We start from the raw sequence: 144,179 nt of genomic DNA, 5'->3' as shown, positions 1-144,179 counted from the left end.
AGTGATTTTGCCAATTTACTAAAGTATTTACATGGATATAGTATGTTATCTTTAAAGATCGCGGACTTATCTGTAGACCTATATAAGATATACAATTCCACCATACATTATTTTGTTATATCTCAAAGGGTTCAAAAATCACTGACCCTCCAACAAATACCGTTGAATATATTCAAAAATTTAACAAATTGTATAATTAAGCCTTACTTGAGAACCACGCTATCCGTTGGTGAAAACAGAATGAAAATCGATGCGGTCGTTTTTGAGTTTATCATGAACAGACAGACAGACAGACGCGGTGAAGGACTTTGTTTTATAATATGTAGTGATGACAAAATACACTTTTAAGAGTAATAAATCAGTTACTTAATTATGCATAACTTAATACGTCGTAATTCAATAATCATAAAAAGTTCTCTTGCTATGACCGATCAAGTGAAAACTTTCTCAATTTACTCCATGCTACTGGCATTAAGACCAATTTTATTATTTATATAATACAATAGATTAATATAATTTAAAACATTTCTTAAAAAAAACTAACAAAAAACAACCGACTTCAAAAACAATATTCCAAAACAATAGATTTAATATGCACTAAAAAGTATGAAATAATTGCTTATATTTATACATTCTAATTAATTAATCTAATTCTAGTTAAGATAATTGTTATTTTTGGAATCGGTGTCCTTCCGCCTCTCGCCTCTCGCCTCCTCACGACTCAAGCACATCTCACCTATAACTATGTATGTAGTTACAAACCTATCTTGGATGACTCCAATTCCAAAAATTACAATAATCGTACCTTACTGTAAATCGTTAAGGAGTCCCATTGATCATCATATTCGACTACGACAATTACTTGACCATAACTATGCTCTGGTAGATGACTTAAATATCCGGATACCATAAAAAAGATTCGGTATTGTTAATTTGCTCATAAGAATTGAAGAGTTCCGTTACTTTGTCATGGATTCCGTAATAAGAACAAAACTATCTTTGAAGTATATTCTTTCCATTACAAAAAGAATAATTGAAATCGGTTGGCGCGATATTGAGTTTTTCGTTAATTTATCATCCACTTTGCTACACGTATGTAAAGTAAATTTAAGACTTTTATGGTTTTTTTCATGGATGCCATTGTCAAATTAAAATGGGACCACACGGGAAGCACTAGCTTTCAAATAAAAAAATAATCATCAAAATCGGTTCACCCAGTCGAAAGTTTTAAAGTAACAAGCATAAAAAAAAGAACATACCGACGAATTAAGAACCTCCTCCTTTTTTGATGTCGGTTAAAAATGTAAACAGCACAAGAAACATTTTGACATATTATAGCTCGATTCAGCGTGTGGTAAGTCGACAACTTCTGCAGATGATTACATAGAGACAAACCATATTTTTGAAAACTTTGCGGACTTAACACTAAATATCATCATTTATTATATATAACAATGGATTCCCGTACAATAATGCCTAATTCTATTAATTTAATTTTCCTAAAATAATAAAAAGTAAAAAATATCTTCAGACAAGTCGTAAGATACATAATGTAACGCAGATCGAGTCGCTTGCAAGGCGCAGCGTAACTCCGGATATTTCGGTCCCACGCGTGCCACGTGCTCGCGGTAAACATCCGGCCATCGCATCGGTAGTTGAAAGAAAATAATGGTCTCTTACTTTTATGCTTCGTGAACTTATAATTACTGCTATACTTTGGTTTTGTTTGAACGGATTTTTTTTTATGATAATAAGGGGCGAGAGGAGCAGTACGTTCCGCTGATTGTAATTGATACGTCATACCCATTAAAATCTTGTGCCACTCAGGATTCTTGGAAAACCCAAAAATTCTGAGCGGTACAACAACTGTGCTCGTCAACTTGAGACATGTGATGTTACGTCTCATTTGCCCAGTTATTTCACTAGCTACGGCGCCCTTCAGACCGAAACACAGCAATGCTTATACATTACTGCTTCACGGCAGAAATAGGCACCTCCCACTGGTGATCTTCAAAAGTTTTAGATTATTATATTTTAATCTTGACATTTATATAAGAATTGGGGGTGCGGTGTCGCACCAGAATAGCAACATAAAATCTCCTCCCGTGGGTGTTGAAAGAGGCTTCCGAGAAGCAATACTATCAACTGCGATCGCCAACCCACCTGCCATGCGTGGCGATTACGGCAAAAAACCGACAATATGAAAAACTTCGGGGAAAGCCTTTGTTCAACAGTGGACGTCTTCGTCGTCGTCGAAGTGGTAAGATTAATGGTGGAATATAAAAGGAATATCCTGTGCAAAGGAGCTTCCCAATGGTAAAACGAATTCCATGACTATTCTAATAATATATTTACTATTGCAAGTATACATTTGAAAGCTTTTGGTTAAGTGCTAGTAATACTATGTAATCCACACTTACGTAACTTAGACGGGAAAGAAACAACCTTCAAGTAATTGAACTTTCATGTACAAAATTAAGTAAAGAACACTTGTTACTTAAGATTTACTTTAAAATTTAGTTAGCAATGTAATAATTATTTTAACATTGGTAATAAACTATTCAGTAATCAATTCTCACTAATTTTTCGTTCGGTTCGGAATTTGTAATACTGAATTTAACGTAGATGAGCTATAACTATACCAATAGCAGGTTTAGTTCCCCAATGCAATCATCCCCAAAATAAGATTCATATAATATATTGGAAATGGAGCAAAAACGGGAACCGGAAGTAGAATAGGACATGAGATAATCTTCAATTCCAAACTTGCTTATAAAAAAACCTTAAACCCTATATCTGCGCGGGCATCAGCTAGTTATCTATAATATAATATTATTGAGAATCCAGATACAAATTAAAAATAACATATTTTTATTCAAAATACGATTTAAAATCAATAATTATTGAACGTCAAAAACTACCACCCGTTAGAAATAGTATGCCTCAGACCTGAAAAGACCGAGCGCTAGAAACTCGGCAGGCTTCTTATTTTCGTTCTTATTAAATTTCGTTCCAAAAAATAAGTTATTTTAAAAACCTGAGGGTGGTTGCACCATTCCCAATATGTAGTTTCATTTAGAAGTCATTAAAAATGAATGAAATATTAATATTTTAAAAAAGTAAAAAAATTGTTTAAAATTCCTAAACGTGTTCTAAAAAAAGGCATATTTTGTTGGTTTTCGCTAGAGATCTGTAATATGTTTTAGACTTGCTTATTTGGACATAAGAATTTGACCAAATTTAGATACGTTTGCTGTTGACACTACAGCTTCCTGAATAAATAAAAGCGGGATGTTCAGACAACAAAGCAACACTCATATAACGATATTCGTCTTTGTAGTCTGTTAAAAGCATTAACATCCTTTTGGACAACACTAACGTACTTGCTCAACATAATATTTTTTTTTATGGAATAGGAGGACAAACGAGCGTACGGGTCACCTGTTGTTAAGTGATTACCGCCGCCCACATTCTCTTGCAACACCAGAGGAATCAAAAGAGCCTTTAAGGAAGGTACGCGCTTTTTTTGAAGGTACCCATGTCGTATCGTCCCGGAAACACCGCACAAAGAAGATCGTTCCACAGCTTTGTAGTACGTGGAAGAAAGCTCCTATAAAACCGCACTTTGGAGGACCGCCAGACATCCAGATGGTGGGGATGATATCCTAACTTGTGGCGTGTCGTGCGAAGGTGGAATTCGGCGTCGGGAATCAGGTTGAACAGCTCTTCGGAACACTCCCCGTGATAAATGCGGTAGAAGACACACAATGAAGCGACGTCTCTACGCAACGCCAAGTGATCTAGCCGTTCACAGAGCACTGGGTCCCCGACAATTCGAGCTGCTCTGCGTTGCATGCGGTCAAATGGATCGAGCTGATACTGGGGCACGCCAGACCAGAGATGACAGCAATACTCCGTGTGTGGCCGGATTTGGCTTTGTAGAGCGCTAGAATGTGGGCCGGCTTGAAGTATTGCCGTGCTCTATTGATGACGCCCAGCTTCTTCGAAGCCAATTTGGCTTTGCCCTCCAGATGGCCATGGAATTGGCAATCGCTCGAGATTTTGAGACCCAGTATTCCGATACTAGGCGAGGCTTTTAGGGAAGTGTTGCCGAAGAGCGGTGATACGCAAATGGGGATTTTTTAGTGGTAAACGCGCAAACTAGAGTCTTCTGGGGGTTGAATTGGACAAGGTTCAATTTACCCCATTCCGCGACCTCTCTTCTTAAGAGAGGACTCGATAGAAAACACAAGTTTCTCCCGGCACTGGTCGACGTTTTCCCGAGAGAGACTTGCATGGCCCGTGTATACGGCATCACCAGTGCTGTCGTCTGCATAGCAATGTATGTTGGAAGTGTCCAACATATCATTGATATGCAGAAGAAACAGCGTGGGAGATAGCACACAGCCTTGGGGCACTTCAGCGTTCACGGGCTTGGGATTCGAGAAAAAACCGTCGACAACGACTTGTATGCTACGCCCAGTGAGGAAACTGGAGATCCACTTGCATAAGCTCCCGGGAAGCCCAAATGATGGAAGTTTTGAGAAGAGCGCCTTGTGCCATACACGATCAAAGGCCTTCGCTATATCCAGGCTAACTGCCAGGCCTTCCCCTTTGCTTTCGCCGCCCATCTATGTGATAGGTATACCAGAAGATCACCTGCCGACCGACCATGGCGAAAGCCGTATTGTCGGTCGTTGATCAACTGGTGACCCTCTAGGTATACTAAAAGCTGGCGGCTAATTATGCTCTCCATGAATTTGGAGAGCAGGGAGGTAATAGCAATAGGCCTGTAGTTTGCCGGACCCGAACTGTCTCCTTTTTTTGGATCGCATGGACAAGGGCTGACTTCCATGAGTCAGGGACTACGCCTTTGGAATAAGAGTGCCGGAATAAACGCGTTAGCACCGGCGTCAACTGAGGGGCACACGTTCTAATTCTTCTTCTTCGCGCTTCTCGCCGATTTCGACGACGTGCTTTGACTTCACACGGGCGATTTGCCGCTTAAAAAATCTGGAGACACGTTTATATTTCCTCTTAAGAACTTTGCAGTTCGGATCCTTTGTGCCCAGCGCCGCAACCCAAGTTCGATACGCCTGTTTTTTGCAATCAGATGCTGCTTTAACTAACGCATCGAACCAGTGCTGTGATCTGCCACCGATCGGTACTACAGAGATTGGTATAAAAATATCCATGCCCTGCAGTATTACATCGGCTATTGCAACGGCGCAGGCACTAGGATCATCCGAAGGGAAACAAACCTTGCCCCAAGGGTAGGATGCAAAAAAGGAACGCATCCTATCCCAATCTGCTGACTAATATACCTCAGTTTCAATATTTATGGCAAGACTTGCCATAAATACTGAAACAAAGAAAAAAAAATCTTAGTTTAACACATCAATTTAAAACAATTTAAAATATACACTGCTTATTCGAAGTGGTCTCCATTGGCTGCAATACAGTGCTTTAAACGTTGAGGCCAGTTATCAACAGAAGCACGCACTCTTTCGATGGGAAATTCTTCACTACCAATCGTACGGATTGTTGTAGGGACTCCAAATTATCATGGCGTTTAGAGCAAACCATACTCTCTAAAACTGACCATAAATCATAATCCAGTGCATTAAGATTGTGACTAGACGACGGCCTTTAACTCTGATGAAGTCCGAAACGTTCGTTTCCAACCAAGAATGCGTAGACCGAGCTTTATGACCCGGCACCGAGTCTTGCTGGAAGCTGCTGCATACTCGATTTTTAAACATGGTGTTGTTATGAGGCTCCCTTATCTTCTCAAGAATGGTATCTTGATACACTTGTGCCGATGTTTTGATACCTTATACCCTATACTTTTTCAGAAAAGTATGGCTCAGTCACTCCTTCATAGCTAATTGCTGCAGTGCGAAAAGTGCGGCAACGAATACTATGCTATATTATGATATAAGAAAGACACTGGGATCACATATCATCAGTAATTATTTTGTATTTTATTAATTTCAATGTAAAATAACACGAAGCGTATGATACAAAATTTTAAAGAAGCCAGTAGGTGTCAAGATGCCACGCACACAAGCATCTAATAGTTGCCGTAATAAAAAGCTATTGTTCTTAGGTAGTCCGGTATCCAGTTGTGTATATATATGAATAAGTATGAATTTAACTTAACAGAAACGTGAAATACTAATAATAAGCAACTCGGTTTTCAAAATCAATGCCTTTGTGTATTTATCACAGAATACTAATTATCACTGATCATAATATCAACAATGTATCCAAATACCCTCGAGGAACGTTACGTGACCTGTGAAGAATTGGAGGGACTTGGAGGGAATAACTGATGTCTGTTTGCTACGTAATATAATTATATCGAGGAAAACTAATAGAGGGCTTCATATAGTTACTATGTATAGCTATGAAGTTGTTGAAAAATCATTTAATATAAATATTAATTCAATTTAGAATTGAGAAACAGGATGTAGTAAAATAAAATAAATACGGGTTGCACTCCAGGATTGCCGGCAGAAGTGAAAACTTGAACATGGACGTTGTGCATTTTAATGAAATATATAAAATTAAAAAATAAATACTATTTGTCCATTTGAAAAATCCAAAAAATTCTGAGCGGCACTACAATTGCGCTCGTCACCTTGAGACATTGGTTGTTAAGTCTCATTTGCCCGGTAATTTCAACACAGTAATGTTTACACATTACTGCTTCACGGCAGAAATTGGCGACGTTGCGGTACCCATAATCTAGCTGGCATCCTGTGCAAAGGAGCCTCCCACTGCCTTCATTTATAAATTTAAACTAAGATTATATCGGATTCTCTTATCACTTTCCGAGAAAATTGAAGAATTATTTGGAGATAGTGGATTTTGAAAATCATCTATGCAGTTAGCGTGTTTAGGAACGTTCCAGGAATAGAGTTGGCGGGAATTGGTTGTAATTAATTTATATATTAGGTACCTTCAGCCGAATAGTGAAATTCAACCAATTTTTGAAGTGAAAACTTCTCTAGCATCGTTGTGATTTGAAAGTCCATGAAACGAAAAAGCGAGACAGTAAATAGGGACAGACACATAAAATCATAAGATTTAATTAACGTGTGACAAAATAAGATAGGAAGTATTATATCATAGTGTTTTGGTACCAGGCGATCATAGTTTAAGAAGTAAATTGCCTTCTGTATGACGCGAGTATACCTTAAAATATTCTGACGTCATGCGCACGAATTAAAACTTAATTTGAAAATGAGCAGCAGTCACTGTATCAACAACAAGATCAAAAACTCATCACATCACAGTATTCAAATAATATATTGAAAATATTAAGACAAAAGTATTTATTTCATACTTTAGTTACCGTAAGCCCCTTGTATCATTTATCGAAAATGTAAGCTCTGGGTCCGAATAAATCTATATTATTGAAACGAATAAAATGTAAAATAATTATCAAACTTTGTATCACTATGATCATTACTTAAATCTACAATTATCCTCTTCCCGAAATTTTACGTTCCTCTCATTATCTTAAACCAAATTTTAGAAGGTCTCACTTCTACGACGTGTGAAATTTACACATGTTTTTTTTTAAATCAGTAGTAGAGGAAACGGAACGCCCAATCAGTTGTTTATCACTCAACTAGTGTAAATGACAGCTTGTTACAAGTTTCTATTCAAATCTGACTATCAAAGTGTTTTCCACGTTCAATATTGAACGTTAGTTAAACAACAAGTTATCAAACACAAAACATTCAAATCAACTGCGTGAACTCAAATAATGGCCGACACTTCTAAACTAAGCCGATAATTTTGGCACACGAAACTAGTTAAATCTTCAAAGTGTGTCAACGAATGGATTTCTAATTAGGAAATACAGTAAGGAGTGACTTTGACGTGCTCATCACACAAAATTATCTATAGTAACAAGTACCTACTAAATATTATATATTACTACATATTCTAAAACAAAGTCCTCGGCCGTGTTTGTTCGCGATAAACTCAAAAACTACAGCACCGATTTTCAAGCTGTTTTCACCAATGGATAGCGTGGTTCTCGATGAAGGTTTAAGCGTATACTTTGTCAATTTTTTGTATATATGAACGATATTATTTGAAGGTGTCGGAAACAAATAAACGCTGTCTAAGCCCTTTGAGATATAACAAAATAATGTATAGAGGTGTACAGTAAAGTCCGCGCTGGAATATGTCTATCTATTAAGGATTAAATACCATATCCATTTTAATTTTTTCCTATTGACAGAACAGCGTCTGTTGTTATACGAGTATTATATACTCAAAATAATCAGCAACTCAATTTATTTAATTCCATGGCAATCTGCTTTCGTCGTAATGTCATTGTCTCTCTGTGTAAGGAAGCTAAATTGTAGAAATTACTAAAATTTTTGTTACACTACATAAAATAATCTGTATGTCTCTAAATGTTTTGTAAATGCCAGTTATTGAAGTTTTTGCTATATTTCTTGTAAGTCTACTCTTTGATTTCTATATTTATGCATGAATATTGTTAAAAAATAAAAATATATACTATAATGTGTGTGTGGTTTTATTACATCTAATATAAATAATAGAACGTTTATAGGATTATTTTAAAATTATTAAGATTGTTTCAACTTTAATTGTTCCTAACGCAAGGATTACCCACTTGTTGCTGAAAGTTAATGTTTCATTATATCACATGCTATCTTTGACTGTCAAAATGAAAAAGAAAGTGGCGGTATTATATTTAATGAAACATTAACTTTAAAGATGCATTCTGCAACTGGCCGTAAGTTAAATTTATATCATATACCTGTCACTACTGATTCTTTAGCTATTTTAAAATTGTATGTATATGTACCTACTTAAGATGCTTGATGAACTAGATGTGTAGCAACCCGAGAAGAAGTGGCAACAGACTCTCTGCGAATGCCCAACATCATATTTTCAATTGGCAAAAGTTGAAAGATCAAATTCCTAATTTCATACTTTCAAACTCATGGTTACAAAATAAAGGAACTAACAATAATTATGAAACTAGGCAAAATAACAATAATCCTTCAACGTGGTTTTTGTATTATTCATATTACATAGAAATATAATATGAAATACCAACAACCCTATCTTCTGTTGAACTCATGCAGTTACTAAAATAGACCAACAAACACTCAGACGCAGCTGTCCCGTTCCCAAGATATCGATAGCAAAAAGGATAAACAGTTTTGCTGGGCTAATATCGGATACTGTGGGGAAAATACTTAACCTTTAACTAATGCTATATACTTATGGACAACATAAGGGGAACGTATCTGTTATAAGAAAATATTTTTTTCTTTCGTGTGATTTAACGTTAATTACTTATTGAGTTGTTACTTAATTTAATCCTTTTTGAAGTGAAAACTTGTGATATGAAGTCGATGAAACGAAAAAGCGAGACGATAGATACACAAACAGGTAAAATATGTGATTCAGCCGGCGAGATAATGAGATAGGAAGCATTATACATTGTTTTGGTACTAGGCGATCATAGTTGAAGAAGAGATTGTCTTATGTATGATGATATATATATGTATATATATATTATATACCTTAATATATTCTGACGTAATGCACTCGACGTATTAGTACACAGTTACTGTAATTCTTAACACAACACTTATTAATATCTCTAATTACTTCTTTAGCATATATCTGGTATTTAGACTTCTTTTCCTGTGCTATAAACCTTTTTTCCAGCCAAACTTTAAAATTATAATCAGATCAAATTAGTCAGGTTTTGAATGACTGAAGGTATTACCGTATTTCAAATAAATTTTATCTTGAGTCTGCCATACATCCCGCTGGACTCGAACTCGCGACCTCTCGCGTTACGTGCAATTTGCGTTTGTTTTCAGTTTTATTTGTGCTTTTAATCCCAGAAGTGAGGGTTACCACCCATAACAATTTGATAACATTTACAAGAGCGACATCTCAACTCAATTATCTATATCCCTTATATGCAAATATTAGGGTTAAGCAGGTTATAAACTGTAAAGTAGATCCTGTAGATGAAGCCACAGCCTGAGAGTTGAGAGAAAAATAAAAAATATACTTTAATTTTACAAAAACTACTTTCTGAAAAATTAAAATAAACTAAATCAAATATCCAAAAAATACATTTTTTAACTTTTATTTATTTAAATTTAATAACAATAGAAGAGTTCTCAATGACAGTGACGCCTATTCACCAGCATGATGCATGGACCAGTCATTGCTTTCCTCACTTAACGCGCCCCACGATGCATTTAGGTACAGTATATTATTTAATAGGAAGAAGAATGAAGTGAGCTGGCCATGTAGCACGACTGAGCGATAAAAGATGGACGCTTTTGGCTACAAACTGGCCAGGTCTAAGTTGAAAGAGAGCTAGGAGACGTCTTAAGGAACACTGGGTCGACGAAATCAAAAATATTTCTGGAAAGGACGGCACCATGAAAGCAAAGACTAAAAAGACCTAGGAACTGTTGGAGGGCGCCTATATCCGCTAGAGGCCTATACTTTCTAAAAATGAATTTAACTTTATTAATTTATTTTAATATTTATATTTATTATATAAATTAAGTGTATAAAAATTAAGTTAACTGTAAATCGATATTTTTTTAAATTCTATGTTAAGGAAAATAAAGAGGCTTTATTATTATTATATTATAAGACGCGTGCGCTTTATTTTGTAATCTCTTTTTATATTTCTCTTTTTATAATAATGCTTAGTTTTATGTTTAATATCGACGTGCTCCAACACAGCTGTGGTACAAATCTAAGCTCGTTAGAAACATCGTATGAAACGTGGAAAGTCTTGTTGACTTTGTTTTACCAATAACAAGAACACCCTCAACGCATCTGGTTCTAATCTGCTTGCAAATATTTAACGTTTCGCTTACGACGGCCATGAAATCAGCGATTTTACAAGAACGAAAGAGTACATGAAGCGCAATTTGGATAAAAAGTGTAGATATTAAAATTGTTGAAGAATATTTCGACCCGACCGACGTTGTTCGGTAGGTAACGAATAAAATCCTGTTTTTTTGTCACTCCTGTTCCTCTTTTTCTATGGAGTCCGCCTGAAACGTACCCACAGTTACAATTACACGCGTTTTAATCATTTAAAAGTGTTTTTTAATGTGTGTGTGGATTGAATCATCTACTACCCACTACTTCTACATCACTTAAGATTCAAAATCATAATATACATTATTTTCAAATGAGATATATTAACATAGTTTCGTGGCCACGATTCTATGGATAAGGGTTAGTTAACCCTGTAATTATAGTTAGAAATTCTAATATTATGTGCCCTTGTTTACAGAGTCGAATATTATACAGAGACCTAACACAAACTATCACTGTTTCGCAAAACTTTTGTTGTTATAGGAGATTACTTCAAAACACAAGTTAATATTCTATTTTAGTAATTATTTTAAAAGATTTATAGTGATAATGTTGTACTAGCACAAATATTAGAAGTCGATATAGAAAAAAGTTCACGAATTTTATCCTTTATAATTGTTTAATTAAAATAAAAAAATATCTGTGCAATTCACTCGTGGTAGAAGTGAAACCTTCAAAGATTTTGGCTTCAAGATAATAAGACGAATGTACAATTTCGAGAAGAGGATAATTGTAGGTTTTAGATTACTAAAATGATCATAGTGATGCAAAGTATGATAATTATTTTACATTTTATTCGTATGTATTACATAGATTTATTTAGACTCAGAGCTTACATTTTTGATAAATGATACAATACAATCTTTGGTCTTTATATGCTCAATATATCTTTGAAATACTGCGTTAATTACTGTTTTTGATCTTGTTTGTTGAAACAGTACGACTGCTGCAAATTTTCAAATTAAGTTCGGCGTCCAACTCAACCAACCGAATCGCTGTATCCTATGCAAAATTTACATTGAACATCTTAACTGCATATGAAGTCTTGGTACATACAACTAGGATAACACAATATGATTTCAACCGATATGAAAAGCATTACTAACACCGCTACCATATTTATGTTCTCCTGGTGACTGTGTAGTAATACGTGTAGATGCCTGTGAGCGTGACATCTTCACACCAATGGAATCTTTCAAATTTTGTAACAGAAGCTTTGTGTTATTTTACATTGAAATTAATAAAATACACAATGCTTACTGATGATATGTGATCCCATTGTCATTCTTCTTTCTTGTAGTATTATTTTTACAACGTTTTACTACGCAACCCGGCATTTAAGTTTAAATTATTACTTATTATCAATGTTTTACAGAACATGTAGTACATCAACGTCACACATTGCTTGAGACTGGCTCGAGTACGCCAACCGTTGTTTTAGTTGCCGCACTTTGCGACTACGCCTATGGTATCTAGTTGGAGCGCAGCAGAGACCAATGCTTAATCTAAGTTATGAATCATAGTAAACCTCCAATAGTCTTCTTTAATTTTATCGCGATTATACAAAAATAACAAACTTTGAATACCCTCGTAATCATAAGACCATTATTCACGACATTTGAATTTCAGATCATTAATGCGACGTTGATACTGTCATAAAAGTCATTTATTTCCTCGAAACAACTTCAGTAATCTGGCTTCGCTATCGTGCGAATGCGAGGATTTATTAGCAAATGAAACAATTTTATGTTATAATTTCGATCTTTTAGAGATAATGAATTACGCCACACCAAGTTTATGTTGCAAACGAGGACATTTACATTTTTTTTTGGTCTGATGATCCCAGCTCAAGGCGCGGGTCAACAGTATACACTTTAATAATAAAGTCCCAGCCATTGTTCAGGCGTTTTCTATAAATAAATTTAAATGTTTTATTAAAAATGTCTCTGACGTAAATCCTACTACTCCACAGATGAATATCTAAGTGATCGCACAGTCTGGGAATAGATTTTGTCTGCTCGTGTACTCTCTTGTTTTCATACAAAAAAAAAGGTAAATTACACTACACTTGAAATATGACAATTTTTAAATACAGCTCATTCAAAGGCCAATTTCCTTAGAGAAGAACGGGCAAGAAACAGATTAGGTATTACAACGTTTTTAATATTAGAACTTATTCATTAAAATTACAGTTATTAAAAATGCAGAATGGCAGAAATATAATTTTCTGCGAGAGTATAGTAATTTTTTTTTGAGTGACATGGCTCGCATTAGTTTTGCTTAAAAGTTACATTTTTATTATTATTGTAGTTGAACCGACGTTTAGAGACCTTTCACGTTTTAAGAGGGACAGTACCTTTTTACGCAAAATGTATTGTAAAATACAGTTACAATTATACGCGCTTAAATCCCTTAAAAAGTGTAACACTGGCGTAAATCAAATAAAATACTATGCGTTATTTACGTTTCGCGTATATATTAAAATAAAATACAATTATTTTTTTTACGCTCTACAATATCATTTCTAAAAATTATTTTGTCAAGAAAACATTTTCGAACCCTCCTTGCATTTGGAGGCAAACAAAGCATTTGTACGGAAAATAATAACTTTCCGCACACTAAACACAAATGGAGCAGAAAAATTTTTTGAGAAAATATAATAACATTTATGCAATACCTTCGCCTTAAGTTTTCACCAGCCTGCTGATGCTTGTCCTGCCGCCTTTAAATTCCTTTCATGGTAGAGGCTACTGACTGTGGCATAAGCGATAGCATAGCAATAATCATTACCATTCAGTACAACAACAGCTGCCCTGTTTTTGCAGTCTGAAGTTCGCAGATGTGAGAGTGGACGGCTTCCATGCCAACCAACGCAAAAGAACCGCGTGATTGCTAAAGAGGTTGCGGGGTAACATTATTCTGAAAACCATTGTTAGTCAATGCGATGCGCCTATTATAAAGACATTTATGCGGCTTCATGTGCCTGTTTAATTATAATTATATTATTCTTCATCGCGTGCCTTTCCGACTATCGAAGGTTGGCGGTCAGCTAATATACCTTTGCGAGGCGAAATAGTTCTGCCGTACTCGCGATACCAGTCCACTCTCGGATGTTGCGCAGCCAAGACTTTTTTCTGCGACCTACGCCTCTTCTTCCTGATATTATTCAAACATAATTTATTAAGGACATTTTACTAACAATTATGGAAATCTTTTTCTAAAATATTTTTTTATTATCATTGTTACTATTCTAATAAGCCAGATACATGACGTCATTCAAAGCACCTTAGCGGGAGATCAGTGGCGTGCATTGGTTTTCTAGCAAGGTAAGCTGTAGATCTAACTAGTCGTAGAACCGCGCTCTAGTCGACAGTACTAGGTTTTGAAATCTACATACTGGAGTTGTTTGTATTTCGCATCATGTAGTTTCCGTACCATATGGTCAACCTAATATTTTAGTTTGTGTCATTCGAAGAACAAGTATACCTAAAACTGCTTTCTTATCTCAATAGCCTAAGCATGCGTGTTTATTTAACAAAAATTATTTGTTATTAAAATTCTATTAAGATTACGCATATTTTCGTTTTTACCGCCATCTAGCGGTAAACACCCGTACTGCAATAATTTACTGTCAAACCTAAAATTTCATGCGTTTATGATAAATAATATTTATATCTTAAGGTAATTATTATTGGAAACTCTTAATAAAGTTATATTATTTTGAAAAGTTTGTGCCTTCAAAAAATAACTTTAAACTCAAATAACAGAGGACCTTTGTATAAAGACTAAATGTATATAATTTTTTTGAACTTATGACATCAAAATAGCAAAGTGTATAATTTTAATACTATCCTTTAGCTTTTCTAGATAATATTATTATACCTTCTTGATATATATATATATATATATTTTTCGGGCTGTAACTTGTTTTGATTACAATAACATTAGTAATGGGCCGGTCGAACGGTAATTTTTCATTAACACAAATATCTCAAAAATGTTCAAGACATTACTCGTAAAAGTACTGGTGTATTAAAAGAATCAATTTTTATTTTATTTATTTTTTAAACCTGTACCTCTATCCTAACCGGCACACTAATTTAATTTCTCTATTACTTATATTTATAAAAGCCAATATCTATTTTTAACACAAATCACAGACCAACTTTTTATCACAGAAAAACTTAACAAGGGTCGCGGATGACGGAGTGACCTATAATAAAAATAAAATACTAATTATTAATCAATGAATATACCTAATGATTCTCACGAAGACAAAAAGCAAAATAGCCATAAACTCCTAATATGGAGGGAGTGAGACATATTGGGGTAATCGGTTTATCTCGCTACAAATTGTAAGTACGCATGCCTATCTAGCCCCCCATACATTGCTGAATATCGTTTAACTGTGACCAATACTTTCCTAAATAAGATCTATGAAATACTCGTTGTGTCGTAAAGGCATTTTTTTGACTGCCTACCGTACGAATGTAGTATGTAGGTAACTAGCGTAAGGAAATATTGAATGAGTCGTTGATCAATATAAGTTTGGTTATAGAATAACGGAAGCAAATTAAACTTAATCAACTTTATTATTTAATATTTTATTTTTATTATATATTGAGTAACTGTATTTATTTATTTTATTTAATACTTTCATAGCGAGGTAGGCAATGCCTAAAGGCATATATGGAATGCACGCCCCTGCGGGAGATACAACCTCAACTGCGACTGCAAGATAGTCCATGATAACCAAAACTGCCTACTTTATCTCTCTACAACTATACTATTTGGTCAATGATAAAAAGAAGAATTTAAATCGTTGACGCTGCAACACATATTACACTATAGGCAAGAGTGATAACATTCTAGAAACTACATACGACGTTCTCGTGTTAGCCAACAACTTTGATGCAGTTAATTGAAAAAAATCAACATGTTATCAAGTTAAAAGATACACTAGAGAAAGTGAGAGAATCTAAACACGGTGTTCGAAGCGAAGTAAAGGAATATTCATTAATAAATAAAAAAGAAGAGTGTGTATTACCTCTGTTATCTCTATTACGGACTATTAAGTGAGTCCGATGCTTGTCCGAGACATAAAATAAACCTTTAAATAATTAAATTGAAACAGTTAAATGCGGTTGTTACAATAATGAAATAGAACCAATTTAAAATTCCCAACTTGACCTTTGAACGGAAGCCCCGTTTGATTAAGTAAATTCATAAAACCTGATTGAAATCAGTGATTCTTCCCAGGACACGTAGGGCTCGGAAGTTTTTACGCATTCCGCGCTCGTAATGCCTGTTCCGCCTATTAAGAGTAAACAGTTCGCGTATAAAATTAAATAGATACGCGATATAAAACTCGAAGCTGTTGGGCTTAAGTTAAAAAATGAAGCGATTTAATTACGTGTGAATAATTTAAGACCTTTTTTTAGTGCCTACTGGCTTTTTCTTCTCGGCCGATACGCTTGACAGGGTGGTTGTGTTTGTTGCTATGTGATAACTTACATAACACTTTCCTTAGGAATGTTTGCAGTGATTTCCCGTCGCCTTCTGCACCAGACTGTTCTAGAATTTAGTAGGTTAGTGATTTTGCACTAAAAAGATATAAGAAAATCACGTGTGTCTTATTGGTTTGATATTAGCTCATCCTTCTATCCTCCTATATACTTACACTGGTCTTTAAACCAGCGTAAATCAATGATATTATATATTTTATGAAAGAGGAGGACAAACGAGCGTACGGGTCACCTGATGTTAAGTGATCACCACCGGCCACATTCTCGCGCGTTGCCGGACTTTAAGAAAGGGGTACGCGCTTTTTGAAAGTGGTATGGTCCTCGAAATACTGCATAAGAAAGCTCATTCCATATATTTGTTATTGGTGGAAGGAAGTTCCATGAAAACCAGATTGCCCTACAGTGCAGTTTTCAAGGAATTTCCTCTGAACTTGGTTGACTAACCAGATGTTAGGGATAATATGCTAATTTGTGGCGCATCGCGCGAAGGTGGAACTCGGCGGCAGGTGAAGAAGATCTCCGGATACTCCCTGTGATAAATGCAGAAAAGACACACAATGAAGCGATGTCTCTACGCCATTCACAGAGCACTAGATCCCTGATAATTCGAGCAGCTCTGACTTGAACGCGGTCAAATGATTCATTGATACTGGGGCGCACTAGACCAGAGGCGACAGCCATACTCCATATGTGGCCTGACCTGATCGTTGTAGAGTGCTAGAATATAAGATGGCTTAAATCAGTATTTTATTTTATGAAAGAATAGGACAAACAAGCATACTGTTTCGCTTATGGTATGTGATCACCGCAGCCCATACTTTCTTGTAACACCAGAGGAATCATAAGAGCATTGCTGACCTTCTTCTTCTTCTTCATACGGGCGCTTTCCGCAACTCGACCTCATATGCGCCTATTTTGCGTGTGAGGGTGGTAGAAGCTACTCCAACCAGCCAAGCTCCTCCAAGAAGTCACCCAACTTTTTAACATCTCGGAAGACTTCCCGAAGAGCGCCTGGTGACCGCGTGTGCTTCGCCCTGTAGTTTGCCACCTCACTGCATTACAGCAGAACGTGAGCGGCTGTTTCTTCTGCCTCCAGGCAACCTCTGCATAGAGGGCTGCCCGTGGCACTTATATTAAAGAGATGCCTGTTAAAATTGCCGTGACCTGTGGCCGCACATAATAGTAATCTTAGTCGACACCGATTAAGTTGTAAGATTTCCCTGGTAAAACGCAAGTCGGCGCAAGGTAAAGCTGCTTTGGCTTGCCTGCACTCCTCAAGGCTATCCCAGTATTGTTGATGTAGTGTTTTTATCTTTTGATTTAAGTGGTTCCTGAACCAACTATGTGGCAGAGGCAGGAAAGGCTCTGGTGCAACCGATTGGGTCTCAGAACCCCTTCTAGCTAGTTGGTCTGCCGCCTCGTTGCCCCTGACCCCACTGTGATCTTTGATCCACTGAAGTGTTAGGTTGTTGTTTTTACCAGCCACCTTATTTAATGCTAAGTGGCATTCAAGTAATAAGCTGGAATTGATTATCTTACCTTGAAGGGATTGTAATACCGATTTGCTATCAGAGAGTATTCTAATGGAGTGATCTTGAACCTCTGGCCAAGATAGCATTGGCAGCTAGCAAAATCCCCATGCATTCAGCCAAGTAAAGCTATAGTAATAATAATAATATATAGTAATAATAATATATAGCTTCATATAGTGTAAAGCTTACCCAAGGACTCGGATATGCTGATATTTAGATCTTCCGAGGAGACTCCCGTACCTGTGCCTGAATACGTCTTCCAACCATCTGTGTAGAGGTCGAGCTCATGATGTGTAAGGATACTGTCGTTCCTTTCCTCGAGCTCTATTCTGTATTTTTTATCAAAAATGAAAGTCCGCTCTATTTTATCACTCGCTGCTTCCACAAGTGGCATAGCTAACCATGTTTCTGAAAGTATGCTAAGATGTTTAACTTTATCAATTCTCTGTGTTTTCAGATGTTTTAATCTTAGCGCAGCCATTGCCGCTTCTTGATATATGAATAAGTGTAGCGGAGGGATGCTCAGGGCTATTTCCAAGGCGGCGGTAGGAGTTGTTCTCATGCATCCCGTCACCGCACAGCATGCTTGCCTTTAAAATTTTTGTAATTTGGCGATGCAAGTTGTAAGTCTGGTCCTGTTCCACCACACTACACAGCCATAAGTGAGCATTGGTCTCACCACTGCTGTGTAAATCCATAAGGTGAGCTTTGGTTGGAGACCCCATCTCTTGCCAATCATCTTGCGGCATTGCCATAAGGTGATACTCGCAGAGTTGATTTTGTGTTCTAGATTTCTGCTCCAGTTCAGTTTGCTGTCTAGAATCACACCTAGGTATTTGACCTCTTTTGATAACTGAAGTCTTGTATTGAAGATAGTGGGTGGTCTGTGGTTCCCTACCAATCTTTTGTTAGAGAAGAGTACTACCTGTGTTTTCTGTGGGTTTACAGAGAGCTCATGGTCTTTACACCATTTTTCGACGAGTCGAAGAGCTGCTTGTAACCTATCACATACCATGCTGGCATTATTGCCTGTGTTTAATATGGTGATGTCATCGGCATACCCTACTGTGTAAAAGTATTAGTTGTTCAGTTTGGAGATCAGATCGTTCACTACTAAGTTCCACAGAAGCGGAGAGAGAACACCTCCCTACGGACAGCCGCGGGCTACAAGGGCGCCTTTCGTGTCTTCCCCTGTTACCCTTATAATTCTATTGCTTAACATATTAATTATCCAGTCAATAAGCAGGGTCTGTACTCCGTGTCTGCGAATTGCTATTTTGATACTGGTGAAGTTGGTCTTATCAAATGCTCCCTCTATATCTATGAAGCAACCTAGACAGACTAATTTATTTTGTAAGGCATGTTAAATTTTTCCTACTACCTGGTGAAGAGCGGATTTCGTTGATCTGCCTTGGCAGTAGGCATGCTGATGCCTGTGTATAGGTGTGTTACGTAGCGCATTATCTCTCAGGTGTCTGTCGCATATTCTCTCTAAACTCTTGAGGAAAAAAGACGACAGACTGATAGGTCTAAACGATTTAGGATTAGTGTAATTACTCTTACCTTGCTTGGGTATGAAGATGACCCTAACTTCCCACCAGGGTGTATTTGAAGGCCAGACGGGCCTGGTAGATATATGTCAGTATGTACATCAACTTATCTCCTCCCCACTGTAGCAGTGCAGGAAAGACGCCATCTGTACCCGCTGACTTGAAAGGCTGGAAGCTGTCCACCGCCCATTTCACCTTGTTGTAGGTGACGATCTCATTGCTGGTTTGCCAGCAGTTCTCTGTAACCAAGCTGTTAGGTATCGTCCAAATTGGTTCTTGTATTATTTTACAGTCTGGAAAGTGTGTATCTAGCAGTACCGTGTTAGTCTCCTCCTGGCTCTAGAGATCTATAGAGCCTCTGGTCAGTCTTCCTCGGGTACCTTTTAGGTTGTTCGGGGTTACTGGTAATTTTTAAATCGTATCGAATCCACCTGTGATCAGAGCATGATGCCTCTGATGAGACATGCCAACCCGCTATTAGATCAGCAGCTCTGGGGGTTGCTAGTGTCAAGTCAATTATTGTTTTGCACCGCGTACCCACAAATGTGGGCTCGTTACCTTTGTTTAATAAATCTATGTTAGTAAATAGGTATTCAACCTGATCATTACCTCTATTGTTGCTTGCTTCCATTCCCCATAGCGGATGATGGGCATTGGAGTCCGTTGACACAATCAGTTCCCATCCATTCAGTTGGTACCGCATCCGCCTCATGCATGTAGACTGATGCAATAACGATGTTGAGGTTGTTTATGTCTTGGTTAGAATTCAGCCTTATGGCACACAGATCTCTGGAACAGAAATCCACAAGAGGCTGTATATTTATATTTCCTTTAACGTAAATGCAGGCTCTCACCTCTTCGAAATTGTTTTGGAAGAGCTTACCACAAATATTGGAGTCCGCATACGTTGCCGCCCCTATCCACGGCTCTTGGATCAGTGCAATGGCTGGTGTAGTAGATGCAACCTCCAACCATCTTCGAAGTTGAGCCGTCGCAGTAATGCTATGATGGAGGTTGCATTGTAAAATCAATATTTGCTTATGGGGGAAAGGGGCTCCATTGGGATCCTCTTCCTCCCCCAGCCCAAGTTTGGTTAGGTCAAGGAGCTCATCGTTGCATGATACTTCGACGGCTCAGCTCGACCCAACCTGTGAGGTCTCCTTGTTTGAGGACGGTCGGACTACAGGTTTTGTAGCAGCTGCCACGACCCGCATCCCCCCTGAATCGTTCGGAGAATCCATAGGGGTATCCACGAACCTCCCCTTGGCATCCTGGAATTTTAGGTACACCGCACCCAGCCGATAGCCGAGGCGGCGCTTCCTCTCCAGTACAGTTTGCACGATGTCGTCGGGGATACTCACCACCACAAATGTCGCCTTATCCTGCGGTAAAATGGTGTAGACACGCCATCGCTCCACTTGTGCCCATGGGTTCCCCAGTCTTATGCACATACCACTGAGCACTTGGTCCCCATCGTGTTCGTTACGGACGGATGCCGCAGCGTACCATCTTCGGTATATCTTTTGCATCTATGACCGTGAGTTTGCCCACCCCTGGCAGATCCAGCTCCGAACATACCCCGACGGTCCACTCCACCGCATCCTGATTTTCACAGTAGAGGCGAAGTGAGCCGTCATAGTAAGTCGGCCTCCGTATGAAGATGGGGCCCTCAACGGTCATTAATTATCTTCTGGCTGTCGCGATGAACGCATCGTCCAGGTGTTTTTCAACTATGGCAGCCGTCTCTTTAGTGATATAGACCGTTGCCGATGTGATGACGAGCTCAGCTATTCTCTACCAGACACTCGTAATAAGTGGAGTGTTTCACCGGCGCGCAGCCTTCGGAACCAGGGTAAGGATTCTACATGGGTTACCTTTCTTAAAGGCCGGCAACGCTCCTGTGATTCTTCTGGTGTTGCAAGAGAATGTGGGCGGCGGTGATCACTTAACACCAGGTGACCCGTACGTTCGTTTGTCCTCCTTTTTCCATAAAATAAACAGGACAATAACCAGACCAGCGGAACCCTACTCCTTCCAGACAACTGAACCGTTCAGATCCCAGCGTCAACCACACTTGATGATATTGCTGAACTTAATTGATATAATATTTTGTTGACTCTTTCTGTTGAATTTTTTTTCCTTTGTGATTTGTTCCCTCATTAACTAAATCTCATTAATTGTTTAATATATTATGATGTTTATGTTCCGTATAAATAATTAATCAACAAATTTTGCATACCCACATTATTTTAAAAAAGGATTTTGACTATTTGGTCATTTGTAAACAGTTAAACCATAGCTGAACAAACCGCTTCAGCTCGTAACATAACACACACTACATAATAACATTGTCGAATCTTCATTAAGCGAAGCTGTTTACAGAGGATACAGTAACAGTAGCCGTCATGCTTAGGTTTTCTAATTTATTGGGACAATGTTTCAAAGTATAATGTTATCGCTAGAGAGATTCATTCGCCAAATCTTCTCGCAAGGAAAAATAATTTAAAAAAAGGTGTATATTACCTTATTCTACATTTTAATGTCTTACACACTTGATGCGGCTCTAGTGTGAGAAAATTTAAAATTTTCTTGGATTTTTAATAATTAAGAAAAATTTTGTTCACTATTAACTTCCATAAACATGGTTCTAATTAAGAAAAATACGGCAGTCTGCGGAATTGATGTGATTTTTTGTATGATCAAAAGAAAAACCGCTTATTAGCTGGCTTGTACAAACACTTACTGTACCAATTCAATTAGAAATTGGAGCTATTTTTGCCATTTCTGCTGATGGCATTGATGTAATTAACATTAATGTTGTGAAAGAAAGAAAAATTTGAAAGTAATCAATTTTGATAAAACGAATGCGATTATAAAATACATAAACATATGTTTTGTTTTGTTAAGTTACAAAATACGTTTAGAGGGGAAAAGGGAAATTCGGTGAGCATGTGTTAGTAGCCTAGACTTTGCTTATTACACGCTTTTCATTAGCTTCACCTGTATGTATGTTTGTTTGTAACCTACTCATTTGGGCGCGATTTCGACCCACCTTAAACGGCCAGATTTCGTTCAAACTTCATAGATTTATCGAGGACTGATGACAATACATTAATTTGATAAAATTATTGCATTTTCCAATTTGCAAAATAAGATTTTTGTTAATTTAAATATTTTTTTTCATCTGTCGTCGTTCGCTTATATTGTTCATTTTAAATTTCAACCATAATCTTTTCAACCAAAGCGTGTTTTAGTTTTTTTAAACTTCTTTTACTCTATATAATACATACACTTACTCTGATAATTTTGATATGTATTATAGCTTCACTTCAAAAAATATCCATGCAATCTAAGCCCTAGTAAATTCGACTAAATAATGTATAAAGCGCTTGTAAACGTAATTATTCACATTTTTTCCCAGAATAATCGGCATTTAGACGTAACTGCGAAAAAAACCGTTTTTCAAATACTGTTCTAACGAGGGTGTGACAGATATTGACTGTTGTAGGGTACAAATGAAATAAGGTTAAATTCTGCTGTGAGGTATATATACCCCTTTCCCTCTTGTACCTAATGTATTCGGTAGTAATGATATTTCTACGGTTTCTTTCCATGATTTCTGTTACGTTAGTTTTCAAGTCTGTTATTTCTGCTTTTGTAGTTAAAGGTCTAGACATATTTTCTGTATCAACTAATATATTTATATAGATAATAGCTCATGTCCGCGACCTCGTCGGCCTAAATAAAGATAAGAATACTTGTTTAATAAAGATAAGAGACGCGCTGGATAGAAACACTTGTTTGTCTTATATGTCTTGTCTCTTACATCCGAGAAGAGTTTGGATGATGAGCTTATATTTGGTTAAGAAAGATCGCGCAATGTTTTGGCTTCAGTATTTCCGTCCACATTTAGTTTTTCCAAATTTCTGCGTATTGTGTGGCCAAAATATCAAAGAATTCATTGTCGGCATAAGGCGGACAAGAGTATTTTTAATCGGAGCTGGTACAGGATCGATTCGTTTCACCATCCAAGGTATCCTTAGCATTCGTCTCCATCTCGAATGCATTATTCCTTTGCCTTTCTCGGGCCAAGATTGTCTACATTTCTACTCCACACAGAAATATATGGAAAACCAGTGCTCATGTCAATCTTGTCTTAGTTTTGATACCAAGTTGAAGAGGCAACAGCGACCTTGGAGTCTAAATAACTCCAAAACTATCTGAAGCAGAAGGCAACGTGAAACTACTGCTACTATTTTTCTCGAGAGAGTCTGCATAAAAGAAAGACGAAACTACAAATAAAAAAATAAAACTAATAATCAGAATAAGGAATATATTGGATAAATAACATATCAAAATGAAAAATATTTTCATTTCACTAGAAATACATACGTAGGATGCGAAAAAATCCCCAGTCGAGAAATATACATACAGATATTTTCTGTTAAAAACATCGGCTCCGACTTAATCCTCGTAGATTATGTCGTGACCTTAAGCGTGGCTTACGACGAATAGTGACTTGTAATCTTTGTACATTTTTGTGCTTCACATTAGACTTGGCAACTTAGTATTATTTTTGCTAAAGCATTATTTACCACCGTCACATGGAGATTTATTTTATAGGTTGTATGATTGCTATTTTAAATTTGATATCACTTATTCTTGTACAAAACATAAAAGCGTGTTTTTTTATATAAAAGGCAATGATAAATCAAACGGGATGGGAGTGGTGAGGCAACCAACCATGGACATCCGCAACAACAGGTGTCAAGAGATGCGTTGCCGGCCTTGAAGGTGGGAGTATGCTCTTTTTTTGAAGGTCCTAAGTCGTATCGGTCCGGGAAAACAGCAGCAGCATATTGATTCTACAAAGTTGAAGTGCGTTGTAAGAAATATCTTGCAAAACGCGCGGTTGTGGAGTACCAGACGTCAATGTGATGGGGGTGGTATTTTGCATTTTGACGTAATATCCGACAGCTACGCTGAGCACTCCCACCCACATCTCCACGCAACGCCAAAGAGTCAAGCCGATCGGGGATCACTTGATCGTCTATGATTCGAGCCTCTCTTCGTTGTATGCGGTCAAATGGAAGGAGCTGGTACTGGGAAACGCCCACCCAGAGGTGAGAACAGTACTCCATGTGAGGCCGAATTTGCGCCTTACATAGTGCAGGCGGTGGCTTATAGAGAAGTACTGTCTCGCCTTACTGAGTACGCCAAGGTTTTTTCCAAAAGACCACGGAACTGAAAATCGTTCGATATATGGTCGCCTAGTATACGATACAGGCTGTGGCAGTTTGATGATTATGAAAAAAAGACTTCAAAGAAGGAGGAGGTTCTCAATTCGTCGGTATGTTTTTTTATGTTTGTTACCTCTAAAATTTCGACTGGGTGAAACGATTTTGATAATTCTTTTTTTATTTGAAAGCTGAGCTTTCCCGTGTGGTCCCATTGTAATTTGGTCCAGATCTGACAGTGACATCCATGAGAAGACCATAAAAGTCTTAAATTTACTATGCGTATGTGGACGACATCTTTGACAAATTTACGAATAACTCTATATCGCGCCAATCGATTTCGATGATTCTTTTTTTTATTGTAAAGGATATACTTCAAAGGTAGTTTGATGAGATTTTGATTAGTTTCTGATAATGGGATTACAGAAAGGTAACGATCTGTGGCAGAATTTCCAACTGACTGTAATCAAATTGCAAAACGCTTACGTTCCTTGCTGTATTGTAAAATTTAGTATATCTACACATATTTAAATAAATTTTTAGATCGTGTCCTTCAAATTCACTAAAAATAAAAATAAAATAACAAAAAACAACGGATTCCAAAAATAACAATAACCGTATCTATGATTAGATTAATTAATTCGATTGTATCAAAATACGCAATTATTTTTATACGTTTTAGTGCATATTACATCAATTATTTTGAAATAGTGTTTTTGAAGTCGGTTTTTTTTGTAAATTTATTTTTCTAAATTATTCACATAATCTATGCTGTCTTATCTGATAAGTTCATGTGTTTTCAACATTTTAAAGATATTTAAATTTGTGATACTAGCATTAATCAGCGCATATGCTATTTCGTTTAATCTTTCATTTAATTTTCTTTACAGTAAAATCAGAATTTATTAATTACTTTTCTGAGCACGAAAGATATATTGATGATTTATTTCAAAAATTATATTTTATTAGTAATATTTACCTTACGACTTTTAAAAGTTTGTAGTTGTGTTTTTGCAGTAGTACGAGTAGTAAGTATAAAATAATAAAGGCACCCTTGTTTTAATGAATAGCATCATGTATTATCATAAACACTATTCACAACCAATAGTCAAATTGTAATTGATCAAACTCAATTACAATTTGGCTATTTCTTTTATGCAGATCACAAAGTTATATTCAGCTTTTTTCTAGATGATTTCAAATACCTAAATTCATCAACTTACCTTCAACATCGAAAGTTCCATTTACATTTAAGATAATTATTAAAGTTACCAGTTAGGGATTAAAAAGGACCCTTCTTAATACATTTCTCTCGAAAACTCTTAATTACTGATCCTTTAGGGTTTCATTGAGGTATTTTCAATAAGATTAATTAAACCAATTTACTATAGAGAAATGTTTAAATAAATTTGAAGTGTTCGATTTGCTGTTGGGCATTTTATTTAAAGTTTTGAATCTTATATTGTGTTTTATTTAATAGAATATAATAAAAAGATTGAAAACGTGAAAAGTATAAGTATAAAATACAACTTAGCTTTTAAATTTCCGTGATAAAAATAGTCATGGAAACTTGTGCATTGTTAAAGATTCACTTATTAAATAAATGTTATATGCAAAAAAGTGCAAAATAATTCATTTACTCAAAATGAAAATATTTCTTTTCTCTTAAATCTTACCTAATGAACATTCAAATTCATATTGACATATTAACTCTTAGCAAGAATCAAACTTTTTCTACGAATTGAAGTGTAATATGTAATCAATATTTTTTTATATAAGAAATGGTGACAAACTGTGGTGAAGCAGTAATGTGTAAGTATTACTGTATTTCGATCTGAAGGGCACTGTAGCTAGTGAAATTACAGGGCAAATGAGACTTAACAACTTATGTCTCAAGGTGGCGACCGCAGTTGTAGTGCCGCTCATTTTTGGGTCTTCAAGAATCCTGTGCGGCACTGCATTGTCATGGGCAGGGTGTGTCAATTACCATCAGCTGAACGTCCGGCTCGTCCCGTCCATTATTTTCATTGAATAAAAACTAAGGTATGCGAGGTATTTCAAGTTCGCAGCCCTAAAATCCAAATCTATCTCAACTCCGCGATAAATCCTTTATTTAAGTGGACATGAAAAAGTTTACATTTTTAATATATGTGGTGTTACAAACATTTTTTCTCTCTTAAGAGATTATAAAAAGACCTGCAATTTAGAGCCGCTCTATTGTACTCTCCCTCTAGGAGTCTTGCTTGAAACCAAATATCTGTGCAGCATCGCTTGTCATAAGCAAAATAGCCCATAAATTCAAATTCAAATATTTCTATTCATAATAGGATGTGATATTACTTATTGAAAGTTAAAAGCTACCACCCATTCCAAAACGAATTCCTCAGACCTGAGAATAATGGGCTCAACCGGCTTGTTTTTTCATCTCAAAATATGTTTTACAATTAAAGTAACATTGTACAATTAAACTTATTATTTAATAGCCTGAGGGCGGTCGCTCCATTCCCAATCTGTGGTATCATTAAGAAAGTCATTTATGTTATAGTAACCTTTAAGACACAGACGTTTTTTCACAAGTCTTTTTGGATAACGCAATACTTTTGTTTTGAACATTTTCTGGGATCTTGTTGTAAAAGTATATACATCGCCCCACAAAAGATTTACTAATTCGACTTAGCCGTGTAGTAGGCATTATAAGTTTATTTTTGTTCCTGGTGTTAATTATGTTTATGACAGTTTCTGGCAACTTCACTTATATGCCTATGAACATAAGTTAAATTATCAAGAATATATTGAGATAACTGGCGAAAGTACCTCTAAATAAAAACTCTGCATAAAAAACCTTAAATAAATAAATTGTACGCTTAGCGAATGTTAATTAAGTTTACACTAACCACTCGTAATTAATTCGTGATAGAATCTCGGCTGCTTGCAGTTTGTTTAAGAGATATTTCGTCGGGTGAATTTACTTTGAATTATGAACTTACCGTTGTTTAGGTGTTAAGTCCGTTAATGGGAATTTTACGTGATATTAGAAGTAATTTAAATTTGTAACTGGTAGTGCAATAGAAAATACAGTTTTATGTTAACATATAAATAAACCTTTTTGGGGTAAAAGTTACAAAATAAATAATTTAAATGATATTATATGTGATACCACGGGGAAATTTGAGAAAGGGGAGATCGCTGCCAAGCTCTCTCAAAATCAACTGTAATATAATAATAATAATATTTCCACGTTTTTACACTAATTATCTTGCCCCAAACTAGGCAAAGCCTGTACTATTGCACTATGGCACAAGACAACGATGTATTTAATACAATATTAAATATATACTTACTTAAACATACATAAATACATAAACCATGACTCGGAAACAAATTTCATATTCATATTATATGTTTTGGCCGTAAAAAAGAAAATCTCCCGTTGAGTTGCTGCCCTCCTCAAATCGGCGACATTATCTTATGGGCAGTAGACATTTTCAATCAGTGATTTCAATATCCTACAATTGAATAAAAATATTGACAGTTAGATTGACATACTGATTGGCATAAAGTAACGACAGAGTAATCCGAGAAACGTAAATGTTCTTTAAGTCATATGAACCTGGAAATAGCGCTGTTAAATATTTAGTCCACGGACGAGTAAAAAAAGAAGGACTCCGTGTCACCTTACATGACAGTGAAGCACCAAAACAAGCCGGTAAACGAGTAAATACATAGCCCCACGCACACACACTAATACAAGCCGATCGGCCGCCATTATGAGATTTGCCATCGTCTGTGACAGATCAGTTTTCGTCGCAATAAAATATTTTAATAATGCCGTCGTGCGTTGTGAAAAATCGTAAAAATACTATAAAAGTATTTGTGGTCATACATAATTATTTAAGGGAGAAAAATTGTGTAATTGTATCCCCCGTAACCGCACACACACTAGCATAAAGGTGCTTCACTTGCTAATATCACGGCGCGGAGTCCTTATTTTTTTACTCGTCCGTGATTTAGTCCAATGTTTCATTTGAACAAATTATATTAGCGCGTGCGTAATAAAACATATGATATTAAATATGAAAATCAGTTTTGGCAAAACAATAGACAACAATTGCGGCTAAACCACAAATTTCAAAAACATCTTACGTTTCTGATTTTGCAGCAGTAATCTTTACAACATTGATGAACCGTTATTTGTATATTATTAAGTATTAATGTTGCAGCGAGCCTTATCGTAATAGTTATGTGCCAAATATATCTGAAGAAAACATTGCATGGATGGCAATAACAAGAGAGCGTTCAGGTTATAGCGTGGTCTCCGAGGAAATATCTAAAAGTGGTTCGCTATTGAATTGTTACTTCAATTCAGTTACGACTTCAAATAAATATTTGTTAAACTTCTTTCTCTGGGATACTTCGTTTTTGAGGAAATCGTCTCTATTCTGATGTTAATAACTTCTTAGTATAATATATGATATCAAATTGAGAGTATATAGGCTCTGTTACAGTGCAGATGTAAGTTGAATATTCTAAATTCTTACTAAGCCATTAGCAGCAATTTCTCCATACAAATTTTCTCGATAGGTACAGTCTTGGTGGTTTTTAAGCCTAGGTCAATATTTTCTTAAAATAAGATCAATATCTTTACTATCCGTGTCTCGCTGTTTTGCTTTGTTTGATATTTTTGTTGTTGTAAGTGCTAGATGACTTCAAATAGTACTTAAAACAACTTTATCATATAGGCCGTAATCTGAAGCCTAGTAAACAAATCCGGTAATAATAAAAGTAAAACTTTCGTTACTTTTGGTTACGGCTATGAGGACGTGGCAGACGTGGTCGCTATCTATATAATGAGGAATCTCATTGTCGTTCAGCGGGCAATAGAGAGAGCTATGCTTGAAGTTTCCCTGCGAGATCGAATCAGGAGATGAGGAGATCCGTAGGAGAACCAAAGTTACCGACATAGCCCAGATGGTTGTGAAACTGAAGTGGCAGTGTGCAGTGCACATAGCTCAACGAACAGATGGCAGTTGGGGCACTAAATTTCTCGAATGGCGATCACGAACCGGAAGACGTAGTGTTGGTAGTAGACAAGATGGACCGACGATCTGACGTCAAGATCGAAGGAATATATTGGATGAGGGCAGCGCAGGACCGATCATAATGGCCATCTTTGGGGGCCTTTGTCCAGCAGTGGACGTCTTTCGGCTGAAATAATGAAAAAAATGATGATGAGGAGGTAATATTAGAGAATTTTATTACTGATTTCCAAGTTCTCGCTCAAGACTTTTAGTCGAAGATACAGTTGTGGCAAATTTGCTTGACATAAATATATATGAAGCATTGTTGAATCTTTAAAAGCTAATTTTACCTCTTAATGTGTAAAGTTGGCATTTCTTTGGAGGGATAAACTGCCACCAGCCACCCTTTGGATCAGTTCACTGCAAAAGATATAATAAGATTAATTAATGAATCAATGGTTAATCTAAATTAAGCTATACTTAATCAAAATGGATCAAGTTCGTGACTATTGGTTACTGGCTGAAGATCATGGAACACCCGCTTATATAAACACCGCGCATTAAAATAGAAACGGAACCTCGCACATATCAAACTCTATGTGACTTGAGTAAGCAGTGGTTAATTTACTTACTTCTTTTGATTGGTGCTTCATGAAGTCCTGGACGTCAAAAATAATTTGTTTTATTGTGGTATATATTTTTTTATTATATTAGTGAATTATAATTTTTTAATGTGTAATAATAACGCAATAAATACAGGTAGTCTCCTTCATAACGCAGTAGAGTGATTCCGTATTCATAAATATCCTTGAAGCTCGCACAGATACTAAAATTGGTAATCCCATAGGTATAAGTGATAATGAAAGAATAAACAGAATCGCGATGCTCAAATTTTTATTAACAAATCAGAAATGCACCCTAGAATGAGGGAAAATAAAATGAAATTCTTTGTTCTGTACTAGACAAAAATCAACACACACCTTTTAGAGTATCACAGAGGCTTTCATTGTTTGAGAGACAATTTCAGTTGAAGGTGAAGCATTTAGAGCCTGGGATTGATGGCTTACGCACTGTGCTAGTAATATCCTCTAGTCTGGGAGTTGCCATTTCTCCCATTAGGACATAAAATTATTATTATATGATAGAAGCTCCCGGTATACATATTTCTTGCGAGATTATAACATGACGTATGATATCACATGTTAACCAATTGGATGCTCCTTTCCACAGGATGCCCGCTAGATTATGGGTACCACAACGGGTCCCTTTTTCCTGTCGAAGAAGCAGATATGTGTAAGCATTATTGTGTTTTATCAGAAGAGTGCCGTAGCTAGTGAAATTACTGGACAAACGAGCCAACCTCTTATGTCTCAAGGCGACAAGCGAAATTGTAGTGCTCAGAATTTTTGGATTTCTTCAGAATCCTTAGCGTTACTGCATTGTATAGGCAGGGCATTACAATTACCATCAGCTGAAAGTCCTGCTCGTCTCATCCCTTATTGTAATAATAAATATAGTAAACATAATACAGAAGTAAAATAATCTTTAAAAGATTAAATCGCGTGTGATTGTAACTGTATTTTTACATCGTCATGTCAATACAATATCAGGAGGATCATTTATTCATTTTTATTTATTAAATAGGAAACAATTGCTGTAAACTATGATACCTCAAGTTTTATACCTAACTTACAGGCTAACCCAACATGCATAATAAACTGAAACTTACATTACCAAAATATATTACAAAAAAAACACACACAAAAATTTAAACAACTAAAGCACATGACGTCAGAATACATAACTAATCGCGTCATACATAAGACAATCCCTTCTTTAACTATGATCGCCTGATACCAAAACACTATATAATGATTCCCATCTCATTTTCTGCCACGCTAAATATTTTGAATTTATAAATCTTTCTCTTTGAACTGTCTCGCTTTTTTGTTTCATCTACTTTCTGATCACAATGATGTTAAAGAAGTTTTCACATAAAAAAAAAACAAATATTGCAATACAATATTATAACTAAAACACGCATTTCTAGGTGGTGAACATATTTATAAATTATGGTCAGTTAAAAGACGCTACTTGCGGCGACACTCTGGCTCCTTCTCATGTCCAAGTTACGTCAGTTGGTGCTGGGGCTACTGCTTCGACTGCCGAAGACGGTAAGCATCGCAAATATGTTGGTCTCATTGAGTCATACATCTTTGTGCCGTTTGGTGTCGAGACACTTAGCCAGAGGTGCGGAGAATGTTCAAAATACTGTCATCGCGCCTCGATAAGGCTACTGGAATCCCAAGCGCTGGCAGCTATTCCGGTCAACGGATCAGCCTTGCTATCCAACACGGTAATGCTGCCAGTATTCTTGGTACACTTCCACGTTATGATAGTTTTAATTTTATGTATAGAATTGTAAATAAGATTTGTTTTGTTTGAATAATATAATATAATTTAATCTAAATTAAATTAAAAGATGAAGTATGATGTGTATTTTTTGAATATATCAAAGTCATCATCTTGCCTGACTAGTAAACTGACAATTTAAAATCCCTCGCCCCTTAGTAAATATTCAAAACGGAATCACAGTGCGTAAATCATGAAACATAGACAGCGGGGCCCCAGAGAAATAACCGTGAGTGGAGAGGAGCCGCCAAGCGTGAAACGGAATAATGGCATACGTCAACATTGTCTTTTAAATCCCGCATGTGTACGCTTTGTTGATTAAAAACTGTAGGCAGAGGTGGGTCGCCGCGGAACGAGCTACCTTGTAAACGTTGTGTCGTAATAAAATGTGGATTACACCGGTGGAAGCAACTGTGTGTCTTTCAAACTTTTTTTCTGATATAGTAACCATTTGTTACATTTGTGCATTTTAAATTGAAATCATTTTTAACCGACTTCAAATAAGAAGGAAGTTTTGAATTCGTGTTTTAAATGTATGTTCCCTCAGAACTTTCGACTGGGTGAACCGATTTTAATGGTTCTTTTTTTATTTGAAAGCTGGTGCCTTCCGGGTGGTCCAATTTAAATTTAGTCCAGTTCTTTCAAATGGGATCTATGAGAAAACCACATAAGTCTTAAATATGCGTAAAGCGCTTATGTTCGTTGCTGTATAACAACATTACGCAAGCGTTCTATCAATTTTGGTGCTCTTTGCAAGTCTCTTATAAAATTGTTCTCGAGGTAAATTTCCTCTGTCACTGAAAGTGTTTCTTCCTGGCTTAGTTTGTTTAATTCAAACGGCGCTGTCTCATATGAGCAGCACTTTTAGTAGGTAACACATATATTCAGACAAATTAGTTAATTTAGATTCCCTTAAATATAAGCTAACAAATAATCAACTGACCTCCAAAAATCATTTCCAAAGCAATAGTAATATGCACTAAAAAGTAAAAAATAATTGCGTATTCTCGTACAACTTAATAATCAATATAATGTAGTTACAATAATTATTGTTATATTTGAAGTCGGTGTCAACCAAGGTAGGCTTGTAACTACATACATAGTTATAGGTGAGATCTGCTTGTGTCGCACGCGTGACGCCTTTTCAGGCTATAGGCGAGAGCGGAGCCGCGGCGGGAGGACACCGATACAAAAAGTAACAACAATTATGTAATGACATGATATGGAACCAAAGTCACTGACATAGCCCAGATGGTTGCGAATCTAAGATCCCCCCCAAGAAGGACCTACGATTTGGTCAAGATCGCTGAAAATAGGTTGGATTTAGGTATCTCACGACCGATCGTCATGGCGATCTTTGGGGGAAGCTTATGTCGTAGTGGACGTCTTCCGGTTGAAATGATGATTGTATCGGCGCGTGCGCGTGCTTCCAAAAACATATGATATTAAAAATTAAAATAAATTATGACCAAACAATAGACAGACATACCTGAGGTTCGAGGATGAGATGGTCTGCAGCTTGGGGCCCCCACTAATCCTATAGGAACTCCTGGTGCTAAAGTTTGCTTTGTGTCCTCTCGCTCTCGCCGTTAGGTTACACCAGTACTTTTATGCGATACAAAAAGGCCGTTGAAGACTGATGAATTATTAATGTGTGCGAACTGTGCCGGTGTTCGGTGACAATTGGTTATTAACCAGAGAGTCATTTGGCTTTCGATTCGCCAATCAGATACTAATGCGTCTGTATCTATAGGTATCTCTCTATTTCTACAGGAACTATCTGCCCTATAGTTGGCCATAACAAAAATTACAAAAAGAGAATAGACAATTGTGGCGCAAGTACTCATCATGATGATGGAATGATTTGCCATATTATTTAACTAAGTTTAATATTACTTAATGAAAATAAATCAAAAGTAATATATTATTATATTCTATATACATAATTGAATCCATAAGAAGAATAAGTACAACAGTCATACAGTGAATAACAAATATTGAATATTATTATGGTCCTAAGTTAGATACGTGGAACTGAGTGTTCGAGGTAACTTTTGGCAAGGGGTTTCCGACCAAACTTCTTATCTTAAGTTGTACGCGTGAGTATACTAACTTATCCGAGACTACCTTTTATGGTTTCCTTGAATAATAATATATTTCTAAGTAGAACGTTTATACAAACTTATAATGTTAGGTCATTTAATAATACTGTTTCAACGAAATTGAAGCATTTGTAATACATTATATAAAAAGATAATTATCGCTATAACGGGGTGGAGTGTTTCCGCGTTATAGGGAATTGACACACGAGCAAATGTACGTGATTTCATTATGAACCGTACAAATCGTTATAAATTTCACAATACAGAAATAGTTATATGTATGTAGGAAATCCCAGAAATATATATGGGGGATTACCCGTGTTATACGGCGGTGAAACCACTTTATAAGGGACTGCATTAATGGGGAATTTTGTATTATGTTATTAGTCATGTTCAAAGAGATTGGAAGACATTGGAAAATGTTTCATTCAATTAATTTAATCCCAAGCGATTTCGCCACCCATAGGCTTACAATATACTAGCGTACAGATAAACACAGCGTGCGAGACAGAAGAATATCAAGATAGTTTGTTATTGTAACTATAACCGATTTGGATTGGTTAGTCGTAAGAAGTCAGCCACATTAAGCATTAGCTCCATAGTATTTTTAATTAGTAAGACAACACTTAACGCACGCATTCTCATATCAAAATTGGTCATGCATTATTTGTCTTTCTGTCTGTCAGATCGTCTATATTTTAAATCTATGGCCCTATCTAGACTCCAACAGCTATTATGCACGGATTAAAACAATAACAACATATTTCAGCTGTCAAACGGCACACACGACTCAAGTAAAACAAAATATTAATTTATAAAATTGTTCAAGAACGAAATGAAAATCCGAAGTAATCGAAATGTGTGCTGCTACACATTTCGTAAATATTTCAAAGTAATACGTCAATACTTAAAAAAAGTATTTCCAATAATGAAAATGTGTTGGACTTATTCAACAAACCCACTTTAAAAAAACACTTTTAAAGGATTAAAACGCGTGTAATTGTAACTATTTTTACAAGTAAAAGTTACAATTTTATTTTAGTTACCTAACCCGACGTTTCAAGACCTTTCCAGATCTCGTTTTCAGGGGGACTGCAGATGAAATGAGTCAAGTGATAGTATTGTCATAGTTGTCATTAGCTTATTATTATTTAAGTTTAGCGCCATTAATAAATGGAGCCTCGGAGGTGGTATTTGCTGTAAACAGATGGTTTAAAAAAAATAAAAATCTTTATAATCTTTATAATTTATAAACATTACACGCATTTTAATCCTTTTAAAAGTATTTTATTTAAATGTGTAACACTTGCGTTAATCAATGAAAATATACCATAATGCACTTTTTAAATTAGCAGTTCATGCATTGAGTTAAGTATACTACTGAGGATTGAAAACTTGAGTCGACAATTTTGGAGTCAGCACAGTTTGAGGTAAACCTTGCTCCTGTTCCATTAACTCCTCATTTGGGAATAGCCAACTTCTCAATCGGTTTAGATTCAACGCCATTGTACAGTGGAATGCATTATAGATCACAATCCCCTTTGATCCTATCATGACGTGTTTGTAAAAACATTTTACAAAAAATACGGGTAGCACTCCGGGAGTTCCGGCAGAGGTGAAAACTTGAACATTAACGTTGTGCATGTTTCAATATTTTCGAAAGGTTAGGGAATAATTTTGCACGAATTGCTTTATATATCAGTATAAAAGTACTAACTTTGTGGTTAAATACAATATTAATTTATTACGCTATCGTACACAAAAATGACAATGTATGTTACATAAAAATTTTTGCACTTCAGAACTTTTACAATTATTTTACATTAAAAAGTTTATTTCTCAAAAAAATCAACTTTCATCCATAACTTCAACGACTGCCTTATGAATTTTCGATCAGGCCACGTGTCCTAACCCGAGTTTAACATTTTATACCCGTCCCAAGAAAAGTGCTCGACGCCGCTAATGAAGGTGTCACTTCAAAAATATCGACTACAAACTTAACAAGGTAATTAAAAATTTGAAGAAATATTTCCTCAACAAATTTTAAAGCTAATTCCAAATTGAATATAATAAATAAGACATTCAGTACTATAGTTATATATATAAAAAATATGTTTCATCACCATCATCAGCCGGAAGACGTCCACTGCTGTATAAAGGCCTCCCCCAAAGATTGCAACGACGATCGGTCCTGCGCTGCCTTCATCCAAAATATTCCGGCGATCTTGACCAGAACGTCGGTCCATCTTGTGGGGGCCTACCAACACTGCTTCTACCGGAACGTAGTCGTCATTCGAGGACTTTACTGCCCCAACGGCCATCTGTCCGTCGAACTATGTGCCCTGCCCACTGCCACTTCAGTTTCGCAATCATTTAGGCTGTCGGTAACATGTCTGGTTAGTCAAAAAAAAAGGTTTACGTAATAATATTCTATTATTAATATTTTTACAGAATTAGTGATTCTTTGTTTATTTTACACTTTAGAACAGATATATTTTATTTATCACAGAGAACGGGTCAACATAATTTTTTGGTCAACACATCGAAATCTCCATGTCGGCGAAGTCGTAGGGCAACAGCTAGTATCTATGTACCAAATATAACTAAAACTCAACCTTGACTCATTTCTTCAAAACTGACATTGAAACTCTAAGCTTCCAATACCGTCTTGGGGATTAAAAAAAAGTTGATTTAACTGGACTTTTATTTTTAATTGCATAAAATTTTGTGCTTACATTGAAAATGACATACTTACATACATGGAGAAACCATATTCAATAAAAAAAAGTATTCTACGATATTGCATTTTAACCATAAATTCATGAAAAAAAACGAAGCTGACTGAGTTTGTTGCACTGAGTTCTTCTCAGGTCTGAGACATACCTTTTGGAATGGGTGGTTGTTTTTGGCTATATTATATCCTATTTTTAATAAAAATATTTGAATTTATGATTCATCTTTGTTGTCCCAGTGGTGTGGGCTGTACGTTAAGGAACCATCCATTCAGTCAGTCATGACAATTCATTCTCCATGTATTGTCAAAATGCCACAAAATTGAATCTAAAAGCGATCAGAAAGCACACATAACTCACTGTAAGCGAAACTGTCACCAGAGATGCTCTTATCCATCAAACAAAATATTGACACAAAATCATAAAGCTCGTAAAGTTATAATGTAATTAATATCGATTTGTCCCAACAATAGGAATAAACGCGACAATAACTCCGGGAACATTAATCACGTTAACAAAAGAACTGTGACAGGTGTTGTATACATAAGGGGAATACTCGATACACATTTAGGGCATATCTCCACTACACAGTGGTTGAAATTTAAACTCTGTAAGCAGGAAGGAATAAAAAAATGGTGTATGTTGAAAATAAAAATTAGGTTAGTAACAAAAATTATTAATTTCATGTGAATGGCTTTGTAAATCGAAAATAATTAATCGTTTTTGAAAATTTTAATAATTTAATATACATAATATGCAATGTTTTCCCAGTTTTATTGTATGGGGTCGAAGCTTGGACATTAATACAAGCGATGAGCAAAGAGCATTCGAAATGTGGGTGCACAGACGAATGTTGCGAATCAAATAGAGAGATCGCGTTTGCAATACCACCGTCTTGGAGAGAATGGAAAGGGAATGGAAAGTCTACAGAGTTACTTAAATGTGAACAAATGACAAAGCTTGAATATCTGGGCCATGTAAGGCGAAATTCTATATATGACTTTAGAACCTTCGCCAGTGGTTCAGTGTGAGTACAAAATCACTGATTAGGGCAGTTAAGTTAAAACTTAATAGTTTAAGCAATTTTTTAAATCTATACCTGTAAGATAAATAAGTGGGACAATACTAGCTTATGTCATTGCTTTTCAGAATATTGAGTGCCGTGTCGGAAAAGCTGAATAAAGAAAATGTAACATTGACGATCGCCGAAATCAGAGCGACATTTGGACTACTTCACCAATAATAACTGCAGAACGTAAATTTCGACTATAAAATTTTATTAGTATACGCTAGCGAGACATGTTTAGTCACAAAAAAACACAAATCTTGCACTTACAACAGGTATTTATAACCCATTTGCCTTTGCCAAATTTTGACTAAATACTGACCCAATAAAATATAGACACAGATATGTGGCAGCACTACAGTGAGACGATGATCAAATAGCAGATTACGACGTTCTGATAGGCAAAAATAATATTGGATAAAACATATAATACAAAAGGCAAGCCCTTGTATGAAATCTCAAGGGTAAACGTAAACGTCCTGAGAACAACTAAAGACGAACGGTAATTCCATCATCGAAGACTATTTGAACAACCTGGAGTGAAACGAAACACGAAAAGACCATCCAGGATGAGAGAAATCTGTAAATACAAAGGGTATTTCTACTTCTTTATCTTTTTTAATGAAAATAAGGGACGAGACGTGCAGGACATTCAGCTAATGGTAATTGATATGCCCTACCCATTACAATGTAGTGCCGCACAGGATTCTTGAAAAACCCAAAAATTCTGAGCGGCACTACAATTGCGCTCATCATTATGAGACATAAGATGTTAAGTCTCAGTTGCCCAGTAATTTCACTAGCTACGGCGCCTTTCAGACCGAAACACAGTAATGTTTACACATTACTGCTTCACAGCAGAAATAGGCCTCGTTGTGGTACCTAAGATCTAGCCGGCTTCCTATGTAAAGGAGCCTCTCACTGGTCAATCTCAGTCAAGAATTAGGAATTTTAAATTCAGAATTATTCTGTGTTAAAAATCTATTCAAAATATCAATGTCTCTCAAGGATGAATAATAACAACCTTCAATGTTCTTGCCTGGTGAGAAAAATATTTTTTCCCATATAGTTTTGGTGGACGTGTACCCTTAGAGATTACGGAAAATCGTGTCGAAAATCCGTGATGGTTCTAAATATACAAAATCCGTGGGACTGTAATGTAGATATAAAGAAACGAAGATAAACGAATCAAGTGAAATAGATTTTAGCATTGTATTTTAGTGCGTCCATTATGTTAAGCACAAATTTTATTTAGCAGAAAATGAAGATTGAAATAAACTTTAAAAAGATCTAGGGACTCATAGAGAGGCAAGAATACATAACATAAATCTTAAAATTATTGATATAAAAGGCGAGGCAAAATTGTATTGTTATCAAGCAGGAAAATATTTTTAGAATGACACGTATGGGTGATTATTCAAGATAATGTAAGATTAAATAAAATCTTAATAAAAAATTCCATTTACTAAGATAGGAAAATAGCACTCGGTTCCCAACTAACCGGTGGATTCAATTTAATAAATGAATTCCCAGTAGATAATTGCTATCTTTGCTCTTTATATAGACTTTGCCAATTCTATTAAGTCATTTTATGGAATAATGTAACTATTTTTTAAATTATGTATTTTATCTCTGCCTTCTTCAGTTGTGCAAGGATAAGGCATATAAGTTAAATTTCTCTAAGAACCTAGATCATTTTAAATAAATGTAAAATGCTAAGTCGTCTTAAACTGCTTCATAGAATTAGCATTCATTGATATATTACATTGATTTAGGGTGTACATTTTGGGTTCTTCGTGGTTTGTCTTTATTGAGAAACTAGCCGACCCAGCAAACGTTGTTTTGCCATTTAATTTATTTTTAGTCTTCGACGGTTTTTTCTCGACGTATTTTACAAATACAAATACTATGGGTAACAGAATTTTCAAAACCGGCTTCGTAGATCCAGAGATAAAGGCCGGCAATGCTTTTGTGGTTCCTCTGGTGTTGCAAGAGAATGTGGGCGGCGGTGATCCCTTAACACCAGGTGGCACGTACGCTCTTTAGTGCTCCATTTCCATAAAAAGAGAAACAGTAATTTCTTTTTTAGTAAATTTTTCAATGATTTTATATTATTCTGTGATTCGGGACGGAGGCAAATCCAACAAATTAAAAGTCATGAATATCAGTCAAGCCGCACTCCAGATATAAGTGTTCGAACAACTATATTATGTATGATTATTTCACCAATAGGTTTTATAAACGCTATAGTTTGAAAGCATAAATAGGTCGGATGTATGTATATGACGATTGATAGTAATGCAAGAGTTATAGGTAGTTATTGCAATATATTTTTTGTATATATCCTTTGTCCTCCTAAATTATGTAAAACGATTTATTTCAGTGAGCATAAACATGCAGGTTTTGCGATTTAAAAACGTGTGAGCAAGTCACATAGAGTTGTCGTAGGAAAAACATGGCATGTCCAAATGTATGCCTGCTTCTTTTAAGGTTTACCCTGCGATTTGTTGAAAGTCATTGAAAATGCAAATTAATAGGAACTGCAGGCGTTTTAATTTAATAACCCTTCCACCCGCAGGCCTACGGTCGCCCGCAAGCCCGTCCCACCGCCTTACACCGGACCGCGTCACAATATCGCGCATTCTGTTGTTTATCGTCATCGTCATAAATTCAAATATTTGTTCAAATAATATAGTATATTCAGAGATTATCTACTTTAAATATCTGTTATGTAAGCATGATTCTGATATGTAAGCTATATTATTGTAAAGTTTCAATAAAATCCATTCAGTAGATTTCGTGTGAAAGAGCAAAAAACATACATCCAGACGTCCATACATTCTTACAAACATTCGTATTTATAATATTAGAAGATACTTCTTTAGAAAGCCAGAAGGTAGGGCTGAGATTTTTACAGGTCCGTACATCCAGACATCCATACATTCTAACAAACATCCGTATTTATAATATTAGCAGATACTTTTTTGGAAAGCCAGAAAGTAGGGCTGAAATTTTCACAGGTATGAACCTGTGTCCATGTCTGGATATATGAACATCCAGACATCCTAACAAATACATTCTAACAAAATTTCGTTTTTATAATATTAGTAGACACTTCTTTAGAAAGCCAGAAGAAAGGGCTGGGAATTACACAGGTCCATACATCCATACACACTTTCGTATTAATAATATGAGTAGATACTTCTTTCGAAAGCCAGAAGGTAGGCCTGAGATTTTCACAGGGTTGTAATTAGATTAACTTAAGTATGTATCGATTTACTTATATATTATGTCTGATCTAAATGACCTGTCGTTCTCACTTTTTGCCTCAGGTGGAAATTATGTCCGTCACACACAATTGATTTAATATGAATAATGCTACGCTGGACTATGTTTTTGTAATCTTTTTCTTTCTCGCGGGTACCCGTCACCTTTATGAGATTTTTAAAATTAATAATACTTACACAGTGCTTTACCGGCAATATAAGGTATCAACTTGACAAATTTTACTAAATTAGGTGCGTGAGTTGTTGTGTACTAAGCTATTTAAGAATCTATAGTATTTTATTTTTCCTACGGGAACTCGTTAGTTTTCAAGGATAAAATGTTTAAAGATGTTGACCGGCAATATAGTTATCAAAATGCCAAATTTTATTAAATTATGTGGATAAGTTATTGTATACTAAGCCATACAAGTTACTTTAGTTTTTTAATTATCCCACGGGAACTCGTTAATTTTCTGGAATAAAAAATATTTAAAGTGTTGACCGGCAATATAAGGTATCTACATGCCAAACTTTATTAAATAATATGCATAAGTTATTGTGTACTACGCTATTTAAGTAAGTAGACGTTTTTAACTGTCCCACGGGAACTCTTTAATTTTCCTGGATAAAAAGTATCTAAGATATTGACTGGTGTTGAAAGGTATCATCATGCAAAATTTGAACAAATTCGCTACAATAGTTTCAGAGATTAGCCCGTACAAACAGACAAACAGTGTTCTACTTCTATTCTTACATCCCCCTGACTCGGTTTTGATCATTTTTTTTCTTTATACAGAAATTTGATCGCTACAGATTTATTATAAGTTTAGATGAACACTATCAAGTCAAAGTCAAATAAACTTTATTAAATTAGGCTTATAATATTTCTTTTAAATTACTGAATTTACCATATGTTCGGAAAAAGTTGAGCTCGTGAAAAGAACATAGAAGAAACTCAACAGCCACTCTTTTCAGTTAAATAGAGTATTTTTACAATGGCTGTAATATACAAAACAAATTAGAAACTATATAAATTGTACCTAAATAATATAAATTATTTCATAAAAAGTAATAAAGAATAAACTGTATAAATATAAATTATCGTATATCGGATGCATCAACCTTTATAGCTTGAATTCTTTGTTTGTGTAAGTACGCTTCGTGAACATGTGTTTTTTCACAGCGGATCTGTCAAACCGTGCGTCAATAAATTATCTCATAGAAAATATGTCCATACAAAAAAAATATTGGAAATAAAATAAACTCCATGAAATAATCCCCATTTAAATCTGTTCATTAGTTTAGGAGTCCATCGCGGACAAACAACGTGTCACGTGTAATTTATATATATTGTGTTAGATATGTGAACATTATCTGCTTATAATTTTAAATTAAATACAAATCTCAAAACTTCGTATAATATGCATCAAACGCTGTTGTTAAAACGAATAAAAAGGCACAGCTCGTCAATTCAACCAGTTTGTAGCCCAGTTGAAATCACGTACCAAGCTTGGGACAAAGCATTTTTACGCTTAAAACTTTGGAATAAAATTACACGTACGTGGCACAGAACCGTTTTACAAAGCATAAAGTTTGGAAAATTTCTCTGAAATGAACTGAATTCTGTTAGCATATTTAAAATTAGATGAACTTTAAGTTAAAGTATACAAATCAAGGCCTACCGACACTAATTATATAATAAAGGATACATAAGCATAAGGTACAACTAGATACTGCACTACTAATGGCATCTTTAAAATATTGTAACATACGCTTCGTGATATTTTGCATTGAAATTAATAAAATAAAATATACTTACTGATGACTGACTGTGACCCCAGTGTCTTTCTTATGTCATGTAGTATTATTTTCAAAAAGTTTTACTACATAACCGACCTGTATAGCCGAGTGTTTAGCCATCCTACCTACTAAGCTAGAGGTCCCGGGTTCGAATCCCGGTAGGTGCAAGCATTTATATGATGAATATGGATGCTTGTTTCCGAGTCATGGATGTTTAAATGTATTTATGTATGTTTATATGTATGTTATATGAAATCGAAATATAAGATATCTTTCTCTCAATTTGGAAGAAATGATACTTATCGTGAAAAATTAATTGTAGTGAGTCCCCTAATAATTTTTAGTAAAGTGACGAGACGAGTAAGGTGGTGAGACGAGACGAGTAAGGTGACGAGGCGATCAAAGTGCTCATCTGATGGTAAATGGTACGCCCTGCTTATTACGATGCAGTGCCGCCCAGGATTCTTGATTGAACAATTTGTTATGTTTTAAAGTGATAAGCCTTACTTCTGGGATGATTTACACAAATAAAATTTGAAAAAAAAAATTATGAACGATGCGGCCCTCACCTGCCACCTCTCGAACCTTCAATTTATAATAATTTAAATTGAAATACCACTACTTTTCATGGCAACCTATTAGCTAGAATAGGTTGAAAAAAATTCGTACTTTAACAGGGAATTTCTCAAAACATTTTATTTTAAAGGAACACGGATCTTTCATAATTTTTGCTGTAATAATTCGTTTAGTTTTAACTATGATATACTTTCATCATCACTTCAGCTGGAATATATCCACTGTTGGATAAGGCAAAACCCTCTCCATTGCCCTCTGAACAACTCTGAGCTTTCTCATAAGGCCCATAGTTAGCGACCACGTCTGCGTTCCGTATGTCATCATTGGCAACACACACTGGTTAAAACATTCGTCTTGAGACACTGTGGTATTTGGGTCGAGAAGATTTAACGGAGCTCCCAGAAGCTGCCCGCCCACCCGAGTTGTAAGGTCGTGCCTCTCGAGTTCCTTGCGAGCGCTCTTCGATGAAGCCACAACCTGAGAGATGAACAAAGCATACAAGATTTATTGACGATGCATCACTCGAACGGTTGGTTCAGTTGGAAGAGCGCTCGCACGGAGCGTGAGAGGTCGCGGGTTCGAGTTCCGCATCGTTCATAAATTTTGTTTTCTAATTTTATTTGTGTAATTAATTCTTGATTGAACCCAAATATGTGAATTGCATTTTAACTGGACTCGTCACTCTGCTCCATAATTATAATTTAAGATTTCACACAACCTTAAAAAATTGCACTAATAGGAAATATTCAAATCCATCTCACGGACTAGTAAAAAAAAAGGACTCCGCGCCGTAATATTAGAAAGTGAGGCACCTTTATGCTAGTGTGTGTGGGGTTACGGGGTATACTAGATAGACACTTTTTTCTCCCTTAAATAATCATATATCCACAAATACTTTTATAGTATTGTTTTTACACTTTTTCACAACGCACGACGGTATTTTTAAAATATTATTAATATACGCAAACTGATCTGTCACAGACGATAGCAAATCTCATAATGGCGGCCGATCGGCTTGTATTATTAGTGTAAGCGTATGCGTGAGGCCATGTATTTACACGTTAACCGGCTTGTTTTGGTGCCTCACTGTTATGTAAGGTGTCACGGAGTCCTTCTTATTTTACCGTCATATATTCAAATTAATAAAAATGTAAACTAGTTAAATATTTATAAAATTAAATGGTGCAAATTTTCTCACTATAAAATGTTATTAGTAATTAAGTAATTATTGTAACGTTTTAAGTCTTCCAAATAAAATAAAATAAAAATGCCTTTTCACAGCTCGTGGAAGGTTTCGAAACGTTGTTAATGATCTTCCAATTTCATAGTATTTTCAATGATATTTTGCTGTTTTTTATAATATGGAGTTGCGTAGAAACGTGGCTTCATTGTGTCTCTTCTACCGGTTTTACCACGGGGAATGCTCCGAAGATGTGTTTCACCTGATTCCTGCCGCCGAATCCCACATTCGCATGATACGCCAGAAATTAGGATATCATCCCCACCATCTGGATGTGTGGCGGTCCTCCACAGTGCAGTTATCTTGGAGCTTTCTTCCACGTACTACAAAGCTATGTAATGAGCTTCCTTGTGCGGTGTTTCCGGGACGTTACGAAATGGGTGCCTTCAAAAAAAGCGCGTACACCTTCCATAAAGACCGGCAACGCTCCTGTGATTCCTCTGGTATTGCAAGAGAATGTGGGCGGCGGTGATCACTCGACACCAGGTGACGCACGCTAGTTTGTCCTCCATTTCCATAAAAAAACTATAAGCTATTTTTTTTAAATTTCAATTAGTATATGTTGTGATTTCCATTTTTTTTTATTGTATTAAAGTTAAATCTTATTCTATTACGACAATATGTAAGCTTTCTAATGATTGCAAATACAAATGTACGAATAAGGGTATGAGCCCTGGTTCTAAGAACTAACTTCAATCAATCATTGTGGCACTTAGTGGATACTTCAGGCCACTTTTCCATGTGAGCTTGGTACTGTAGATATTTATTTGGTCAAGATGCTCATTCGTCATGTTGTCATTAGACGGAAGCGAGGCTGTTCCACATTCAAAAATATTAAGTCATGCCGTTCGATCGAGATAACGCCGCCGAACCCGCCTTTACAAGCGTAAGGCCCGTTATCCACTAAAGCAGAGAGGAGAGGAGACGAGAAGAGATAACTCGCGAAGTTGTGAGGCTATGTCCACCAAAGCGGAGAGGAGAGTGTGAGCTGTGAGAGCTCGAAATCAGTGGTGTCTACGAGAGGAAGAGATCAAGTTGTTACAAAAGTTATATTATAACTTGCTTGAACAAGAGGAAATAGAGATTGAAGAAACATAATTAATTCTTCAATATTTATACTATCGAAGGAAACATACATTCTGGATAAGGCGCGAACTAGCCTCTCGCCTGCATGCATCTCCAATCTACCGCGCCACTTGATCGCTAGGCGCGGCACAATTATCTATAGAAAAATGAGACATCTTCTCTCCTCTCCATGGAAATGGATCAACCACCGAAGCTAAGCAGAGAGGAGATGTGGAAATAACGAAATCTGATTGGTTATTAAAATACATCTCCTCTCCTCTCCGCTTTGGTGGATACCGGGCCTTAGACAATCCAAGTACGACCACTGTTCAGAAGATTGCTATTAATTTTTCTCTTACAAATCCCTCTTACCATTGTTGTTTGTAAGTAACAGCTTCCAAATGTACTAAGTCGTAAGCTGTGTTTTTTGCCATTCTGCGGTTAAACTTCTCCTGGGCTGCAAATGCTAGAAATGGGGCTAAAAGTTGAGGTTATCGATCCGTGGCAAGAGCATCAAGAGAAGCATTAAGGGTTGTTTTTTATTTCGCTCTTTTTGCTCATTGATTAACGGCTTAAAAAGAACATCATTAAATTCTCTTTTTATTTATTTATTTGGAACAAATACCGATAGGTTACCGTCTATAAAGTTTTTATGTACAAAATTAAATTCTCTTTGGAGTTCTTTTTATTTCGAAAGCATATCTTGTGAACTTAAAACGTTATCCCAATTTTAAAAGTGCGATACTTACTTTTGAAGGCCAGTGTATATCAACCCGTCAGACGTTGTTCTGTTCATAATTCAATGACATTCTATACATATAGACAATGCACCTCATACAAAATCAAAGCCGAAATATGGCATATGCCATAAATGACACCATTATAACCTTCGACTGCTATGTCTATACATTTCTGCGTTTACTCCAGTTGTTTAAAATATTATTGGCCAATAGGCAGAAATGTAAACACTATTTCAGTTTCAGCTGCGCATTTTGAAATTAGAACCCGATTGGGAAAGTGACATGAGTGGAGTAGCAGTTAGGTATTATTTTTAAATCCAGACGAAAAAGTAGGTTGTTATAAGATTTAAGTTCGCCAGTCTGTCCCATTGTCCTATCAAGATCTTTTCAGTCGGAGGTATTTTACGTTTTTAATCAAAAATAATACTCATAGTAGAAAGGCGAAAGTTCGTATGTTTATTTATTGGCTTGTGTTAATATTTGTTACTTCTTTAAGTTCCAAAGGGATTTGCATTTAATAAGTTAAGGTAACCTTTAATGAGAGAAACTGATACTCAAATATAATATTTTTATTTACATAAAACTATTAGTTTAACTGGTTATTTAAATGTTGAGTTCCATGAAAAAATTAAATGAAGAAATTAAATTTGTCTTTCAGACTAAGATATCTTTTCCAGGGTATTTTTTTGGTATATATAGTGTAAGCGCACATCAACATTTGTTTGTATGACAGCTTTTGTCAAATTTTAAATGTAGTTAAATCCAAAGAAACTTAAATCCGTTAGTAGTGAAATATAAATATGCTTATTTAGTTTGTAAATTTCATAACATCTTTCTCTTGCTACCAACTAGCGCCAAATTTCTTTCATCGTCTCGTGTAAGGGAAAGCTGAAAAATATTAGCTTTTACATATTTGCGATGTAAATAAGAATCAATTATCACTAGGACACGATACTTCCGTGATAACGTGTAAATAGCACTAGTATGTAAGCGTTCCCGTTATTGTAAGCTGTTCACATTACACAAAATACAATATTGCTAATCATTATTCAGTAGGCTTTTAAAACATCCGACTTCAAAAACACTATTCCAAACCAATAGATATAATATACACTAAAAAGTGTAAAAATACGCAATGTATAATTATTCTAATTAATAAATCTAATTCTAGTAACATAGAACATGGAAGTACCAGCTTTCAAATAAAAAAGTAATTATCAAAATCGGTTCACCCAGTCGAACGTTCTGAGGTAAGAAACATAAAAAAAATATACCGACGAATTGAGAACCTCCTCCTTTTTTGAAGTCGGTTAAAAAGCGGCTCTATTGTTTACATTTCTGACTGTGTTCTTTCATCTGTCTTATTGTGACAAGCGGGTCTTGCCTGGGGACTTGTCAATAATTATAATACTATATTAAATGAAAAAATATTCGTTTTATTAAATTACTTAAGTTTTTTGCATATCAATCTTATATAAATAAAATAACCTTAACGATGATAAGTCACACTATCTTTTTTTTGAGTCGTTAATGTATAATTTAAGCATATTTTATAGCACACTTAGGCTTGTTGATCGATTCAATCCATAAATTCTCTCATAGAAAACATGTCTATACAAAACAAATATTGGAAATAAAAATTATTACGGGTCCCAAATCGAAATAAAAACTATCCTATCTCTCAAGTTGGATTAAACTGCACTCCATGAAGTAATCCCCAATAAAATCCCTTCATTAGTTTAGGAGTGTACTGGATACAAACATCAGGATACTGGATTTATATGTGATATTAAGATTTACCAGCGCCCGTTGTTTCATGCTAGCTACACGCCTCATTGCCATAACGTCCTTTTCTTTTCAAACACCAGGGCTCGAACATATTGTTTCAATAATCCGTTATTCAGAGGGTAACTGAAGGTTAGTAGTGTTAAATATTAGAATATTACTCAAAGAGGATTCCTATTAAATAGGAAGACAGTAAGAGATGTAATAATTCGCTTCACTTTTCATATTTTTAACCTTCACCCTAGCTAGCAATGGAATTTAAAATGTATCCTAAAATACAATACTCAAGAGTAAACTAGGACACTGTAGACATTTACTTATTTATTCGAAATCGTTAAACAGAATGCATTGTTCGCAAAACTGAACAGAAGTTCTGGAGAATTCACGTAAACAAACATCGACTATACACAGAGGGTATAAGAACTAAGCTCGCATAACAACCTCTTGAATAGAACTGCGTTTCATTATTTACGAGCATAGTAAAGTCGATAAATTGGTGAATTTCTCTTCTTATAGCCCAAGATATGTATTATTATTGACGTGTGCCCGCAATCACAACCTCACAGATATATCTCGGTGAAACGTGAGTTGAAGAATTAGTAGTTTTAGAAACATACGGGAGGATACTTTGAACTTGATCGTACGAGGGCTGCACTAAAAGCATCGGGAATGGAATATTTCCTCTGTTCCTGTAATATTAAAATCTTTTTAATTGAAAACTCCTTGGTTTTAAAAATCAAATACCATTTATTTATTTAAAAAAAGATTCTCGGTTTTGTCACAAGGTCTTTTCAAACTTGTTTAGTCGTTCAGAAAATGGAATTGACTTGAGAAAATTCTAGATCAATGATTTATTATGACTTACGAAGTGGTTTAACACAAAAACAGTGTGTTGACCAGATGATTTCTGCATTTGGTGATGAAGCCTCATCCAAAACCACAATTTATCGCTGGTTTGCTGAATTTAAACGAGGACGTGTCAAGATCAGTGATGATCCCCGTCAAGGTCGTCCAAAAACTGCAGTCACCAAAGAAAACGTTGATGCTGTGCTTAAGCTGATTGAGGAAGATCGACATGTGACACACCGCGAAATTCAGGCAACTTTAGACATTGGCACGAGTCAAATACAAATAATCTTGCATGAACAATTAGGTGTAAAAAAGTTGTTTTCCCGATGGATACCGCATTTGCTCTGTGAAGAGCAAAAAGCGACTCGCGTTACTTGGTGGGTCAGAACTCTCGAAAGATTCCACGCAGGATCCTCAAATGCTGTATACAACATCGTAACAGGTGATGAATTCTGGATAAACGCGTACGAACCCGAAACAAAAAACCAGTCACGAGTTTGGGTGTTCAAAAATGAGTTAAAGCTAACAAAAAATTTTCGTTCACGGAGTGTTGCAAAAAAAATGGTGGCCACGTTTGTCGCGAAAACCGGCAATGTTGCGACTATTCCTCTTGAGTGACAAAGAACGGTTAATGCAGAATTGTATGCACGCTTTTGATGGCCACAGGTCGTTTCTGAACTCCGTAAAGAGAACTGCAACCGCCGCATCATCTTCCATCACGACAATGCGAGTTCTCACACCACGCACAGAACAAAATAGTTTTTAGAGCAAGAAAACATAGAATTATAAGACCATCCGCCGTACAGCCCCGACCTAAGCCCTAATGTTTTCTATACTTTCCCTTAACTAAAGAATAAATTGCATGGTCAGAGATTTTCATCACCTGAAGAAGCTGTGGACGCCTACAAAACGGCCATTTTGGAGACCCCAACTTCCAGAGTGAATGGTTACTTCAATGATTGTATCCATCGTATGGAAAAATGTGTCAAATTTCGCGGAAAATACTTCGAAAAGCAATAAATACATTTTTAAATAGTAATGTTGTGTCACTGTGTTCTTTGATTCCCGAAATTTTCAGTGCCGCCCTCGTATACAGTTATTGTTGAACGTAATTTTAGTTTTACCAGTGAGTTTGCTTTTTGTGTTTCGATGATAAATGTTACGTAATACATTTATTTTTATCCTCCTGAACTTAATGAAACATATATACAATTTTATCGGAGATTATTATTTTAAGAAATTCTATTCCAACATTAATACTGTGTTGCTGTGGCACAATAAATCAAATCTCTTAAATATTAGAAATTGTTAGAGCAATGTACCATAAAGATTGGTCATGTGGGCATATGTAGATATTTAATAATTTATTATTAATGATATTTTTAAGGCACATACGTGCTGTTTATAAATTTAATGGTGTTGAGTTTATTATTAGCTACTTGCATGTCCTCATACAATATTTTGAAATAAGTTGACGTGAAAAAAAAATATTTTACTCAGACATAGAGTAAAGTTTTTTTTTTTTTTTGCGGTTTTCAAGGAGCTTTCTTCCTCGTACCACGAAGCTGTGGAATGAGCTTCCTTGTGCGGTGTTTCCGGGACGATACGACATGGGTACCTTCAAGAAAAGCGCGTACACCTTCCTTAAAGGCCGGCAACGCTCTTGTGATTCGTCTGGTGTTGCAGGAGAGTGTAAGCGGCGGTGATCACTTAACACCAGGTGACCCGTACGCTCGTTTGTCCTCCTATTCCATAAAAAAAAAAAGTATTTTTTTTAATATACCGTGTGTTTTAAGTTGGTTGCACTTGTCGAAGTGAGTGAAATTATGTCTGCTTTATACCTTACGAGCAATACTACTTAAGATTAATTAAACTACAAATTAATTAGGTTCTAAGATTTACTTTACATAGTCTTTTGATTATGAAATAAAGCGATTTGATGCTTACGAACTAATGAATCTGTTCTGTACGAGTTATATGCACGTATAGTTTCAAAGCCTCAGGTGAACGTGCCCCAACTTACACATATCTAAATTTGTAGTGACGTACCGATAACGACGCCATAAATTTAGAGAAAGGAAATACAGAAAAGACGATTCCAGATATAAATTATAAATAATATGCATTTATTCGTTCATTTTGTTTATACACAAAAGTGCTAAATCTTGTAGCATTGATATTTTTTGCAAGTTGATAATTTCTAAAAAGGTTACTGAAATATGCACAAATAATAAAAGATTGACGTATAATTATAACTTTGAATAATATGCCATGAGATTTATTTCTATTGCTACAGATTTTAGTATTCCTTGTATCGATTTTTAAGTCCAAGTTTAATAGGACATTATAGAGTATTTTAAATCCAGTTTCGGAATTTTGTGCCTCACCAAAACATTTGTATAGGTTTTTATCACCCACGACAATGGTCCAAATTTTATTTTATTTTTATTTAAAAAAGATTTAATTTGATAATAACTAAAAAAACAACAATATCAATCGCCATTACAGAACAAATATAAAAAGAAAAAAAGTCAAAAACTGTCTCAAAGAAAATAGCAAATTTTAACACAATTCACTAATTTATAAAAAAATCCCCCGCCTCTTTTCACGCCCCGTGTAACTCGTCCTCCGCTAGCTCACTTCCCACAGTTTCATACATTAAAAAAATACAAGTATTTTTATGTTATTTAATAGGTATTATAACCACTATAATTATTTGCAGGGTTATTTACCAGTGTCAGGCTCCTTTGTACAGGATTCCGGCTAGATTATGGGTACCACAATGGAGCACAAGAGAAGGAGTAATGGGTAAACATTATTATGTATCGGTCTGAAGAATGTCGTAGTTAGTCAAATTACTGTGCAAATGAGGCTCAACATCTTATGTCTTAACGTGGCGAGCGCAATTGTAGTGCCACTCAGAATTTTTGTGTTTTTCAAGAATCCTGAGCGTCACTGCATTGTAATAGGTAGGACGTTTGAATTACCACCAGTCATAAAAAAAAACAGGATTTTTGAATAATTTAACATGTAATAATTCTATTACTGTAAAGTACAAAATAAACTGCCATCATATTTGTTTCTGTTATACCATTGCTTAATATTTTTTAATTAAATAATAACTAGTAGTGTTGGTCATAAGAGGTCATGAAAAGCATGTAAAAAATTTAATAATATCACGTGATTATAAATAGTACCTATAAAAGTGCCCCAAAGAAAACCGCAATAGTTTTAAGACAATTGTTAGAAGCTAACAGCGAAACCAGAACAGGCCATTTACGTAAGTTGCACCCGTTATCATTACGTATTCAGTAAAAACAATAGAACGCGTTGAGTAAGAATAAACATCGCCTCAAACGGTAACTAAACAACTCCCAAGAAAACTATAGCGAAATGCAATGCGCTCTTTTCGAGACACACGGGCGCCTAGGCACTCATAATAATAACAAGCAATTTAATTTTCTAAACTTCTAAATATTATTGTCATAATAATAATAGGTACAGACTCCATACGCCTGATGAATGATTTTATTATTTAGAGCTTTATATTATAATAAAAGACATAAATAAATATCTAATATTATAACAAGTTCAAACGTATTGCGTGTGAGTTGACATATTTGCAAGTGAAGCTGAAGTGATAAGGATAAAGTTGAAAGGTTTCAAAATTTTATCGAATTGATTGTTGCTGCTTCGATTTTCTTAAACGTCCATTCAGTTATTCAATTAAAATCGCTTCTCGTGAAAAAAGTTGGTGCTAGGAATATTGTTGAAACACAGAGAGCATTCAACAAAACCCACGCTCAATAAATTGCCAATAAAAGTGAAACACGCTTAGCTATTAGTGTATTATTACGACGACCTATATAGCCCAGTGGTTAGTGACCCTGTTTACTGCGCTACAGGTCTCGGGTTTGAATCCCGGTAGGTGGAAACATATTTTATATTATGATGAATATGGATGTTTGTTTCCGAGTCTTGGATTATATGTTTATATGTATTTATGTATGTTTAATTCAGTATATTGTATTAATTATATCGTTGTCTTGTACCTACAATACAGGCTATGCATAGTTTGGGGCAAGATAATTTGTGTTAAAGTGTGTCAATATTATATAATTATTATTATTTTTTTTGAGGATTGCCTTTGCGTGTACGTTTGTTTGAAGAGCTTGTAACGTGACGGATTTACATTAAACTACTAAATATGAAGATCTATCTTAAGTTGAAAAAACGTAACTACATTTGTTTTATTTCTAAAATTAATTCTAAACTTCTTAATTGCCTTAAAACAATTACAATTGTGCTGTTAGGTTGTTCTTCATTATTACATTTTATTTCAAAAAAATGTTGAATATCGTTAAGCGCCGTATTTCACACACCCCAGAGTTTCGCCTTGTATTTGCCAGCGGCTTTCATTGGTTTTCAGCGATTCTTTGCCACACGTCCTGAATACTTTGAATAATGCTTTAGTGTATGAAAAGGTAAAAGTTTACAATAACTGCAGGATTTTCACCATTCCATAATAGATTTTAGGTCAGTTCAATATAAAGATAAATTTTTATTTATTCGTTTTTTATTGTCACTATTCAGAACAGTAACTCGAGGAATAACGTGAGTTCTATTGATACAAATGCTGAATATTAATAGCACTTTAGATGGACGTCGCCGGAGGGTGAGTACAGGTAATCCATCATCTGAATGTTAGTCATCACCGCCAGAAATTCACTGTTGCAACACCAGAGGAATCACAGGAGCGTTGCCGGCTTTTTGCAGTTGTTCACGTTATTGATGGTACTCATATATATACCTACAGATATCACAGTAAGTTGTTCACACCACGGATTGGATGTACTATGAAGAAAAAATTTGATAAAAACAATTGACAGATGATTTCCAATTGTTTTTTTATTAATAAGAAGGTTGCAACGTTTTAAAAAATATAAACATTCTAAATTCAAATAGTTGCAATTAGCTAGAAGTGCAAAACTTTTAGTGTGTGTCCCATGTACAACTCATTTTCGATGAGCATTATTATCGCCAAAAATAGCGATGAAACGCAAAAAGAGACAAACAGAAAGTTCACCGATTTACAAGTTACTCGATATGCACATAGTGTAGCAATCGATTTTATAATATATGTATTTTATTTCCTTTTCATTTGGATTTTGTTAAAATACAAGTTTCATCCGCTTTAGACTTAGCTTCTCACAAAAATACAAGTGAATACGCACAAGATAATTAAAAAGTTTTTGTGCTCTAACGATTTTCGTCTTTTTAACTGTGGTTTGATACAAAATGTGGTTTATTTTAAAAACGTTACCAATCCACGATATTATTGCATCGTATTGCACCAATATCTAAGTTAGAAACTTTTATATTGCTTCGCGGAAACTTAAAGAGGTTTGTGGGCAATATTTAAAGAGAAATTTTCAAAATTCGTTTCAGAAATATTTGGTAAATCGCATAATATATCATGTACTTTATTGGAAGGTTTCCATTGTATGAATACGTAATGCTTAGAAATATGGCGGTTTGTTATTGTTCATGCAGCATTTTACGATGGTTGTGGTATGGCGACAATTTAATAGTATTTTTTAGACGATTTACAGCAGTTTTCAATAACGTACGAATATATTGCTATCACCGTTTAATGGCCAGATCTTATCTATCCATAGTTATGTCCAATATTATTCATAGTTATCTATCCATAGTTATGTACAATTCATGACGACCTGTATAGTCGAGTGGTTAGCGATCCTACCTACTAAGCTAGAGGTCCCGGGTTCGAATCCCGGTAGGAGCAAGCATTTATATGATGAATATGGATGCTTGTTTCCGAGTCATGGATGTTTAAATGTATTTATGTATGTTTATATGTTTGTTGATGAGAATTTATTTATGTTTAAGTAAGTATATTGTATTAAATATATCATTGTCTTGTAACCCATAACACAGGCTATATATGCTTAACTTGGGGCAAGATAATTTGTGTAAAAAGTGTGTCAATATTATTATCATTATATTATTATAGTCTAATGCTATCTGTCGATAGGTTATTGAAATGTAAGTTAGCGTAAAAGGATAGATAGTAACTCTAGTAAGTTAACCTAAGGATAGATAGGTTATTGAAAACGGCCGTTAGTCTTCATGATTAGCCCGTAACTATTACAGTATGATGTCAGTTTTATAAAAGCTTACGGATCAATTAATGTGAAGTGATGACTGTGGCACACAGCTTGCGATACCAGAAAAAAAAGGTCCTTATCTGTAAAGTGGGCTTAAATGAGAAGATCTAGATGACAAACTCGGATAATAACCTTAAAATTTACAAATTTTTGTTATTCGCGAAGTTCATATTTTCAGCCGAAACAGCATTTTTTTACCTATAATATATAAAAAAACATCAACCATAACTATTAATATAATATATACTTAACACATACAATTAAATATATTTTACTGAGAAATACTGAGATACATATTAGGGTGCAGGCAAAGTCATGATATGGTTCTTGAGAAGGATTGAGGATTGATCTCTGCTGAGCTCCAAATATATATCCCAGGCGTAGTCGCAAAGTGCGGCAACTAATACTACGCCCAAATGGGCGTACTCGAGCCAGTGTGACGAACAATGTGTGCCGTTGATGTGCCACATGTTCTATTAAACTTTCCTATTAATTGAAACTAAAGTGCCGGGTCGCGTTGTAAATCTTTATAAAAATAATACTATAAGAAATAAGAAAGACACTGGGATCACATATCATCAGTAAGTATTTTATATTTTATTAATTTGAATGTAAAATAAGACGAAGCGTATGTTCCAAAATTTGAAAGATGCCATTGGGTGTCAAGATGCCACGCACACAAGCATCTAATAGTTGCTGTAATAAAAAAGGCTATTGTTCTTAGGTAGTAAAGTATCTATTAGGAGCACATCGGAGACCAATCCTTAAATCTAAGTACTCAGTAATATCACTAGCTACGGCGCCCATCGAACCAAGACATAAATAGTACTTGAACACTTCTACTGTTTCACGGCAGAAAAAGGCGCAATCTGAAGGCATTAAAAGGCATTCTGTTCAAAGAAGTCTCCCATCCGTAGTAGGAGTATTTACATTTCAATAATATACGTCCGTAATTACGTACCTACGCAAATATTTTTTTTTTTTTATGGAACAACTCGTTTGTCCTTCACAAACGAGTGTACGGGTCACCTGGTGTTAAGTTATCACCGCCGCCCACATGCTCTTGCAACACTAGAGGAATCACAGGAGCGCTGTTGGCCTTTTAGAAATATAATAAATACTAGCTGACCCGGCAAACGTTGTTTTGCCATATAAAGTATAATTCACGCGATAGTTTTATAAGTAATAAAATATTGCCTATATTATAGCCTGTACATCATTTTGTTCTATTGTCAATAGTTTTTGCAGCGCACGCAAAAATAGGTTTTCGATTTTACACCTTGTGTTACAAAATAGCAATTTTATTACGGAGCCCTAATTTTGAAAAAAAAAACATAGCCTATAGCCTTCCTCGATAAATGGACTACCCAACACTGAAAGCATCATTCAAATCGGACCAGTAGTACCAGAGATTAGCGCGTTCAAACAAACAAACAAACAAACACTGCAGCTTTATAATATTAGTATAGATAATATAAAAATAACGCCCTTTTTTTGAAAGGTAACGTCGTATCAAATTCAAATTCAAAGTATCACAAAGGAAAGGAAAAATTTAAAATGAAACTTTTGAAATCATGATCTGACAAACAAGTTTACGTATTTTACGAGGTGGGTAGTGAATTCATCAAAAAAAAAACCTTAAATAAAATTATCCTCTTGTATTGTACAAAACACGATTACTTTAGAATTCAATTTGGGGTGAGACCCCCGGGTGCGTAATTTATGTGCGTCAGCGCGTAACTTATCATCTGCATATTATTTAACATAGATTTATGACGTCTACTTTATGTATCAATTTTAATTTTTTTATTAGGTGGAGGGAAATTTCACGAGGTGTAGTGATTTGTGTGAGTACCACTACTCTCACAATTCAAGTCTAAGCGGTGAGAAATATATATGTGAATTATTAATGTAGTCTCAGAATTTTGTCTTGCGGCCGTTCTTCAATATTCAGTCTATCTCTTACTTGAGATAAAAATCGTAACTATCATTGACTTTTCCGTCCAAATAAACTTATCGACGGTAACTCACCTTATCCGTACACGCTGTCTGTTAATGGGACGACGTATAGCTTACCAGAGATAGAGGTTTGTATGGAAATTGCAAATCACGCGTCCCAATATAAGGCGATAAGAATGACTTAACGGGTATATTGGGACAGCTTCAGATTATTGAAAGCTAATTACTGACAGTAGAAGGTGGTAAATTTATATCTACCTATAGATAGTATATTAGCTACCTATAGATAGGAACGGCTTTATTAGTAAGCGACTCTGTTCTTCAGTTTTATACAACTAACGTAGCAAACTTGTTAGTAGTAATGTTTACCAGTGGGAGGCTCCTTTGCACATGATGGCGACTAGATTATGGGTACTTTCTGAATAGTTTATTAACAATGTTAAAATAATGTTTACTTACTTTAACATAATAATATGTGTAATTTAAAAAACATTATAAGAACCATATTACGCGCATGCGAATTTATTACTATATATCTATTATTATTGAATGTTATCATCGGTTATTGTGTTTATGCTTGGATGTGTAGGTATGTGTGCGTGTAATATGTGTTTGTGTATATGTGCGTGTAGTTGTGTATATGCGCGTGTGTTTATGTGTTTGTTCTATTTATACTGCTTCAGTAACATTTTTCGTATCTACTGTATTGAATAGTATTTTAATAATTTCTTTTTTTTATATTTTTACTGTGAATATGAATTTCGACTATCGAAAAAAGTTCGTTGTATTTCTTACAAATTCTATTACTGGGAGATTTTTATCATAGTTCGTTGTGTAAAACGATAATCAAAAAAGAGGCATTGTGCAAGATAAATTGTGTGAAAGTGTGTTAATATTAACATTATTATAAAAGATTTAAAAGCGTAGCACACAGAAAAAACATACAAACAACAAAAACTTTCGCATTTACAGGATTAGAATGGATAATGTACGTCAGCTGTCAGTCGGGAGGTTATTGATTGGTTCAAAGATCTGCTTTGCAATCACTGGTGCCGATGTGATTCGAATACTCATATCTTAACTAATAGTTATACTCTATTCATATGAAAATCTAATATATAAAATTCTCGTGTTACAGTGTTTGTTACCAAATTCCTCCGAAACGGCTGAACCGATTTGTATGAAATTTTTCCTGCATATCGGGTGGGTCTGAGAATCGGCCAACATCTATTTCTTATTGCCAAAATATGTATTTTTTTTATTAATTTGTTTGGCAATACAACGTTTGCTCGGTCAGCTAGTAATAATATAAATGAAACCATTAAAATAGGTCTAAAATTTACACTCGAGTTTATAACCACTTCGTAAGTGTGGCCGAAAACCTATTGCTTATCTAACTATTTCTAAAAATTTACATTTACATTGTATTACAAGCTGTGCCTCGCGGGTTTGTCTGTATATTAGAACTTTTTGTGATAAAATACATATCGCGACTTACGTGTAAGTAATAGTAATAAAAACGATTATCGATGTATTATAATGATACTATTTCTTTTTTACTTTAAAAGGAATAAAAGGCATTTATTTTCTCAAAATTGATTCCTTTAGAATTATTTTTGATGTCATTTCTAATAACTACTAGATACTACTACCGCTTCGGAAACAAATGGCGCTCTGAGAGAGTAGAAGCGGCGCAAGAAACTCTCCCAGCATTCTTTTTTTGCGCTCTTTTCAATAAAATTATACAATATTGTACAGTCATTTCTATCGCTATAAAATAATCACAATCTAGTCCCAGGCTGTCCGATCATTTAGATATTCAGTGGAGTAATAGGATTTACGACAGAGCCATTTTTTTATAAAACATTTAAATTTATTTATAGATAATGCTTGAACAGTGGCTGGGACTTTATTATAGAAGTTTATACATTTACCCTTAGCTATTATGTATCTTATGAAGCCTACTAGAATTAGTTACAAGGAATCCCTTATTTCTAGTATTATAATAATGAAAATCACTATTAAGAGCAAAAAGGTGACGAATTTTGTGAACGTATATTAAATTGTCATAAATGTTCTGACAATGAACAGTCATAATATTTATTTCTTTAAATTTTTCTTTGAGAGACTGTCTATTATTAATAGATAGACAAATGCCATCGCGGACTTGTCTCTAGACCAAAATAAGATACACAATCCCACCATACATTATCATGTTATATCCCAAGCCACACAGCGTTTTTGTTGAAGGCACCCAAGCGGTTTATTTTATTCTATCACCTTCAATAATTGATAAAAACAGCATGAAAATCGGTGTACTGGTTGTTTAGTTTATCGCAAACAGACAGACAAACGCAACGGAGGACTTTGTTTTATAATATGTGTTGATTTTGGGATTAATCACGTCAACGTTTCGTTGACTTTAAAATCAAAATGGCCAAGGGCGAAGAATTTATATTAAATAGAAATAATAGCAAAAAAATACAAATATAAGCATATTAGAAATAAGGGATTGCATGTAACTAATTCTAGTAAGCTTCATAAGATACATAATGGCTTTAAGGGCAAATGTATACACTTTTATAATAAAGTCCCAGCCACTGTTCAGGCATTATCTATAAATCAATTTAAATATTTTATTAAAAATGGCTCCGTCGTAAATCCTATTACTCCACAGCTGAATATCTAAGTGATCGGAGATCCTGGGACTAGAAAATGATTATTTTATAGCAATAGCAATGACAGTACTAAATTGTATATTTTTATTAAAAAGAGCGGATTTGGTATCCAAAGCGGTAAGTGTATCTAGTATATTAGAAATGACATCAAAAGGATTTCTAAAGGAATCAATGTTGAGAAAATAAATGCCTTTTATGCCTTTCATTAAACTTATTGAGGACTTTAAAAAATATAAATAAATAAAATCGTTGGAGTTATAAAGGTTAATTGAATTGAGAGCATCAGAATAAATGATCTTAACCTAATGACATAATAAGGGCTCTTAATAGTAGGACTGAGCGGCCATCATAAATAGAGCCTATTCTCTTTTGTTCCCTTTGTTGACAAGGAAGGAAACAAAACCTCCTCAGACACCGCTGCGGGCAATGACATTTCAATTAGGAAACCTGTTAAATTAAAAAAAGCTGAGCTTTTTTTATATAAAACGATTTTATTTTATAATACACACATCAAAAAAGTCTAAGCAACATGCATGATATTACAAATTTACCATTTATATTAATTAATTTCTAATTCTTTATTCACTCAAAGTGCATAGGTATGTAAACTTTTTTGTTATTGATGACATACTGGCTGGTTGTAAAAAAAAATTCGATTATGTATGAAAAAAACATTTTTCATAAAATGAAATGAAAGGGAATATGTTTGAATTTAAGTGCGTTTTTATTGCTACGTTTAGTCTTGATTTTATAATTTTACTAACCATTTAAATAAAGTTAGCGATAAATTTGAATTATTAGATATTCTTTACGTCATGGAGCGACGTCATTTGACGGCAAATGAAATGCAAAGAGCTGTGATGTTGCAAGCGGGAAGTAATCAATCTCAGGTATCTTGGCATTTGGGCATTCATAGAAGTGTTATTTGTCGTCATTGGCAGCGCTACAATAGTACAAGGGAACCCGCTGAACAGCATTCAGGCCGTAAAAGGAGTACAACCACTCGGCAATACCGGTACATCAGGAAGTTCATCCGTACAGCGGCTCAACAGTTATGGTATGGGCAGGTATTATGAAGAACATGCGAACTGAGCTCGTTTTTGTAAATGGAAACATGAACGCTGAAAATTACGTTGAGGATATTCTCAGACCATTTGCACAAACCTTTGGCTCCAATTTTAGGTTAATGCATGACAATGCGCGTTCACATACAGCTCGGCGTACCAGTATATAGGTACTTGGCAATGGAAAACGTCCGGGTATTGCCCTGGCCTGCACAATCGCCAGACCTCAATTCCATCGAGCACGCGTGGGACATGCTCCAGAGACGTGTTTTGAAAGACTTTCAAGGAGTGACAACAACCCAACACCTGAAGGATTTACTACAATTCCATTGGGAGCGAATACCGCAAGATGAGATAAACAGTTTCATTAATTCAATGAATAACGTTGCCGACAAGTTCTGAATAGCAGAGGAGGCCATACTTTGTATTAAATTAAGGATAATTTAGAATTAAGAATAGGAATTCTTTCACAATAAATTCATTTTCCTAAGAAATTTCATTTTGTTAAAAAAATGTTTAGTTGCTTATGTACCTTAGTTTCTGCAGTACTTCTAATATTGTTAATTTCTGTTATTAAAAGAAGTTATATAGACAACAGCTGCTATTTTTACATCATAGGACCCTAAAAATATTATTTTAAAAATAAAATACAACGTTATAATATGAAAAACCATCCTAAAATTTTAATTAGTACATGTTGCTTAGACTTTTTTGATGTGTTTAGATTAAAAATTACCTTACATAATTTTTACATTCACGTCGAAAGAAATTCAATTTCAATTCAATTTATTTATTAAGAGATAATTAAATTATAAAATTATAAAAGTCTTACTTAAAAGCTAGTTAACACTGTGCCTGCAGTAACACGCACAAAAAAGAGAAACTTAATAAAGTAAAAAGGTATAAATTAATCTACAGGTTAAGTATATAAGTAAACAATATCTTCAAAGTAATTACTATTAAAAAATACAAAAAAAATATAGATAATGTTTATTTTAACACGTTTACTAATTTTTCTGTATCTTCCTTCTCGAAAAGGTGCAAAAAGCTTTTCTTAGGTACCTTTACAAACGTACGCATGGATACTACCCCTATATGTATCCCACAAAATGTCTTCTGGGTACATTAGGCTACAACTACCTCGAGGTTAGGCGAAAACGACAGCAGCTCACAGTTATGTGCAGAGTTCTCAGAGGTGATATAGATGCGCCGAGTTTGCATGTTGAGCTATGTAGAATCTTTGTACCGGACAATTACTGTTCGAGGCGCAAGCATAGATTGTTCTCAAGCCCGACACATCGTACTGTGGCTCGCATCAACTCACCTATACCGAGGTCTCTCTCTGCTCTCAACGCTCTTCTCGAAGCCAACCCTGCTTGTGATTTATTTGCGGATGGATGGCAGACGATTTTAACAGAGTGCTTGCGTTTTTGTGAGAGGAATGGATGAACGGTATTTGGATGTTAATTAATTGTTAGTTATTTACAGTAAACTTTGTATTTATTAACTATTATTTGTGTAATATGTCTAGTTTGTAATTAATTCTTACTTTAATATTGTAATTGGCTTACGCCGTTTTATTAAAGTATAAATAAATAAATAAATAAATAAATAAAAATAAATTCATAGGAGATATTTTGAAAAGCTTCATGAAGAGCCTTCTTACAATTAATATAATTTAGGGGTTAGATGTTTGCTATTGCGTTTAGTTTATTTTACTGAAATGGTCATAGGAATATATAAAACTTTGATGTAAAAACAAAGGTTGGTTTTTAAAATAGCCGTGAGCTGATAACCTCTATTTTCAGCAACGCACGCACACTAGAACAAAGTGACTAACGTCGTGCACACTACACTAATAAACCTCGCTTGTTGTAATGCGTTGCCTAACAAGAAACTATCGTATAGAAATTATCAAAAAAAAATCCAATTCGCTTGAATTGATTCATATTTGAAAAATGAACGTTTTAAATCATGCAACCAGTAAACAAAACAACAACTAAATCAATTCCTATCGATATTGAAACATTTCAGATGTAAATGAATCCAATCAATCTCCCGCTGCCTAAATGCCTACAATTTCGTGACGGCGATCGACAAACAGCATTTTGGACATGTTGGCGTCATTTCGATAGTGCCTTAATTTATTTCTATTAATGTATTAATGTCTCGACTTTACAGAACCATTTATATAGTATCTCACACTAAAATCTTCATATATATAAATCCAGTGTCCTGATGGTTGTTTCCAGTGAAGTCCTAAACTAATGAACGGATCTTAATGGGGATTACTTCATGGCGTGCAGCTTAGTCCAACTTGAGAGATAGGATAGATTTAATTTCGATTTGAAACCCATAATTATTTTTCATTTCTAATATTTGAATGTATGGAAATTTTTTATGAGAGAATTTATTGGCGCACGGTTTGACAGTAATTCTGCTGTGAAATTCTTGATGTTATGAAATATTATTGACAAATTCATAAAAAACAGTATTTTATTTATTATGTACAGAACAGCGTCTTTCCGGTTAGCTAGTAAAATAAAAAATATTTGGAACAATTTTACAAAACTAATACTAACATCAAGTATAAATGATGATAACTCTGCAAAAGTATGAACTGCAGCACACCAAAATTACCCCGTCCCTGAATAAAATAAGGAATAATGTTCCATGCATGGATCTATGTTAGTTACTTAATAAAAAAAATAACGGGTTCCAATCCGGGAGTGCCGGTAGGAGTGAAATCTTGAACATGAATGCTGTGCATTTTTGAATATTTTGGAATGGTTTGGGAATAATTTTACACGAATTGCTTTATTTATCAGTATAAAAGTACTATCATTTATGTGGTTAAATACAATATTCATTTATATATCGTACACATAAAATATATATACATTTCTATGTCGCAGGCAAATGATAATAACACAGATTTGGTCAATTCCCTAAGTAATTTGATCAAATCACGGAGTATGTTTAAAGAACAACACGATTTTGTCATTTCCCTAAGCATATCTAGTGATTTGATCAAATACCAGAGGTGGTTCCGTGAAATGACAATGAGTGACGCGACTAAAAGAACTTAGGATGTAAAATCAGACTTGAGTCATACCCCGAACCGACAGGTTAGGTGGAATAGCATTTGGTCAAATCACTAGATTTGTTTCGAGAAATGATAAAATAGTGTTTTTATTTAACATCCTCCGAGATTTAATCAAATCACTGTTTTTATCATATCCCTGCGACATATACATTACGTAAAAAATTTAATACTTCAGAACTAGTACAATTATTTTACATCAGAATCTCTTAGAAAAATTAACTTTCATCCATAATTTCAACGAATGTCTTACGAATTGTCGATCAGGCCACGTGTCCTGACAAGAGTTTAAGATTTTAAACCCAACCCAAGAAAAGTGCTTAACGCCGCTAAAGTAGTTTTCACTTCATTGGGATAAGTTTAATGTGTGTAGTTTGGTTGAATTTGTGTGTGGGTTAGTATGATTGATATGTATTCTAATTCAAATATTTTAATTCAAAATAGGATATGACGTAACTTATTAAAAGTCACAAACTACCCATTAGAAAAAGTATACCTCAGAACAGGCTTCTTTTTTTAAAAAAAAGAATAGTATCGATCAAAAAAATCTTAGATAATTTATACGTCTAGATAGATTGTTACAGCTGTGAACACTTCTTGCACAAGCGAGCGATATAGATATCGCTCATTTCATTAGAATTAACAGCGAGTAACTGACTCGACTTGGGCATATAAAGGATGCTGAAAGGGCGTGGGTAAAATTTAAAAGTACCCGCGATAAGAACGATCTATTTAATCTTTAAATCTCTGATTGATTTGATTGTGAAGCTTGACTTTTTTGCAGCTCTAATAAATGTATATGTAGCTTTAAAAACTTATAAAATAACCTTGGTATATTTAGTTTAAACCTTAACGTACGGTTAATAATATTACTCCAGGTAACATCATTTTTATTTCCCAAATACAGAAGACAAAATTACATTGGATCATTGTATTAATTTTGTTTAATTATCAAATATTACTTATTAATAATCATTTTAATCTTTGTATACGACTATTACGCCCTGGTCACCCGCTCTTGTCCTAGATGCTAACTGTTAGCAATAATTAACTTATTTATTTCCAAAGAATTAACGCTAGAGTGCGATATAACATAAAGCGTGGATAGAATCGGTGACCGAAGCGTGTACCATATAAACACATTGATATAATTATAGTTAAATCTAATAACCTCGACGTGGTTGAAGTTGATTTATATTCATGAATAGCTGGCTGAAAATTAGCTTCATTTGTGAGCAAACATGCTTATTATTCCTACTAGCTATGCCTGTGTGGTGCTCGATTTGTGAATGAGTTGCGGGTTGATATAACAGACCTAATTAGCTTTCAGAATAATCTATAATTTATAATACTTCAGTGTTTACGTGTATTGTTTCGTCTGGAGAGATTTTTTGAAGTGAAAACTTCTTTAGCAACGTTGTGAATTGAAAGTCGATGAAAAGAAAAAGAGACAGGCACATTAGTAAGACTTGACGTGGGAGAGAATGAGATAGGAAGCACTATACAGGTTTTTGGTACTAGGCGATCATAGTTGAAGAAGAGATTGTCTTATGTATAACGCGAGTATACCTTAATATATTCTGACGTCGTATGCACGACGTATTACTACATATACACCAGGGAAACATAAATATGTTAGCAGTCATAGTAATGTGTGGCGCACCCCGGTATCAGCTCGATCCATTTGACGGCGTGCAACGCAGAGCAACTCGAATTATCGGGGACCAGTGCTATGTGAACGGCTGGATCACTTGGCGTTGCGTAGAGACGTAGCTTCATTGTGTGTCTTCTACCGCATTTATCACGGGGAGTGTTCCGAAGTGCTGTTTAACCTGATTCTTGCCGCCGAATTCCACCTTCGCACGACACGCCACAAGTTAGGATATCATCCCCACCATCTAGATGTGTCCTCCACAGTGCTGTTTTCAAGGAGCTTTCTTCCACGTACCTACTACAAAGCTGTGGAATGAACTTCCTTGTGCGGTGTTTCCGGGACAATACGACATGGGTACCTTCAAAAAAAGCGCGTACACCTTCCTTAAAGGCCGGCAACGCTCCTGTGATTCCTCTGGTGTTGCAAGAGATTGTGGGCGGCGGTGATCACTTAACAACAGGCGACCCGTACGCTCGTTTGTCCTCCTCTTCCATTAAAAAAAATGTCTTTCATAGCGGTTGAAATCATGTTTTATCTTAGCAACATGCACCAGGACTTCATATGCAGATTAGAGATTCATGCACAATGCAGGTTTCACTTCTGACATGTATTCTTTGTACGCACGCATTTTTTTTTTGCAAAAGCTATTACTGTCTGTCTATAGTCACAATTTAAATGACGCAAATTCATAATATTTACATTGTGGTTATAGTCTTATCTAAAATGTTTTCGCTTGTTGTGGCATCGTCAGGCCACCTCATATAATACGACGAGGAAACAATGGGATAATTCGTTACCGTCGTTAAAGGACGTTCCTTGTGTTGTCTCACTAATTAGATCGACATCAAAGAAATCAACTAAGGGATATTTTTCTGATTTTATTATCTTTACTGTATCTTTTCTCAGGAATAAAATATCCACATAACAATTATACATTTCAAGTCAAACTAGAGACAGTCTGCAGAGGAGTGCGACAAGGAAACCTCCTATCACCCAAGTTATTCATGATGTTAATGCAACACATCTTTGATAATCTTAACAGGAAGTCGAAAGGGATCAAAATGAATCGAGATTGAGTTACTCACCTCAGATTCGCGCATGATATTGTTTTATTTGCAGTAACAAGTAAGGGCTTAGAAAAAATGTTAAATACTTTGAAGACAGAAAGCGAATAAGTAGGTATTCAAATGAATGAAACTAAAACCAAAGTATTGACAAACAGCCACACAAACATAATCAACTTGAACGGACCCTTTCCGCATCCTTTCCATGCATATGTCGTTGTTAATCAGTTACTCGCTTTTTGTTGGGTTACCACTCGCTTGCGCATCATTTCACAATTATTATTGTAAAACGACCGATAATGTCAGTATCGCACAAGCATCTATCTTATGACCTCCCAAAATCTGAAATGAAATGAAATGAAATTTTATTTGCAAGAAACATTGTACTTAAGATCTTAACATAATATTATTGATAATCCAATATGTTTCGTCAATTGACATGCAAAATATGTTATAAACTTGTCTAAACGCTACTGTTATACTGAAACATGTCGGATTTCACAATGCAATTCATATTTATAAAATTTAAATTTAAAGATATTATAATATAAGACGTAAATAATTTAATAATTCATTTAGTACCTATGTATAATGTTAACAAATTTGGTTTATTATTATTCTGGTGTATGAGTATCAACTATCAGTGATCGATAGCATCCTACTGGATCCATCCACGATGTACTCATCGTGAGAGTATCAACTTTGCTATGTTTTTCATTCCTCTCTTCTGCCATCCTCTTTCCAACCGCGAACCGCACCATTTATTAATCTTAAAAATACAGTCCACATTTATTGTAAATAATAATTATCTAATAAGTACTTGCTGACCCGACAGACGTTGTTCTGTACATAATAAATAAAATACTGTTTTTATGTATTTGCCAATAATATTTCATAACATCAAGAATTTTTTCGTTAAATATGCTCCCTGTTGTTATAATGAAATTGTTTCACAGCAGAACTGTGCGTCAATAAATTCTCTCCTAGAAAACATTTCATACAAAACAAATATTGGAAACAAAAATAATTATGGGTTCCAAATCGAAATAAAAACTATCTCTCAAGTTGGACTAAACTGCACTCCATGTTGTAAGGACACTGGATTTATATATATTAAGATATAAAACTACCTATAACCGTACTGCAACAATTGTTGACGGTAAAATATAATTTATTGATTTATCTATAGTAGTTTTACAGCAGTCTTACATGCGACCCAATTTATAAAATTTGTACTTACTAGCTGAGACGTATATGCTATCATATTCAGAAATTATTATTCGCAACCATTTAGTAGATCCAGAGGTGCGATCCAATAAACAAACAAATAAACTACAGCTTTATAATATTTATATAGATATATTTATTCTTGTTATTAGGAAGACCTACGTGCGTGAGTAATTTGTGTGATTTTTAAAACTCCGCAACGGTTAGAGGAACCAATGGGTGCTTTATTACTAAGACTGCGCTATCCGTCCAGCTGTCTGTCAACTGACTGTATCTTTCTGAAGTATTAACAAAGGGTGTATTACTTATGCAGCGATACAAGCAAATAATGAAGACCAATATTTTGAACGTCGGTACGAGACTGACTCGCACATAAGCAATGCGACAAATAAACATTTACAACTTCAACGTTTAACAAATTATTTTAATTACATGTGATGTCATTAAATGTGAAGTGATGAAAGAATACTCAACACGTCAATTACTCAATAAATTGTAAATTAATAAATAAAAACATAAGAAGTCTCTCACTCGGTAAGAGTGCAAGTAGATGCATCAATCCCCACACACTGTAAATGTTAAATACATTAATTTAAGACTATTCAAAAGCGCTTAGTTTAAGCCTGATTGAATAAAGTTTTACATTCACTTTGTAAATAAATGAAGCTACGCACATTTCACGAGCGATTATAATCATATATTTATATTTTTTGCTTCACTTTATATTAAAATTATATTAATTTATTTAAAAAAACCAAAACCATGAAGCAGAGTTTCCAATAACAGATCCTGTTATCCAGCCACTACAACTAGCACCCGTTGATGAGCATGACGCATAGACATGCCATCGCCTCTCTCGACCATATTTTTAGGAAGAACCCGCTCCACAACGCCACCACGAGCATTCAGGCGAGCATGACGAAGCCAATCACAACAACTTTACCAATTATACTTAACATTTATACATTATATACAATATTCTATAATAGTCCTAACTATTATTATATGCACGCTTAAATGTAATTTGCATAACTATTGTGCGATATCTAGCAAAGCTGTCTAATAACTTCTTCAGAATACGAATAAATTTAAAAATACTGCTAACCTAACACGCAATAAAAACATAAGTTAAAAAGTCGCGGCAAGTAAAGAGGACAAAAAACTAAATTTACAAATAATATGTTTAGGGCTTTTACGTCCATGCGACTGCACCTTAGATACTCTTAGTAATCTAGCTTCTTTGTTTACATTTTTTTATGAAAATAAAGTTGGAGACGAGCAGGACGTTCAGTCATTACAATGCAGTGCCGCTCGGGATTCTTGTAAAACAAACTTTTTTCGGAGGGGCAATATAATTACGCTCGTCACCTTGAGATATAGGATGTTAAGTCTCATTTGCCCAGTTATTTCACTAGCTTCGGCGCCCTTCAGACCGAAACCCAATAATGCTTACACATTACTGCTTCACGACAGAAACAGGTGCCGTTGTGGTAGCCATAATCTAGCCGGTATGCTGTGTAAAGGAGCCTACCACTGGTAGCTATATAACTGAGTTGAGTGTGACAATACGCGAACTTGATTTATGCATTGGCTGTCTTAGCTTAAGCTCAGAATAACTTCAGCTGTCAAATGACAATATAAATGAAATCAAAGATTATGCTAGGCTTACACTTAGCTAAGTTTTGAGTAATTGAAATCTGAGCAAAGTCGAAGTACGCTCTGTAGATCTCAGCATTAGTTTGTATCATGTTAATCTGGTACTTTATTCGCAAAAATAAAGTAAATTTCCATTCTTCTCAACAAGTAGAAAATATACTCTCTACCCACCTATGACCAGAGCTTTAAAACTACAAACAAACCAGCCATAGATCTATTATCTTAAAGTTATTCTGCAGATAATAATCACAGACTTAATTATTTTACATTCCTCCATATCCAAAATTTTTAAGTGTTATGCTGAAAAAATAATCAAACGTATATAGTATTTTCTTTGATTACACATTTTTAAAACATTTAAATAAAACACTTTTAAAGGATTAAAAAGCGTGTAATTGTAACTGTTTTTACATAAGATTTTTGTGTAATTTTGCGTGTAAGGTGCGTCTTTTCATTTGCAGTCAGGTGGAGTTCAGTGGCGAAACGAGATCTGGAAAGGTCTTGACAGGTCGAGTTAACTAATATAAAAATTTAACTTTTCTGCAATAATCTAATGTATCATGTTTATAATAAATAACGAAAGTGTTCCTTCCCAATAATGTGCTGAACAGCAATAAAACACTTAATTTATAAACTTTTACGCAACTGTTGTAGTTCGTCTGTGTCCACCCTAACATTGTATTACTTTGACAACTGCGACGTGATTTATATTTGGGCACACGTAATTTGTACAGTGAAAGTAATATGTACGGATTTGTCACGCAATTATGCTCAGTTGAAATTTTCCTTTTGGTTTTCATTTCCCATTGTTGAAATGGTGAAGCGTATTAGGTTATGTTGGTATAACTGTTTGTCGACCGCAGAAATCCAAATAAGAGGGTACGAGGGTTAAGAATTAAACATAATATCACCGTATCTGTCGTCACGCCAGCATCAATGAAGTCATCCGCAGGGCATTTGCCGCTCTTAATATACCAGATGTTTTAGAGCCAAATAGTATGGCAAGCGTCGACACTCTCGCTCCTTCTCGTGTCCAAGTTACGTCAGTTGATGCTGTGGCTGCTGCTTCGACTACCGAAGACAGCAAGCGTCGCAAATATTTCGGTCTAAGTGAGTCATACATCTTTGTGCCGTTTGGTATCGAAACACTAGGCCCGTGTGGCCCAGAGGCGCGGAGAATGTACATAGTACTATCTTCGTGCCTTAATAAGGCTACTGGAAACCCAAGCACTGGCAGCTATTTCGGTCAACGGATCAAGTCGTAATGTATGTTCATAGGCACATAAGTGAATTTGCCAGAAACTGTCATAACCATAATGTTAACACCAGGAACAGACATAAACTTATGATGCCTACTACTCGGCTAAGTCGAGTTAGTAAGTCTTTTGTGGGGCGATGTATATGCTTTTACAATAAGATGCCAGAAAATGTTCAAAACAAAAGTATAACGTTATTCAAAAGAATTGTTAAAAAACGTTTGTGTGGTAAACGTTACTATAACATAAATGACTTTCTTAATGATACCACAGATTGGGAATGGAATGACCGCCCTCAGGCTATTAAATAATAAGATTAATTGTACAATATTACTTTGTAAACATATTTATTCGATGAAAAAAAAAGCCCGCTGAGTTTGTTGCGCCCATTCTTCTCAGGTCTGAGGCATTCATTTTGGAATGGGTGGTAGTTTTTGACTTTCAATAAGTGATGCCACATCCTATTTTGAATAAAAATATTTGAATTTGAATTTGAATAAATAAGTATAGTTTTTAGATTTGTTGCGTGTGAATAAATATCACCTTATAGGTGACTTATAGAGTACCAGAAAGGAGGAAGTGATTTAATATACATCAGAAAGGCGGACGTGAACTAACGCAAAAATTAGGCTTATTTCAGATTATCTAACGGTGGGAAATCTCCCACAAATACACCAACCCAAAAATTTCATTTGTAGGACTTTCTTTTCTAAATACGTCTTCTTTACATTAATATTTGTAAACGTCGTAGTAATGTAAATCGTTTGCAAAAAAAACAGAGGAAATTTATTCCGTCCTTTTAGAAAATAAAATGCTAAAGGAGGTTTTAATTGTTGTTTTAAGTGTTGTGGTGCATAAAAAAGGTTATTCTAAATTCGAATTTAAGATATAGTCGAACTTTAACAAAAATTGCGTATCGTTTCGGGAATCGTTGATAGTTTCTATTAAATTTAAATCATTTTTAGATAATTTTTGTCGGATTCTCCTATTTATTTGATATTCGCCTTGATGCCATTATTAAGCGGTCTCTAAATTGGTTTATAGAACGATATCAGCGAGCAAAATTATAGCACAAAACAATTTGTTATGTGTATAAAGTGATAACCCTCACTTCTAGGATAAATACACACATAAAATTTCATAACAAAATTTTATGAACGGTGCGGGACTCGAACCCACGACCTCTCGCGTTCCATGCGAGTGCTCTTCCAACTGAGCTAACCGTTCGAGTGACGTTTCGTCATAAAATCTTGTATGCTTTGTTCAAGTCTCGGGCTTCATTTTTTTTCAAATTTTATTTGTGTATTAATCATGTATAATCATTAACATAACAATTTAAATAAAATTATCATTTAAATAATTAAAAAGTAAACATTTTTATTAAATCTTTTTATAGTTAAGTAATTTGGGAGATATGACAGATTTTTGGTTCTAATATTTTCAAACAAAAAAGTACAGATAGAGATTAATTTTTTCTTGTACCGAATGAGCCGATTTTGGACGAATACCGAAGTTCTGTTCAAGCCGTCGATGTTCGGTTAAATCGAATTTAAAACGAAATTCGGAAGAATTTTGGTTTTTTAACGAATGTTCGGTCGAAAATCGTATTCTGTACAAACCAGATACATAGCAACACTGTTATAAGTAATGCAAATGTTTATGTAATGTACGCGCCTCGGTTTTTAACTGTACTGGCCATTCTAGCAAACACTAAACACGGTAATAGCGGAGATTCAAAAATCAATCAACGATTTTATTTAATCAACTAGCTGTTATCCGTGACTTCATCCGCGTAGATAAAGGGTTTTATTAAAAATAATAAGCAAGTTTTGAATTGAAGATTATCACATGTCCTATTCTTGTTCCGGTTCCCGTTTTCGCTCCCGTTCCCAATATATTATATGAATCTTATTTCGAGGAAGATTGCTTTTTTTTATGGAGTAGGAGGACAAACGAGCGTACGGGTCACCTGGTGTTAAGTGATCACCGCCGCCCACAATCTCTTGCAACACCAGAGGAATCACAGGAGCGTTGCCGGCCTTTAAGGAAGGCATATGCTCTTTTTTTTAAGGTATCGATGTCGTATCGTCGCGGAAACACCGCATAAGGAAGCTCATTCCACAGATTTGTAGTACGTGAAAGAAAGCTCCTTGAAAACTGCACTGTGGAGGACCGCCACACATCGCACAGTCTCAGCGTGCGTATCGATCGAAAACAAGTAACGTCGAAGTGCTGATTAAAAAATAAAGAATTTAAGTTGTTAAAAGTGATTAAGCTATCAAGTATTTGTGTACAATACTCGTGTTTAGTGATGAATGTTGCAGTGACATATAAATCGTTATAAATAAATGTGATTTTACAAAGTAATAACACAAAATAAATCTAAATTAGTTAAATAGTAAAGTTAAAGTGAAGGTAGGTGTTAGATTTGTTTGACATTCCGCTACTCGTCAAACTCTAGATAACCGCTTAGTTAGAAAAAAGCTACTGGAAACAGACTTTATTGAGCTACTAAATATTGAATGTCCAGTTGAACTTTATGAAGCATTCACTAATATATTCACTACTATATATAACGAATGTTATAAGGAACAAATTAGCACCTTTACTTATAATAAGAGAAATTGTAAAAGCTGGACTTATGATAATTTAAGGAGGATGATATTAGAACGAGATAAATTATTTAAGACATGGTGTAACGATCCTAAAAATATGTTAAGAAGATTAATTTATACTAGATATAGAAATCGATGCAATAAAGCTATTGTAAAATGTAATAATGAGCATGACAAGCAAAGTATTTTGGATTGTAATAAAAACATCAAGAAAATATGGGACAGAATTCACAGTTTATTAGGAAAAGAAAAACAATCATTGGATAATATAATACTTTGTAACATGGAAAAGCATGGCAATACAAAAGATATTTGTGATAAATTTGCAAATAAATTTTCAGATGATGTTAAAGAATTAAAACATATATGTGGCGATAAATGGTTAGGAAAAAGTAAATATGTAAAGAAAGCGGATGTGAGCATGAGATAGCAACCAGTTAGTAGCAGGGATGTTAAAGTTATTATTAATAATATGCATAAAAACAAATCACCCGGCAGCGATCTCGTGCGTATATCCGATTTAAAGTTACTTAGTGATAAAGTTAGTCCTATTTTAGCTAAGTTAATTAATACATCTGTAAAGAGTCATACGTTCCCTGACAGACTTAAGGAATCTGTTATTCGTCCAATCCATAAAGGAGGTGACCGTAAAGTTATTTCTAATTATAGACCTATATCTATTTTATCCAGTATTGATAAAATAATGGAAAAATGTATTGTAAATGAGCTAGGTAGTTACTTACTAAAACATAATATTTTAAACGAATGTCAACACGGTTTTCAAAAAGGCAAAAGCACAAATACATTATTGTCTAAATTTACGGATGAGATAAATACAAACTTAGAAGAGAGAAAAATTATAGTTGCAGTTTTTTTATGATTTCAAGAAAGCTTTTGATACTTTAGAAATGGAATCGCTCCTGAATGGATTGGATGAGTGTGGTGTGCGACAGCCACTGAACAACTGGTTCCGTGACTTTCTCACATCTCGTACATATCGTGTGAAGGTAGGCGATTCGCTCAGTGAGGAGGTGTAGGTACAGTATGGTGTACCTCAGGGTTCGGGGTGTGGGCCAGTATGCTATCTCATATACGTCAATAGCCTATGTGGTGCACTACGCAACTGTTCAGCATACATGTTCTCGGATGACCTATGTACTCTTCGTACCGGCACCGACCTCGCTGAGACGTGTCGCTTGGTTCAACAGGATATTGACTCCGTAGTCAAATGGTCACACGACAATGGTATTGTGTTAAATGCAGATAAAACAAAACTTCTAGTGATTGGCTCGCCTTATCTTCGTTCTACAGGTTCACCGCCTTCCTTGTATGCACACAGTTTTAACTGCTTTCATAATAATTTAAGTAATTACCTATGTAATCCTATAGAAAAAGTTAATTTTGTAACATACTTAGGTATTAAAGTAGATTCCACTTTCTCCTGGTTCCACCATGATGACTTTATTTGTAGCAAATTAAGAATTCTACTAGGAAAATTTTACCACCTTAGTTTTAGAATACCCATTAGTACCCTAAAGTGCTTATACTTTTCTTTGGTGGAATCCATAATTGATTAGTGCTTGATAGCTATGGGCTTACTTTTAAAACATATATCGATAGAGTCGAATCACTTCAAATGCGATTTTTAAAATTTCTCGTCACCAAAAAAGTTAAAAATAATTGTAAAAATGATTATAGAAAATTATTTAAAATATGTAAAGTATTGCCAGTAAGCTTAAAACATAAGTACTTATTAGCCATTAACAATCATGGCAATCAAGAACATAACCCAATTATGCACAACCACGATTCTCGGTTGATGTCCGCTGGTAAGTTCGAGGTTCCTAGAATCAATCACTACTACGGAGATAGGATTATGAAAAAACGCCTACCTTATCTATTAAACAGCTTGCCTGAGGACATCCGACTAGAAACCAGTAAAAGAAAATTTAAAACTAAACTTAAGAAATATTTATTGTCAACACTGCCTTAAAATTAAAATTAGATTTTTTATTATATTTTTATCAATATTTGTTAATTACACTGTAATTAATCAATGTTCTAATAAGCACTAATGTATTACAAGAGACTTGATCCTGCAGACAAACTGTCCAAACAGCTTTGCGGGACTAAGGTATATTTTAAGATTCTTTCTGTAAATGATTAATAAATAAATAATAAAATAATAAATAATCCAGATGGTGGGGATTGCTATAGAAAACTAAACCTACTATTGGTATAGTTATAACTCATCGACATGAATTCAGCGGAAAGCATGGTTTTTTCCGGGATAAAATGTAGCCTGTATGTCCTATCCCAAGCTCTAGGCTATCGCTGTGCCAAATTTCATTAAAAATCGGTTCAGTACCTCCGGCGTAAAAGCGTAACAAAGAAACTAACATTCTCATTTATAATATTTGTTGTGGATTATATGCATCGCTTGAAATAAATATGTCAGGTGCTTTAGATTCATTATTAGTTTTCTGGCATAAATGTAAATTTACATTGTTAAAACAAGCAGTAAATTTAGATTTATAAGCAATTATGCATTAGCACGATGCTAATCGTAATAAACGCTAAGCGAATATTTATGGCATAATCATGGTGAGGACATTTTTGTAATTTTTGTTTTATTAAAAAAACAGTTACATGAGATTTTCTCTAGTCGGGAATCGCGTTATGATTTAGTGTTATCAGGATGACCTAACATTAATTGTATACCCGCCACTATTTTAAAACTACCGTCTCTTCAATTCTGGCCATTTCATTCTGGTTTTTAACGGCCGTTCCCAATATACTATCTACAGATAAAGATAAATTACTACTTTCTACTGTCAGTAATTAACTGAAGCTGTCCCACTATACCCGATAAGTCATTCTTATCGCCTTATATTGGGACGCGTGAATTAAAATTTCCATACAAACTTCTAGCGCTGGTAAGCTATACGTCGTTCCATTGACAGACAGCGTGTACGGATAAGGTGAGTTACCGTCGATAATTTTATTGGGACAGAAAAGTCAACGATAGTTACGATTTTTATCTCAAGTAAGAAATAGACTTAATATTGCGAACGGCCATACATGTTTATGATTTTGTATTTTGTTTAAAGTTAAAGTAACTGCCGTGAATGTCTTATTAGGTTACAATATTTTTATGCAAGGAACAAAATACATTCTGTCAAGCAAAGCCGCATGCTTTGCTAGTATCATATAAGACAAACCAAACAATGGCTAGATAACACAGTAAAATACAAATATTTGTGATAAAAATTGGAAGCGGAGTGCTTGTGTCAACTTTGATAACGGTTTAATTGGAACCTTTGTTTAGAAATTGCCAATTAAAAAAAAATACTACCAATTTCCCATATTTTGAGTTGATATACTTACGGTCTTACCAATAAACTTTGTATAAAGTTATATTTGAGAATAAACCAAGAATATGCAAAAACAAATAGATATTTTGCTTATGATTGGTTTATTCGGACGTTTTTCCCGCGTTAATTTGCATGGCTGTTTGACATTCGTAAAACTTCAGAATTATCGTTGTATCGACAGTGTTGCCAGCGATATAGTCATCATAGCAAGTTTATTTGTAAGGCCTAAGTGTTTTAGAAATTCAAACTCAAATAATGAGTTTTCTCATAAGATATTTAATTTTAATAATAGTGGGTTAAGTTTACTACTAAGGTTATGCTATTGTTGTGTACTGAAATATTTCAAATATTTTTTTAGGTTAAATATATTTATTTAATCGAAGTATTTACCCTAGTTATCTATATATATTTCTGTCTTCTTACGGAACGGTCATTTATGTACATGAAGATAGGATGAGAGAGGCTAATGTAGGCAGATCATAACATGTATGTACCAGCAACCCTCAGCCGACAATGACCACGATCTTCAGTCATGAGGGAGCGACTACAGCGAGAAAGAGAGAGAGGTCTCCAAACTGGACACAACAAACTCTGTAAAGGCATTTTGAAATGCTTATGGAGAAGAAATATTTTATCTTGTTAAAGAAAGACCATATTGCGGAGAAAATTATAGTAGGTTGGAGACATGAATTGTGAGTTTGGAAGATAACGGAGAGTTTCTAAATGTAAGTCCTGTAGAATTAATTCTTGTGTTAATGAAGAATCGTGAAGACCGGCTGACAATTTGTGGTAATCTCACTGAGTTTCACCATCATTGTTCGAACTTGACTACAACAGACATCTGCAGATATTGCTTCACGGGATCTGAAGAAGCTTGAATGAATTACACGATACCATAAAAATTATACTAAATATAAATATACGATACCATAAAAATATAAAGTTCTTACCATTACTTTTATCTAAGAGTAATTCAATGCTGTGGAGTTTTACCGGAAATCCGCAATTGCGATGTTCGCTTGCGCTTAGAACCCACCTTTTACCACATAATACATTTTCCTCCCAAAACCTTTTCATGTTCAAATTGGTAAGACTAGCTTAAAAAGGCATTAAAAGCATTTATTTTCTCAAAATTTATTCATTAAGGATTCTATTTGATGTCATTTCTAATATACTAGATACTTGTACCGCTATGGAAGCCATTTTTTAATAAAACATTTAAATTTATTTATAGATAATGCCAGAACAGTGGCCAGGACTTTGTTATAAAAATGTATACATTTACCTTAAAGCTATTATGTATCTTATGAAGCCTACTAGAATTAGTTAGAAGCAATCCCTTATTTATAGTGTTATTATAATACATTATTATGTAGGTATGGTAAATCATAGGCGACCAATTTTTCTTGCTTCCTTATTTACCAGTTTGATGAATATATATAACAGTTTGATATTTTTAAGTGGTATATTTCACTTCTAGGATATAAAATTTGTTCCAAAATTTATGGACGATGCGGGACTTGAACCGGCGCCTCTCGGCTTCCGTCCGAGCGCTCTTACCAACTGAGCCAACCGTCCAAGCGACGCATCGATCGAAATTTTGTTCAAATCTCAGATTGTGGCTCCGTCTACAGGATCTACTTTATAGTTGATAATCTTAAATATATTGTCTTAGCACCTAAATGTGTATGCTTTTGTTTTGTTTTTTTACATAACTAAGTACTATTAGTATGTTGTTGTTTTATGTTTCTTTTATAATATTATACTTTAAATATAAATAATGTTATGTATTTCCACGATCTTTTGTATACGGTAAAACTCGAATGAGTTTATGTATGTACAAGTATTATTACATTTATATGTAATATGTTAAGTAAATAATAAATAAAACCTGCCCAACCCTAATAATTGCATATTAGTAAATTGACTTAAGATGTCGCTGTTCCAAATTTTTAACAGTTTAATATTTTAAAGTGATGTCCCTCATTTCTGGGATTAAATATATATGTAAGTCCTTTGTCCCATTCTATCGAGTCACTTAAATTAGGCGACCAGTATGATCGTTAACCTACCTCCCTTCCCAAAATTTATCAACCATTTTTATTATTTTTTTTAGAAATTTTCATACATGACCGAAAATAAAAACACAATATTGTTGCCTCAGAACAAATGTACAAACTTTCATGATTTACAATAGTAGTTATCTTTTTTAATATTTCTTTATATGCGAAATGAAATATGAGTGTCCCGGAACTAATATTCCATCGTCGGTGTATCACACAAAGTTATAATTAGTTTGATAATGTCAGCTTACGTTGTTACAAACATTTGAGCCGGGCTCGAGTGAAACTAGCCGCTGTTGGATTATAATGCCGGGTCAACACAACGCGGACACGAATATTTTGCAGGTAGTTTGAAAATGCCAATAAAAAAATAAAAAATACGGCCACATGCAAGTTTCATTCGCTTCCTACTTATTTTCGTTAGTGCCATCTTAGTTACTGTTGCAGTAAGAGCAATAGATTTTATTTTCCAGCAATGAATATACATTTTTTTTCCAAAATTCATCACTATACCATAACTGAAAACAGAAATAGGCGCCGTTGTGGTAATCTACCTGGCATCCTGTGCAAAGTAGCCTCCCACTGCTAAGTACTGCATAATAGTTTATTAGAATTATACGTTTGGGATAGAGCGAATACATCAATGTTCACCAAATAAGGTGATAGTATCAAACGTTAATATAAAGGTGAAGTATTCTTTAAACTATCTAAATATAGAATAGGAAATATTTCTCAAACTGCTCTCAGACCAATAGAGCTCTAGAATTTGGGCCGGCTTAAAGCACTGCCGTGCTCTAATAATGACGACCAGTTTCTTCGAAGCCAATTTGGTTTCTCCGTTCAGATGACCGCGGAATTGGCAATCGCTCGAGTTTTCGAGAAGTGTTCCCAGTATTCCGAAACTAGGAGAGGCTTTAAGGGAAGTATCATCGAAGAGCGGTGATACAACAAATCGGTTTTTGTAAGTGTTAAACCCGCACTTCGTCTTCTTCGGATTTGAATTGGACAACTTTGTAAATTACTTTTTAGTTACCATCTTTTTAATACGTTATGTTCAGAGGTAAGCTGAGGACTGGCTTGAGAGATTAAATGTAAGTAGGCAACACGATAGATGTGCATAGGCTTCGAATAACATCGTGGCAAACTTAATCCCTTGTTAACAATAGCTGGCCACTGTCCAAAGCCATTATAAAAGTTGCCTCGTTTAAGTGGGGCAGTAATGTAATATTAGGGGACGAAACGAGCCGCGTTCGCGATGGGCATTGATTAAATTCTTTATATTCTTCTCATATTGTTTCAACAATATCATGAGAGCCTGAAATGATATTGCCCCATAATACGCCAATTATGTTATCTTAATACGTTTAACATATTATTGAAGTGAAACTTCTTTATTTATAAAAATGTCGTCACGATTTTCTATTACGCGCCATCTTGTTTTTATTTTATCAAAGTTCAGTATAGTGACGTAAAGAATAATAATATATTACTTTGAAAGATATATAATAAGACTTATTTGTATGTATGTCTATAATAATAAATAAATTTAATTTAGTATGGATTTTTTTTCTTAAGCCAATTTCTGAGAAGTTGAAAATAGTAGAAAAAGGAAGTCCGATGTTAACTTCCGTTCATTCACGACAAACGTAGAGTGAAAACTGCCAAATGAAGTAGTGAGAAAATTATTTCATGTGAAGGTAAAAGAATAATACTCTTACTGGTTAGGTACATCCCTGTTCTGTTTTTAAAATGGATAAAAACACTTTATTGAATGCATAAGTCTTTACTTTGTATGCAAAAAATAAAGATAGACTGTAGAAATAGGATTTATAGCGCCATTTCGAGAGCTACGAATGACACGGATGTATTAATAAGAAATATAGTTGCAATAAATAGCATTAAGCTAAGATATTACATTATTTAACAAGAGGTCTGATCTTAGCAAAAAAAAATTGATGAGGTGTGTAAATTACCAGTTTTACCTTTGATAATTTACCAGGCTCCTTTGCATAGCGTCAATCGCAGTAACGCGCAGGAGTAGCCTTTCAAGTGTACGCGCATTTAGGGTATAAGCCCTTGTATCGCATACGTCAAAATGCATGCAGTCTTCAGTTATGATTTCCTAATAAATAAACGTCCATTATATAGAATAGAATGGGAGGAGAATGACCAGAAATCGGAGCGATTGTGGAATGTGTTTGTAACTCTCCGTGAAAAAATTTCACGATGAAATCGGCCAAAACAAAAACGGCCTGAGAAGAGGATAGTACCATTAATAAAGTAAACTGTCGTGAAATGTGAATTGCCGTTTTCGGCTTCTGTTGACGTTTAATACAAAAATATAATCCAATCCTACGTGTACGTGTTAAAAAATTCCAAACTTTGCTTACACCTCCGAAATATAGATGGCGCTTAAAGCTAAAGCAGTATCAAGTTGTTACCGTATCCATTTTTGGCAGATCCATGACAACTTCACTGCACGCATATGAATTAGACGGCTAAGTTTTGAACAACCAGTTGCCAAATTGTTTTCGCTCGTTACGACTTAATGTTACATAAAACGAGGGGTTTAGTGAATGCAGCTCATACTAGTTTCTAAATTAAATAGAAGGACATAGTTACTAAGCTTCCTGCAAAATTGTCACAGCATTCTTATGAAATTAAAAATTATTATTTTTAAGTGATACCTTTTTAGATTTAATGGTAATAAAGCTCATGATAACTTATTATAATGATGATTTTTATTAGAGTTAGAAAATAATTATCATCTTATAATAAGATAACAGCCCGCCATATCTGTAACAAAAACTTATTCAATGCTCTAGAAAGTTCGAAAAGAGCTATCGTAATGTCAGAAACTAATTACAATTTCCCTCTGGCATTAAATTTGGCATATTTACTTAAAATATATTTATTAATTTCATCTTACCACCTTCACAAAACACATAATATGTCGCAACACACATTCTGTGTTTATTACAAAAAAGTTAAACATGTGTTGAACACTTGTTTTGAAAAAGTTCTATTACAAATCTGTGGCTTTCTCTTGTTTAGCGTTCAAAAATATTTAAACATTGCTTATAACATATTTATAAACCTATATATATATGTATATATCATATTCAAATAGACGATTTAGATTATATTATGACTTTTTTTTTAATTCATTTATTATAAGAGTATTAATAACCTGAACTACCTAAATAAAGAAAGAGTTAAATAAAACTGTGCAGAATACAATGAAAGTACGCTTAATCTTGCCATAAAAAATAAATTGATCACTTCTTTACATTTTGAATTTCCAATGGAAGCAATACCGGATGTGATATCAAACGAGCAATTTCCTCACACTAACTCCAATCGGGCTCTGATGAAACGAACGGAAAAATACTTGAAAATTTTCGATGTATTCGTTCATTAATAATTGAATATTTATATCTATCTATTCGAATGCACTTAAGATGCTATTTAGAACTAATTAAAATATAATAGAATCAAGAAATTTTAACAAAACCACAAACTTTTAATGCCTACTACTAGGGTAACTCGGCTAAGTCGAGTTTTTACCACAAGATCCCAGAAAATGTTCAAAAGAAATGTATTACGATATTCAAAATAGTTGTTTGATTTTATGACGATACGTCACTCGAAAGGTTAGCTCAGTTGGGAGAGCACTTGCACGGAACGCGAGAGGTCCTGGGTTCGAGTCCCGCATCGTTCATAAAATTTAGTTTTCAAATTTTATTTGTGTGTTAATCCCAGAAGTGAGGGTTATCACTTTAAAAACATAACGAATTGCTTAGATTAGCAAGAGCGACATATCAAATCAATTTCCTAATATGCAAATATTGGGGTTGAGCAGGTTATCAACTGTAAAGTAGATCCTGTAGATGAAGCCACAACATAATAAAAATATTTGAATTTGAAAGGCAAACAGTAATATTTATTGACTTTTTGATGTAATATAAGCAGCATTAGTACAGCATCACTACAAAATATAAGAGAATGAATTATTGTCAGCTAGCTGTGTGTCCGTGCACTTAGAAAATTTTTTCGTCTAGATAGTGTCTCTTGCTGTAAGACAACCGATAAAAACAGGCCAGGTATATTAGTTTCGAGGGCGTGACAAGTAACACTCGCGATTTATATTATACTTTGAGTTAGTGTGCGTGAATTGATCAAAATGGAGGTAAGTTCTAAAGTCAATTTTCAACGTTTTCACAGCTCTCATAGTCTATCATGACTTACAATTAATTATCGGAGCCCGTGCAATTGCTCTTATAGTGTCAAAAATATTCATTCCAATTTTTTGATGTTTTAGTATTAGATCAAGGATTGATCTCCGCTACGCTCCAACTAGATACCGCAGGCGTAGTGGCAAAGTGCGGCACCTAATACTACGCCCAAATGGGCGTACCTACTCGAGCCAGTCTCGAACAGTGTGTGACGTTAACGTGGCACATGTTCTGTTAAACTTTGCTAATAATACTACAAGAAACAATAAAGACACTGGGATCACATATCATCAATAAGTATATTGTATTTTATTAATTTAAATGTAAAATAACACGAAGCGTATGTTACAAAATTTGAAAGATGCCATTGAGTGTTAAGCTCGCACACAAGCATCTAATAGTTGCCGTAAGAAAAAAAGCTATTGTTCTTAGGTAGTGCGGTATCTAGTAGGAGTAAGGAGACCAATCCTTAATCTAAGGAAATGCTCTTAAGATAATGTCAAAAACAGTAATTATAATTTTTTGTTGTTTTCATTTTATTAAAAGACGGTAGGTTACCATCGTTAGACAATTTGGCACCGCGCCCGGCTAGTGTACGCAAGCCCCACTTTTTTATTTTAATTAAGCACTATAATTAATAGTGTTTACTGCTCATCCTCTCAGATGAAATCATTTGTTATGTTGACATTTTCAGCTTGTAACATTAACAAAACCAACAAATAATAAAGTATGTGTTATCCAAATTTCAGCATATTTTACTCACAGTTTTGGCTTTTTAATAAAGATAATGAAAACTCAATAAGCCATGCATGGCTGAAGCTAACTTTTTCAATCCCACTGAAAACCTTTAGCTAGAAAAGCATAAGAACATAGGGAAAAATTAAACAACCTTCAGGCGTAGAGCGTACCTTAAAGGCAGGCGACGCATCTTTTGACATCTCAATATGGGCGGTTGTTTTACTAAGTAAAAAAGTGCGAGTTGGACTCACCCGCGAACGGTTCCGTAGCAGCAAGTAATATAATATAAAAGATTATATATAGAAAGGAATTTAACATTAAATTATTTAAATGGAGAAGGCAAAAAATATTTGCTCAGAATCGTACAGTGCAAATTAGCTGTCATCATTTATACGTTTTAAAAAAAACTACTTACTAGATCAAGTTCAAACCAATTTTCGGTGGAAGTTTGCATGATAATGTACATCATATATTTTTTTTTAGTTTTATCATTCTCTTATTTTAGAAGTTGGGAGGACACACATTTTAACACTTCGCGCAAACTCTTCAGTTTAGAAAAAAAATGATATTACTACCCACAATATCATTTTTGAAGGCCTATCTGTAGATACCCGTATTAGTTTGATGAAAAAAAATTTGTGCTTCTTAGTTCTAAGTATGGGGAACCCCCAAAATTTATTTTTTTATTTTTATTTTTGTGTGAAAATGTTAATGCGGTTCACAGAATACATTTACTTGCCAAGTTTCAATAGTATAGTTCTTACAGTTTTGGAAAACTGTGGCTGTGACATACACGGACAGACAGGCAAATATGAAGAGTCTTTAAGGCTTCCGTTTTTTGCAATTTCAGTATGGAACCCTAAAATGTAACGTCGACGCAATCATCAGCTGTAAAATGACTCGCGTTTTAATCTCATAAAATATTTTATATATATGTGTGATATTAGCGGTAATCAAAGTTTGACAATTTTTTTTATGAAAGCAATCTCAGTTTCTTTTCGGTCAACCACCAATCCATCGCGTTTCTCGGACCCATGTTCGTAAGTCTTCCATGGGGGTTCATATTGGGATCGCGGCCTCACACGCGTGGCGAACTGCCTCCTGATACTCGAGGACGGCTGACACTCTCTCCTCTCGGATTGGGCGGTTCTGTAACTGTAAGATCTGTTTATCTGACAGTGTAACATATCCCGGTTTGCCTTTCAGGTATTGTAAGTCAGAGGTTCATTCTCTGTAGTAACACCAGAGGAAAGCTAAAAGCATTGTTGATCTTATAAAGCTTCGGATATGAATTCTAAGAAACGAAAACTTGTGTCGGGCGAGTATTGAACCGGAGGTACCACGATGAGAGTCAACGGTTTTATCTATTGCGCCACCGCAAATAACCGGAAGTTTTGTTTTACTTTATTTGACAAACCAACAATATTTATGCACAAATGTAAAAATATCAACAAGGAGACTTAAAACTAAAAGACACAGCAAAAGTATAAATAACAGGTATGTACAAAATATTTAGAGACATACTGATTATTAAATGTATGTAACAAAAATTATAGTTATTGCTACAAATTAGCTCCCTTACGCAGGGAGTCAATGACATTACGACGAAAGCAGGTTGACGTGGAATTAAATAAATTGAGTTGCTAATTATTTTGAATAGAACAGTATAAATCAGTTATTTCCAGCCGAAATTGCTTCACCAATCAATTTAATCAACCCTGAGTCACGGCTGAAAACATACACTGGACATACACGGACAGACAGACAAACATGACGAATCTATAAGGGTTCCGTTTCCGCCATTTGGCTGCGGAACCCTAAATTGTGATGTCTACGCAATCATCAACTGTAAAAAGTGTTAGTTGTTTACTACTTACTAATATAGGGTAGTGCCCTATATTAGTAAGTAGAGGTTTTCAACTTTCCAACGAGAATTCTTTAATTTTCCGGGATGAAAAGTATCTAAGATGTTGACCGGGGATGTAAATCATCATCATGCAAAATTTCAATTAAATTGGTCCAATAGTTTCAGAGATTAGTTCGTACAAACAGACAAAGATATAAGAAATTCCAAAAAAATCGGGACTTGTATGTCAAGTTGGTTGATGTTCTTATGATATGTGTTTTGTTGGTGTTACCTCACTCACTCGGCCATCTATAACATTTAGACTATGCAGAGTGGATTAAAGCTTAAAACCTTGGCATTCAGCCATTTTGTACAACATTTATGAAATAATATCTTATAATCCTAACGACTCCAAATATTTTGGTGACTTAAATTTTGATTCATTATAATTAAAGCCACTGAGAGTTTTCATGTTATACCCTTAACTTGATGATAATATTTTAATTTCATGTTAAGGGTGAATGTGAATATTATAAATATATTATATATTATAATGTATTACTTTCTGTATATACGTATTAATCTTTAAATGTATTATATTTATGTAAATTTAACGAATTTCTAATTTATAAGTTTATTAATAGTAATTTTTAATCTTCATTTTTTAACCTAACGCACTTATTCTATTAGGCATAGATAAACTAGAAACCTACCTACAAATCAGCGAAACACGTGATCTAGAAAATGCGTTCATAGTTTGTATGTTTTCTATATCTGATTTATATTCTTCTTGTAAAGTAAATTAAAAAATTGATAGTTTTATATTCAATATAATATGCTATTTTATGTACTTTTTCATAAAATACTTTTCCAAACCCGTAATACTGAATTTTATAATTTATTAATTTGTTTCATTCGTATTTCTGTAAAAGATCGACCCACAAGCAATTTTATAAATGAACGATTGAATGAAAGTAAGGGACGATACGATCAGGACGTTCAGCCGATGGTTCAATTATTACGCGCAGACCATTACAATTCAGTGCTGCTTAGGATTATTGAAAACACAAAAATTCTGAGCGACACTACAATTGCGCTCGTCACCTTGAGACAAGATGTTAAGTCTCATTTACCCAGTAATTTCACTAGCTACCCCTTCAGATCGAAACACAGTAATGTTTACACATTACTGAAATAGGCTTCGGTGCGTTACCCATAATCTAGCCGGCATCCTGTGCAGGACCCTTCCACTGGTAAAACTGGTAGCTTCTCATTTTCCATAACGGAAACTGCATCAACAGACTTGTTGATGTAGTGCGTGTTGCATGAGAATATGAGTGGCGGTGATAACTTAACACGAGGTGATCCGTACGCTCGTTTGTCCCCCTTTCCATATATCAAAAAAAAAGAGATGCATTTTAAGTTCCACTAAAAGAATTGTGTGCCTACATATAAAAAAACTAAAAAATAGATGCCAGAATGATTGTATTTAATGTTATGTTCTTATGTAATCTTAGGTTTCCGTGTCTCAACAATAAAAAAGGAATCATTTGTTGATGAAAGGTGGAAAGTGTGGGGACACTAAAATGGAAGTGGGCGGGTCATGTACGTCGGATGGCTGTTGTGAGTTAGAAATTAAAAAACTTGCAGAATGGATTCTAAGAGTTGAAAGAAAGTAGTCGCTAGTGAAAAAGGTGGATCCTATCCACCTTTTTCTTTTCATTTAAACACAAATTAAAAATATACTAGCGTCCTGACTCAATGCAAAAATAAATATGGAGAATTCATATTTCAATATAACAATGAAATATTATTTTACCAAGAGCGAATACATTCTGTTAAAATAAAATGAAGTGAACGTAATTTTGGCAACTCACCAAGCTACTACAATACACTTTGTTGATGACAAGTTAAAGTATAAAGGTGAACCTTCACGGACACTGAGTTATCGATTACAGACAAAGACAGCCCCAACAACTACTGAACTCGTATTTTATATTAAAATAACAATGTGACTGTTCTATCTAGATAGAATGCAAATGATTTAAGATGCTTTAGTTCATTCATTTTTGTATCAGCCGAAAGACGTCCACTGCTGGACAAAGGGTTACCCCAAAGATCTCCACGATGATCGATCCTACGCTACCCTCATCCAACCTATTGTTGTGATCCTAACCAGATCATCTATCGGGTGGGTTGCCTAACCAACACTGCGGACTTTACTACCTCAATGGCCATCTGTCTGTCGAGCAATGTGCCCTGCCCCTTGCCACTTCAGTTTTGCAATCATATGCGCTATTTCGGTGACTTATATTCTCCTGCGGATCTCCTGATTTCTGATTCAATCTCGCAGGGAAACTCCGAGCATAGCCCTCTCCATTGCACTATGAGCGACCATGAGCTCATCAGGCCCATTAGTGACCACGTGTGCGTTCCGTATGTCATCTCTGGCAACCAGGCGCGTGCATATCATATAGGCAATTAGGCAGTGCCTACCTCGTTATGAACCTAAATAAATATTGTGTAAAAGTTAATTTAGTTTAATTTAGTTCCGTTATTTTATAACCAAACTTCTATTGAATCCCCACTCATAAATTTTCCTACTACTTAGATATATTTTCTCAACTACGACTAGTTAGATCTACAGTGCCTACCTTGTTAGAAAACCAATGCACGCCCCTGCTGGTAACACACACTGATTGAAAACCTTCGTCTTCAGACTCTGTAGTATTTGGGACGCAAAGATGTTACGGAGCTTACCGAACGCTGCCCATCCGAGCTGGATCATTTAGTTAATTTCTCAACATGGAAGGCAAAGACTCAAAGACGTTTGTAAATGTAAAATGCTGAGTTATTAATTAATTCCCCTACAGAATAAAGTGTCGCTATGAAAAAGAGTTGTATTCAAATTTTATTTCACGCGATCTAAGGTGATTTGCATATGACTCACATAAGTCGAAATAATTTAAATTCAACGACTGAATTTAGGCTAAAATATGCAATAAATCCAGCGCCGTCGCTGTTTGCATTTAATTCACTGTTTCCACATTTTATATTTTTCAAACGGGAGGAATAGAAAAATGTTCGTTTAAGTGCAAATCGTCGTTTTGTTTCGATTCGTTTTCGATTTCATTTCGAAGTCCTTAGTATTATTTTGGTAGTTAAGGACGGAAACAAAAAAATGTTAGCAAAGTTTTTTACTGTCAGAGTATTTTACAAGTTCTTACTATCCCGCAATTTTTTCGAGTTGAATTCAGCTTATTATTTCATTTAACTGTTTACAGAAATGAAAAATTTAAGAAAAAATTGCCACACTCTAAAATCGCGATATAACGAGAACCAGAAAAAGTAAGTACATAGCGTATATCGTTTTTTTTTTTTAATATCTTATAGTTAAAGTAAACTTAACGTAATTCAATTAGGCCTAAGATAAACGCTTTTGGATCGTCACTATAAATATTTCTTTTAGGTTACTGAATCTACCATAATATGTTTGGAAAAAGTAAATTCACGAGAAGAGTATATAAGAAACTCAACGACCACTTTTCAATCAATAGAGTATTTTACAATGGCTGCAATATACATAATAAATTAGTTTGTAAGGTGCTGCATCCAGTATATGAATCGTGTTTATATAATATAAATTATTTCATAAAAAGTAATAAAGCATAAACTGTATAAATATAGATTAATAGCTGACCCGGCAAACGTTGTTTTGCCATATAAATTATATTGATCTTTTTCTTGCTAGTTGATAAGAGATGGCGCTAGTTGTATTAATTAGTAACAATCACACTTCCTTTATATTTTGTATAATTCACACTATAGTTTTATAAGTTATAGCCTTTTTGTTATTCTGGTATGTAAGCTATATTATTGTAAAGTTTCATCAAAATCTATTCAGTAGATTTTGCGTTAAAGAAGTTCAAACATACATCCAGACTTTCACATTTATAATATTAGTAGGAAGTAGGATTGGATGCATCAACTTACTTTGTATTTTACTTCAAAACTCTTCAGAACACCCTGAGCGAGTAACATTACTTATCTAGTGAGAATTAATATCGTGCCATAAGGTTGGGGACCGAGCGGTGCTAGGTTACCTCTCTCGCACAAGATCCCCATAGTTTTAATTCAGAAGCATTCTTTATATATTACGAGTACAAACATAATACAAATTTCTTTACAAAACTTGTCATGTTAAATATTATTGTTGTACTTTCATAAATTTTCGCACAATCTTTATATAGATTAAATGATTATTATGGCTGTCACAGTTTTTGGTGATATTTTTTTCGCACTGTCTATAAAAAATTTAAATGTATAGAAAAAGGGTTTTTTTTTTCTCATATACTATAGATATAGAATTATTTAATTTTATATAAACCGTCACTAATTAATGATTTCAATTGTGCGCTATTTTGGCGATTTCTTGGGAAAGCGGCCTTAAAGTTCAATCAACAATCTTGTTTGGCTCATACACTCACAATTTTATATCGTATACGCAATATGCGTGCGAGAGAGAGGACCATCTCTAACGGAGGTTTACACCAAGGTAGAAAAGGAAAGCGAATCTAAAGTTTGTATCTTGATTGACAAATCGTAAGCAGTCGGTCGCGTTTGGAATTATCTCCTTAGTATTTTAAATGTCTCCCGTGACAGGAAAGAATGAAAATCTTTAGAGGAGGCTATAGAAATTTTGTCTAGGAATATTTGTTTTTAATCTTATGTCATCGCGGAACTGTAACATTGTAACTATAATGACGGGTACTTACGATTTATATTTTGCTAACTTGATCATAATATTTCGATCCAATTGCATGAGTCGTGGTTAGGGTGGAACTCGGAGGCGGCAATAAATTCTTGAACATTGACACTTGACACTAATAGTACATCAATCTGTCCACGTGGCGCCTAGTTAGTGTTGGTCCTTGATTCTATACTTCACGACACATGCTACTGACAACATCCATACTTTCGGGTCTTTTTGTTGCATTTGTACTGCAAATATAATATATCGTGAGTTTAAAAATGATTGTATCTACATAGTTACGGAATAAATGGGCTTATTATTATTATTTTAGTCTTTATAATAATTTCATCTTATTTTCTATATTTATATCTATAACATATTTATAAAAAAACAATATTACAAATATAAATATAAAAATAGAGTCCTGCCGGCGCGTTGGTTCACGACAATTCTGCCGGTGGTTAGGGCGACAGACTGAGGAACTTCCGCACGATGCCTTTCTTCTTCTGTAACTCACCCTTAATCCAGTTATTAAGCGAGAGCCTCTTGAGATAATGGTTGAGGCTCTTTGCTATAAGACCGTTTACGGATACGACTATTGGGACAATTATTGTTGAATCAACATCTCACATGTCAGTAACTCCGTGTGCTAAGTCTAGGTACTTCGACAATTTGTCTATTTCAGCTTTCATTAGATTATCATCACACTGAACGGTGATATCAACAATAAACGCCCGACGCTCTAACCGATAATTATTATTATTATTTTGAAACGAACACATTGGCCAATAAAATTGGTCACGCATTCGCAGTTGGGCTGTCAGGTCTTCTATATGTTAGTATATTCCGGATGTATGGTCTGGCTTATCTCGTAAATTTTTCTATGTGCGTATGAATAACACAACTAGCAATTCATTTATAAATAATCCAAGTGATGTAAAGTGACGTCATCTGCCACAAACCAACAATTTTTTTTTTTTTTTTTGGAGAGGAGGAAATACTATTACGTATTTACGCCCCGGAACGGGGCGTAATATGTCGGACTCGAGTGTCCGCGTAAGCGGACGCCTCATACCGACTAAAACCTCCTCTGTGCTGTTAGCAGCCCTGGCTTTCACAGCGAAGTAGGACGTGGGCCGTGGAGGCCGCAAAGACTACGCAACAACAGTCGCGGGGCGTCTCCTAAGGAGACTCGAACCTCAGACCGGCTGTGTGCTTGTGGGAAGGAGAGCAACCAACAAATGAGCGTATTTGTTATAAAAGACTTCAACCCAATGGCAATCTATACACATAATATAAAGACCTTAGATTAAGGATTGGTCTCCAACTAGATATCGCACTACCTGAGAACAAAAGTTTTTTTATCACGGCAACTAATAGATGCTTGTACTTCAATGGCATCTTTCAAATTTTGTAACAAACGATTCGTGTTATCTTACATTGAAATTAATAAAATACAAAATACTTACTGATGATATGTGATCCCAGTGTCTTTATTATTTCTTGTAGTATTATTTTACAAAGTTTTACTATGCAAACCGGAATTTTAGTTTCAAATATTAGCAAAGTTTAACAGAACATGTGGTACGTCAACAAATTGGTCGAGACTGGATCGAGTACGCCCACTTGACCGTAGTATTAGTTGCCGCACTTTGTGACTACACCTAGCTGGAGTGCAGAGGAGACCAATCCTATATCTAAGATAAGGACATGTCAATCGCACTAATGGCGGAACAGCAAAAGTGTGCTTAAAGACAATGTAAGCGACAAGGGAGGCTCCTTTGCACAGGAAGCCGGCTAGATTATGGGTACCAGAACGCCGCCTATTTCTGCCGTGAAACAGTAATGTGTAAACATTACTGTGTTTCGGTCTGAAGGGCGCCGTAGCTAGTGAAATTACTGGGCAAATAAGACTAAACATCTTATGTCTCAAGGTGACGAGCGCAAGTGTAGTTCTGCTCAGAATCAATTACCATCAGCTGAATATCCTGCTCGGCTCGTCCCTTAATTTCATAAAAAAAACACACGTTTCCCCTTATTCGTGTGTCAACTGTCACTGTCAAGTTACCTGGTCTGAATAAATCATTTACATTGCTGCTTATTGACCGGGAATATTTTAAGCAACTGGAATAAATCCGGGAATGTATAGATTAAACACTCGAAGCTTATTATTGTGTCAATCCTGGCAAACTCCATATTTCGGCTTTCTGTTTATACGACGTGATTTGTCTATATGTACAGAACATAGTCTCTCAAAGAAAAATTTAAAGAAATAAATATTATGACTGTTCATTGTCAGTACATTTATGAAAATTTCATATACCTCCACAAAAATCGTCACCTTTTTGCTCTTTATAGTGATTTTCATTATTATAACATTAATAAGGGATTGCTTGTAACTTATTCTAGTAGGCTTCATAAGATACATAATAGCTTTAAGGGTAAATGTATATATACACTTTTATAATAAAGTCCCAGCCACTGTTCAGGCATTATCTGTAAATAAATTTAATTGCTTTATAAAAAAATGGCTGTGTCGTAAATCCTATTACTCCACAGCTGAATATCTAAGTGATCGGACAGCCTGGGACTAGATTATGATTAATTTATAGCGATAGAAATGACTGTACAATATTGTATATTATAATTTAAAAAAGCGCAAAAAAAGAAGGCTGCGAGAGTTTCTTGCGCCTCTTCTTCTCTCTCAGAGTGCCATTTGTTCCCGAAGCAGTAGTAGTATCTAGTATATTAGAAATGACATCAAAAAGAATTCTAAAGGAATCAATTTTAAGAAAATTATTGCCTTTTATGCCTTTTAGTAAATAGTGCTTCAACCTAATAAAACGATATAGAAATATCATGAGATATAATATGTGTATATATAATAATAAAAGAAAAATATTCCTAACATGCAAATATACATTGTTACAGAATAACTAAAAATTCCTTGTTTATTCAGTTAAACTATATACAGAAGCAATCTACACGTTTTAAAAACACTCAAAAGGGATTTTCAAAAGGTGCAAACGGAGCGATGCTTTCAGAGTTTTCACAGAATAAAGTGCAATACCTTTACGAATGTCGCAGTGCAGAGTTGATTTGTAACAATGCATTTTACATGATGTAAAGTAATATCTGATGAAAATGTTTTAAGGCTGCCCATATCGTAGTATATTGTTTACAAAACGACATTGTAATACAAAATTGTAAATATTTTCTCTGTTTATTGTATAGTTTTAATGCCGAGTTCCTCCTTCGCACGGCACGCCACAAATAAGGATATCATCCCCACCATCTAGATGTTTGGCGTTCAAGTCAACGTACTACAAAGCTGTTCCTTCTTGTGAAATTTGAAAAATATTGTCTTACAAAGGCAGGAAACGCTCCGTTGATTCTTCTGCAGTTGCAAGAGAGTGGGTGGCGATGACCACTTACTATCAGTTGACCAGTATACTCGTTTGTCCGTCTATTAAAATGTCTTCATAATTTTATTGAAAGTAATATTTACATTATCTGATGTAAAAATTATTAATTTTCACCCTATTGGTTCGCATAAGAAGTTATCATTTCATTCGTCGAGACACTTGACCCGGTTGGCTCAGACGCGTGGAGAATTTAGAAAGTGCTATAGCTTAGCGCTTAGATATATTACATTTATTAAGCTATTGCATAGCTTCTATCGCGGGCCTTGAGCGTGGAGAAAGAATCCAGAAATTCCGTAACGAAAATAGCCTAACACTTACTTACTAGATGTATATAGATAGTTCGGCACGGTGATTACAGTTGCCGTGGAAGTAGGTCCCAGGTTCGAGGCTCGGTTACATCTTGTTTTTTTTTAGTTTATTTATTATTTTTAACACGTTTTTTTTTAATTTTTATTATTATGACAAGCATTTTTATTTAGTTTCACCTGTCCCGTTGTCTGTCTGTAATCAAATGTTGCAAGTTAAATTTTACTCACTTCCCGTTTGCTTTTTTTAAAATTAATTTTATCACAAAAAATACTGCATAAATAAAATAAATAAATAATTATAATTGCATAAGATGATAAAAAATACTATGCAATAGCTTTACCGCGGCAGTCCCCGAGTGCCACACGACTTATTTTATATTTATTAACTAGCTGACCCGGCAAACGTTGTTTTGCCATATAAAGTATAATTCACGCGATAATTTTATAAGTAATAAAATATTGCCTATATTAAAGTCTGTACATCATTTTGTTCTATTGTCAATAGTTTATGCAGCGCACGCAAAAATAGGTTTTCGATTTTACACCTTGTGTTACAAAATAGCAATTTTATTACGGATCCCTAATTTTGAAAAAAAAACATAGCCTTCCTCGATAAATGGACTACCCAACACTGAAAGAATCGTTCAAATCGGACCAGTAGTACCAGAGATTAGCGCGTTCAAACAAACAAACAAACAAACACTGCAGCTTTATAATATTAGTATAGATTATATTTTGCGTAACAAGCTACGTCTTACACTCGCGATTTGCTAACAGCCAGCGGATGATCCTAGCTATAATAGTTAACGATTGTTTTTTACTTCATGTAACCTTAAAAATTTGTAAATATAATTATGTGCATACTTATGTTGTAAATAATACAAATAGATTATTAAATAAATATGCAAATTTAAAATTGAGACAATTAATTATCTTTTCATATTGAAATTAATGTTTACCTTGCATAGATTCTATTAATACTTTGCAAAATTTTAGTTTTATAAATCGAAACTCAAAAGAAAGGAAATGAAAGTTTCTCAAACTTTTCGGATGTTAGATGTAGGTAATGGTTAATGGTAAAATATATAAGTCAATAATTAATGTTATTAGTATTTTTCATTAAAAGCATTATGTAGCTTCATGAACGTATTCTCATCATCGGCCGGAAGACGTCCACTGCTGGACACAGGCCTCCCCCAAAGATCTGTCCTGCGCTGCCCTCGTCCAACGTATTCAGGCGATCTTGACCAGATTGTCGGTCCATCTTGTGGGCAGCCTACCAACATTGCGTCTTCTGGTACGTTGTCCCCATTCGAGGACTTCTCTGCCCCACCGGTCATGTGTTCATCGAACTATGTGCCCTGCCCACTGCGACTTCAATTTCGCAATCATCGAACGGATTCTATGAAATATATATTGTACCTGACACTCGCTAAAATCGATATAGAAAAGAACTGACTAAGAGACTTTATTTGAAGAAATAATTTAATAATAAAATCTATAAACTATTTGTGTGATACCGCATCCACCAAATAAAAATTTTCGTGAATCCTTACACTATTTGTTCTTATTATAAGTGTAGTACCTACTAGTAACAGAAAGACATAACATTAACCTCGTTAAAGTAAGTGTTAGCTAAAGAACATGTAAGTAGCTTACCTAATGATAAGTACATCTACCCATCAGATGTAATGAACATTTCTCGAATGAGTCAGCTTACATTAAGAATACACAACTTAATTTTCTTTTGCGCTGTTTTGTTTTGTTTTCCATATTTTATGTAAAAATATAGGATTTCTTGAAGATTAAAAGGCATTTATTTTCTCAAAATTGATTCCTTTAGAATTCTTTTTGATGTCATTTCTGACATTACCACCACTTCGGAAACAAATGGCGCTCTGAGAGAGAAGAAGCGGCGTAAGAAACTCACCCAGCATTCTTTTTTTGCGCTCTTTTTAATAAAACATTTAATATTGTACTATCATTGTTATTGCTATAAAATAATCATAATTTAGTCCCAGGCTGTCCGGTCACTAAGATATTCAGTTGTGGAGTAGTAGGATTTACAACAGAGCCATTTTTTAATAAAGCATTTAAATTTATGTATAGATAATGCCTGAACAGTGGCTGGGACTTTATTACAATTACTTACAAGCAATCCCTTATTATTGGTGTTATAAAAATGAAAATCACTATTTTGAGCAAAAAAGTGACTATTTCTGTGAACGTATATTAAATTTTCATAACACTTATGGTACTGACAATGAACTGTCATAATATTTACTTCTTAAAATTTTACATTGATCAACCTAAAATACATAATTTAAAAAAATCTAATTTAGTGATGGTGATTTTCGTTTGTAGTTGTTGTCACTAGACTTAGATGATGATGACTATGTTCTCAGTCTCGTTTTTGATGGAGTGACGTTTAGTTCCGTTGTCAATCGGAGTAGAAGGCCTAATTGGCCTCTGGTGTACTTAGTAAGATGAGACAGTAATTTATTTCACGCCACCCTCTGCAACTACATAAGGTTACAATTTATTTTTACATGGACTTTTCACATCTCCTTAGTACATACATACACAATACATATAACGAAAAGCGGCTCGAATCATCGACGATAAAGTCATCTCCGATCGGTTAGATTCTATGGCATTGAGTAGAGATGTGGGTTCTGCCTGCTTGTTCTACGGTAATTATTACGGGGAGCACTCCCCATGGTATTTGTGTGATACCCAGAACAACACACATATATGTATATGAAGGGGCAAGGTCCGTCACATGGTCAGGATTCTGGTGGTTGTCCATTGTTGTGGCCGTTGAACACGACAGCAAGTAATTCACACTCTTACAAACACACGGTATAATAATCAGCAAGAGAGGTTTTACTTAAGGCTGGGCACCGAGCCGATGGCCTTGAGGAATCGAGCGGAGCATGTTTACCTGTCTCGCACAAGATCGCCATAGTTTTAATTCAGAATTAGAAGTATATTTAGGTTATAGCCATCAAAATATATTTTTCTTTACTAACAATGTGATGTTAAATAGTATTTGTGTACAATTAATAAATTTTCATACAATCTTTATCTAGATTGAATGATAGGCATGGCTGCAACTGTAAGAGTTAGGGGATAATTTGGTGATTTTGTTTTCGCAAACTACAAAAAAAATTGAAATTACAATTTAATTTTCTTGTCGTGTTCTGTAGATATATAATTATTTTTTATAAAAATATAAGTTTTATATAACCCGTCAAGAAATGGTTTAAGTTATGCGCTATTGTGACAATTTCCTGGTATAGCGCCCTTAACAGCTTTAACAGATTACGTAATAAGAACGTGGTGTTCCCCTCACGCGCGTTCGACACAACCACCTCACTCGAAAGTTCTTCCGAGACTGCCTGCTCGGCGCTCACCCAGCGCCCGCTCTCGCCCACACACGCACCGCACGCCAACACCCAAGCTAAGACAAATACCGAATCATCTTCGTACTCGCTTCTTATACTCGAGGTTCTTGACTGCTTCATATATAAAGTGTGCTACGATGCCTTCACGTATTTATGGCTACGTAACTTATTATTTACAGTTTTAAGTTACGTGCGTGTTATAATAATATAAAAAGAGCAATGTAAATAGCACTATCCACATTTAAATAGAGCCTTGTCACGAAAAAGCACCGAATTCTTATAATTTAGGTTACGGGCTGTGATTTTAGCTTTCCTCCGTTATTTCAGGACTATTGTATTAGTGTGTCTTAGGTTATCTTTTTCCCGTTCAAAAATTATTACTGAATTGACGCTCTTTGTTACTGTACATAATAGTAACTAGCAAGCTATAGCAAGTTATAGCTAGCAAGATTGTTGCAACTCTTTCGTTCACCAATTTTAAGATAAACATGTAGACGAAATTTAATTGAAAAGTGTTAAAAACTAGCAAATTAAATTGCTTTTTCCGTAGAAACTTGTCTCTAAAAATGAAGATTTACAGGAGATTTTGCGAATTTATTGTACCGAGTCATGTTTAGTCAACCGTGTTTCGACTCCCATAACTTACTAACTAGAATCCTAAATTTATGATTGGCATCTAAAATATATTTGAAATTTGTTTCGCCTTAAGATTGATTTTTTTAGTGTCAAAACATGGTTTTTGGAACTCCCGTCACCTTAGGAGAATTCGGGATCCACCGTTTAGATTGGATAGCAAGAAGTGCTGATCTCAATCCCATTGAGCATCTTTGGGACTTTCTAAAACGACGTGTTTTAGCTGTACATCCAGCCCTACAGAACTTCCAAGAGCTTAAAATTACGGCCGAATGGGAGCGTCCCGCAAAAACTCATAAGTACCTTGTCCAAAGCATTCACAGAAGTTGTTTCAGCCTGTGGAGGCCATTCCCGACATTAATTCTTTATTTTGTTGTTTGTAACTTCTTCGGCTTCTATAAATTTTTCAATGAGGCCTTGTTGTACATTTTTACATTTTTGATCAACGAATGCTTTAATAATATGGTGCCCCTTACGTACGTAGAAATAATTACAAGTCTCTTCTAATAATTTGTCTTTTCACCTGCAAATTGCAACAGAAACTAGTAAAATTCACTTATAATATTAGTTATTATTACTGACTAGTTGACCCGACAGACGTTGTTCTTTATATAATAAATAAAATAATGTTTTTATGAATTTTATTACTTCGTAAAATATGCACCCTGCTGTCGTAATGAAATTGTTTCACAGCAGCACTGTCAAACCGTGCGTCAATAAATTCTCTCATAGAAATTATGTATGGACACATCAAAGGAAAAACAAATTTGTTGTTTTTATTTAATTCCGATCATTTTCCTATTTATTCACTTCCACAAATAATTCAAGGCCAAAATTTTTCAAATCGGTCCAGCCGTTCTCGAGTTTTAGCGAGACTAACGAACAGCAATTCATTTTTATATATATAAGATATTTTGCCACTTGTAGGTACTTTATCACGGCTACTAATTATGCAACATAACTTGTACTTTAACATGCAATAGGCCCCTGTTCGTGCTATAATATATCAGCTTGGTGATAGACACTTACTAAAAGAAAAAATTAAGAAATATAGTATACTTGACCGTAATCGTGTTAGTTTTACCAGCTTGCGAGAAAGCTAATGGTCTTTGTATGGTTTCTGTTTCGGCTGTCTGCATCCACTCACCTCCGTCCAGTATATATTTTGTAGCTCCTTTGTGTGTTGCCTTATAAATGATAGACAGATACTTTTGGTGTGCTGATCCATGATATCATCACAGAGCCCTTACTAGCAAGTTAAGAAACGGGACAACTGGTTTCAAGCATTTATTATTTCAATACTTCTGTGCTTCCTTTAAAACCTCGATCATCGCCAGTTTCTCACGGATCGTTGCACAAATCACTTTTTTTAGGATAATTAGAGACGAGATGAGCAGGACGTTCAGCTGATGGTAATTGATACGCCCTGCCCATTACAATGGAGTGCTGCTTATCATTTTTGAAAAACCTAAAAATTCTGAGCGGCACTACAATTGCGCATGTCACGTTGAGCCATAAGATGTTTAGTCTCATTTGCCCAGTAATTTCACTACCTGCGGCGCCCTTCAGACCGAAACACAGTAATGATTACACATTACTTCGTCAAGGCAGAAACAGGCGCCGTTGTGGTACCCATAATCTAGCCGGTATCATGTGCAAAGGAGCCTCCCAACATAATATGCCGTTACCCTGACAAAATTATAAAGTTCCTTGTTGCATATTATATTGAAGGATTGGCGAATAGGCTTAGTTCTGCAGCATATGCGGTTAAGAAAATTAGACGGTTAACTGACATAGATACGGCGAGATTAGTATACTTTAGTTATTTTCATAGTATTATGTCCTATGGTATATTGTTATGGGGCAGTGCGGCCGATATTAATACTATCTTTGTGCTGCAGAAGAGGGCTATTCGCGCGATTTATAACCTAGGTCCTAAAGAATCATTAAGAAAAAATTTAAAGAAATAAACATTTTGACTGTTACTTCTCAATACATTTTCGATAATGTTTTGTATGTTCATAAGCACATTGAGGAATTTTCTAGAAACTGTGGCATTCATAATGTTAACACGAGGAACAAACATAAACTTGTTATGCCTACTACTCGGTTGGGTCGAGTTAGTAAGTCTTTTGTTGGGCGATGTATATGCTTCTACAATATGATCCCAGAAAATGTACAAAACGAATGTGTTACGAAATTTAAAAGAATTGTTAAAAAACGTTTGTGTGGGAAAGGTTATTATAGCATAAACGATTTTCTTAATGACACCACGGACTGGGAATAAAGCGAACACCCTCAGGCTCTTTAATTATAAATGTTTATTGTACGATATTACATTGTAATCCATATTTTATATTTAAAAAAAAAAGCCCGCTGAGTTTCTTGCGCCCATTCTTCTCAGGTCTGAGGCAGTCTCTTTTGAATGGGTGGTGGATTTTGACGTTCAATAAGTGATTTTAAATCCTATGTTGAGTAAAAATATTTGAATTTGAATTAGATCCTCGTTATATATATATATAGTATGTATAGATCGAGATAAATATATATATATATCTATATTTATCTCGATCTATACATAATATATCCTCAGAGAAAGAATAGAAAAACTAATAACATCAGCTCTGACATACATAAAGTCGTATCCACATTATGTAGGCATGTAACTATAATAATAGATAAATGCTTCACAAACTACTTCTGAAATTCCGGACACGTTTTACTGGAATCGCTCCGAAGATGTATGCGACTGTGAAAATGATATTCCGAATGCGAAATTCGTTGATTCTGTTAACCGACCTCGAGCGTGTAACAAAATTATTGTCTTCAGTCTCAAAAAAATGTATGTTTTATACACGAAATAAGTAATATTATGTACCTAAATTTGATTAAGTATCGTTTGTCATGCTCACTGAATGACATTACTTGCGGCGCAGCACCTTACAAACTAATTTGGTATGTATATTACAGCCATAGTAAAATACTCTATTTGATTGAAAATAGTGACCGTTGAGTTTCTTAAAAGGCATAAAAGGCATTTATTTTCTCAAAATTGATTCCTTTAGAATAATTTTTGATGTCATTTCTAATAACTACTAGATACTACTATCACTTCGGAAACAAATGGCGCTCTGAGAGGGAAGAAGCGGCGCAAGAAACTCTCCCAGCATTCTTTTTTTGCGCTCATTTCAATAAAAATATACAATATTTTACAGTAATTTCTATCGCTATAAAGAAATCATAATCTAGTCCCATCATGTCCGATTAATTAGATATTTAGCAGTGGAGTAATAGGATTTACGACAGCGCCATTTTTTTATAAAACATTTAAATTTATTTATAGATAATGCCTGAACAGTGGCTGGGGCTTTATTATAGAAGTGTATACATTTATCCTTAAAGCTATTATGTATCTTATGAAGCCTACTTGAATTAGTTACAAGCAATCCCTTATTTCTAGTGTTATAATAATGAAAATCACTATTAAGAGCAAAAAGGTGAGGCCAAAAGACCTGCCCGATTTAAACAAAGGTATAACTTTGCTGTTTTTCATGAGGTCAGGGATTTGATTCGATTGGATGGATTGAATCTTATATTTTCTTTTCGCCTACTTCACCTTTTTCGAACATATTATGGTAAATTCAGTAATTTAAAAGAAATATTTGTAGCGATGATTCAAAAGCGCTTAATTAAACCTAATTGAATAAAGTTTATTTGATTTTGTGGTTTTAGAAACGCTGAAGAACGCGGAATACGCTGTTTAGTAAAAGTTTTATAATTGCATTCCACGGGTTTTATTACAATTCCAACCAGTTTTTACTTCTTATTGCTAAAATTACCTAAAGTAAAACTTTTATACAAACTTTCTAGGGGAACTGGAACCTTACCCTCAAGGATGAGCAAAAGAGAGCAAATCGCAAACTGCATTTTTTTCAAATATTTTGATTGTTTTTACCTACCTATCTTTATTTACAATTTAATAGAGATACTATAGAGATTTTATAAAGTGTTATTATTTACTTTTGTTAATGTATGAAGTACATGTAAAGTAGAAAATGTATCAACTACATTAGTTATTTATTTATTTATTAGGTTTATTTACAATCACTAACAATAATACACACAAATATAAAAAGTAGAACTAAAAACTAGGAACTAAATGAAGTGATTACTTGCAAATAAACACAGCATGCACAGAAGTAAATTAATTTTAGGTATTATATACAATAAGTTACAAATTAAACATTTTTTTTAAATTAATAAAAATGAGTTATACACAGTTACATCAATTTTCCAATTATAACATTATTAAAGATTACCAATGGTGCTGCAAATGGTCTTACGGAATTTGGCTTAGGAATCAGCAAATGCTACGCTATAAGAATTTAAAATTTTACATAATCGAGGGACTGGGGAATTGGTACCTAGGATCGTTCGACGAAGTGAAGGACAAAAAAAAATTCTTACTGGTACTCTTAGACCAAATTTATTTAGCAATTCGGGACAGTCGATAAAGCCGTTCAATAGTTTATGTGTAAACAGAAGATCCACAAGTTCTCTACGTTCATCTAAAGTGGTCATTTTAAAGACGGCGAGCCTTTCTTTGTAAGAAGAAATTTTCTTGGCTTTACCGGCCCTAAATGCCACATGCCGCAGAAATTTACTGAGCTTTTCAACTGTCAAAACATTATTTGGGGTTAAATTAATAATAAAAAAATTATGTGATATTATACCAACCCATTTGAGTTACTCAAATAAATGAATAATTAATTGGAGAATTCCTCAAATATTTTGGATATTTATATAGGTAGCGTTTTTATCAGTAAATAAGTAATTCATTTGTATGTAACGCGTACGTTTTTACAATTATACTCTGCTGAATGATATTCAAAATTTGTCAAATATATCTGACATCCGGAAGGTTTTTCTTTAAGTTCCCAGGGCAGGGTTAGCCATGTTCGCATAAATGGCACTGCTCGTGGCGGCGTCGTGGGGCGGTGCAAATAGCTCTCTCCATTATAATGAAACTTAATGCAACAAGTGCTCAAGAAATACATTAATTTTTATACTCACAAGTTACAATCTTTTCTCTTGCGCTCGCACTTAACTGGAGTGAGAATAGTATATTGAAATCATGGCGACCTCTGCTTGCGGCCATTTTTTACTGACAACGATGGATATCTTAAATAGAAAATATAAAACTTCAATTTTGCGTTAAAATAAAAAAACCGGTAAATAATCATCAATAATATATTTGTGTACACCTGGCAACCCTAAACTTGCGGCTGACTGAGAACTAGAAATCACTTTGTTTTCAATTCCTTGGATAATTTCCTTTAAAATGACGTAAAATTTATTGAAGAAGCATATACCTGAATATTATACGCGAAAATAACTATTACAAAAATGTATTACAAGTAATTACACAATTTTTTATAGGCAACCTATCGCTAACACCACAGTTACCAGTATAGACATATGTACCAGTACGGAAACTCCCTAAAAACGTTCGAAATGACACAGTCACACAAACATGGGCATTGACGAGGCCCCTAAGCGGTTTTCGCGGTCAATACGACTCGAGTGTCACGTTGTTACTTGTTTCCGCGATCTTTTTAAAAATTCCAGCGTATTGCGTGGTATACGGCTATTTGAACTCGGCTCCATCAAAACTCCAGTTTTCGTTTTTTAAACTATAAAGTAGTATAGTTTATAAGAATGATTTATTTTATATTATTATTATAAATAGTAGGTATTTGAATTATAAGTTCGTGAGATCGATTATAATAAATTCGTGAACATAATTTACATTTTATATTAAGATAGCGGGTGCAAAAATTTATCAAGCTTTTCGTCACGAGTGTCGTTTTCATGGTTTTCGAGGGTGCTGAACTAGATAGTGTTGTCAGAATGTAAATCCAAGATGGTGGCTGCATGAAATTGACAATTTTGCATCATGGGTGTCGTTTTCATGGTTTTTGAGGGTGGTCAAACTGATAGTGCTGTCAAAATGTAAATCCAAGATGGCGGCCGCATGAAATTGACAATTTTTTCGTCATGGGTGTCGTTTTCATAATTTTTAATGATGTTAAAACTGATAGTGCTGTCAAAATCTTAATCAACTTTTTTAATGAAATTATCAACTTTTTTATAATGGGTGTTGTTTTCATAATTCTCGAGGGTGTTGAAGCCGATAATGCTGGACTTTTGGAATAAAATTGTATGTTCACCGACATTCCCAAAAATCTAGAAAGTGATACCCAATTTGATTTTATTGTAAGTCACATCCTCCATCTTGGATCTCAAAATAGATGTCATATTCGTTATTGAAACTCACGAAAGCAATAATTGCCCCGTCTAGACATGTTCGTGGGATGTCTGCAGGGAAGAGTTTCATAAGACTGTGGTAGAAGTGAAACTTCAACGGACATAGTTTAAAAACACATATTTCAAAGCTTCCCGTCAATATTTTAAAATAAAATATTTCAACGAAAATTAAAAATATATTCCAAAAAAATATTTCCAAGAAAAACATTCAATAAAATGTTGTTTAAAAATATTACATAATAGTCATCATGTATAGCTATCATACATACACTGTACATAAAAATCTTTCGCTTCTTACTTTTTTACGCTCCGCAATGCCCCATGAGGAACTTCGTTCCAAAACTCCTTTTTTAAAGTCGGTTAGAAAAATAACCTGACAACCCTATTGCATCAATGGAGTGTACGCACATGTAGGTAAGTGTTTTATCAACAAGGCTTAGTTTTCTCACTGAAGTCATATGTCTACTGTGCTAACACATTGCATATTCCCTCCACGTTCATTTTAAATTATTTTTTTCAAAAATATAATATATATATATTAATATAATAATAAGTAATTGAATGTCATATTTTTACGTTCAACTTGGCATAGAGTTCTAAACGTTTGATCTGTATTTTTATCCAAATTAATCACTTATAAAGAAATTTAATCCAATTAAAATTCTCATTTTAGTTTAAATCAATATTACGTTTACATTTCAAAGTATGACATTTTTGTTTCAATGATATATTCATTACAATGTATTTAACGTAGACACTTACACAAAAATCAGTTTAATAAATTGAGAACTATAAATATCAGAAAAAGGAGCTACAATAACCGGCCAGCAATCTATTTAACATAAGCGTCAGCGATATTTTATAGCGTGCTATTAAAACTATATTTTACAGTAGTGCAAACTGACTTTACTGTATTATCTTTGTAAATAGAGCCTATATAGTATACATTTTTTGAAGTTATACTTCTTTAGTCGCATTATGAAAACAATATGAGAGTGAAATTTTAAGATGCGCGAGCATCACTGTAACTCAAAGAAACAGGGTGAAGTTGATTCCGAAAATTTTCTGACGATTGCGACATTGGTAATTTTTTTTTGGATTATCGTCCATTATTAGGACAGGCAAAGGGTTCAGGCCTATATAGCGGTATTCATTATTTAATAAGTAATTGTCAAAGCCATATTTGCAAGATTTTAATAATATTGTTCTTTCTACAAACGTAGAATTGCAGGAGCAATAAATAATTTTCAGGATTTTTGCTATTTTACGCCAAAGAAGTATAACTTTTTGCGTGCATACATAAGTACATACAAGCTGCAAAGCCCAGACAAAGGGAAAGGGCTCCGGGATAACGACGAGAGGAAAGTGGAGTATGCTCATGCATACCAACGCAGACTATCTCTGCGTTGGTTATGTGGGACTCACGTAAAACCTAAGTTTACCTAATCACTAAACACAACCTGAGGTTGGCTTTGGGCAAGTGTCCTCTAAGCCTTCATCGAAGGTGACATTCCCTTGTGGAGAGAGAGGCGCAATCGGCACTCCCTATGGAGTATCAGCTAAGATAATTTACTGTATACGTAAGTGTGTAACATATATAAGATTGGGATATCATCTCCACCATCTGGATGTGTGGCGCTCATCCACAGGGCGGCTTTCAAGGAACTGTGCGGTGCTACAAGGACGATACGACATGCGTACCATCAAAAAATGCTCGTACACATTTCTAAAGCCGCCGTAAAGAAGACGCCGTAGCTAGTGAAATTAGGCCAAACGAGGCTTAACATCTTATGTCTCAAGGAGACGAGCGCAATTGTAGTGCCGATCAGAATTTTGGGATTTTCACGAATCCTAAGCGGACTTCATTGCAATGGGCAGGGCGTATCAATTACAATCAGCTGAACGTCCTGCTCATCTTGTCCCTTATTGTAATAAAAAAACTTATTATTAGGTGATGTGTACGCTCGTTTGTCCTGCTCTTAAAAAAATATCCATAGACTTAGTACTTGGAATATACCTACAAGCGTATATAAGAATAAAGCATGCAAGACAGTAAAGGTATTTGCATAGAGTTTATTTGATACTAGCTGACCCTGCAAACGTTGTTTTGCCATATAAAGTATAATTCACGCGATAGTTTTATAAGTAATAAAATATTGCCTATATTATAGCCTGTACATCATTTTGTTCTATTGTCAATAGTTTTTGCAGCGCACGCAAAAATAGGTTTTCGATTTTACACCTTGTGTTACAAAATAGCAATTTTATTACGGATCCCTAATTTTGAAAAAAATAAAACATAGCCTTCCTCGATAAATGGACTACCCAACACTGAAAGAATCATTCAAATCGGACCAGTAGTACCAGAGATTAGCGCGTTCAAACAAACAAACAAACAAACAGTGCAGCTTTATAATATTAGTATAGATTAACTTTGAAGTACACAAATAATGACTAGGATACCGCAGTCGCTCGTCGTACCGCTTTGCTGCGGCATATATTTGAGCGTAGCGAGGTAAACTAAGTCTGTCTACAAAAACAAAACAAAATTGATCCAAAAAAAACAATAAAAATAATGTTTTGGAATTTGGCGCTATATTTAAACATGAGGAATTAGCGCCTTATTTGGTGAATCGTGTTTGTTTTTAATTATAATAATTGAATCAAGTCGAAATTCAAAATTCTCGACAATAACCTAGGAAATTTCGAAAGCTTTCTATTTAATTTTTTTTTTAAATCGGTCCAGAAATGGCCGAGATACAATGTAACACAGAAATCAATTGGAGTCACCCGGTGGGAGCTCCGCTCAGCTTCGCTCAATAAACTATAATGTATTGAATTATTAAGATACCTACCTATCAATGAAATACTCGTTGATATGTATTTGTTGATCTAACTGATCATATTCTTTATTTAAATTATGTCGTGTGCCGGGTCGTCTACTTTCCTCAAGTATGTGCGAAGGGAACGATCAACGAATGGCTGGTCCATGCGTCAACTCGTGAACGGGTGTTGCTTGTGGTGCCAGGTCGACCTTTAATAGTTAATGAATCATATTTGTTGGATTCAATTACTAATTCTAACAGTAATCACGACCATCATGTTCACGAAGAATCCTTTAAAGGTTGATGCATCCAATATACAATAATTTATATTTATACAGTTTATTATTTTTACTTTTTATGAAATAACTTATAATATTTAAACACGACTCATTTATTAGATGAAGCACCCTACAAACTAATTTGTTATGTATATTACAGCCATTGTAAAATACTCTACTTTATTGAAAAGAGTGGCCGTTGTGTTTCTTGTAGATGTTCTTTACACGAGCTCAATTTTTTCAGAACATATGGTAATTAAAAAAAAGAAATATTTATAGGGACTATTCAAAAGCGCTTAGTTCAAGCCTAATGAAGCCTTAGATAATTTATACGTATAGATAGAGCCTCTTGTTGTTAGACAACCCATAAAAACAGGCCAGGAATATTAGTTTAGTGTGCGTGACAAGCTACGTCTTACTCTCGCGATATATATGACACTGTTTTAGTGTGCGTGCATTTCTATTGAAACAATAGGGTTGTCAGGTTATATTCTAATTGACTTTAAAAAAGGAGGAGGTTCTAAATATGACTGTGTTTTTATTTGGGAATGAAGTTCCTTATGGAGCGTAAAAAGTATAAAGCCTAAGATTTTTATGTATAGTGTATATACGATAGCTATACAGTGTATAATGCAATATTATAGGCTACATGATGATTGGTATGTAATATTTTTAAATGTACGTTTTATTGAATGTTTTGCTTGGAAATATTTTTTTATACATTTTGACAGCACTATCAGTTTCAACATCCTTAAAAACCATGAAACAGACACCCAAGATGCAAAAATTTTCAATTTCATGCGGCCGCCATCTAGTATTTACATTTTGACAGCACTAGCTGGTATTAATTCAATGACAAAACACATGTCGGTAACTATTTTTTGTCCAATATAAATAAATATAAAAATAACATCCTCAAAAACCAAAACGCACTCATAAAATAATTGATAATAAATATTGCAGCCGCCATCTTAGTTTGACATTGTAAATTATGTTCATGAATTTATTATAATAAATAGATCTCACGGACTTACAATTGGAATACCTACTATATATAATAATAATATAACAATAAATCATTCTTATATACTATACTACTTTATAGTTTACAAAATGAAAACCGGAGTTTTGATGGAGCCGAGTTTATAAGAATATTGGCTTATATCACACAATACGCTGGCATTTTTAAAAAGATCGCGGAACCAAATTAACATAGTGATACTCGACTTGTTTTGACCGCGAAAACCGCTTAGGGGGCTTCGACGATGCGCATGTTTGTGTGAGTGTGTCATTTCGAACGTTTGTAGGTTGTTTCCGTACTGGTACATATATGTCTACTGTGCTAATAGTTAGTTCTAAGCTAAATTATTTTCGACGTTTTCACAGCTGTCACAGTCTATATGAATATATAGACGCATAAATAAAATATGATCTAACATCGAAGCAATCAGCTCTATAAATAAACCTCAATATAACTGAACCGTCACTAGCACTGAATGAAGTTTCTTCTTCAACTCAATAGCTCGTCTAATTCCTTGAAAAGCGAATGCAATCGACGGATTTTCAATTCGAAAACTGCGGTATTATCAAAAAAATTAAGCTTGTGATTTATTATGCAGTGTTGGATAAACTTACGACAATATTTTTATCATTATCTGAGATCATTACTGTGATGTTTTAAATACTTATATTTATTTTTTTAATGGAAAAGTGGGACCAACAAGCGTCATCTGGTGTTAAGTGATCACCGCCGCCCACATTCTCTTAAGGAAGGTGTACGCGCTTTTTTAAAGATACCCATGTCGTATCGTCCCGAAAACAACAAGGAAGCTCATTCCACAGCTTTGTAGTACGTGGAAGAAAGCTCCTTGAAAACTGCACTTTGAAAGACCGCCACACATCCAGATAGTGGGGATGATATCCTAATTTGGGGCGTGTTGTGCGAAGGTGCAATTCGGCAGCAGGATTCAGGTGAAAGAGCTCTACGGAACACTCCCCGTGATAAGTGCGGTAGAAGACACAATGTAGCGACATCTCTACGCAACACCAGATGATCTAGCCGTTCACAGAGCACTGGGTTCCCGACAATTCGAGATTTATTATATTATAACATTTTGATGCTGTCTGATATAAAATTGTGGTAAAATAAAAAAATATAATATTTAATGATCGTCGTGCTGGGCGTTCCCCAAACGTGTAACGAACGGGAGAAATGAAGCCAGTTAGTAGAATTAATTAAAATATTTTGTTTTGGTGAAATTGGTATTATGGAAGAAAACTCCTCACCTACTAAATATAACAGAAAATCATATAGCTCACTCAGAATACAGTACAATAACGCTTTTCGAATATTAATGAAAAAACCTCCTTACTGTAGCGCATCGGGCATGTTCGCCCAGGCAGGAGTTGCCGATTTTTTTGCGATAATGCGTCTCCGCATCGAGTCGTTCTGGAGTCGTCTGCGCGGCGCTCAGAATCGTATCCTTCGAACCATCGGTGATTGCCCAGATAGTCATTTCTTCAGGCATTGGTTGTCCGTGTACCACAGCGAGAATCAAATATGACCGTGTGTAATTTTATTATTTTTAATTGTACACTTTTGTTTTATATTTTATATCTTATGTTTTAAACTTCACTTATATTTAAGTATATCTTATTTGTAATTTTATTTTGTGATATGGACTTGCTCTGAAATAAATGATTTATTATTATTATTATAAATTGATATCAATGTCAAATTATTTAGATTCTGATATAACTCGTTTGAGCACAATATAACGTAGTATTATACGTTATACGTACTTCTCATTTTGTAAAAATATAATAGAATCTTTAGAATAGAAAATTTTTAGGGTGTAAACTCGTAATTTATGCTCCCTATAAAGTTTAAGGATAAGGGAAGAAAGAAAAAGTAAACAAATCTATTGTTATTGTAACCGATGTTGATTGATAAGTTGTAAACAATCATCCGCAATTCAAATCAGCCATTTCGTATTTTTGAATATTATACTCAAAGAGAATGTAAATACTACGTAATAAGAGGCGGGACTGCCTATGTAAATTTAGTTTAGTATGAAACGTGCAGTGATTTGACATAAGTTTGAAATAGTAGTAGTAAATACAGTGCGGCGATTGGCGACGCAGTAAGTTATATTATATATAAGTATAAGTTTGAAAGCGAACAGTTGCTTAACATCCGTTTTCAATACACTATCTATCCTTAGTTTAACTTACTAGAGGTAGACAAATCTATACTTTGACCCTTACATTTCAATAACCTATCGACATAAACCATTGGACTATAACGGTATTGGAAATAACTATGGATAGATCAGATCTTGTCATTAAACGTTGACAGAAATGTATCCGTAACTAAAGATACGATATTGAATACGGCCGCTAAACGTAGTGGATTTTGGGCTATCTCTGTTTTTTACAAGATTATAGCCGTCATCTGTCAATCTATCAATGAGTGCACCTTTCATACAATCGAATGAATCGCTTTTTTTTTAGAGTGTTCTCACAAATCAAAAGTCATCTACTTACATGTTAGTATATTCTAAATCTATGGCGTGAACTTAGCGCTTTTAACTGCAGTTAGAACTTTCAATGATAGATTGGTATTGATTATACTAGTAAATTTATTTACAATAAGTACAATTTATTGTTTGAATGCAAGCTATGTGCTTAAGAATAGTGAATGACACTGCCCACCTTGACGTCACACGGCAAGAGAAGGGTTTCGCGACCAATCGCACGCGCAGCTTGTAGAGAGTGAGTGGAATCAAACCAATCAGAAATAAGTGAAAAGAATCATTAGAAACCACATTTGCATACATATAAAATAATGCGATAGCGAATTGATCCAACTTCCCCTCCACCTGAAGCGATAGTGGTTTATGACACTTCGATGAATGTGTATTCCTTAACTTGTCCTCCAAATATTTTTTAACCCCCTTATAAGGATCATGACTTTATCAACAATTTTAATATGTTTCTTAAGATTTTTTGTAATGAAACTTCTTTTGGTGCTATGATCTTTCCATAAGCTATTATTATATGTATAATGTATGTATATATAATGTATAATATAATATGTTGTGTACATTTGTATATTATAACATACAAAGAGTATATTTATCTACACAATATAATAACCATAAATAATAATCTAAAACCGATACCGGCTAGATTATGGGTACAACAACGGCGCCTTTTTCTGCCGTGAAGCTGGAACGTGTAAAGATTACTGTGTCTCGGTCTGAAGGGCGCCGTAGCTAGTGAAATTACTGGGCAAATAAGACTTAACATATTATGTCTCAAGGTGACGAGCGCAATTATAGTGCCGTTCAGAATTTTTGGGTTTTTCGAGAATCCTGAGTGGCACTGCATTGTAATGGGCCGGGCGTATCAATTACTATCAACTGAACTTCGTGCTCGTCTCATCCCTTATTATGATAAAAAAATAGCTCAACGATACAATTAATAAGTAGCTTAGCATTTACTTCTATCGGTAGTCCCCAACTTAAATTAAGAGTCTTGTAGTAATCGAGTAACATAATATTACCATATAACTGTTCATCTCATATCGACAGAAACACGGGACGGTCATGATCAATTAAATTAAAAAACGTTTAAATTTACATCTGTGTGTTCTGAAGTAGTAAAACAAAGACACTACAACAAACTAAAAACCTGTCTGTTATATTTCCTGACTAACGAGCTGTTTCAATTGGAATTCAAAAACTTTCATACGAATTTAAACCATGATTTTGACGGCAGCAGACTGCGCTCTTTATCCGAAAGTTCGGATTAACAGAGGTCTATAAGAGTGCGGATTACCTCATTCCGAGTAATCCTGCAGAATCCTATCACAAGACTGTTTCACTCCCATCTGGACTTACTATTAAACAATATTTATTATAGAAAGTTGAGCGAAATTCAACCTTATGCTTTCCAGAGTAAGAATATTGGAGCTGTAGCCGCAAGTTTGTATAACAGAATTATCCTCCATAAAAACTATGACCATTCAGTAAATTTTAAGTTAAAACTCGAATGTCTTTAGTCGTTCCTTTAAAGGTATTTCATGGTTAGACTTATGGTTCTGGTATAGGGCTCAAATATAAGGGCAACGAATTCCTAATTTACTCCTTTCACTTGTATGATGTTAATATTTTGACTGACTTCAAAAAAGGAGGAGGTTCTCTACTCGACGGTATTTTTTTATGTTTGTCACCTAACTTTCGACTGCGTCAACCAATTTCTGTGATTCTTTTTTTGTTTGAAAGTTCGTGCTTCCCGTGTGGTCCCATTGCAAATGGTCCAGATCTGACAATGGAAAATATTATATATATTTTATTGCTTTGGCATAGCTTTTTTGAAGTCGGTTGTATTTTCGATAATTTTTTTTGTGAACTAAATAAAATTATTGGTATAATTATTTAAACTTAATATTACTTTTATGTGGTATCTTTTAAAATAATAGATAAGATTTAAATAGATTCATCATTACATTAATAGCATATTTTGTAAAATTGATAGTTTTAAATGACTCACAGACACCAAAGTCGTGAGTGTTTGGTTCTGTATTAACCGATAATAAAAAATAGGTCGATACTCCGAGATTTAATTTTCAATTTATATAAGAGCTTGATAGACTATCGTTCGTGTCACGTTGTCTGAGAACATCAGAGGTATCACAGGACGCTGCCCGCCTTTGAGGAATGTGTTCGCACTTTATTGAAGGAACCCATGCCACGTTGACCTGGATACACCTGGACGCCACGCAAGGAAGCTCAGTTTGGATGTTGCCCAAAGTTACTTGACAACCAGACTTTGGAGGTATGCCTCGCTATGCCACACATCTAGATCTCGGGCATCATATGCGAGTTTGTGGCTTGTCGTGCGAAGGTGGCCTTTCGTTCGGTTAAGTAGTGACCAAAAATGTTGAGTTATATTTTGTATAACAGTTATTAGCTGAGTATTATTCATTACCTTAATAATACATTATATACATAAATATACATTTCTCGTATTAGTAGTAATTGAAACAACACGTATAATTCTGCACAACGCTTAAAATCTAAATTAAAAAAAACATTGAAAGCCTCTTGAAACTGAATTATTGAGAATAGAATAGAAACACTTTATTAACAATAAAAACACACACCTTCAATTTACAGTATAAATCTTAAAGTAATAAATTAAATTATATGTAACAAACATTATTTAAATTTAAACAAAAAATATTGAAATGAACGGTACGGCGCGTGATTCCCTGCTAAAAGGTAGTTAGTGCTATATTGTTGGTCAGTGCAGAAGACACCAACACAACACTGGTTTTCAGCAGCCCCTCGTGACATTTGGAGTAAACAGCTATTGTCGTCTTCCCATTGTAATTTTTTTTTCATAAACATGTGGAAAATATATAGAGTTATAAAATATAATTATGAATAAATAATTAGAATAACTATTAAATCATATTATAATTTAAAAGTAAATATACATAATACTATTATTGTGACACAAGGTACATTAGTATACAAAATGAGATATAAATATATATTTAAAAGAGCCATTTTTAGTGAATAATTAATTATTAGAAATTCGTCGTTAGATTCATGCTTCTAATAATATATAGCTTAGAAAAAGCTACTTCAACTCTGTAAAATGTTTTTCTCTGAAAAATTAATCGCATTAATTATTATCTTATTAGATTGCAAGATCCACGATGGAAGATATTTTGTTGAAAGCATATTAATTAAGTTTCCTTAAGGGTATGTCAGTTTTTGTTTGGAAGAGGAGGACAAACGAGCGTACGTGTACCTTATGACAAGTGATCACTGTATCCTATACTCAACTCACCAGTGGGACGCTCCTTTGCACAGGATGCCGGCTAGATTATGGGTACCACAACGGAGCCAATTTTTGCCGTGAAGCAGTGATGTGCAAACATTACTGTGTTTCGGTCTGATGGGCGCCGTAGCTGGTGAAATAGCTGGGCAAATGAGACTTGAAATCTTTTGTGTTAAGGTGACGAGCACAATTGTAGTGCCGCTCAGAATTTTTGGTGGGTTCTGGGGTTCTTCAAGAATCCTCAGCGGCACTGTATGGTAATGGCCAGGGCGTATCAATTGCCATCAGCTGAACGTCCTGCTCAACTCATCCTTATTTTCATAAAAAAAAAACTCTACCGTAGATGAATCACATGAATACCTTCAGACTTCAGAAGTCATTCAATTCAGCTGCTAGATGGAGTTGCATTGAAAATGGGTTTGGAATCCTATATAATCCTGGTCTATCTTCATTCAGGCATTATTACTACAGGAGTAGACGTAGGTCAGAAAGTGAAAGTGAAATGATCACCTCAGGATCTTGAGTCCTGACAAACTTTCCAACCATAATAAACTCGTCTAATGTTGCTGTAGTATTTGTCCATGTTATTAGCTACTTGGCTGGAAATTTAGGAATTTGGACTTGATTGTCGAGGTTTTTTTATTCTGAAAAATTATACGGAAGTTATTTTCCAACATCTTTACAAATTCAAATATTTTTATTCAAAATAAGATATATTATCGAAAGTCAAAAACTTATTGAAAGTCAGAAACTACCACCCAATCCAAAAGGTATGCCTGAGAACAATGTTTGGTTATTGAATATCTTAAGATCATTGATATTGTAACGAAAATCAACAAAACAAAAGCGCCTCAAGTTATACATACATTATTATAAGAAAAGAAAATGTATTTATTATTTATAAGATATTTGTGTAAACATATCTAATATCAAAGGTAACAAGGGATTGTTCGCAGACTTGAGTAACACGATAGACGGGACTTCATGACGATGTTGTCGTTGAGACAGACTGAAAGTCAAATACCTTATTGTACATATAAAATTGGCGTATTGTCGTACTGGCCACTTTGATCTCAAATATGTCCTCTTTGGTTAAGACTTCTAAATTCAAATCTATACACCTTTTGTCTCTTTTGTTTTTTTATATTTGTTTTTTCCTCTTTTGTTTATCATTTTTGCGTCCCTGAGTTTGTCACAAAATGACTTGAAATATCGTGTTATTTAGGAGCACGAGTTCCACCGTGGCACCAGTGCTGCAGAAATGGCTCGAAAGGTTAATTATGTGTATGGCTGCGGTGAAGCAAAAGAAAACACAAAAGTGTCGTATCACCGCTCTTCGACAACACTTCCCTAAAAGCCTCGCCTAGTATCGGAATACTGGGTCTCGAAATCTCGAGCGATTGCCAATTCCGTGGCCATCTGGAGGGCAAAGCCAAATTGGCTTCAAAGAAACTGGGCGTCATTAATAGAGCACGGCAATACTTCAAGCCGGCCCACATACTAGCGCTCTACAAAGCGCAGGTCCGGCCACACATGGAGTATTGCTGTCATCTCTGGTCTGGCGCACCCCAGTATCAGCTCGATCCATTTGACCGCGTGCAACGCAGAGCAGCTCGAATTGTCGGGGACACCGTGCTCTGTGAACGGCTGGATCACTTGGCGTTGCGTAGAGACGTCGCTTCATTGTGTCTTCTACTGCATTTATCACGGGGAGTGTTCCGAAGAGCTGTTTAACCTGATTCCTGCCGCCGAATTCCACCTTCGCACGACACGCCACAAGTTAGGATATCATCCTCACCATCTGGATGTGTGGCGGTCCTCCACAGTGCGGTTTTCAATGAGCTTTCTTCCACGTACTACAAAGCTGTGGAATGAGCTTCCTTGTGTTTCCGGGACGATACGACATGGGTACCTTCAAAAAAAGCGCGTACACCTTCCTTAAAGGCCGGCAACGCTCCTGTGATTCCTCTGGTGTTGCAAGAGAGTGTGGGTTGCGGTGATCACTTAACAACAGGTGACCCGTACGCTCTTTTGTCATCTTATTCCAAAAAAAAAAAAAAAACAGTGCGTTTTTGGTTTCAACGTTTCAAGTTTTTCAAAAAAAAAAAGTTGTTAATGAAGAATTGAAGGCATTTGTGGCAGCGGATTCATCATACATTACTCAACCGGCACAATAATGAAGGAATTTTAAATCTAATCACTACATGTGATGAAAAGTTGATCATGTATATACGCAAAATAATCATGTCAACTCAGTAGTTACGATGTTTTTTATGGAATAGGAGGACATACGAGCGTACGGGTCACCTGGTGTTAAGTGATCACCGCCGCCCACATTCTCTCCCACTTCCTCTTACCAGAGGAATCACAAGAGCATTGCCGGCCTTTAGGGAACATGTACGCGCTCTTTTTGAAGGTACCCATGTCGTATCGTCCCGGATTTTTATAGCATTCGAAGCTTATTATGGTGTAAATGTGGCAAGTTCAAAATTTTGGCTTTGTTTATAAACGTATATATAAATATATAAAAATAAAAATCCAATTTTGAGAAAATAAAATAAGCAATAATCTCATGCAATAAGCAAGACCTAAGCGCGCTATGTCAGAAGGAGGGAATGAGTTACACCAACAAACTCATTCCAAAAACGTTAAAACTTCAAAAACCGTTATTATTTATGATAGATTCAAGAGGATCCCAGCAAAAGCTCTTTGATGCGATTTGGCCAGTCTTTAGGGATGTTAAACGACCGGTAAAAATTATACCGGCGAGTGGGTGAGTGGTTCAGAGTTGAATTACGAGATTTTCATCAAGCTGTGCGAGGACTTCTCTATACACGATTGCTCTGGCTATTTACCTACTCACAAACTTAGAAAATTGAATTTGTTTTTATTTAAAAAAAACATCTATTAGTGTGACATCTATTAATAATATTACACACTGAATTATTGTTAAAGTGAATTTGCTTTGTCAAAATTTGCCCTAAAAACAATTGTGTAAATAATAAATTGAATTGAATGTAAGTTAGTGATTTGAACAAAAAGGCGCCGACTTTTATGATCATAACTAACTTATGCCCGTGACTTCATCTGCATAAACAAAAGGTTTTTAAAAATAATACGCGAGTTACGAATTGAAGATTATCTCATGTCCTATTCTAGTTCCAGTTCCCGTTTTCACTCCCGATCCCAAAATTTTGTATGAATCATATTTCGAGGAAGATTGCTATGGCAAACAAAACCTGGGTACTATTGGAATAATTTTTCGAGATAAAATGTAGGCTATGTCCTTTCCCAAGCTCTAGTCTATCGCTGTACCAAATTTCATAAAAACGGTTCAGTAGCTCCGGCGTAAAAGCGTAAGAAACAAACTTACATTCACATTTATAATATTACTAGGGATATAATATTAGGTTTTCATAACTATACCCTCTCAGAATTTACTGTCGCTATATTTATTTCTTTAACTTTTCTCCAAGTGCCTGTTACAACCAAGCTGATATACCTATATCTTGGCCTGCCATCACCTAAATTACGAATCCCGAACTAAAAAGCGTAAAAACCGCGGTCACTTGAGGGAAAAACAGAAGTTTAGATGCACGCACGTAAAAAAAAAATTTAAACATCTTGTTGTCACACAACTATATTTCGGCTAGCGTGTGTCTATTTGCCGCGCTGTATTTTTAAGTACCTATATGATTAATTCAACGCAAATCATTCAATTAAACGGAATTCCCTTCACAAATACAGTTCAGGTTTATCTTACATACTATTTATAAGAGCCCGGACCCTCCCCGGACGCAATTCGAACTAGGACAAATCCATAAATATTTAGAACCATATATATTTAGAATCCATATATATTTAGAATCATGTCCGGTGGTATCCTGCTGTAGTGCTATCGAGCCCGCATAGTGCCGCGAGCGATCTGCGGATTGCGGCAAGGTGGTAGGTCCGTGGTTGGCTTGCGCCCACCACTCAGCGAAGTCGAACCCGCCGGTAGTGTACCGATGAGCGCCCATCAGCCAGCAGCGAAGAAGCATTCGTGTCCTAGGAGAATAGGTCACGTGGTAGTCCTCTTATATCCGGCGGTCGTCGATGAAATGGCGCAATGCCACGCAAATTCTGGGATCGCGCTCCATCGGCGCGCGCGAATACAGAGGTGCTCAGGCGACGAACGAAGTCATCAAGGCTCTCCATGCGCAGGTCTCTGGAGATGACCTGATTCCGTACGAAGCGTGGTGCTCCGGAGATGCGCCAGCGACTGCTGCGCTCGCAGCGACTCGCGACCCGTGTCGCTTGTCAGCGCAAACCAGGCGGGGGCCGCATATGTGAGTCGCGTGCGAACGTACGCCTTGTATACAGCTTCGTACGGAGAGGCAGGTGAGACTTCAGCACGGGGCGGAGAAGGTTCCGTGCGGCGCGCGTCTGGGCGACCACGTTCTTCACATGGGGCCGCATCGAGAGGGTCCTCCCTCCCGACCCTCGATGGTCACACCAAGGTATTTAGCCTTCGGGGACCATTCGACGGGCTCGCCCATGAGTGACACCGGGGGCGGCAATAAGCGCGCCCGCCCGATGGAAATCGCCTGAGTCTTCGCCACGTTGACCTTGAGTCTCCAGTCCTTCAGCCAGGTGGGAAGCGCGTCCAGTGCTCGCTGCATCTTGAGCGCTGCATGCAGGGCATTCAGCGAGGTGGTAATGAACGCCGCGTCGTCAGCATACAGTGCTAAAATGGCGCCGTCGGCGACTGGGATGTCGTCCGTGTATCTGCTGTAGCAGACCGGCGACAGGCAGCTTCCCTGGGGCACACCGGCTCGGATGGAGCGCTCTGTGGACAGAGCGTCTTCAACCGCCACTTGAAAACGTCTGTCTTCCAAAAAGGTGGCCACAGTCTTAACTACTCGACTAGGAGTAGTAGAAGTGGACAGCTTATATACGAGGCCGGCATGCCAGACTGACTGTTCTCGCTTGTTGTAGGCGGTAGCGAGATGGTGCAGGACTCTCGTCACTTGTAAAGTGGTGGAGTGTTCTAGCACCTCGTAGCCGTAGCGGTCTGCATCCTCCAGGAGGCGTCTGCCATCCGGGCTCACAATGTTGGAGTTCCACGCCGTGTGTTTTGCATTGAAGTCGCTCGCAAGGATCGTGGGCAGCGGCGAGTCCAGCAAGGTGTGGACATCAGCCACTGCAATTCGATTTTCCGGCAGTTTGTAGAAGGTGAACACACGGGTGGGCTGACGATTGATGCAGATCTCCATGCCTAGGGCGTACGACGTCTGCAGTTGAGGTACTGGCAGCAGTTGGTGGATGACGCTCCGACGCACCAAGACTGCTAATCCCCTGTAAGCAGTCCCAATCGGCGAGGTGTGGTCCTCCCGGTAGACATAATATCCGGACACCTTCAACTTGTCCACGGGTCTGAGGTGAGTCTCGCTGATCAGGCCGATGTCCACTCGACGCTGTGAGAGCAAGGTCTTGAAGAGACGGGCTTTTTGTGATGAAAGCCCGTCGGCGTTCCAGAACGCGATGCGGAGCTCAGCCATAAATGATGCAGAGCTCCGTGATGCATCCTAGGATCAGCGGAATAGGGTCACGCTGCTCTTGGATGGCCATCAGCACCTGGTTCAGTATGCTGATGATCTTGGTGAGTCGCGGGTCCAGCACTGTCACTCGCTTCGCCTTCGTCCCCCCTGCGGGGGTGGCGACCACGGTGGGCTTGGACTCTTTGCTGCGTTGGGTAGGCTGCGGTGCGGTCGGCGGTTCAGCGCGTGGCGCAGCGTGCGATGCACTATGTGGCGCAGTAGGAGGTGCGGCAGGTAGCGCTTAAGCGCGTTTACCGCGCTTGCGCCGGCGTTTGCCCGGTCGCTGAGGCTGGTTGGCGGCAGCCATGAGCGAGCCGGGTGCGTCAGCCTCCGATGCGTGGGCGTCGTAATGGGCGCGCGCGCAGTTGAGGCGGTGCGCGTAATGGTGCCAGCCCGGCGGTTGCGCGTCTCCTTGCGGAACACCGGGCAGTTGGCGTTATTCGCCGTGTGCGCACCGCCACAATTGGCGCACGTCAGCGGGTCCTCCCTGGGGCGCTGGCACTCTCTGGCGGGATGGTTTTCCCCACACCGCACACAGGCAATGGGCCGGTGGCAGTTGTGGGAGGAGTGCCGAAACTGCTGGCATCGGTGGCCCTGCGCTGGTCCCCTTCTGCCACGCCATGCCTCAATAGTGATCCCGGGCATGCAGAGGAGCTCATGAACCTCATATATACCCGGGATGAGGCCCGGTGTTCGCTGCAATTGCTCGAACATCAGGCATCCTGGTCTGCCCGGGCGAGCGGGGATCGTGCGCATCTGCTCCGGGACGTACCCGAGCTCGCGCAGCTCTGCCTCCAATAGTGCCGGCTCTGTATTCGCCGACAGGCCGCGTATGGCTACTTTAGCGCTCCTCTCCGCGGGGAGCGAGTAGCAGAACCAGGAGATTCCAGCGACACTTTCCAGCTGCGTGAGGTAGCGCTGGATGTGGCGGAACTCCTGGTCCGACTTCAGGATAAAACGGACGCCTTTGCCAAACGGGCGTCCGTTAGGAGTGTGGCCGAGGATTTTTTTCAGCTCCCGGAAGTGCGTCGGCCAGTCCGGAAGCACCTCCACGATCAGCGGCGGGTAGCGACTGGTCGCTTTGGTGGTCGGAGTGGCCTACATGGGGGCGGCAGCGGCTGTAGTAGTAGCGGTGGTTGAGGAGACGGGGGCAGTAACGTTGCCCGACTCTGGCGTCTGTTTAGACGCGGCAGTAGCCGCGTATGTCGGACTGGTCGCGGTCTCCATTGGAGAGCCCGGCGACAGGGCCGTCATACTCGGCGGGGCGCGAAAAGACGGGGTTTTGTGTGGAGGCGAGGGGAAACGCCCCACAGGTATACCCGGCTGCGAGGCGGGATAACGCGGCATGCGTGGGTGAGGCGCCTCCGCGGCAATCTTCGCCGTTGCAGGCGTCGCCGTGCGTATGGCAGGAGTGGGCATCGGTCGTTGTCTGGGCGTGGCTGGTTGGGTAACGGACGGGATGGATTCATTAGACGGAGCCGGCGACAGTGTCAGCGGGCTTGCGACAAAAGTTTCCTCGCCGGCTTCCATCAAAGGACTCGCTTAAGGGTCGGGTCGCCTCGTTGCGCAGGCAGCGAGGGTGGCTTGGCCGGATACACCGGCTTGGCGGAGCGGACGCGGTCGCGTCGCGCGTCGTGACATCGGCGACAGATTCGGCATGACGGTTGGTTGTTGTGTGTATTTTTTTTTTTCTGTATATAAGGGGGGTTACCTTGTAAAGAGTCATTTAAAAGTAGGGGTAAAAAGGAATCCAGAAACTGAACAGCACTAGGTATTTTCATCCAACCACGACAGACAGAAAAGTGTCACCGATCTTTCTTCAGACCAACCGGATCATCAGAAACCTTACATCTTCTATCCATCCAATACAATCACTGGGTCGTACGTACTGATCGTGCTGTGTAGACTGTTATAAAAAGTATTTACATCTTGCGACGAAATGTTATAGCGCGATGTAACAATATGCATCATTTATATTGCGCCATCTAGCGGCGCCAGGGTGTTAGAAAATACTTCAATAAAATTGTGACTTGCATGCCATGGTAATAGTGATTAAGCTGTATATTAATATAACATACTTGCCTTGTTATATTTCCAAACATTTTTACATACTATTTAGTGAAATATAATAAGGTATATCCTTTATAAAATAAGTATTTTCTGCTTGTGTTATTTAATGTAATGCTTTCTTATGTGATTGTGTTAACTAACATCTTAGTCACCTCATGAATTAAATATATTAATATATAATTTATTTGAATGGCTTTTTGTTACATTAATAAAAAATTAACAATATTATTATTTAAGGGAAAAGGAAACCCATTCTGGTATTACGAATGTCAATAGCTGCTGTCTTTTTCAATTTTGAAATTCAAAGTCAAAGTCAAATAAACTTTACTAAATTAGGCTTAAACTTGTTAACTACTACTAATGATCGTTGAGCTCGTGAGAAGAACATACAAGAAACTCAGCGGACTAATAACTGATATTTATGAGGACCTAGTATATTTTAGACTTTCTCAACTACTATTCATTTCACTTGTTATAAATCATAAAACATTTTATCTTATAAATATAACATTCCCGTGTCCCGGTGTTTGTTACCAAACTCCTCCGAAACGGCTGAGCCAATTTTTTTGAATATTATTTGGTGTATATCTGGTACGTTTGAGAATTAGCCAACATCTATTTTTCATACCCCTAAATATTTTTTTAAATACTTTTTGACAATTTTTAATTATTTTTATTTTATTATGATTGAGCATTAAAAAAATGCAACCTGAAAGTTTCACCTTCTACGATCAAAAGCTATTTTTGTATCGCGATTTTAATATTTTTAATTATTTGTTTATTTATTTGTTTTCAACACTTACATCTAGTTTTACAGGATTATTCCTAATGCGCTAGTGTAACATTCATCTTATAAAAATAAATTAACAACATTTATAATGAGCATAAACTATTAAATAACGTATGTAGGTACCTTATCTAATTATATACACTTAATCTTACATTCATAAATTAATACTATAGTACTATTATTCTATTCCATCCACAGATACGCAATAGAGTTGCAAGAAGACTTGGTAGGTCTAAGAATCGGACAACATCTATTTTTCATCCCCCTAAATGTTAAGGGTGGTCCACACGAATTTTTTTTTAATTTTTTTACATTTTTTTTTAAATTTGTTTGAGTATGAGTGAGCATTAAAAACTACATAAAACTTCAAATTATCACCCATCTACGATCAACAGTTTCTTTTGTATCGCGATTATAATATCGGCAATACAACGTTTGCCGGGTCAGCTAGTTATATATAAAATTGATAAAGGTACATGTCAGTACCAATAAGTTCTTCTTTCAACCTGAAGTCCTATTGAGAACATAATAAAATAACTACTACATAACTTTCAAATCTTTAGTAAATATTTAATTAGTTATATTTCTGCTAATTATTAAATTAATTTAGGTATTTTATGTTTTGTTAACTATGCAAGCATTATTATCCGTTGGAAAGAGCGGTCTTCCCTAACACAGTGAAAAGGGGTGCACTTAGGGGTATATATATCGGTTTTCATGGTTAAAATATTTATGTACTTTAGGTACAAAATAATCTATGACACTTGCTAAATAACTATAATTGATGGTTCTACTTTTGACTACGCGGATATCTACTATTAATTGGTAAAAATGGTTACTCGGACCAGTCCTGTACTGGTTATAAAGGAATGGTAATCAATGGCTAGACGCGTACTGCCTTACTGAAGGCAACACAACATTTTATATACTAAGCAATATTTGTAGTATAATGCTGTTCGATGGATTTACTTCGAACACACAGGTTCTGCGAAGTTAAAACGGAAGTCCTTCAAATTCTATTTACATAAAAAAAATGGACGTGAGTAACTTGTATAGAAGCAAGCGGAGTTGCCAGTATGAAGTGGGCTCATTACGAGCTAATGAGAAGATAATGTTGCCGCGGCACGCTCGCGCCACCTGCGTGCATCAATGTAGCTAATCAGTTTCGTGTTTGCTTTTGCCTCAATAAATGATAATGTTATTTATAGCATGATGTAAGATCCCGCATAGAGATAAGCTCACTATGTTCTATTACTGCTTATTACAACGCTGAGGGACTATTTCGATAACAAATTTTGTTTCGAACCATCTATAGTTTGTTAATTTAAAAGTGATATATATCTCGTGGTAACTTCTAAAATGGTTCTCTGAATAAATTATATAAATAAAATTTGTAACCAAAATTTATGAGTATGCAGGTCTGGAACCCGTAACTTCTCGGGTTTCGTTCGCTCTTCCAACTGAGCCAACTGTTCAAGTGAAGCATGGATCGTAAATCTTGGTATGTCTTCTCGTCGTCAACTCTAAGGTTGTGGCTCCATTTACAGGATCTACTTGCCATGTCAGTCTACTCCAGGATCAGTTTTCGAAGCATATCCGACTGCAGCGGGGAGTCAGAAAAGGCGATGTCACCTAAGCTGTTCACCGCTGTGTTGGAGAACGTCCTAAAGCTGGATGGACTGGAACGGTCTGGGCATCATTATCAACGGCGAAAACATCACTCACCTTCGATTCACAGACGATATCGTAATCATGGCAGAGACCATGGAAGACTTAAGCCATATGCTCGTTGGCCTCAATACAGCTTCCCATGGAGTAAGTCTTAAAATGAACATGGATCTTATGCACTGTGCTAGTAATATTAACATAACATATATTAATAACACTTGGTAAACGTCATGAAGATACATAAATTCGTAAAGAGGCTTTCAGATGTGGAGAAGAACTGATAAAAAACTCCCATCTCATCTTAAAATGATAGAATAAAAAGATTTGCAAAGCCTACAATTATCAGGGTCTTTCATCAGGACAGTACTCCGAATGGTCCGAAACTAGACGGTACCCACACCAACTAATTCAAGAAAATTATCAACACTTATAAGCAAATAAGTGTTGATAATTTTCTTGAATTAGTGCTCAGTGAGATCTTGTACTCGTATTTTATGATAAAATTGATATACAAAAACCTATAAAGGAACCCTTAACCCTAGCTAACTTATGTATTACACGGCACGTACAATTTATTCATTCTTCTTAAATTTATTGAATTCAAATCACAATAATTATTCTTTAACTAAGTAATGTTTTTCTACCATACATTAAAATTCATGTACATATATATTTATCTACTGTGAGAGAAGCGTTAGGACATGAATCGACATGAATTTTCCTCTCCGAAGCGAGTCTCTTCGACGCATACTATAAGTTGCTCTAGTAGCCTCTTTTGGAGCCCAAAAATTTACTAAACATGCTGTATTCACATCAGTTTACTGTCTGATCCTTGTAAAAGCAAAAGACGGTCATACACTACATATTATTCTTAGGAGTTTTATACAGTCCACGCGCAACCACATCCCTACTAATATTTTAAATGTGAATGTTAGTTTGTTTGTTACGCTTTTGCGCCGGAGCTACTGCCGATTTTGATGAAATTTGGTACAGCGATAGACTAGAGCTTGAGAAAGGACATGTGCTACATTTTATCCCGGAATAATCTATAATTCCCGCGGGATTTGTGAGTTGTTTTTTACTTTGCTGTAACAATCTTCCTCGAAATAAGATTCATGTAATATGTTGGAAACGGGAGCGAAAACGGGAACCGTTACTGGAATAGGACATGAGATTTAAGGTATACAAAAACTAAAAGTTTACATATATTAACAAATCTTGCTCGAGAACCACGCTATCCATTGGTGAAAACAGCATGAAAATCGGTGCAGTACTTTTTGAGTTTACGCGAACGACTATGTACTGATAGTGATATAAATATAGCGACTAGTCGTCGAAATTGTAATGATATTAGTAAGCACACAAGATTGCAGTCGTAATTTGTACCAAATAATAAGATAATATAAAAATATTATTATGAAATTGAAATACCTACTTTTTAATTAATCGGCGTCACTCTTAAATATTAGGTCTTTAGGTAACAATGCGGTTCAACTTTCCTTCATTTATGTCTCTGTTGAACAGTGCAAGGCACGTCTCGACGCGTACTTCGCGCTGGCGATCATTGAGTTCGTGGGGCACCCATTTGTCAAGTTTTTTTTTCTTGCCAATTTAACGCAAATGGACCAATATTGTTTTGACGCTAACGTCGAAAGCAGCTGCTAATTCAGCCGTAGATTGTGTATCATCAGCTTCCACAATCGCCTTTAATTCGGCATTGTCGACCAAAGTCTTCGGACGACCGCGAGGTTCATTTTTCGAAATTTCCAGAAGGGAAGCGAGCAAACCAATAACACGTGTAAGGTAAACGTCGTTGATGTTGCGTGCCGCTTGTGCCGCGTTGCTCCACGACGGTACTCATATTTCATAATTTCTCGAATTTTTAACGTATCCATTACGACGAAAAAGATTGACATGCGATGAAAATGTAACACTAATCAATAAACAAATGACTACTTTTGGAAAAAGAATTCCATGTTTTTAAAATAAAATTAATTTGAAATTAGAATTCTTAGCCAAACAAGAATTATTTTGATTTGAAATGGCCAGTACTGCAGTACGGCAATTACATAGATAGAGAAATACCTATTATAAAGAACATTGATCATCGAAGTATGCGCTTTGGTTTCACTTCATTACACTATCCATCACCTTCATGCGTGTGCCTTCATGAAAGAAACCTTTTTGGTAGAATATAATATTAACAAAACATCCTCAATATATAAGATTGTTATTACTTCTAAGAAAAATAGAATACCCACGTCTCATCTTAGTAGTAACTGATAGGTAGATAAGTACTGAACTTAAAATTAACAAAAGCCTTAAAATTACGACCGACGACTGACTTCAGGAAAATTATAAATACCACCTTCGTTAGTTTGATACAAAATTTCGAGTAAGTGGTAAAATTTAATAGACCGTATCATGAACACTAAATAGTATAAAGTAATGTCGAGACTTATCAAATTTATAACACCGCGGTCAGGTGAACAAAAACCAGAGACCGGATTGTCGGAGACTATCCATCAATGTCGTGGACTTTGAGAAAAACTGGTAAACGAGCGTTGTGTGAGTTTTTGCCGCGGACGCTGCTCTGAACAAATGGCTTAGCACAATTTGTTCAAGTCTTGATTGCGAGGAAAAAGTCCGAACTAATTAATCAGTGAATCTTTGTTTAAAGTATGTTTCCTGCTCCCGGGATTCCTATTTTTAACCGACTTCAAAAAAGGAGGAGCTTCTCAATTCGTCGGTAAGTTTATTTTTATTTTTGTGTGTGTTACGAGTAAAAGTATAAAAATAATTGCGTTTTTTTATACAATCTAATTAATTAATCTAGTTTAAGTTACTATTATTGTTATTTTTGGAGTCGGTGTCAGCCAAAGTAGTTTTGTATCTACATACCTAGTTATAGGTGAGATGTGCTTGAGTCAGATCCGCGACGTGAGAAGGCGAGAGCAGGGCCGCGGCGCCGGTCACCGATTCCAAAAATAACAATAATGGTAACTAGAATGAGATTAATTAATAAGATTGTATAAAAATAGGCAATTATTTTTATACTTTTTGTGCATATTATATCTATTGTTTTGGAATAGTGTTCTTGAAGTCGGTTGTATTTTTGGTAAAATTTTTTGATGACTTGACGATTCAGTTAATAGCCCAGTGGTTATGTTTGTTTACGACCCCGCCTACTGAGCTAGGCCCCAGGTTCGAATACCGGTAGATACAAACATTTATATATTATAATTAATATGGATACTAGTTTCTTAGTCGTGAATGTTATTGAGCTTTTGTGTTTAGGTAAGTAGGCATGTTGTATTTAATATATAGTTATTTTGCCTAGATTTGGGCAAAACAATTTACAACTATAAATAAACATAGGTTTCATTAACATTGATACAGCCAACGAGGTTTTCGTAAGCTAACTGTGCTTTACTAGCAATGGGAATTTGGTTCGCAATTTTGTTCCACAAATGAATGTAGCTAGAATAAGTATGTTACCACATAAAATGTTTAAAAGGTAATACTAAGATATGTTATATAATTCCTTGCACAACGACAACTGCAACGATGACAATATATCACTTTTCTCCCATCTAAAATGTTACCACGTTAACGTTAAGTTCATTTGCACAATATTTATAGCCACGCACACATAAATGCGCTGGATTTGCCGTCAGTCATCACACACACAAACGTTTGTCCTTACAATTATTATTACTCTGAAAAAAGTAAATTTATTTTGCCCAACTGCAGCTTTGCCAAATAGAAGATTTGTGAGCATAATACATACAATAAATAGATGGTTGTGTATTTTATTTTTGCAACTGAACTATCCGGATATTAAGCGCCTGAGCGAATTGTGTATGTGAAGCGATGGTGTCAAAGAATATCTATATATAAGGACAAGTACAGAATTCTCACTCTGCAAAATCAATTAAAGGAATAAGAACTCTTGCAGTCGTACAATAAGGTGTAATTCAGATCGCATAGCGCTATTAACCTACATTTTTATTTACCTAGCAATTGCCTCTCTTTCTATCGCGTGACTCATACCTATTGTGACGACAACAGGTTTGTATTATTTACCCAAAACTGTACCTACCTAGTTTATGGTCATATTTTAAAAACTGCTTAGTCTTTTCTATAATATAAGTATGCAATCGTAATTTTAAAACAATATTCTTTCATTGTCAAACCTACATTACTTGCAGATAGTAATGTTTGCGTTGGAAGACCACGACATAGTAATACCTACTTAGCATAGGAAAAAATAGCTACCTAGCTGGTAATTTCATTATAATAAAAATCACTATATAAGATTGTAGCAGGGTCTTTAGGAAGCTTCAAAAATTTAAATCAGGATCGCTATGACCCTTAACATGCTTTGCTTTTTTTTTTGTTTCTCTATCTATAATGTTTTAAACGAAAAAATTCAACGATACGTCTTACTGCGCTGCTGTCAAACAGAATATCTTGACAAAAACGGAAGAATAGTAATTATATCAGAGTAATACATGTCTTTTGTGGTAATACTGCGTTTATTTGTCAAAAAATATTCTTGTCTTATTCTCAATTTATACAAAATATGTACATATATAAAATATATAAATTATTTAATATTTAAAATATTTACACAGTAGACTATGTCTACTATGACTACTTTATACTTTGTATAATTGTGGAATAAATGTGTAAACCAGGCCGCACATCGGACATAAACCTGTATTAACCTAACTTTGGCACCATATGAGGCATGCCACATTTAGCACTTCTGTTTTTCAAATTCAAATATTTTTTATAACACTGATTAATAATTATAAGATCATGTTGTTATCATCACCAAGTAAAACCATACTCAGTATAACGGTGGAATAGAGTTGTTTTAAAACATTTTGCTTTTAAGACCATAAGGATATTGATTTTCTTGATGAGTGTTGGAACTAAATCCAACCAAAGTAGATAGGATAGATATTCGCATCAACCCTAGTAGGGTTGTTGCGGATGCAAATATTAGGACATCCGCAAGCGGATGCGGATGCGGATTTCAGGATTTTTTAAAGATATTTAAATTTAGGATCCATGAATAAATAAAGATCGTTATATATTTTTATGTTTTTATTAAATACAAACAAACAAAACTAAAAATTAATTAAATTTAACAATTGGGAAATTACATATTTTGCATTCAAATTTCTCCGTATCATTTTTGTCCATTTTAAAATATGTCCAAATACTACTTTTTATTGGTGATGGCATTTTTATCTTTTTCACCTAATATTACACACAATTAACGAACACGGTTAACTTACACTGTACTTAATTTATTCGCAATCCCAGTCACGCTAGTAACTAAAACAAAACAAAAAGGATCCTAGGAAAACCTGCAAGATCTTGTCACCAATGTGTGCCTTTCTATTGGTTAACGAACGAAGATAGCTACTAGCAAACACGCGCGAGGCACATGCCACTTTACCCCCGCCCACTTTCTTTGCGGGTCTTTACTTGTTTCAAATCCGCATCCGTAATAGATCTGTATCAATTGATGCGGATGCGGATGTCTGAAATAATGCGAATGTTCCGCATATGCGGACGCGATTGTCCGTAAAACCCCTGGTATGTGCACAAATAAATAGTTTAAAAATTACAAATTCTATTTATTATTAAAAATACCATAAAGGTAACCAACTGTATTTAATAATAATAATCATTTTAATTATATTCTAAACATCTCAAAGCCAGCTTCTCTCTTTATGTAAAACATCTCTCCATCTCTAGTTATTCTTTTGCAACAGGATTAGTAATACTTATTATTAACTTCATTAATCATCTATTATAAACATAAATATTTACTATTTAGTAATACAGAGTCATTCGATTATAACAATCATTCATAATCGCCGATCGCTAGTAATTATAGTTTTAACTTTTAAGTTGTTGTGTGAGAGTAAAGATAAAAGAACTCTGTATATAAGAGTTACCTTATACAGAGTCATTCAAAAATAGACGAAGAAAGAATCAAGAAACTGAACTACACTAGGTGTTGTCATCAAAGTTTGAATCGTCTTGGTCTTCTCTCGCCGCGCTTGCGAGGGGGCGGTGGGGAAATGCTGATCGGGACTTCTTGTCCCCTGCAGCAGATTTCACTCGCCGCCCGTGGACACGGGCAGGTCATTGGGGTGGGAGCGATTGTTCCTTGCTGTCCTCTTCTTCGCTTAAAATGGTGTCATTTGTCGGGGGAGCGGATGCTCCCCTTTGTGGATCTTAGGAGCTGAGGAAGCGCCTGTTCTCTCAGCTCTGGTGTCAAGTCCGGTGAGCTATCGCCGGTTTGCGCGGACCCTGGCAATCAGCCCCGAAGAAGAAGGAGGGCAATCAGCCGGGCCGGGCACAAACACGTCACTCTTCATCCTCGTCCCGCACGAGATCGCGGGGGTAGCGGTGGGCGTCAGGTGGTCGCGCGTGCCAGGGGGCCAGATCTCGCAGGTGATGGAGATCGGACGCGTCGGCACGCGCGGAAATGTTGATGGCGAGAGGACAAATGAAGTCGTCCCGGCTCTCGACTCTTAGGTCCCTCTGAATTGTTTGGTTCCTCACGTACCATGGTGCGCCCGTGAGCGACGGAGAATCTTGGTTTGAGCGGTTTGAAGCCTTTTCCGATTAGTTTCGCTCACGAGCGCGTACCATGCAGGTGCCGCGTACGTGAGTCGGCTGCGTAGGTGGGTCTTGTACACTAAGACCTTCACCTTCAGAGGGAGGCTTGAGGAGAGCACTGGACGAAGTAAGGCCATCGCGACGTTTGTTGACGCGATGGTCTTCGTGACGTGCTCATTCATGTTCACCCATAGTCGCCACTTTTTGAGCCATTCTGGCAGGGTGTCCAGCTGGCGCTACATCTTCACAGCGGCGTGCGTCACATTGAGTGACGTGGTAATGTACGCCGCGTCATCTGCATACAGCGCCGCTGGATACTCTCCGTGAGGTCCAAGGCGAGATCTTCGACCTCTGCAGCTGTCTCTACCTTCCGGGATGGTGTGCTGGCTGCCAGCTCTTCCGCGAACTCCTTCCAGTTCGTAACCCGGCGTGATGGTCTTGGTGGTGCTCGCGTTGCGGTGGCGTTCAAAGAAATAAGGACTGGAAGGTGGTCTGACAGAAGCTCATCTATAAGAGTTTCCTGAGTCAGCTGACAGTCCAAGTTCTTGAGAACGGTGAAATCAATCACATCCGGAAGGTGTTCGTGGTTGTCCGGGTAGTGGGTGGGAACCTCCGGGCCGTGGAGCTCGTATCCGTGTTGGATGGAGTCGTTAAAAAGTGTTCTGCCCGCGGTGTTGGCCGTTCTGGCATTCCAGGCTGGGTGCTTGCAGTTCCAGTCCCCAGCGGCGATAGTTGCTTTCGGGGAGTTAAGCAACTGTCGCACATCACTGGGAACGAGCCTTCCGTTTGCCGGCCTGTAAATGGCGAAGATGCGCAAGTCCTGACCGCTGATCTGGAGCTCAACACCGAGGGCTTGTATACTATTCAGATTCACCATCGGGAGCGGTTGGTGAAGCAACCCCCTTCTATCGAGCACGACCAGTCCCCTGTATGGGCCGCGCTCACTGACTTCATCCTTGCGGTAAGTGATGAAGCCTGAGACCCGAAGTGTGTCAGCCCTCGCCAGCAGTGTTTCGCTGATGAGGGCAATGTCTACGTTCTGGTCTCGAAGGAGGTTCTTCAGTAACGGCAGCTTCTTTTTAATTCCTCTGATATTCCAATGTATTATTCTCAGCGGGTTATCCATTTATGAGGTTACCATCAATCTGTCAATCTGTTCATCCCGCTGAGGATGATTGAAGCCAAATCGTCATCCTCCTTTTGAAGGGCAAGGATGACCGTTTGGAATATCTCCATAGAAGCCTTGATCATCAGGTCCTTCTTGCCCTTCGTTGGCTTCTTTTACGAACGATAATTATAGTAGTAGTTAAACTAGTTTAAGCCTAATTTAATAAAGTTTATTTGTATTTGAATTTTAAAATTGAAAAAGCCAGCCGCTATTAACATTCGCAATACCAGAATGGGTTTCCTTTACTCTTAAATAATAATATCTTTATGTGCTTAATTATATATCAAAAAGCCATTTAATATATTTATTTATTTAAGTTATGAGGTAACTAAGATGTTTGTTAACACAGTCAAATAAGAAAGCGTTACATTAAATAACACAAGCAGTAAATACTTATTTTATAATGGATATACCTTCTTATATTTCACTAAATAGTATGTAAAAATGTTTGGAACTATAACAAGGCAAGTATGTTATATTAATATACAGCTTAATCACTATTACCATGGCATGCAAGTCACAATTTTATTGAAGTATTTTCTAACATACCGGCGCCGCTAGATGGCGCAATATAAATGATGCAAGTTGTTACATCGCGCTATAACATTTCGTCATAAGATGTAAATACATCTTATAACAGTAAATTTTTTTGTAATTCATGTGCTCTGCATCGAAATAAAAAAAACCTTATGAAGTGTCTCTTTGTGTAAAGTGTTCTATAAGATTTGCCGGTAAACTGTTTTGACTTTTGTTGAGTTATTAATTACCGCGGGGATTGCCACACACTTTAGAAACTCGCTTATTTGCAACTTCTCTCACTTCGCTGAGTAACCGGCTTCCCACCAGCGGGATCTCCGGTGAAAGGCGGTTGGGGGGGAAATTGCGGCAGGCGTAGAACAGTGTCGGTGAGATTTCCCCAGCTCCATGTTACGCGCCTAACTTCTCATCATGAGACCGACACTTTACGCGCGACAGAGAACAGTGCGACAACCACAACCGATTTCCGCGCACCGAACGATGCCCCGCCCTCGTAACGCGTCATTCATGTCGCGTGCGGAGCGACCTCCTGCGACTTCCTACTCGCGACCAAACACGCCGGTCGCGACTCGTGCAACCACAACTGCTGAGGTCGGCCTGCCCTGGTTCGACAACAGCCCAGCCACCTGCCAGCGCCCAGAGGAAGAGTGTCCGCGAATATCAGCGGAGACAACAACGGTATTGATAGCCTCTTTACTCGCCTCTGGGAAACTAACGGCATCACTCTACGATTACCTTAAGCTGGGCGGGCCTGTACTTGAACACTTCGAACGTCAGCGTTGTATTGGTCAGCCGCTGACAATACAGGAGTGTGCACAACTAATTCTCACACAAGACTCAAGCCCGCTCACTGCACCTGAACCCCCGACCACGGCGTCTCGTCGACCACGCCCCTCGCCGCGCCCGGAGGTAGTGGAATCAAGTAAGAGGCATTGTGTAATGCCTACTTCGATTGCACTCCTTTCCGAGAGCCAGCAGGGGTACGCCGCAACGCCAAGGGCTCAGAGAGAACCCCGGACATACCGTACCCAACGTAGTATCGAAATAGATGCTACGGCTACACCTACGCCTACTGTCCCGATGACTTACGCTGCCATCGTCACGGCACCGCCATCACCTACAAGTGTGGCAAGCCGACCCCAACCGTCGACAGCTGGGTCAAAAGCAACGACGACATCGACCACCGCCACGCTCGGGCATAAAACGCCTCAGCCGGCAAGTAAGAGACTCCCGCCACTATGGTAGGTCTCAGAATTGGTCGTCATCTATTTTTTATACTTACTTTAAAATTTAGTTATTGAATCTTTTTTATTACTTTATATGGCAATACAACGTTTGCCGGGTCATCTAGTTATACATATACAGTACCAATAAGACGTTCTGCTTTGAATCTGTAGTACTATTGAAGAACATAATAAAATTAAATACATCATAAATACGTTCAAATTATAGTAAATATTTAATTAGTTCATTTTCTGCTAATTATTAAATTTATTTAGGTATTTTATGTTTTGTTCACGATGCAAACATTATTATCCGTTCGAAAGAGCGGTCTTCACTAACACAGGTTCTGCGAAGTTAAAAGGGAAGTCCTTCATATTCTATTTACAAAAAAAAATTGACGTGAGTAACTTGTATAGAAGCAAGCGGAGTTGCCAGTATGAAGTGGGCTCATTACGAGCTAATGAGAAGATAATCTTGCAGCGGCACGCTCGCGCCACCTGCGTGCATCAATGTAGCTAATCAGTTTCGTGTTTGCTTTTGCCTCAATAAATGATAATGTTATTTATAGCATGATGTAAGATCCCGCATAGAGATAAGCTCACTATGTTCTATTACTGCTTACGTATTACAACGCTGAGGCCCTGAGGGGCTATTTCGATAACACATTTTGTTTCGAACCGTCCATAGTTTGTTAATTTAAAAGTGATATATATGTCGTGGTAACTTCTAAAGTGGTATAGTTTTCGGAATAAATTATACAAATCAAATTTGTAACCAAAATTTATGAGTATGCGGGACTAGAACCTGTAACGTCTCGGGTTTCGTCCGAGCGCTCTGACCAACTGAGCCAATCGTTCGAGTGAAGCATGGATCGTAAATCTTGCAATGTCTTCTCGTCGTCAACTCTAAGGTTGTGACTCCATCTACAGGATCAACTTGCCATGTTAGTCTACTCCAGGATCAGTTTTCGAAGCCTATCCGACTACAGCGGGGAGTCAAAAAAGGCGATGTCGCTGAAGTTGTTCACTGCTGTGTTGGAGAATGTCCTTAAGCTGGATGGACTGGAACGGGCTGGGCATCATTATGAACGGCGAAAACATCACTCACCTTCGATTCACAGGCGATATCGTAATCATGGCAGAGATCGACGAAGACTTAAGCCATATGCTCGATGGTCTCAATACAGCCTACCAAGGAGTAGGTCTTAAAATGAACATGGATAAGACGAAGATCACTTACTCTCGAAATTTTTGACGAGTACCTTGCACAAACAAAATCGTCGAATCCACTCGGATTGGCAACGTTTGGGAAGTTCCATAAAATCTTCTCGGCCCAAATACCAAAGTGTCTGAAGACCAAGGTTTTCAACCAGTGTGTGTTATCAGTGATGGTAATATAACTTAATAAATGGTATATAACTTACGGTAGACAGACGTGGTCCCTAACTATGAGCCTGAAGAGAACGCTTCGCTCAGAGGGCAATGGAGAGATCTGTGCTCGGAGTTTCCCTGCGAGATCGAATTAGAAATGAGGAGTTATGTTAGAGAAATGAAGCCACCGGCATAGTCCAATCAATCGATTGCGAAACTGAAGTGGCATTGGGCAGGGCACATAGTTTGACGAACAGATGGCCGGTGGGGCAGTAAAGTCCTCGAATGGCCACCACTTACCGGAAGACGCAGTTTTAGTAGGGCCCCGGCAAGATAATACTTTGGATGATAGATGACGTAGATCAGATCATCTTGGAGATCTTTGGGGGATGACTTTGTTCAGAAGTGGACGTCTTCTGGCTGACGACGGTAATCATAACAAGAATATTACAGTTTTCAAAAAAAATTTATGCGAAACATTTCGTAGCTTTGGACTTTATTTTAATATAACAATGAACATTATTTACCCAAAAGCAAATATATTCCTCTTAAAACAAAATGAAGTCAATGTTATTTTGGCAACTCACCAAGATACTAGGACACACTTTGTTGATGACAAGTTACGGTTTAAAGGTGAACCTTCACGGGTTCTGAGTTATCGATTACAGACAGCCCCAAGAACTTTTACACTCATGTCTTATATAAAACATATGGCTCATCATACAAAGTAGAATATATTCATACTGTTTTGATCAGAGGCGGCCTTACCTATATATATTTACTTTAAATTATGTTTAATTTCATCCTACACGAACAGTAAATTATTAACTGGATTGACAATAGACCTACCTAGAAAAAATCATTTTAATTCATTTTTGAATCTATTCAGATTGTACTTCAGTAAATAAGTTGTTGTACGGATTGTAGGTATTTAAACAACTTTTTTGCGTTCAACGTTTTTTGGAATCAACATATTATTATTGCTAGTTCAACTTTTAGCGTACTCAATAAATCATATCAAATCAAAATCACTTTGTCATGTAGGTCACGGAAATGACTTATGAATGTTAAAAGTTTACTTTTCTTTTTAGATTTACCGCCACTTCGTAAAAGGTTGAGCTTTAATGAGAAGAAGTGGCAAGAACTTCATTGCAACTCTTTTAAATCAACATATTTACACCTTCGTCGACTTCCAAGTCATATCAATTACAATAAACGTATGAGCAATATTTTATTTTAGGAACTCAAAATTGTGGGTCCAGTGAATTTTTAACTTTTTTTTTTCTTTAACAAAATGCAACATTTTGCGAATTCAACATCATAAGAATCTAACATTTTGCAAATTCAACATTGTGGTCCAGGACCAGAAGGACTTCAAATACTATAATTTGCACTTTTCCAGCTCACTCATTACTTTAAATAGGTACTATAAGAACGTAATATTCGTTAAAATTTAAAGATATAACTATACAGTAACGATTTTGTAAATCATTCTGCAAGCAAAATAATTTGGAGATTGCCCGAGCGATAGAGGAACAGAACATTATGTCCCGACTCCCGAGCTAACTTGAGTGCTATGTTTGTGTTTCGAGGCGCAATATTCATGCCCCACATAATTAATTTTTGAATTATGTTTTGAATAAATAAATTAGTTAACTAACTTCATTTTACTTACCGTTATGTTATAACCTTAATAAGTGCCTAATTAAGGATCAAAATCAAAAGTTTTAATAAAAAAAAATATAAGTACAAGTTATAAAAATTCATACTTTTAATTTATGCGCGAGGCCCCTGCAAGAGCGAGGCCCCGGGCGACGGCTCCGTTCGCCACCCCCTAAGGCCGCCACTGGTTTTGATATACAGTTTTTGATAATATTAAAAATACTTATTGAAAAGTATTGAAAGGTTAAATGTCGCTTCAGGTACATACATAAAAAAATTAGGATTCTGTCTTGAAAATAATTCAAACTTCATCCATGATATTCAATACTTTTCAATGAGAATTGCAATCAGGGGAATCAAGACAAAAGTTTCTCCCGGCACTGGTCGACGATTTCCCGAGAGAGACCTGCTTGGCCCGTGTATACGGCATCACCAGTGCTGTTGTCTGCACAGCAATGTATGTTGGAGGTGTCCAACATATCATTGATATGCAGAAGAAACAGTGTGGGAGATAGCACACAGCCTTGGGGCACTCCAGCATTCCAGGTTTGGGCAATATCCGTCGACAACGACCTGTATGCTGCGCCCAGTGTGGTATCTGGAGGTCCACTAGCACAAGCTCTCGGGAAGCCGAAATGATGGATGTTTTGAGAAGAGCGCCTTATTCCATACACGATCAAAGACCTTCGCTATATCCAGACTAACTGCCAGGCCTTCCCCCTTGCTTTCAATAGCCCCCGCCCATCTATGTATTAGGTATACCAGAAGATCACCTGCCGACCGACCATGGCGAAAGCCGTACTGTCGGTCGTTGATCACCTGGTGACTCTCTAGGTTTACCTAGAGCTGGCGGTTGATTATACTCTCTATGATTTTGGAGAGCAGGGAGGTAATAGCAATAGGCCTGTAGTTTGCCGGATCCGAACCTGCACCCTCGAGAACTCCGGATACGGTATCCATATTTTGAAATCTTAAATAGCTGGCAATGGCGCCTCTATCGTCTCGCTTCTTCGTTTCATCGAGTTTCAAATCACAACGATTTCAAAGAAGTTACATTTCAAAAAAAAAATTAATTAATTTCCCCTCAAAATGTGTCACTATAAAAAGTGTTGTTTTAAATAAAGAAATTCAAGGTAATTTGCATATCATGACTCACACAAGTCAGAATTATTTAAATTCAGCGACCGAGTTTAGACTAAAATATGCAATAAATGCAGGCAACCGTGCTTCTCGCCATTTGAATATAATTCTTTTTTTTTACACTTTTCATTATCAAACTTTTCAAGCGAGAGAAATACAATGATTGTTAAGTATAAGATCATTTATACGTCTAGAAAGACTATGACAGCTGTGAAAACGTCGAAAAAAATAGACTTTAGAACTTTAGATCTAAAAATAAATGTTTTATTTTGAGCAATTCACGCACATTAGCACAAATGAAATGAAATAAAATTTATTTATTGCGTCAAATACAGTATACATTATAGATCTCAATTTTACTGACTGAGCGTTAAATACTCTTGCTATTATATATCAATACACTCAAGAACGTAACAATAAATAAAACTCTCATAACTCTGGCCTTATATTAAAAACAGACTCAGGATATATCATATATTATGAAAGTAAAAGGAATTTTTATTGTAATTGTCACCCAGTTGAAAACGACGCCTTAAAATTGAAACTTTACAATCTTATCAAGGATCAATGACAGTATAATATTTTCATGGCTCCTTTGCACAGGATGTTGGCTAGATAATGGGTACCACAACGTCGCCTTATTCTGTCGTGAAGCGATAATGTGTAAGCATTATTGTGTTTCGGTGGGAAAGGCGCCGTAGCTGAAATTACTGGATCAATGAGACAACATCTTATGTCTCATGGTGACGAGTGCAATTGTAGTGCCGCTCAGAATTTTTGGGGTTTTTAAGAATCCTGAGCGGCACTGCATTGTATTGGGCAGGGAAAATCAAATATCTTCAGCTGAAAGTCCTGTTTGTCTCGACCCTTACTGTCATTATAAAAAAAGTCCAATATCCTTACCACGTATAAGCAGATAGAAACTCATACGTATAAGCAGAAATAGAGCATCTATTTTAACATACGATGTAAGAAGAAGTACAGTATCGATAATTATTTATTTATTTATGGTGTATGTGGATGATGCAGCTACTGTACTCAATAACTTTTGTATTAATTTACATTTACTTTTTTGACTTACTCGTGTAAGATATTGACTATTTGACGTTTGAGTGTGTCTTTTGCATCATTTTACATTTTACATATTATATGGTAATTTGAAATGATTTGTAAATCGATGTACTTAAATGTAAATCTTGATATAAAAGAGTGGCAATAAGTTTCTTGCTACCTCTTTTTAATTAGCTCAACCCTTTACGAAGTAGCGGTAGATTCAATAAGAAAAAAAAATTTTTTTTGACATTCATAAGTGTCATTTCCGTGACCTTTTTTTTTTATGGAACAGGAGGACAAACGAGCGTACGTGAATAAACTGATTTTGATTTGATTTGATATTAACATACGATGTAAGAAGATATGTTGTATCTCTTTATAAAGTATAAATATTGTGATTTAGAATAATTAAAAAAAATAGCACTGAACATATAAAAATATATGTGTTAATTATTTATAGTATTTTCTTTGATTAACGCGAGTGTTACACATTTAAATAAAACACTTTTAAAGGATTAAAACGCGTGTTATTGTAACTGTTTTATTCATTAGTTTTTTGCGTAATAGTTACATTTTTATTGTTATATATTTTTTATTACGGGACTGTCCCTCTGAAAACGAAGGTCTTGAAACGTTAACGGGTTAACTAAGATAATAATAAAAATGTAACTTTTACGCAAAAACCAAATGTAACAACACAGTTAAAATAACACGCGTTTTAATCATTTTAAAAGTGTTTTATTTAAAATGATTTAACAGATAAGTATTGCAAAGCTAAATTGAAAAATTACCTGTTTATTCAGTTTAAGTCAATACAGAAGCAAGCTAGACGTTTAAGAAATACTGAAAAGGGATTTTACAAAAGATGAAAATGGAGCGAAGCTATCAGAGTTTTCACAGAATAAAGTGCTATTCCTTTGCGGATGTCACAGTGCAGAGTTGATTTATGTTGCTATGGCGATAACTATGCATCTTACATGATATGATGAGTAATAAACTGTATGATGAAAATGTAGCTATCCATCTTGTATATTTTTACATACTACACCATAGAATACAGAATTGTTGCTATAAAACAATTTGTTGTGCTTTTAAAGTATGTGTTCTGCTGTAAGTATATGAAAAACGTTTCTAAGCGCGAGTTTGTCTCGTAATTGGCTACGCTGAAAACCAGCGCTGTAGCATTTGCTACAGCATACGCTGAGTGGTGTCCATTTTCGCATCAATCTTGATTGTATTGTTAATTATATAATTATTTTCACAAATATTATTTTACTTTAAGCGATATTGTTATGTTTTACTTTAAGGTGTATAATAAAACTTTGTAATTTAATTTGTGTGATGTGAAATATAAAAATTTATGACGATAAGTCACTCGAACGGTTAGCTTAGATGGTAGAGCACTCGCACGGAACGCGAGAGATCGTGGGTTAAAGCCCCGCATAGTTCATAAAAATTGTTTTCAAATTTTATTTGTGTACTAATCCCAGAAGTGAGGGTTATCTATCACTTTAAAAACATAACAAATTATTTAGATTTGCAAGAGTGACACCTCAAGTCAATGTCCTAATATGCAAATATAGGGGTTGAGCAGGTTATCAACTCTAAAGTACCCTGAGTGTAGATGAATCCACAAACTGAGAGTTGAACAAACCATACAAGATTTTATGACGATACGTCACTCTAACGGTTAGCGCAGTTGAAAGAGAACTCGCACGGAACGCGAGGTCGCGGGTTCAAGTCCCGCATACTTCATAAAACTTTGTTTTCAGTTTTAATGGCATAAAGGCATTTATTTTCTCAAAATTGATTCCTTTAGAATTCTTTTTGATGTCATTTTAAAAACAAATGGCGCTCTGAAATGGAAGAAGCAGCGCACGAAAATCTCCCAGAACTCTTTTTTTGCGCTCTTTTTAATAAAATGCTTATCTTATTCAGTGTTTTTTTTTGGACGAGAAGGAAGTCGCCATTGCTGCTTACATTCTCCTGAAATAATAGAGGAATCACTGGAGCGTCATCTTTTAAGAACGTGTACGCACTTTTTTTAATGTCATATCGCCCGAGAAACTAAGTAACTAGTTTCACTAGTAACAAGTCCTTGAAACCGAACTGTGAAGGGACATCACACATCCATGGTGAGAATAAGTAAGTAGTCCAAGTTAATAAGAGTCCAATAAAAATCATATTCCCAACTTTATAACCCATTCTGAGTTTACTATCGTTCAAATTCCTGCAAGATTTTAGCCAACTAAGAATCTCTACGATCCCAAGCATTATTTGGACTAAATGTTTTGTTGTTGTGTAATACAAAGACATAACATTAACCTCGTTAAAGTAAGTGTTAGCTAAAGAACTCGTAAGTAGCTTACCTAATGATAAGTACATCTACCCATCAGATGTAATGAACATTTCTCGAATGAGTCAGCTTACATTAAGAGAGAGGTGCCTTTAAGGCGTCTTCGCGCAATTTGTCTAAAAATTTTGATAAATTTTACAAACATGTTGACGAAAAACATTCTAAATATAAGAAAAAATAATATTTTCTTCACTAGAGGTAACTCTAACACGAGTGCATTTTTAAACGTGATAACGCGAAGTAAGTTGTTGTTGATTTGTGAGTAACGAAAATTAATGAATTGCATGCATCTACAATATGTTCGCAGAAAATGTACAAAACAAAATTGTGTTACGAAATTTAAAAGAATTGTTAAAAAACGTTTGTGTGGGAAAGGTTACTATAGCATAAACAATTTTCTTCATGACACCACGGATTGGGAATAAAGCGGACACACTCAGGCTCTTTAATTATAAATTTGTATTGTAGGATATCACATTGTAATCCATATTTTTATATAAAAATATGGATTACAATAAAAGTCCGCTGAGTTTCTTGCGCCCATTCTTCTCAGGTTTGAGGTAGTCTCTTTTGAATGGGTGGTAGTTTTTGACATTCAATAAGTGATTTTAAATCCTATTTTGAATAAAAATATTTGAATTTGAATTATAAGTGATGCTGTATGACATTCTCAACACCAAACACCGGCATTGTAAAACACCTAGTTTCACCACAATTTAGTATTAAATTGATTAGTATATTGATATATTTTTTTTACTATTAATTATTATATATTAACAATTATGTTAGATTACTGAAATACTTTGGAACGTAAGTTCAGTTAATAACATAATCATAAGGAATAAGACAAGCAAGGCTTTCAGCTGATGGTAATTTATACGCCCTGTTCATTACAATGTAGTGCCGCTCAGGATTCCTGAAAAACCCAAAAATTCTGAGCGGCACTACAATAGTTGCACTCGTCACCTTAAGACATAAGATGTCTTGTTTGCCTAGTAATTTCACTAACTACAGCGCCCTTCAGACCGAAACACAGTAATGCTTTTACTACTGCTTCACGAAAGAAATAGGCGCCGTTGTGGTACCCATAATCTAGCCGGCATCCCGTGTAAAAGAGCCTCCAAGTGTTAAGATATTACAAATAATAGTAAATATATTACTTTTACCTAAGAAACTTTAAAAAACTTAAATTTTAAATATTACATTAAGTTAGATTGAAATTAAAATCATTTTATATGCAGGAAATCTTACTTACTGCCGTGTACTCAATATTAGAGATCATTCAAGAAATATACTATTAAAGCTAGGCCGTGTGTACGATGGTTATTTTATATATTATTTCATTCAAATATTGTTTTACCTAACATAATATATTATATATTAAGAATAGAGCTGAGAGATGATAATAATTGTGGCATTTGTAGAATTAATTAGTCATATTATTATTTTTTTGAAGTTACATTTCTTTAGGCGCGTAATGAAAAAATTCGCCTCCTACTCGGCTCTTGACGACAACGGAAAAACACCGCCGACCATTCCGCGGTGTCAGAGCTCCATACAGTTCAGACAGAAAACTGTTAGGCGAGCTCTGTTTTCGTTGGAGCGGGCCGGATGGCATTTCTGCAATCGTGCTTAAAACGTGTGCCCCTGAGTTGACGCCGATGCTAACGCGTTTATTCCGGCACTCTTATTCAAAAAGCGTAGTCCCTGACTCATGGAAGTCAGTTCCTCTTGTTAGTTACCTCCCTGCTCTCAAAAATCATGGAGAGCATAATCAACCTCCAGCTCTTGGTATACCTAGAGGGTCATCAGTTGATCAACGACCAACAGTACGGCTTTCGCCATGGTCGGTCTGCAGGTGATCTTCTGGTATACCTAACACATAGATGGGCGGCGGCTATTGAAAGCAAGGGGAAAGCCTGGTAGTTAGCCTGGATATAGCGAAGGCCTTTGATCGTGTATGGC

The 144,179-nt window shown here is 35.8% G+C and overlaps 1 pseudogene; it reads left to right on the top strand.

Moving 5' to 3' along the window:
* Positions 1–74,790: 74,790 nt before the first annotated feature.
* LOC126979312 (uncharacterized) lies at positions 74,791–143,515 on the top strand (annotated as a pseudogene).
* Positions 143,516–144,179: the final 664 nt, after the last annotated feature.

This window comes from Leptidea sinapis, chromosome 3 (assembly GCF_905404315.1).
Source record: "Leptidea sinapis chromosome 3, ilLepSina1.1, whole genome shotgun sequence".
Classification (NCBI taxonomy): Eukaryota; Metazoa; Arthropoda; class Insecta; order Lepidoptera; family Pieridae; genus Leptidea; species Leptidea sinapis.
This window is presented reverse-complemented; position numbering and strand designations above follow the sequence as displayed.